The 117,417-nt window shown below is 44.9% G+C and overlaps 1 protein-coding gene across 1 annotated transcript; it reads right to left on the bottom strand.

Moving 5' to 3' along the window:
• Positions 1-23,065: 23,065 nt before the first annotated feature.
• Positions 23,066-88,209, bottom strand: arhgap5 (Rho GTPase activating protein 5). The gene is made up of 7 exons (XM_061744413.1): positions 87,902-88,209; positions 73,639-77,564; positions 70,407-70,560; positions 47,637-47,714; positions 38,847-38,978; positions 32,888-32,993; positions 23,066-27,826 (listed from the first exon to the last, which is right to left on the bottom strand). Exons 2-7 carry the CDS (start codon positions 77,377-77,379, stop codon positions 27,508-27,510), a joined length of 4,530 nt encoding a protein of 1,509 aa, XP_061600397.1. The 5' UTR covers positions 77,380-77,564; positions 87,902-88,209; the 3' UTR covers positions 23,066-27,507.
• Between the last annotated feature and the right edge of the window lie 29,208 nt (positions 88,210-117,417).

Raw genomic sequence — 117,417 nt, 5'->3', positions numbered from 1 at the left:
TTGTGTTTCTCTCATGGTTTGATCTGAGGGGTATTTATTCCAGAAGGCAAGTTCAACAAATTCCGAGTTTAAACCTCAACTCCGAGTTGACTTATCCTGAGTTAGGAAACTCAGAGTTTTCGGTTCCAGAACAGCGGATATAAGTTAGTTCAATCAACTCTGAGTTTGTTAAGCTCGAGATAAGCGCGTGCATGAAGAAAATAAAAAGCCATCATCAATGGAGCCTTGATAGACGATTCACCATGGCAACCGGCGACAACAAAAGATCCATATACTTTTTTTTTTTAACTTTATTATCTGGTTTTTAGATCTGCAGTGTTACTAACTTACAAAAATGAAAAGGAAGCAGACAACCACGCAATTAAAAAAAAAAAAAAAAAGAAAGTAGGCAAGTGATGGTCCAATGTTGCCCCAGCAGCAGCAGATATTAACGAGGCTGTTAGCCACTGATGGATTAATTATGCAAGTTCATTTTAAGATATAAAATCCCCCTACCCTCTTATAAATCTGTTTAAGGGAAATATTTGACTTTTTTTTACTCTCTCTCTCTTTCTCTCTTCTGCTCCTCCCTCTCCTTTTTGCATTTGGACATTATCTGTTTTGATTTAAACTGGGATGTCCCTGTGATATTGTTTTTTTTTTTTTTTTTTTACCTTGTCTGCACACATATTATTGATTGATACCATGACGGTAGAAACCAAAAGTGTATATATGTGCATTATTACTATATTTAATATATATACATATATATACGCACACATATGCGTACACATACATAAATATACACATACAAACCCAGTGTTTTTTTTGTTTTTTTTTTTTGGGGGGGGGGGGGGGTGACGACATCCACTGCCAATCCAGGAAGCAGGAACACACGGAGACACACGTCAAGCACTGGAAATCTGCAACAAAAAAAAAACCACAAACAAAGCACGAAACCGGCACGGAGCCAACCAAAACAATAACAGCAATCGACCTAAATCTTGAGATCTGATCGCAGTCTGAGCTAAGCTATCGCTACCGCTACCTAAACCCAAAAACTAGAGAGCCAGCATGCAGGTGAACAAGCCAGTGTGTATGTCTATGTGTGTGTGTGTGTGTGTATATGATCACGCGTGTGTGTGTGTGTGTGTGTGTGTGTGTGTGTGTGTGTGTGTGTGTGTATATGCATGTGACTAAGTGACTATGTGTGTGTGTGTGTGTGTGCGACCAGAGGCCGACACGGAAGAGCCCGGAACCCAGGCCACCGGCAACCCCACAGAGGGGAGAAGTAGGAGGGAGGCAACCCACCGCCTGCGAGCCCCCCCCCCCCCCCGGCGGCGGCCGAGGGGGTCCGCGGGCGGGGCCCCCACGGCGCGGGAAGAAGCAGCCAGGGATCCCGCGGCGGCGGACCGCGACCCAGGCAATCCCCGGCCACCCGGTCCGGGCCGGACACGCGGCCAGGAGGCCCTCACCCTTCAGGCCAACGACCCCCACCCGGCAGGGGGCCAGCCTGCCCGGAGAGACAGAGCCGCCCCGGCCGCCGACGCGGGCAGGCGCACCCGTCCCCCACGAAAGTGGCCCTCCAAGACCAGAGGGGCGCCCCGCCGCAGAGGCAGCGGGGGGGACCGGAGACGGGCCCGGAGAGAGGGAACCCCCCAACAAGGCGACACCCGTGCAGGCCCGACAACGGAGGGCCCCAGACCCAGGCATCCCATTCATTCATCCATTCACCTATCCGATACCTATACTATTAATAATATAATATACTATACATAATAATAATACTAATAATAATAATAATAATAATAATAATAACCATCTTTGTATAATATAATATTCATAAATTATTAAGTTTTGATGTCCTGCCAATGGAGGCTCAGATCCTCCATGGCAGGACCCTTCCATACCGCATTCTCACCGACACAGACATACAATCACGCACCGTTTCCCCCTCCCCGGGGGGGTCCAGCACCGCCAGAAGGCACCCCAGGCTGCACGGCGGGCCCCGCCAGGCCCGGGTAACCCGACCCACCCGTCCCAGGCCGGTGAGGGAACGCGGGTGATGTGGGACCCCCTCCCGCCCCTGGTGTTGAGTGCGTGTGATTAATGCCATAAAAACAGGGAGGGGGGAGGGCCAAGTATCGATTGACACCGACCCCCCCCCCTCCCGAACTACGTGTCCTTGTCAAATGTATTTATTAAGTGTTGACTGTGCAGTGTCTATTTTGCTGTTAAAACCGTGAGGCGGGGAGTGCCGGGCCACGCGGGACGGTGCCCCCCACGACCCGGACCCCCCGCCCTTCGCCTATGTACGTATGAATCGTGTAGGGGGGGGAAAGAGGGGGAGCGGAGGCCTAAGCCAGGAAGCAGGACCAGCAAAGCCGGCCCTGATAAGACACCCGCGTCCCCCCACTGGCCATCCAGTAGACGGGGGGCGGCCGGGCCAGGGCCCCACCGCACCTCCACGGGCGCCGCCGGAGCCCCCAGACGGAGGGGGAAACGGTCCAGCATCCTCCCATTCATACTGACTACATAAGACATAGATACCTGGGAATGGTGCCACCCCGCCGCCGCGCCCGCCCGTGCACCCCCCGGTCAGGGGAGGCCCGCTCCCCGGACCCGGCCCCACCCCCCCCCGAGGCCACCCCGGCGGACACCCCAAGGGTCACGGAGTCCCCACATCCGCAGGGGCACTTGGCCCCCGCCCAGCGACGGAGGACCAAGGCAGCAATGCCCCCCCAGCGCAGACAGCCACCCCCCACCCAGGCAGGGTCGGGCCCTCCGGGTGGGACCCCCACGTCCACGGCCCAGCCCCCCCCGGGAGGCCCGGAGACGCCCAAGCCACAGCCCCCCGCCCGAGCCCTCCCCAGCCACCCCCCCCACCGCCATGAGGCAACCCCCCCCACAGGCCCCCAAGGCCCCCACCGGCTAGGGACAGGGCCCCGCGGCCCCCCCCCACCGCCCCCCAGGGGCCACCAGAGGCCCGCGCCCCAGACCCCCCAAGCCGACCCCCAACCCCAAGGGCTACGAGATCACCACCCCCCGCCCCCACTAGGTAACGAAGCCAATAAACGGGGACCACAGAGAGTGCAATTCAGCCGAATGTTGATACATAAACTGGATTTTTGTTTCCAATTTACTAGAATGGTTTTCTTTGCGATACATAAGGCAGTGAGAACCCGGTGTGTCCAATTAGGATCTATTTGAGTGTCTCCCAGGTGACCTAATATACATACCGTGGGGCACACTGGGATTCTGTGGTTGATCCATGTGGATAAATCCTCACAAATCTCCTTCCAGAACCTCTGTACCGGTGTACAGAACCATAAAGCATGCATATAATTATCTGGGGTGTTCTCTGTGCACTGTGAACAGATATTAGAGGTGACAAAGCCCATCTGGAACATCCTTTGTCCAGTATAATGTATTCTATGAAGAACTTTGTACTGTATAAGTTGTAGGTTTGGGTTTTTAGTCATAGTAAAAGTATTTAAGCATATTTGTGACCAAGAAAACTGGTCAGTATTCAGAGAGAGATCCGCCTCCCACTTGGAGATCGGGAGAGAGACTGAATCGTCCAGTTTAGACACTAACCTGTAGAGTTTTGATAACAACTTTAAAGTGCTTAGATTCAATAAATCTATTATCTTAGCGGGAAGTTGTAAATCTAATTGGCTAATTTTGTATGTTTTATTTATTATTGCCTTAAGTTGTTGATACTCTAAAAATGTATTCCTGCTAACTCCGTATTGAACAATAAGTGTATTGAAAGGTACAAACTGTCCTCCTACAATTACGTGCTGTAAGTACCGTATTCCTTGATCCCTCCATTGAACGAAGTTAACCATCTTTTTATCATTTTTCACGATGTCTGGGTTGTTCCATATGGGTGTACGGTCACATGGAAAAAGTGAAATTTTAGCTATTTTAAGAAATTCCCACCAAGCTGATAAAGTTGTGCTAATATTAATGCTTTTGAAACATGGATGATGTTTGATACTTTGACTAATGAATGGTAACTCTGAGATTTCTAGTTCATTACAAAACACTTGCTCTGAGTCCAGCCATTGACTATCTAAAGGATGATCTTTTGACCATTTTACAATATACTGTAACTTACTGGCTATGAAGTAATACTGAAAATTAGGTAATTCTAAACCTCCATATTCTTTGGATTTTTGCAATGTCTTTAAACTAATACGTGGAGTTTTATTTTTCCACAGAAATTTTGATACATATGAGTCCAACGATTTAAACCAGGAAAGAGGGGGTTTGCATGGTATCATTGAGAAAAAATAATTTACTTTTGGTAAAACCATCATTTTAATGGTGGCTATTCTACCCATGAGTGAAATGGGGAGAGAGCTCCATCTGGAAAGATCATCTTCTATTTTCTTTATAAGCTGAACATGATTTAATTTTATTAACTCTGACAGCCTAGGGGAGATGTTTATGCCTAAATATCTAATGTTCCCTGATTGTAATTGAGTATTTGTTATATTCCTAAAATTGCAGTTAACACACAAAACAGTGGATTTAGACCAATTAATAGAATAATCAGACAGAGATGAAAATCCCTCTATAAGTGCAATTGTCTGTGATAGTGAAGATCGTGAGTTCTGGAGGAAGAGGAGTACGTCATCCGCATAAAGACTTATTTTGTGCTCTAATATTTTACATTGTATACCTTTAATATTTTGATTTTGTCTAATAGCTGCTGCTAAAGGTTCAATAAATATTGCAAATAATGAGGGAGAGAGAGGGCAACCCTGTCTAGTGCCTCTTTGCAAGGTAAAACTTGTAGAGATTTGATCATTTGTCCTTACACGTGCCTTGGGAGAGCTGTATAATATTTTTATCCAGTCAATGAAAGATTCGCCAAATCCAAATTTATGCAAAGTTGCCAATAGAAACTTCCAATTTACCTTATCAAATGCTTTTTCCGCGTCTAAGGATATAATAGTAGTCTCCTGTTTATTGATACTCGAATAGTCTATAATATTTAATAATCTGCGAATATTAGTAGACGAATGTCTACCTTTAATGAAGCCTGTTTGATCCGGATGTATAATAGAAGGGGTGACTCTTTTCAGACGTTCAGTAATGGCCTTGCTAATTATTTTAAGGTCTACATTTATCAATGAAATTGGGCGGTAGCTCGATGGGAGCAAGGGATCCTTGTCCGGTTTTAATAAAAGACTAATATTAGCAGAGTTCATATTTAAGGGTAAGCTTTTATTCTCCCTAGCATTTAGAATCATTTTATAAAATGTTGGTGCTAATATGCTCCAGAATTCCTTGTAAAATTCAGCTGGGAAACCATCTGGGCCCGGAGCTTTATTATTGGGCATATGTTGAAGAGCTTCATGGAGTTCTCCTATTGAGAGCGGTGAATCTAAATTCGTAACCTGTTCCTGATGTAACTTCGGCAGATTAATGTCTCCAAGAAACTCATTAATGGATTGATCAGATGGTTCAATTTGTGACGAGTATAATTTATAGTAAAAGTCTCTAAAGACTGAATTTATTAAACAGGGGCCCTGTGATATTGTTGCACTGACATAGTGAATAAAATACGTTTGTTAGATATGCTTTTTCTGCTCTCTAACTCTGCTCTTGTTGTCTGTGGTGCAGAAAACGGATGCGTATTGTAAAGGCCCATTGGCTGAATTGACGCCACTGAGGGAGGAGACAGAGAGAAACTCAGGCTTTATTGAAGTAAACCTGCTAGCGAGCAGGTTAGGTTCAGAGGCTCAGTTGCCATAGTAACTGACTCAGAGTTTGAGTTACATCGCTTTCTGGAACTGAAAACTGGGTTTCCCTCATCTCAGGGTTAACAAACTCAGAGTTTTCACAAAACCCACTTCCTGGAATCCCCCTCAGGTCTCTAAGCTGCTGTCCTTTTTATGTACTCCTTTAATAACTTTCAAATATGTTCAACAAGGAAATGAGAAGTTAAGAGTGAGGGGTGCAGGTGATTCACGGTGCAGTTCCAAGGCCCGCCAGCAGAGGGCGCAGTCCCATCTCTGGTGTGGTGTTTGCAGCTTTCTGCTGCTGCTCTTCCACAGGACCTTCCACATCCAGCATTTCTGTGTGTTGCACATTCTCCTTTTACTTGCACGGGTTTCCCGCTATGTGCACGTCTGAATTTGCTTTACGGCTGCTTGGTGTTTTTGTATAAACACTGTTGTGGAAAATGTTTTTACACACCCTTAAAGGAATAAATTGCAGTGTCCAAAAAAAGACTCAAGGCAAGTTTATCTGTATAGCACAATTCAACACAAGGTAATTCAGAGTGCTTTACATCAACATTAAAAGCGGCAAGACACAATTAAAACATAAATAACAAATAGAATGATAAGAAAGAGGTAAAATAATAAAAAGCACAAGTTGTTAAAAAGTAAGGCAGTACATCTCTTTCTTACAATGGCAAGAATTATGTTTCTATAGGGTCAAAACGTACAAAGACCGGGTCAAATACAGTATTACAAAAGTAATCTGTGCCGTTTCGTGCGGTGAATCAGACCAATTTGACAATTCCACGTCACAATGCACAATTCAGGGCTTATCCATAACTTTGTGAGGTTTTCAAAAAGTATTTAATTTACTCAAGAAAAACAATGACTAAAGGGCTTAGAAAAGAACCACAATCAACCACAAGTTTTCAACAAAGGCAAAGGTGTAATTGTGAATGAGTTGACCCAGACAGAGACTGTTTCTGTCCTGTGACCGTTGATGTCCCACCTGTACGCAGCGCTGGTGAAAGGGAGTCAACAGCAGGACCAAACGGAGACTTTAAACTATTCCACTGTGTTTTTAAATCTCACAATCTTCCAGAAACTGTTGACCACAGTTGAAAGATATCTGAGTGTGTAGGTGTGGAACAATCTCCACAGCAGCTAAACCTAAAACCTCACCAAATCTTGAGGTTAACCACTAACTCTGTCCTTAAAACAAGCTTTCATAAACCCGATGATTGATCTGCTCCATGACTCTGGAGGTTAACAGGACTGTAAATGGCGTCACACAGAAGTCATTGTTCCTGCTGTCACCTTTCCAGAGCAGCACGCCCTGTATTTATGGCTCTTTGTGTGCATGTGTGACTCAGCCCACACACATTTCTCTTTCAGCAGTTCACACATTCATCTTTGGCCTCGGTTTGCCTTCGCTTTGTCTTGGTTTGCCTCTGCTGCACCTCAGACGGAAAAAAGGAAAACCTAGGAACGTTAACAATGTGCAACTATTCAATAAATAATGACTGACATATACAACGATCATGTAGCAGGCTCCTTATTTCCAAAGAAATATGTCCATCTCCAAGTGCAGGTGACATTTATCTCCTATATATATATATATATATATATATATATATATATATATATATATATATATATATATATATATATATATATATATAAATATATATCATCTGACACATCTGCACCTGGTGTGGAGATAAATGTCACCTGCACTTGGAGGTGTGTGTGTGTATATATACACACACATACAAGTGCCCTACTGTAACTAAACCACCCAGAAAGGACACAAGGACACAGGACTATCTGCCCCTCAAAATCAGTCCACTTCTCTTAATCCAGCAGCTCCTTAGCCCCTCCCAGGCCAGCTGACAGTCCTGCCGGGGCCCCGGACAAAATAATCTAAGACGGGCCCCCATGCTCCCGGATCTCTCCTTCTCCTCTTCCTCTCCTCTCCCTCTGCTCTTCAGGTTTATACAAGGTAATGGACGTTAACATTAGAGATAGCCAGTTAGGTTGAGTTACAAGGTTGGTAAACGTTGTAACTGTTTCTTACCTTGCTCTACGCTGACTTTATTAATTCCAGCTTCACCGTCACCACCTTTTTAAAATATTTGTGTAGAGAATCTCTGAGGCCTCTATTTTCTTCTTCTCTTTTCTCTTCTTTTCTGAGCACCGGACTTGTGCTGACCGGACATTTTGACCATTCTAATGGTTGAATTAAATGATAACATCAAATTTTGATCAGCGGCCAAAACATTTTTGTGTTGTGGGTTCGTGACCACAAGGACAATTAGGAAGAAAACAAATAACAAGCTTTTATGTAAGTCAAATACTACATATCTTTTCCACAAATAGGCATATTTTGAAACATTTTGAAAAATGATTCCATAATTTAATGAGAAAAAAAAAAAATAATTATGAGGGCCCAGTTTTGGGCCCCCCCCCTACCCTGGGCCCGGGACAACAGACCCGTTTGCCCCCCCCCCCCCCCCCCCTATCGGTGGCCGTGGTCCCTCCCACACGTCATGTTCCACTTCAACACAGAAAGACCCTGCATATTTAAATTAAAGGGTTTATTTACTCATTTTCAAATCATTTCTCCACTGCAACATCATTTTTGTGGATACCATTCATGCAGGTCGGAGCCGTGCAGGTCTCCTGGAGGGGAACCTGCCCCCACCCCTTCCACACATCAAGCTGGTCGTATATTTAGCTGTCCCCAGTCTCTAACAAATCATCCATCTTTGGCCTGTGGTTCACATCAAGCTCAGAGACGAGCCTTCGGAAATCATTGCATATCCGAAGGGAAGCATAGTTTTTGGGGGCGACAACTCCTGCCCTGGTCACTCCCAGCGTCGGCATCTCTCCCAGCAGCTGCTGAGGAACAGATAGTGTCAAGAACATCTCAGAGCTGGGCCGGGGGGCGGGGCATATGACCGGGGGCGGGGCTTATGACCGGGCCCTTTGCAGCATGGGGCCAGTTAAACAGCACTAACATCATCTCCCGTTCGTCTGGACCACTTCACTTTTGGAGGCTCATCGCTTTTCAAGGTGCTTTTAATCACGTGTTACGTTACTCTAAGCCAAGGGTCGGTAACCCGCGGCTCTAGAGCCACATGCGGCTCTTTAGCGCCGCCCTAGTGGCTCCCTGGAGCTTTTTTAAAAATGTTTGACTTTTTTTTTCCTTTTTTTATTCTTTCTTCCTTTTTCTTTTTTTTTTCTCTTTTTTCTCTTTTTTTCTTCTTTTTTTTCTTACTTTTTCCTTTCTTTTTTAATCTCGATATTTCAACTTTTTTCTCGACATTTCGACTTTTTTCTCGAAGTTTATAATGAAAAAATAAATCTCCCCCCAGTAATAACTAATATAGAAACATGCAGCATGTGTTGTCTTCATTCTAAGGCTTATACAAGACTTTTTGGTCCAATATGGCTCTTTCAACATTTTGGGTTGCAGACCCCTGATCTAAACTTAACTATCTTAAAATAACGAGATAGAGAGAGTGATTTGATGTTAACCGTTTACTTCAACGTCCTTAGTAACCAATGACATCACATCCGGGTCAACCCCCCCGGCCAGGCGCCAAGGCGACAGCCCACTGAGTCCCAACACAGCCCGGGGGTCGTCTCTTGCCATCGTCTGTCAATTTTGCAGAACCTGAGCTAATGTTGCTGTTGTCTTCTTGCAGTAGCATTAGTAACCTCCGTATCCTCAGCTTTATGATGCGTCTTGAGATGTTTTATCAAGTTGCTGGTATTAAACAACGTATTCTCCTTCTCTCCTCTTGACTCCTTAGCAGCAGTAGCTTCAGTCTGTCTTGCTTCTGTCGTCGTCCCTTATTTTGAAAACATGTCCACACTGCTGACGTCCCGCTATCATCCCCTCTATCTTTCCTGAAACGGCGCTGCCAGTCTCACTCATGTATCACTCTCTTCTCATCATCACGCTGACTGCAGCTCGACATCTCCCCCTAGAGTCACTAATCAGTAACTACAACAACAATGAAGTGGTATCGGTGCGTGGGATCGGAGAATTTTTGCGAGTACGAGTATATGAGAGCAGTATCGGCCCCATCCCTATTTCTTCTCTATTCAGGGTCTGTTGGACAACATGTTGTTGTTTCTCAGCCAGCAGCCAGTAATGCAGCTGTCCCCACTGACTGTAAGCTCAGTCCACACATAGTTCGGCGCTCGGGTTCACAGTACTATCTGGCCTGGTACCATCGGAAAGCTGGAGAAGTTCCTGAAGCTCTGATCTACAGAACATCAGAAATATTTTCAGGACTTTCCTCCAGATTTTCTCCAGATTCAGCAGAAGTGGAGCAGGAAATGGACTTGACTTCTGGCTGCCCGGAGGCTGAAGATGCAGGAGTTTATCAGTCAGAGGTATCACCAGACCAACGGCCAGGTCCAGGTCCAGTCTGCTGCTGGATACACGATGGACCCCTGGAAGTCGTGGAGGATTGTGTGTCTGTCCATACTGTCGGTCGAGGATGTTGAAGATGCTTCATAATTGGATTTATGATGACAGGATTTCTGCTTTCTGGAGCTGGCGGTTACCTGGTATATCAACTAATTTGGAAATTCTGGCCCTTTCAGTGCTGCCTGACATGGCTGAAGGGATAAGCTGTGCGACCAACACTCAGACTCTAACGTTGGGGGAGCAAAATTGCAAGCAGGATGCGATTCTTGAGCAGAATCGCAGGCTAGCTGCGGTTTTGGACCTTATTGGCAGGATGGAAAAGACCTTGGAGAAGTTGGAAGCTCGGCTTGGCGGGAATTGACCACAAATTCGTCTGTTTGGAGTCGCCATTGATGAACCAGAGACTTCAATTCAATTCAATTCAATTTTATTTATATAGCGTCTAATACAACAGATGTTGTCTCTAGACGCTTTCCAGAGATCCAGAACATGAACATAAACATAAACATAAACATAAACCCCCGAGCAATTATTATATAAACAATGGCAGGTAAAAACTCCCTTAGTGGGAGAAAAGCCTTAAGCCAAACAGTGGCAAGGAAAAACTCCCCTTTAGGAGGGAAGAAACCTTGAGCAGGACCAGGCTCATAAGGGGGGACCCTCCTGCCGAAGGCCAGACTGGGGGAGTCAGGGACGTCGACAGCACACAGCAGGCAGGTGGAAGCAGCAGCGGGATGACCAGAGGTGGGGGGGGGGGCGTCAGCAGCACACAACAGTCATGTGGAAGCAGCAGCGGGATGACCAGAGGGGGGGGGGGGGGCGTCAGCAGCACACAACAGTCATGTGGAAGCAGCAGCGGGATGACCAGAGGGGGGGGGGGGGGGGGGTGCAGGCAGGCGGAAGCAGCAACAGCAGACATCCACGTAGGCAGGTGGAAGAAGCAATGGGATGACCAGAGGGGGGGGAGGGCCGGGAACACAGGCCAGAACACAGCTCCTGAGACTCCGGCCTGCAAACATGCACAAAAGAGAAAAAAGGGGGGCCGGCACAAGAAACTACAGGAACGATGGACAAAAATGATAGCTATGAGATATTTATAATAAATAAAAATGGTAATGGAGAAGAGAGGCAGGGAAAAGGAGAGGAGAAGAAGGGTGAGAGGCACCGCCCAGCGGATCATGTTGGTGCCCCCCTGCAGCATAAGCCTATAGCAGCATATCTACTGCGAAGCTATATTTGAGACTAACTATTATAGTTTTGTTCTATAGCTGCGACTATGACTACTGACTCTAACACACTAAAGTTTACACTACCTAGAGATTTACCAACACCAGCTAGAGGTTTACTAAACACTAACTATAAGCTTTACTAAACAGAAAGGTTTTAAGTTTAGTTTTAAAGGTGGAGGTGGTGTCAGCCTCCTTAACCCAGATTGGAAGTTGGTTCCAAAGTAATGGTGCCTGATAGCAGAACGCCCGCCCTCCAAATCTACATTTAGATACTCTAGGAACTACGAGTAAACCTGCACCCTGGGAGCGGAGAGCTCGGCCAGGAACATAAGGCACTATCAAATCTTGTAAATACTGCGGAGCTAAGCCGTTTTGGGCTTTATATGCAAGTAATAAAATTTTAAATTAAATTCTGAATTTTACAGGTAGCCAATGGAGCGACGCTAACACTGGAGAGACGTGGTCTCTCCTGCTGATTCCTGTCAGTACTCGTGCTGCTGCATTCTGGATCAGCTGGAGCCTATTCAGCAAATTACTTGGACATCCTGCTAACAACACATTACAGTAATCCAGTCTAGAAGATACAAACGCATGAACTAGTTTTTCTGCATCCCTCTGCGAGAGGATTTTCCTAATTTTTGCAATATTACGGAGATGGAAAAACGCTATTTTACAAACCTGATTAACATATGGTTTAAACGACAAATCCTGATCGAAAACAACACCAAGGTTTCTCACAGTTGCACTGGAAGCCATCGCAACACCATCTAATCCCTTCCTAAGATGCTCTGGACCAAGAATGATAACCTCTGTTTTATCTGAATTTAGAAGCAAGAAATTTCTGGACATCCAGTCCTTGATGTCCCTAAGACATGCCTGAAGTTTAACTAACGGTTCTGTTTCATCCGGCTTCATAGACAAATAGAGCTGCGTATCATCAGCATAACAATGAAAGTGTATGCCGTGATTCTGGATTATACTTCCCAACGGCTGCATGTATAAACTGAACAAGATTGGCCCTAGCACTGAACCCTGCGGAACACCATAACAGACCCTTGACTGTTCTGAAGAAACCTCATGTACATGAACAAACTGGAACCTGTCAGATAGATATGATTTAAACCAACGTAGAGCTGTCCCTTTAATCCCAACAACATGCTCTAACATGTGCAGTAAAATGCCATGATCAACAGTGTCAAAAGCAGCACTGAGGTCCAGTAGAACCAGTATGGACACTAATCCCTTATCTGAGGCCATAAGAAGGTCATTCGTAACTCGAACCAGTGCTGTCTCTGTGCTATGATGCATTCTGAACCCTGACTGAAAGACTTCAAACAGATCATTTCTATACAAATAGTCACATAACTGGCTTGAAACTGCCTTTTCCAGAATTTTAGATACAAATGGAAGGTTAGAAATTGGCCTATAATTAGCTAAGGTGTCTGGGTCAAGGGAAGGTTTTTTAAGTAAAGGTTTAATTACTGCCAATTTGAAAACCTGTGGTACATATCCTAAGCTTAGGGATAGGTTGATTTGGTCCAGTATTGTCACACCAATAAGAGAAAAAACATTTTTGAATAGTCGAGTCGGGATGGGGTCTAACATACATGTGGTTGACTTAGCTCTATTAACGAGTGAAGTCAGCTCAGGGAGGTCTATAGGATCAAAACAGTCTAGAGACAAGTCAGAGCCTAGGGAAGTCGCTAAAGCTGAAGAAACGCCCACAACCGGCTGGTTGATTTCTTCTCTAATTCTCGTGATTTTACTGTTAAAGAAGCTCATAAAGTCCTCACTACTGAGAGCTGCAGGAATACACGGCTCCACAGAGCTGTGACTCTTTGTCAGCCTGGCTACAGTGCTGAACAGAAAACGTGGGTTACTTTTGTTATCCTCTATCAACGTTGAATAATAAGCTGTTCTTGCTTTGCGAATGGCTTTTTTATATACTATTAGAATATCTTTCCATTCACGATAAGAGTCTACAGACTTACAAGAGTGCCACTTCCTTTCTATTTTACGCACGCTTTGTTTCAACATGCGAATATCTGAATTGTACCAGGGAGTTAAGCTCCTGTGGCTAGAAACCCTCCTTTTCAAAGGAGCAACTTCATCTAAAGCTGAGTGCAACAGATCAGCAGTGTTACTAACAAGAAAATCAACATCAACATCAGAGGTAGAACCCAGGTCACTGGCCTCTATTGCTTCAGTAGAGGCTTCACTATTTTCCACTGTCGCAAGACGAGCAATGGTCTCCTTAAATTTAGCAATAGCTTCATCAGACAAACATCTGCTAAAATAATACCTCCTGCCCTGCACTTCAACATCAACAACATTCAATTCCAACGTTATTAAATAATGGTCGGATAAAAGGGAGTTAACAGGTGACACCAACAGACCATCAGTTTCAACACCGTAGGTGAGAACGAGATCGAGAGTATGACCAAAACAATGCGTCGGCCCGTCCACTTTTTGTGAGATACCCATTGATTCTAGAAGAGAATTGAAAGCTAATTTAAGATTATCGCTTTCAACATCCATATGAATATTAAAATCACCCACTATGATGAATTTATCTGTACTGATCAATAATCCAGAAAGGAAATCTGAAAATTCAGACAAAAACTCTAGATAAGCGCCAGCAGGGGGCCGGTACACTACCACTAACACAACTGGCTTCTCTGATTTCCAGCTCGGAAATTTCAGACTAAGCGTGAGGCTTTCAAACGTATTATGATTGCACTTAGGTTCAGTTTTTGTTTGGAGACTGGAGTTATAAATTGCTGCGACTCCTCCGCCCCGGCCTGTGTTTCTAGGAATGTGATGATTAAAGTAGCCGGGCGGAGTTGATTCATTCAAACTAACATACTCTTCATCCTGTAACCATGTTTCTGTTAAGCAGAAAACATCACTCCTGCTCTCTGTAATTATATCGTTTACTAACAGAGACTTGGAGCTTAACGATCGTATGTTTAGTAGTCCGCATCTAATTTTTCGGTCTCTTATTGGTACCAAATGTGCATTGGTTTTAATTTTTACAAGATTATTTTGGTTAACGCCTCTATAACGCCGCACCTGGTGAACTAGTGGAGGGCGGGGAACTGCAACTACTTCTATTTTGCTAGGCACCTGGTTAGAGTTACCAGTTACATCATGTAATCTTATAGTTTTTTTGGCAGGCGTTGGTCCTCGAGAAGCAGCAGAGAAGTGTGTTAAACTACAGCTCTGCATCCTGGCCTGGACCCTGCGATGTCAGGGAGAGGGTCTAATGAAACAGGCCAAATTACTAGAGACAAGAGCAGCACCATCCCGGGTAGGGTGAATGCCGTCTCTTCTAATCAGACCGGGCTTTCCCCAGAACGTTTCCCAATTGTCAATAAAGGCCACGTCGTTTTCTGAACACCACCGATACAACCAGCGACGGAGCGAGAGCATGCGACTAAACATGTCATCGCTGGTCAGATTGGGGAGGGGGCCAGAGAAACCTACGGAGTCCGACATGGTTTTAGCGAAGTTACACACCGAGACAATATTCATTCTGGTTACTTCCGACTGGCGAAGACGGGAGTCGTTAGCTCCGACATGGATGATAACTTTACCATATTTACGATTACCCTTTGCCAGTAGCTTCAAATTTGCTTCTATGTCGCCCGCTCTGGCCCCCGGGATACACCTAACTATGGTCTCTGGAGTCGGCTTCACATGTCTGACTATGGAGTCGCCAATCACCAGGGTCGGCTTCTCAACGGGTGTGTCGCTGTGTGGGGAAAATCGGTTAGACACATGAAGCGGGTGGTGGTGTTCCGTGAGCCCTTTACTACGCTTCCCCCGAACCGTCACCCACCGGTCCTGACTGGCCGGCTGCTCGGGAGCTGCAGGGGAGCGGCTACCCTCAGCTGCTATGGGCCGGTCCGCCGCTAGCTTAGCCTGGTTAGCTGAGGAGGCTATCGGACTATGGTCAAATTGGCAGAACCGGACCTCTAACTGACTGAGCCTCGCCTCCAGCCCTGTAAATAAACTACATTTTAAGCACTTACCGTCTTCACTAAAGGAGGCAGAGGAATAACTAAACATTTCACACACTGAGCAGCAAAGAGGTGAAACGGTGGGAGACGGAGAGCCCATGCTAAGATGCTAACGGAGGCTAACGGACAGAAAATGTATTGGTGATTGGTGACAGTGAAAGTTACGGAAGAGAAAATGAGCGAGTGTTGAAATAAAGACAGTAATGTACCAGATATAGTGCTATTTTACCAGAAAACAGTCTAAGTTTAAGACAAAAAAGTCGGGAGAGATCTGTGCCTGCACGCCGCAGCAGCAACAGACCGCAACACCAGGGAGTGACGCGATGCGTGACGCAGTACGTTACCCAATCAGCAAGCACGCAATCAATCTGGACTGCCAGTTCAATGGATGCTATTGACTTAAGGCAGACGGGAAATTACTTGATCCTGCCTGTCCTAAATACAATTGTTGATTCTACAATCTGACCTTGACAGGGCGGCTTGGCAGACCGCTCCAGTCACAATCTCCCTGGTGGAATGAAAACAAGACGCTCTGCTCCCACTATCTCTCCCCTTCCGATCAGAACTGTACCGAGCCGATAACATCAAGGACAATGGCTGAGGAGCAGATCTGGGGCACAGTTCACAGACTTACCCTGGATTCACACTGAAAGCGCCACAGGCGTCCGGCTACCCGTCATTTTCTATAAAAGCGCTGCAAGAAGTATCGAGAGATGCCAGAGGCGCCGGGAGCAGCGCGTCCAGAGCGTCAATTTGAAGTTGAAAAATCTAAACTTTATGCAAATGAGCAGCTGCGACACCGAGGCAGCGTCCAATCACAGACCGGGATTCCCGAAGCAAGAAGCCTCAATGCAGATTGTACTTTCACTTTCAACGATTTTCTTTGCTACATCGATCCAACGCAAAATAATTAAAACCTGTGCTTATTAATCACAAAACACAGTTTAAACATTATGACCAAATCCGCTCCGACCCGATGTGTCAGTGTTCACCGCAGACAGACTGCAGCTTCACCGGGACAAACGGCTCCCCGATGGTATGCGCTGCCTCCCCCCAGCATATGGTCTCACTTTGGCTGCAGCGTTAGCGTATGGAGCTAGAACAGTCTCATAATTCGCAAATGCACACACCGTTTCACAAATGCACAGGACAAAATTCACAAATGCACACACCGATTCACAAATGCACACACCGATTCTCAAATGCACAGGACAAAATTCACAAACTGACCGACCATCCCTCTGGGAACTGCAGCTACATGCCTTTGGCTGCCAGATTGGCAGAGCTAGAACAGTCAGGGGGTGAAGGTGGCCTCCCCCCGTCAGGCTGCGTGCTCCAACCTAGACGCTCTAAACGCCGGGCAGAGGCGACTGTGGCTGCGCCCTCCAAGAAGGCAAAGTCTGGTCACGACAGGCTTTCTTCGAAGGTGGATCAGCTGTCTGCTGAGTTAGCCCAGATGAGGGCCATGCTCAGGGCCCGCCCACCTGCTGTCCCTTCGGAGCAGGATGTGGTGAGGGAACGCTCTCCTTCGATGCCAGAGCTGTTCCCACAGGATGATACGCTCTCCCTAGCAGCTTCGGCCACCTACCCCCAGGATGGGGGAGATGTGGGAGATGGGGTCTCCCAGGCCTCAGGGCCGGGCTCTCATTCCTCGGCTCAGAGTTTGCTGGCGGAGACAGAGGACGCTCCATGCATGCTGTCATGCGCTTGGCCCTAGATCGCCTGTGGCTGGACATCCCACAGCAGGCGGAGCCGGCTCCTGCAAGTGCCTTCTTCAGGCGCAGGCCGGCCTCCACAGCCTTTGCTGTTCCCCACTCGGAGGACTACCTGAAGGAGTTACAGGCCTGTTGGAGAGACACTAAGGCTTGCTCCCGACTTTCTGTTGACGGTCGAACCCTGGTGGCTATGCACGATGCAGTGACAGTATGCCGCCTGTTGAGCCCACCATCGCTTCCCTCATTGTGTCCCCTGATGAGGCTCTGAGACGAGATGCAAGGTGCCCCCGACCCCAGTGTCGGATCACGGATGACCTTCTCACACGGGCCTATGATGCTGGTGCACGTGCTGGTCGCATAGGCAACTCCCTGTCACACCTCATGCTCGCCCTTTCAGCTTCTCTGCAGGAGGGCAATGTGGCTGCAGACGCAGTTACGTTCTGTGATGCTTCTCTGGAAGCCTTCGGCCTTCTGTCCAGGGAAGACGGACGGAGGATGTCCATCCTGGTCCGACTCATCGCCAAGTCTGGCTTTCACAATCGACCCTGACAGAGGCGTCTCGGAGGACTCTCTGTGACCTCCCAGTGGAGCCGGGAGAGATGTTTGGCCCAGCGGCGCAGGAATCGCTGGAGCAGACCATCAAGGCTGGGCAGACCAGGCAGCAGCTTGCAGGCCTTAGGCGTATGCCTCCCCCCGACAGCCCTGGGGGCCCGGCAGCTGCCTCCCGAGCCCATTTTCCACCACCAGCTCGCTCCAGTGGTCGCCATGAGCGACCTTCTGTGCAGAGGCCAGCCCGTGACTTTCGGGACTCTGCCCGACTCCCCTCCAGGCAACCTCAACCCCCAGATCCGGTCCGCCCCACCTCCAGGGGCCGGGGGGCCAGGAACTGAGGGCCCGGGGCCGGCGGTCGGATACTTTTCCCATCAGCAGCTCGAATACTGGGCTGCTCATGCTTCGGACCCATGAGTTGTTGCCACCTTAACCCATGGGTACAAGCTTCAGTTCCGCCGGCCCCCACCATCCAGCCGAGTCAACATGACCATAATCAGCGACCCGGTGAAAGCCCTAGCTTTGGACCAGGAGTTGTCCACCCTCCTGGCCAAGGGCGCCATCCAGGCCGTAGACCCTCTGTCGCACCCCAGGGGGTTCTAATCAACATACTTCCTTGTGACAAAAAAGACTCAGACTCAAGGGACTCAACAGGTTTATGAAGGTCATACCATTCCACATGTTGACCATGGCAGATGTTCTGCGAACCGTCGCCGAAGGGGAGTGGTTTATGTCCATAGATCTCAAGGACGCTTATTTTCATGTCCCCATTGCTCCTCACCACCGGCAGTTTCTGTGCTTTGCCTACCGAGGCCGCCACGGGCAGTTCAGGGTGCTACCTTTCGGGCTCCCCCGCTCCCCAAGGGTGTTCACCAGATGTGTGGCAGCGGCCCTTGCACCCCCTGCAGTCTCAGGGCATACGGGTTCTCCCGTACCTGGACGACTGGCTGGTCTGCGCTCCATCCCGGGCCCAGGTGTCACGAGATACAGCGCGTCTCCTGTCCCACGTGGCCCAGTTAGGACGTCTCACAGGCAAACTAACATCCGTTGCAGCGGTTGTTCCACTGGGCTTGCTATCACTGCGCCCTCTGCAGAGGTGGCTGAACAGCTTCCACTTGGATGCCCAGCGGCACAGACACAGGAAGCTCAGGGTGTCCCAGCAGTGTCTCCTTGCCCTTGCTCCATGGAGGGACAGGGCCTACATGGTAAGGGGTGTCCCTATGGGCTGCATTCCATCTCGCAGGGAGATTGTCCCCACCGATGCCTGCCCCTCAGGATGGGGTGCTGTGTGGCAGAGCAGGACAGCTCAAGACCGGTGGTTTGTGGCCGATGGTGCCGAACACATCAATGTGCTGGAGCTGCGTGCGGTGCACCTGGCTCTACAGCACTTCCTGCCATACCTGAGAGGCAGGCACGTCCTCATACGGTCAGACAACACCTCGACTGTATATCATATCAACCATTAAGGCGGGACCAAGTCTGCATGGCTGTTGCAGGTGTCGCAGGATCTCTTGACCTGGGCAGCCCCTCGCCTGATCAGCCTACGGGCAGTATATCTACCGGGAAGGCGAAACCACCTGGCAGACTTCCTTTCCCGCCAAAAGCCTCCGTTGGGGCAGTGGTGCCTCCATCCGGAGGTGGTGCACACCATCTGGAGCCTCTTCAGCAGAGCAGGGGTGGACCTCTTCGCCTCGGAGGTGTCCACCCACTGCTCCCAGTGGTTCTCCTTGGCAGAGACCACCAGCCCTCTAGGCCAGGATGCACTGGCTCATCCGTGGCCAGGGGGTCTCCTATATGCCTTCCCTCCACTTCCTCTGATTCGTCCAGTACTTCAGAGAGTCCTTCGGGAGGGTCACAGAATTCTGCTGGTGGCCCTTCTGGCCGGGCAGGACTTGGTTCCCTCTGCTGCACAGACTCTGCCGCGTTGCACCGTGGCGCCTCCCCGGCAGGAGAGATCTCCTATCCCAGCTAGGGGGTCGGATCTGGCATCCCAACCCCCAACGCCTCCAACTGTGTGTGTGGCTGCTGGAGGGCCCGAACCGCTAATGAGCAGTTGTGTGGACTCTGTTAGGCGGTTAGGGTTCACTGTTAGGCGTACCATCTTGAATGCCAGAGCACCATCCACTCGGCTATAGTACAACAGGTGGAAGTTGTTTTCCGACTGGTGTAATAATAATAATAATAATGATTGGATTTTATATAGCGCCCTTCTAGGCACCCAGAGCGCTTTACAGAGATCATTATTCATCCATACACATTCTCACTGGTGGTGGTAAGCTACATTTGTAGCCACAGCTGCCCTGGGGCAGACTGACGGAAGCGTGGCTGCCATATCGCGCCTAACGGCCCCTCGGACCACCACCAACATTCATACACATTCAAACACATTCACACGAGGCAAGGTGGGTAAGGTGTCTTGCCCAAGGACACTACGACAGCAAACTGGGACAGAGCGGGATTCGAACCGCCGACCTTCCGATCATTGGACGACCCGCTCTGCCACCTGAGCTACTGCCGCCCCAAGGTAGGGGTAGGGGTCGAAGTCAAGACCCGGTGCATTGTTCTGTGCCTACTGTCCTTGAGTTTCTGCAGTCCCTCCTGGACGAGGGCCGGTCTCCTTCTACACTGAGGGTGTATATGGCAGCTATATCGTGTCGACATGCAAGGGTCGACAATGGCACGGTAGGGAGCCACAGTCTGGTGTCCCTCTGGTGCTGGATGCTCTGGGCCGGCCTCCTTTCGAACCCTTGGTACAGGCGCAGCTGAAGTGGGTGTCATGCAAGACCGCATTCCTCCTGGCCATTTGCTCTGCAAAGCGTGTCAGTGAGCTGCACATGTCCGTTAGTGACTTGTGTCTGAGGTGGAACTCTGATGGCTCGGGGGTTACTCTGTGGCCGAACCCGGCATTCCTCCCTAAGGTTCTGTCACGCTCTCACCTCAACCAGCCTATACGGCTTGCACGGTTTGACCCTCCGCCGGGAGAGAGGAGGGCTGAGCTGGATCTGTTGTGCCCAGTACGGGCCCTGAGAGCCTACGTTGCAGCTACCGCATGCATTCGGCGGTCGGAGCAGCTCTTCCTGTGCTATGGGGGCCCTAACAAGGGTTGTGCTCTCTCTGCACAGCGTCTGTCCGACTGGGTTATAGATCCGCCACGCGTATGGGGCGAGTAACCATCTCCTGCCACCTGGTGTGAGGTGCCACTCCACCAGGAGCGTCTCCACGTCCTGGGCGGCCCTGAGAGGAGTTTCCCTTCAGGATATTTGTGCCGCTGCCTCATGGGCTTCGCCGGATACTTTCTCCAGGTTCTACAGGGTGAATGTTACCTGCATCAGCTGATTCCACTCACTGAGGTTTGTAATTGGGATTCCTCGTGACTTTGCTGGTATAGGTCATTCAGTGCTTGAAGCTCCACCTCTGGCGGTCAGCAGGGATGAAATAGAACGAAAGTTACGAATGTAACTACGGTTCTATGAATCCCGAATGACCGCCAGAGCACTTGTCACTCAGAATCCTCGTGTTTTCGCGAGAAGATTCAGTAGGAACTGATCCTTTGACGACGCCGGAAGATATCGACTTCTCCGGGTCATCCAGGGGTCACAGGTGATGTTGTTGGTTTACATACTGGAACTGCGCATGCGTGAAGGGAAATATTCAGTGCTTGAAGCACCAACTCTGGCGGTCAGCAGGGATTCATAGAACCTTAGTTACATTAGTAACTTTTTTTTTTCTCTTTATCGTATAATGTTCACAAAGTGTAATGCGATCCATGTCATGGGTAGTGTATTTTAAAGGATCAAATACTCAACATCCCATAATATCCATTTTAAATCAATATTTCAGGGATAGCATAATTTGATAGTCCAGTAACATCCTATCAAATAATGCTCCCGTCACTTAATGCATTCAGGTAAGATACTAATCAACTCAGAGCGTGGATTGAAGGGATGCAAGAAATTATGGGCAATCAAACTTTGAAAATGGACTGTGTGCAGAACCACAAAGTAGCAGTTCTGGATGGGTAGCATGGATGGACAGAACATCAGCTCGTCCTCGTCTCTAACCACCAGCAGAGGTCAGACTTCAGCCTGGTAGCATCCAGCAGGGAGGTGGAGGTGAAGGACGACTGCTCTCTCTTGCCTGTACTGTAAAAATAATCTGGCAGTCCTCAAAAATAAATGAGTCTGGAGCCACTCGGTGGTGTAGTGGGTTCAGCAGCGGCTCATATTCTGAGGCTACAGTCCTCCTTCAGCGGTCGCAGGTTCCAATCCCGGCCTGCGCACCTTTGCTGCATGTCTTCCCCATTCTCTCTGCAACCTAAATAAAGGGCCACTAGAGCCCAAAAAAATCTTTAAAAAAGAAATGAGTCTGGAAACAAACGATCAAGTCATGAGGAAGTTAAGACACAACCTTTATAAGTTTGGAACCTATTTCAGTGTTATTTTAAATCCTGGAGCATGTTTAATTCAAGACTGTGAAGTTTCTAAAACTGTTTCACCTGTGCTGTTATAATTTTAAATCTTAAGCCTGAATTATGGTTCTGTGTTAAACGCAGAGCCTACGCCGTTGCCGTGACGCCGTCGTGAACCTTCAGACTTCTCCGTCACTCCATTTCTCCGTGGTGCAGTACCCCCCCAGAGCGCTAGTTGATACTTTGTTTAACTTCTGGTTTTTCAGGTCACAGTGAATCAAAGAGACAAGGACAACTATTGTGCAAAAGAACAAAACAATCCAAAAAAAAAAAAAAAAAAAAAATCACACAGATGAAGAAAAGAGCGCTGAAAGTTCACGACTGCTTCACGAACTGGAAATGGAAATCCGTTGCTACCAAGCGAACCAATCACAGCCTCTCGGTCTGCGTTGGGTCGTAGTTCCATTTTTTGGGAGGTGCTAGCAGGCTACGGCGTAGCTACGGAGAGACCCCCGCGTAGCCGCGTACCCTACGGCGTAGGTTTAACGCAGAACCAGAATTCAGCCTTTAGCCTTCTTTTGATTAAACAAAGCAGAAATGAGGGGCAAAGTGGGCGTGGCCTAACTGGGCTCCTCCCACCCCCAGACCACGCCCACAATCAAGTATCACCACGGCAACAAGTGGAAACAAGAAACTTTATTTGAAAACTTTATGGAAAGAAAATGAAGAGGAAAAAAAAACCTTTAAGTTTTTTTTTTATTTCAGAAAATCATTTTATTTACTATAGTACATAGCAGATGTTAAAAGTCAGTTGGTTTGTACACTAGTGGGACTGGATGAAGAGCAGAGCTTACCGACAAAATGAGAAAGGAAAAGAACGACTGACTGATGGAGAACTGTGGACGAATCTTAGACTACCGCGCCCCCCCCCCCCTCAGGCTCCGCTCAGCTCCACCCTCCACCCTCTCCTGCCCCCCCATCATCTCCCCTCCAACATCACCACCGGCTCCCCCATTAACACGTTTGATCCCGTCTCAGGAGGGTTCCTCCTGCGTCTGCAGCTCCCCGGCCCACGGGCCCCCCCAGCCTCCCCGATTCTGTGGTTATGGCACGTTAGGATGAGTCTTCTGAAACGGAGGAGAAACATCCACATACTGTCTGGCAGCTCATCCTTAAAGAAAGAAGAGATTACCCCCGCGTTTCAGGGGAAGATACTCTGCAGGAATGGTTAGAAACGCTATATTTTGCTTAATTCTTAAACTAGAAAAGAAAGCTGACAGAACCCGACTGTCACATTGTGCAGGAGGGAGGTTTATTGTGAAAAGCTGTGGTCTGCAGACGGACGTTAACCAGGACTGAAGCTGAGCTGCGTCTGGACCTGCAGGAGGAAGTTATTGCAATGAACTGATCGTTTCCTCCACACCTCACAGCTGGATTAAAGCAGCCCCGACTGCAGGAAACAGCGTAAATATAGAGATAACTTGACTTTTTATTGCAAACAGGTGAAACCGTTGTAGTGTTTTAGATTTCAGTACCTGCAGGACCTGCCTCCCTCGCTAAAACGCTGCCCAAATACGTCTCTGTCAGTCTGGAGTGAAAGTACTTCCCCGGTACTACGTGAAAGTACTTCCCCGGTACTACGTGAAAGTACTTCCTCGGTACTACGTGAAAGTACTTCCCCGGTACTACGTGAAAGTACCTCCCCGGTACTACGTGAAAGTACTTCCCCGGTACTACGGCGAGGACGGTGGACGTGAGCGGAGTCTCCTGTCCTCGCAGGTCTGGGCCAGAAAGGACACTTCTGGTAGTAATGACTGTACTTTCAGTTTGGTTTCACTTGAAGTAAAAATACTTCAGTTGTTGACTTGGCAGATAAAAAGATATTCTAATAAAAAAAACATCTATTTATTACTGCTTTTTGAGCAAAATATTGTATATAAATAGAGAATTATTGTTTTGTCCTGCTTTGACCTCATTAGATGTGGGATCATCCTCGGATCGGATCAGAAGCTTGATGCTTTTATTTTGAAATGTAGAGCCAGTATGAACTGACAAGTACCACAGAACCGTTCAACAAAGTTAATAAATATACGCTTTAAACTATGGAGTAAGAAAGCTTTCAAAAAGATGTGTCCATGTTATAACTACTCGTAATGATAAACATTTGTATGTAAATAAAAAAAGTTGTACCCAAAATTCTGCTGTCACACACGAGTCTGATCAATTATTAGGGTTAGGATTGTTTTTATGCGAGTGTGAATCTAAAAGCTGTGAGTGCAAAGTCTTATGGATACAACTCTAATAACTACGACTGCGAGTCTTCACTGTGAACATGAATTCAAGTTTGTGGGTACGAGTGGAAAAACTGTTGAAATGACGTAAGAGGCAGTTGAGGGGAAAGCAATGGAACCAGAATGATGCTGAGGCCGAGGACGGCTGGAAACAGAGCAGCCATGGACACCACCGGTAACGCGGGGGAAGCTCCATCACAGCTCAATAACCCATCCCACATTTAGTTCTTTATTTCATGAAATTGTACCGTTTTAAATAATATAGTTTATGGATGTAAAGACATAAACTGCCTCTTACGTCATTTCAACAGTTTCTCGACTCGTACCCACAAACTTGAATTCGTGTTCACAGTGAACTCGTAGTCGTAGAAATTAGAGTTGTATCCATAAGACTTTTAGATTCACACTCACATAAAAACAATCCTAACCCTAATAATTGATCAGACTCGTGGGTGACAGCAGAATTTTGGGTACAACTTTTTTATTTACATACAAATATTTATCATTACGAGTAGTTATACCACGGACACGTGTATTTGAAAGCTTTCTTACTCCGTATTAAACAGAGTTGGGACATGAAAGGTGGAATTAAACTATTTTCATCCAGATGGACAGACATTTGTGGAAGTGTGGCTCGCTAACGGCCCCCCCCGCCCCCCACCCTAGACCCGGCGGGTCATGCTCTCCCTCACCCTGTCACCGGGGGGGGGGGAGGAGGAGTGAGACTCACTCATTCACACCCAACACCATCACAGGAGTGACTAACAAACATGAGCCCGGCTGACAGGTGAGTCCAGTACCTGCAGAAACCTCTGCTGCTCAAGCATTTATATATATATATATTTATATATATTTATACTTACAAATACTTCCTCTATTTCGGGAAAACTATTCAACATATAACAAAAAAATATGATATTCAGAGTTGATTTCTTTTCATGAAGAAATAAATGCGAAAACTTTGCTTTTCTGTGGACACGCCCCCTTAAATGTGAGCAGGAAGTTCCTCCAGAGGCTCATGGGGTCATTTCCTTTCAGGTTTCTTTTTTTTTCACTTAGTGTTAAAACAGAGACATGCAAACTTCTGAACAAACCAACTGAAACAGAAGAATGAAGAGTGGAGATGAAGGAGGGGGAGGCGTGTAGCACCTATAATGTAATCATTTCCTATAATGTAATCATTTCCTGAAAATGTAATAAAATTTACACTTAACTCAATCGAAAATGTAATAAAATCCAATAATGTAATAACATTTTTACTAATAATGTAATACCTTATTACATTATTGGGAATTTATTACATTTTCAGGTGGGTATTTTTTTTTCTCCAAAACTGATAATGTAATACTTGACAAATAATGTAATATATATGTTCATTTTCAGTCCAGAGTTCTACATTTTGTGTTTTAAGAATCTAAGAATGTTATATACACTGGATTTGAAACATCAGAATGACTATTGGGTTAAATTGCAGACTTTAAGTACCATGTAATAAATTCCCAATAACGTTATAAGTTATTACATTATCAGTAAAAATGTTATTACAATATCCGTCAGGATATGTTATTACATTATTGGGTTTTATTACATTTTCGATTGAGTTAAGTGCAAATTGTATTACATTTTCAGGCGTTATTACATTTTCAGGAAATTATTACATTATAGGAGCTACAAGGCGGCCTCCGCCGAGCGCAGGACGCCAGACCACCACACTTGAAATGAACAGAACCAGCTTCCTCGCTCATGTGCAGCATCCGGCGGACTAGGGGGGCCAGGGGGGACCAGGGGGACTAGGGGGACCAGGGGGACTAGGGGGGACCAGAGGGACTAGGGGGGACCAGGGGGACTAAGGGCCATAAGGGGACATGTTTCTCAGGAAGAAACCTTTGCAGTAAGAATCTGAACCTCTATCCAGATGAAGTGGTTATCCACCAGGTCTCGTCCTGGTGTGGGACACTACGAGTCCATGTGTCCACATTAGGATGTCCTCGTGTCCCTTCTGAACCCCCGCCCCCCCTGCAGAGAGGGGACAGACTGGCTGCATAGAGACCACAGTCAGACACCACACCATCATCAGCAAACAATCACACACACAACAGGCTGGCTAGAAATCATGTTACTACATATACACATACGCACATACATATACATGTATATGTATACACACACACACACACACACACACACACACACACACACACACATATACATATATACATATGTATATGTATATGTATATATATATATATGTATATGTATATGAACAAACAATCAGAAGAAGAACTAAACAGACATGAAGTTGGCATGTGGACCTTTGACACTAATCGTGCATGTGCTGTTCTTCTTCAGGGGTCAAAGTTCACGTAGTGGGGAAGAGGATCATTACATTTTATTTTTAGTATTCAAAACCTCAGAAAAAATAAAACTTAAAGTAATGCAAATATTTCTGTGAGTGTCAGGTTGACAAAGTTAGACGTATAGTGTCTCCGGAGGTTTCCCCGTGTCCTCCTACTGGTTGAGGGTCAAAGAGAAAAGCAAAGAAAGGAGAGGAAGTGTTTTCCTGTTTTCCTGTGCTGGAGTTTCCAGGAAGACTGGGTGAAATCCCACCAACACTACGAGAGAGACACTCGGACATCTGCAAAGTCAGCAGAGGAGGTTTCAGATTCTAGGATCAGTCCCGGGGATTTCACTTCCCTTTTCTCTGGTCTGGGGTTGGGATGGAGGGATGGAGGGATGGAGGGGCGGGGCTTCACGGGGGCATCGCACCCTCATGTGCTATTCCATCAGGGATCTGTTTCCCCACAGGCCGAGTCTGACCCTGCTGGGTGATTAGTGTTATGTGCCGAGTCCAAAACGGCTCCCCCACCAACAGCTTCCAGTTCCTGCGTGGTAAAAGCCGTCAGAGATCCAAAACATTCCTTCCAAAAGGTGACGTGCAATTGTAATTCTCTAATCCAGGATTTAGTTCCTGGGATGAGCAGATCTCTCAGATTAGGACTGATCCAACCGATGGTCTGTGTGTCTGTAAAGCCCAGGGCTCTGATGGATCCCCCAGAAATCAGCTCCTAGTTCCGTTTCCGTGGTGGTTTGAGACGGTTGTTGAGCGGAGGATGGTCCCCCCCCCCTCCGGCTCTATATGAGCGGGTCGGGGTGCAGCGTGTGCTGGATCTGCTGCGGCTGCAGCGGCGGGGGCAGCTGCAGGGGCAGCAGGGCCTCCACCATGTTGTGGCAGTGCGGCGGGGGCGTGCCCTCGCTGCTGGAGCTCTCCGCCACCTCCCCCCCGTGGAAGAAGTAGTCGCTCTGCACGATGAAGGTCTCGATCACGGCCTGGTTCAGCTTGGTGGTGGACAGCGTGTCCTTGTTCTCGAAGTCGGGACGCATCAGCGTGGGCCAGAAGCAGATGGACAGGTTGTCGGGCGTCATCAGGGTGGTCTTGCTGTGCTGACTCACCCTAAAGAGTTTACACACACAAGTCAGTCATCACAAGGAAAACAAAGACTCCAGAGGCCGACACACAAATAAAACCTTTACTAGTCCACAATCAGTGCCTTTACATGGGAAGTTTAATTCCTCTTTAATTCATAATTAAAATTCAATCCATAAAAATTACCATGTAAACATGTAATTCCGAATGAAAATGGCCATTCCGAATTAAACTTAATTCCGAAGTAAGTGGCTGGTTTATTCCAATTTTAAATCTGAATAGAATAATTCTGCGATCATGTATACACTCATTCCTGGAGATTCCAGAGCTAGTCTCCCTCTACCTTCACTCCTTCATCCAGAGCTACAGTCTTTATGACAATATGGTGATGTAAGTGGCTTTGAATAAAAGCATCTGCTAAATGGCAGTAGTAGTAGTAGTAGTAGTAGTAGTAGTAGTGGTAGTCGTAGTAGCATTAGTAGTACTAATACTACTAGTAGTAGTAGCAGCAGTAGCAGTAATAGTAGTACTAGTACTAGTAGTAGTAGTAGCAGCAGTAGTAGCAGTAATAGTAGTAGTACTAGTACTACTAGTAGTAGTAGCAGTAGTAGCAGTAATAGTAGTAGTACTAGTACTAGTAGTAGTAGTAGTAGTAATAGTAGTAGTAGTAGTACTAGTAGTAGCAGTAGTACTAGTAGTAGTAGTAGCAGTAGTACTAGTACTACTAGTAGTAGTAGTAGTAGTAGCAGTAATAGTAGTAGTACTAGTACTAGTAGTAGTAGTAGTAGCAGTAATAGTACTAGTACTAGTAGTAGTAGTAGAAGTAGTAGTAATAGTAGTAGTACTAGTAGTAGTAGTAGCAGTAGTAGTACTAGTACTAGTACTAGTACTAGTACTAGTACTAGTACGAGTAGTAGTAGTAGCAGTAGCAGTAGCAGTAGCAGTAGTAGCAGTAGCAGTAGTAGTACTGTGAAGTTCATCAAACTAATCAAACTTCTGAACTAGTTAGTCCTCATGAAATTATCACATGTTAACATATGACAGGGCAGCCCTTCCTGAGTTCTGTCAGGGGGGTCGACTGTCCCACAACTGTCTCATTGTTAGCCTGGACCATCTGTTAAAAACCCCATGAAGTTCCTGTTTTTGTCCAGGAAGGGATTTGACCCCTTGACCTTTGTGTTCTTTAAAGACTTTAAGCTAAAGATGTCTTTAGTTCTGTTTGTTTCTTCATACCAAGCCTCTTTAACTGAAAATGTCACGTATGACTTTTTTAACCCCGATGTCTGTTTCTCCATCTGTTTCCTCCCATTGTCCATTCACTGTTCCTAATATGGTAATGTTCCTGTCAAAGTTTCTCAATAAAAGCTGATGCAAAGGAGGAGCCAGCGAAGCATTTGTCGAGAGCATCCAAGAGGGCCATGTTGCTCTGCAAGCTCCGACTTTGCTTCCCTTCTGCAGAAGGCCTTAAAAATCATTCTAACAGCCTCTGTGTCTTTCCTTGTTTATGTTATGTTGATTTGGGACACAACATTTGGTGCCGAAACCCGGGACCTCATACATCTGTGACGTTGGAGCGTCGTACAATCAAACAGGCCATCTAAAACTGTCGACAGCCGTTCCGATTTCAGGAACGGGGCCAAGTTGATCCTGCGCTGCTCCAGAGTCCAATGACGAGGTCCCCGAGCCGGGAAGACACCGAGACTGGTGAGAGACCTCTTCTTACTTAAAATACTTAGGGTATTTAAGTATTTTTGTGTAAAATACGAGTGAAATTCTGTGTATAGTAACCTGGGGTTAGCGAAAAAAGGTGTTGGCCGACACTATTGCCTGGGGCTAGTGCAAAGGCCAACATCCCACTCGGTATGGGACCGGCTTTAAATTCGGGGACGACTTTAAAGTACAGAATAACGAGAAGAGGTTTCTATTGGAGAGGTTTCTAATGGGTTTAATGTTTGTCTTGTCTAATGTTCTTGTCTAATGTTTATGACGGGAAACTGTCTATGTTCAATGTTGGGGGTTTCCAAAATTGTGAAGCAAAATTTAAATTGTTCACTAAAAGATCAGGCTAAAACCAAACTGTCAAAAAAGAGAAACTTAAGAAAGCAAAAATAACTGGCTAAAATAGCAGACGCGTGGTTAAGCTGAAACTTATGCCTAAATAATTTCTGAAAGATGCTTGGTATGGGAGACGTCCCTAAAACTTTAGGTAAAGAAAAATGGAGACAAAATGTTGCGAGATAATATACTAAAAGAAAAAACAAAAGAGTTGCAAACCTGTAAAAGAAAAGGCTGCTGCTGCAGAGTTTGCAGGGCCAGTCATGGTGCAGGGGGTGTGTGTGAGTGTAAATGGCTGCAGCAGGCCAAAGGTCATGGTCTGTGTGTGTGAAACCTGCAGCTGCGTGTGTGTGTGTGTGTGTGTGTGTGTCTGTGTGTGTAAACGGCTGCAGCATTTTACGAGGGGCTGCAGGATCTGTGTCTGCAGGGAGACTTTGTCTGCTGGAAAATCATTCTAAGCCCTGAATAGAGGCATAGATTCATAGAATTTTCAAATTGGGTTAATTCACCATTCAAATAGTTGCAGACTGCTTTTGCAGTGCTGTATTTGACCAGGTCTTTGTATGTTTGATCATATGGGAATGTGATTCTTGCAATTGTATTTAATGAGATGTGCAAGATTGGATTTGACTTTTATACAAGCATGAAACATGTCAATCCTTTTTCTTTATTTTGTTTGTTGTAAAATTACGTACTGATGATTGACCGCTTCATCAGGTTGGGTTTCGTCCAAAACCCACATATAGATGATCTGAAGTTTGTGTTTAATGTTCAGTGGGTTTTTGTCTATGTGTAGTTTACGCATCGGAATTCATCCCACAATTTTCTTAAGACTTTTATAAGTACATTCTGATTAATTTGAATGAGGAAGAGTAGTAAACAGGAAGAGGAAAAAGAAGGCTAAAATAAATAAATAGGTGAAATGGTGAAAGCTGCTGATGGTCTTGTAGATCCACTTCGGGATACAGACCAGTTTGCAATTGGCTTGGTAGATTTGGAGTTGAAATTAAATAATCACATTATTGTGTCTCCATAGAGGAGCATGCATTTGCATTGCAGCATGCAAACAGAAGATTAAAGGAGCTTGAGGCTCCTTTTAAGAAATGAGAGTCTCTAGCGCCACCCTTAACCACGACGGCCGTTGGGGGTACTGCAGCCAACAGTGAAGCCGGCACGGGAGAACGGGGAGAACGCACATGCAGCGTCATGTGACGTCACATCCGCAGCCCAGCGCGGGAAATTCGGGACCGAATTGCAGCACATTTTGCAGCACGCAGCCTGTTCAAGGCAAAGGAGAGATACACTAGAGGGCTCATTCTTTTGGGTTTGGAACGCTTCATCTGACATTATTACTAGAAAACTTAAAATGTATACGGATTTTTTTCATAAATCTTGCCACAATCCGGCCTCAAGCTCCTTTAAGAATCTCCTGAAGACTATATGATTCATCTGAAGACGGATTTTCCGGCATCATTCTGGCATTCCTTTTGAACTTGCTACAAAAGACCCCTACCCCTGTTGACATGCAAAACAATGCTCCACAAAGAGGGGAGAAAGACATTTGGCTAAATGAAGGTGCTACTGTAACTTCAGAAGGCCACTGTGTGGTGCGAAGCAAACCAGTGCTTCCAAGGAATTTGTTCCCCCTGGTGGCTAAGTTGAGCCATGGGAGTTCCATGGGGGGTTCCATGGGGGGCCTGAAGAAGATGACTAGCCAAACTGACTGGCTACGACAAGCTGGAGAGGAGTCCGAGAGATGGAAGAAACTTTTCCACTAATGAGTCATGCTGACATGTTAGAAATTGTTCCTCAAACTTTTTACTTACATTGTGTTGTAATTTAGGAACACTGCTATATGTTCATCCCTGATGAATGTGGTGCTGAATGACCAACGTCAGTTGGTCAAAGTCGTGTCAGAAGACAGACGCTCAGCAGATGCCACTTTTGGTCCTGGCTGACCTCAGGCCACTGGACTGACATAATGACTGAAATTATGAATCCGTTCATCACTGTCCTTGTACTGTTCTGTGTTTTCATTACCTGTATCATTCTGTGAAGTTTCATAAGAACAAGAGGAGGGAAATGTGAAGTTAATCAAACTTCTGAACTAGTTAGTCCTCATGAAATTATCACATGTTAACATATGACAGGGCAGCCCTTCCTGAGTTCTGTCAGGGGGGTCGACTGTCCCACAACTGTCTCATTGTTAGCCTGGACCATCTGTTAAAGACCCCCATGAAGTTCCTGTTTTTGTCCAGGAAGGCATTTGACCCCTTGACCTTTGTGTTCTTTTAAAGACTTTAAGCTAAAGATGTCTTTAGTTCTGTTTGTTTCTTCATACCAAGCCTCTTTAACTGAAAATGTCACATGTGTGACCTTTTTAACCCCGATGTCTGTTTCTCCATCTGTTTCCTCCCATTGTCCATTCACTGTTCCTAATATGGTAATGTTCCTGTCAAAGTTTCTCAATAAAAGCTGATGCAAAGGAGGAGCCAGCGAAGCTTTTGTCAAGAGCATCCAAGAGGGCCATGTTGCTCTGCAAGCTCCGACTTTGCTTCCCTTCTGCAGAAGGCCTTAAAAATCATTCTAACAGCCTCTGTGTCTTTCCTTGTTTATGTTATGTTGATTTGGGACACAACAGTACTAGTAGTAGTAGTAGCAGTAGTAGTAGTACTAGTAGTAGTAGTAATAGTAGTAGCAGTAATAGTAGTAGCAGTAGTAGTAGTAGTAGTAGTAGTAGCAGTAGTAGCAGTAATAGTAGTAGTACTAGTAGTAGTAGTAGCAGTAGTAGTACTAGTACTAGTAGTAGTAGCACTAGTAGCAGTAGTAGTAGTGGTAGTATTGGTAGTAGTGGTGGTAATAGTAGCAGTAGTAGTACTAGTACTAGTAGTAGCAGTAGTGGTAGTAGTAGGAGTAGTAGCAGTACTACTACTAGTAGTAGTAGTGGTAGTAGTAGCAGTAGTAGTAGCACTAGTGGTAGTAGCAGTAGTAGTGATAGTAGTAGCAGTAGTGGTAGTAGTAGGATCCTCGTACCTGTTAAGGTGCGTGATGATGTACTTGAAGACTTGGTAGTTGACGGGAGGAAACTTCTTAACGATCTCTCGCAAAACCAGGAGACGTTCGATGTAGTCCACGATTTCTGAGAGACACACACACACACACACACACACAGACACACAGACACACAGACACAGACACACACACACACACACACACACACACACACACACACACACACACACACACACACACACACACACACACAGAGAGAAAGAGCACAGAGTGTGTGTTAGGGCCAATCCCAATATAATACACCCCCTACTTTCTACCACTAGCCCTCCCCCACCACAACTACCCCTAAAAGAGAAGCCAAAGATTTTAGGGCACTTGTAATCTTCCCAGGGCCCAGTCCCAATACTCCCACTACCCCTACTTTTCAGCACCACGACTAAATTTTGCTTGCTACGTCACTGCATGGTTTACGTTCGGGTACGTAAGCGACTGCGTAGTTATGTTTGCACATACGTCACACCATATCAGGAAGCCCAGAGCTAGAAGCTGTAGCGCTGTTAATATGCCACTTTATTAAGTTTTAATATTTTTTCAGGCGTAAAAGTAACCGTTAAGATCCCCAACCTGGGCTCAGTTTATCCAAATAACGCCTGTTAAGAAATTTGCTCCGATGTTTTCGGGGGGTATCTAGAGCCGCCTGCTCGGGAGCTGATTTATGGTTCCGCGTTACACCAACGCAGAGCCTACGCCGTAGGCTCTGCGTTGGTGTAACGCGGAACCATAAATCAGTCTTTATTCTGGCAAGATCTGAACGAGCACAAACTGCACAAATCAGCTTTCAGCGACCAGTACTGGGCGACAGCGACCACCCGTGGTTTAAGTCAACACAACAATATTCTTGACTAATATAAAATAAGGACCTCTAAAGAACTCAATTCACCTTCTTTTATTATTATTCTGTTCCTTATGTGATACATCATATACGATACAAATGTAACTCCCTGCATTCATGGCTGGTCATGGATCAGCAAAGAAGTGACTGGGAAATTACATTTTTGAGTTTAGGATATTGTAGGAGGCTAGTTAAATTATGCTTTGATCTTTGTTTAATAATTGTTTGTGTTGTATCTATTTATTTTTTTCTTTCTTTTCTGATTTTATTTTAATTTTTATATTTTCTATGGCATATGATATGATATTGTGAGGAAGGGACAGGACTAAATCAGCGTTCTGCTTCCTCCTGTTCCCTCTCCAACACATTATTTTACTGTTTTTATTTCTGGATGAGACTTAAAATTGCTTTTTTTTTTTTTTTTTTTTTTACATATATATTTTGGACGCTTTTAATTTGATGGTGATTTGTTGTTGGAGATAAAGCCAACAATAAAACAATAAACACCAAGAAGGAAATAGAGGCACAAATACCATGAAAGAGGAACATTTCCCACTTTGAGCATATAGAAAAAGAAAAAAGCAGCGAAAGACGTGAGGGACATGCACAGAGATTAAAAAAATAATACGACTGGAATCATTGTTCAAACATTTCTCCATAAAACAGCCGGTTCTGCGCGTTCTTCTGGAATGTAATCTGTTGAATTACTAGATCGTCTTCCAGCGTCTCCGGAGAACGGCGGCTTGTTGGGGCTCAAACTCCTTCTCCATTAAATATTTAAGGCACTGGTGAGAAATAAAAGCTTCTACCTTTGGACTGTCACAACAAAGTGTCTTCAACAAGCCCGTCCTGGAGGGAAGTACAGACACGGCACCAGCGGGGAGTCATTCATATTTCAGATATGTACAGCTGCAGGAGCAACAACACGCATGTCTCCATCCTGGACATCAATTATGTTAATGAAGTGGCCGCTGGAGGCCGTGGAGGACGTTAATCCAGGCTGCCGCAGCTTACCACGCAGCCATTTCATCTCATCTTTACAAGTATACATCAGGCTGACACTAACATACAATACTGTACAATAATTTGATGTAAGTAAGTGCAAGTGAAAGGATGAGATGGTACCGCTGCTACAAAACGGCTGGATGCAAAAAACACAACAAGACGACGACTGAACTGGTTCAATGGTTCAATTACTGATAAAACAGGAAGAATAGAATAAAACACGGGTTCAATATTTAAATCCACAGCCTGCATGTGGTCAAACGTCAGATATCATGCTGAGCTTGAAAAACGTGCATGTGTTTGTTGATCCAAGTACATTTTGAAGCAAAGGAGACCTGCGATGGGAACGCAGTATGACCTTTTGTTCACATGGATTTGTGTTCTTGTCTTGTTATTGAATCAGTTTTACACTGTTCCTCCACACACGCCGCAGAGGGGATGAGTGGGATAGCCCTGACCCAGTGGGTTCGGGGGGATTGTGCTGGCCCCCCTTTTCTTTTCTTTTTTCTCTTTTGTACATGGTGCAGCATCCTCTGCTGTTGGTGAAGAGCATCTCTGAATGTACAACACCTGATCCTGCAGCGTGGGAGTGAGAGGGGCAGGGTAACAGCCCGGTCAGGCGGGGGACAGATTTGTCCGTCAAGACTCCTCTCCCTGGCCCTGCTTCCACCTGCCTGCGGTGCCCACCCCCGGTCATCCTGCTGCTGCTTCCACCTGCCTGTGGTCCCCACCCCCGGTCATCCCGTTGCTGCTTCCACCTGCCTGCGGTCCCCACCCCCGGTCATCCTGCTGCTGCTTCCACCTGCCTGCGGTCCCCACCCCCGGTCATCCCGCTGCTGCTTCCACCTGCCTGCGGTCCCCACCCCCGGTCATCCCGCTGCTGCTTCCACCTGCCTGCGGTCCCCACCCCCGGTCATCCCGTTGCTGCTTCCACCTGCCTGCTGTGCTGTTGACGTCCCCGACCCCTCAGTCTGGCCCTCGGCAGGAGGATCCCCCCTTATGATCCAGGTCCTGGTCCAGGTTTTTACCCTCCTAAAGGGGAGTTTTTACCTGCCATTGTTTATGTAATAATTGCTCAGGGGTTTATGTTCATGTCTGGGTCTCTGGAAAGCATCTGGAGATACAAGTTTTGTTGTATTAGACGCTATATAAATAAAATAAAATTGAATTGAATAGCCCTGATCCAGTGGGTTTCAAATTTGTTTTCCAGGCTGAGTCAACCAGACCTTCTGTAATCAGTTGGGTGGTGCATTGTGGGGTGTTAACGAGACATAACGGACGTGGCAAGACAAAGTAACGCCAGCGGTCACTGACGAACGATTTCCAGCTGCAGTCGGGCTTCATGTACAGACGTCGTTACGCCGTTACGCCGTTACGTAACGACGGGCGCAATTTACATAGTTTGGCCTCCGATGTGTGAAACCACGGCCACAACTAACTCCACCGGCCGGAGCTTCCTCCATTTTTCCGTATCAGTGTATCGCGTCATTCAGACAGCCAATCAGCACAGAGCCTCATTATCATAGCCCTGCACACTCAGAATCCTGCATAGATAATGAGGTTAGAGAATGGGAAGATAAAGACATGGCTCAGAGGCTGAATTTCTAATTTATTTAGCAAAAGTTTTTAAGACATTCAAGGCCTGTTTAAAATAGGTATTAGATGCCATAATCGGTCCCCTTTAAGTTAGTTGTTGTTTATGTGTAGTTTAGGCATCATAATTTATCCCAAGTGTTGTTTTATCATCTTTTCAATTCAATTCAATTTTATTTATATAGCGTCTAATACAACAAAAGTTGTCTCTAGACGCTTTCCAGAGACCCATACCCAGAACATGACCCCCGAGCAGTTATTACATAAACAATGGCAGGTAAAAACTCCCCTAGTGGGAGAAAAACCTTAAGCCAAACAGTGGCAAGGAAAAACTCCCCTTTAGGAGGAAGAAACCTTGAGCAGGACCAGGCTCATAAGGGGGGACCCTCCTGCCGAGGGCCAGACTGGTGGGTCAGGGACGTCAGCAGCACACAGCAGGCAGGTGGAAGCAGCAACGAGAGAGGATTTTCCTAATCCTTGCAATATTACGGAGATGGAAAAATGCTATTTTACAAACCTGATTGACATATGGTTTAAACGACAAATCCTGATCGAAAATAACACCAAGGTTTCTCACAGTTGCACTGGAAGCCATCGCAACACCATCTAATCCCTTCCTAAGATGCTCTGGACCAAGAATGATAACCTCTGTTTTATCTGAATTTAGAAGCAGGAAATTTCTGGACATCCAGTCCTTGATGTCCCTAAGACATGCCTGAAGTTTAACTAAGTTCTGTTTCATCCGGCTTCATAGACAAATAGAGCTGCGTATCATCAGCATAGCAATGAAATTGTATGCCGTGATTCTGGATTATACTTCCCAACGGCTGCATGTATAAACTGAACAAGATTGGCCCTAGCACTGAACCCTGCGGAACACCATAACAGACCCTTGACTGTTCTGAAGAAACCTCATGTACATGAACAAACTGGAACCTGTCAGATAGATATGATTTAAACCAACATAGAGCTGTCCCTTTAATCCCAACAACATGCTCTAACCTGTGCAGTAAAATGCCATGATCTATAGTGTCAAAAGCAGCACTGAGGTCCAGTAGAACCAGTATGGACACTAATCCCTTATCTGAGGCCATAAGAAGGTCATTCGTGACTCGAACCAGTGCTGTCTCTGTGCTATGATGCATTCTGAACCCTGACTGAAAGACTTCAAACAGATCATTTCTATACAAATAGTCACATAACTGGCTTGAAACTGCCTTTTCCAGAATTTTAGATACAAATGGAAGGTTGGAAATTGGTCTATAATTAGCTAAGGTGTCTGGGTCAAGAGAAGATTTTTTAAGTAAAGGTTTAATTACTGCGACTTTGAAAACCTGTGGTACATATCCTAAGCTTAGGGATAGGTTAATTTGGTCCAGTATTGTCGCACCAATAAGAGAAAAAACATTTTTGAATAGTCGAGTCGGGATGGGGTCTAACATACATGTGGTTGACTTAGCTCTATTAACGAGTGAAGTCAGCTCAGGGAGGTCTATAGGATCAAAACAGTCTAGAGTCAAGTCAGAACCTAGGGAAGTCGCTAAAGCTGAAGAAACACCCACAACCGGCTGGTTGATTTCTTCTCTAATTCTCGTGATTTTACTGTTGAAGAAGCTCATAAAGTCTTCACTACTGAGAGCTGCAGGAATGCACGGCTCAACAGAGTTGTGACTCTTTGTCAGCCTGGCTACAGTGCTGAACAGAAAACGTGGGTTACTTTTGTTATCCTCTATCAACGTTGAATAATAAGCTGTTCTGGCTTTGCGAATGGCTTTTTTTATATACTATTAGAATATCTTTCCATTCACGATAGAAGTCTACAGACCTACAAGAGTACCACTTCCTTTCCATTTTACGCACGTTTTGTTTCAAAATGCGGATATCTGAATTATACCAGGGAGTTAAGCTCCTGTGGTTAGAAACCCTCCTTTTCAAAGGAGCAACTTCATCTAAAGCTGAATGCAACAAATCAGCAGTGTTACTAGCAAGGAAATCAACATCTGCAGAGGTAGAACCCAGGTCACTGGCCTCGAATACATCACTATTTCGCACTGTCGTAAGATATGCAATGGCCTCCCTAAATTTAACAATAACTTCATCAGACAAACATCTGCTAAAATAATACCTCCTATTTTGCACTTCAACATCAACAAAATTAAATTCAAACGTTATTAAGTAATGGTCGGATAAAAGGGAGTTTTCACACTGAATGAGAGAAGTTGTTTGTGTTTCTTTATACCTGCTGGTTGCAAAGGGAACTGATTTTGCTGTTCAGTTATTATTTTCCTGATAAGTCAGGTGGTGCCCCGTTTTGATTGATACTTTTGATAATTCATTTTGATAAGTAATCTTCTTTATTAATTATTAATAATTATCGAAGGACAATTATTAATAACTCTTTAATAACTGAACAAGCACCCCCTTTGTGGCACAACACCACGATGCTCGACTTCTGAGCTCTGTCACAAAGGTAACAGTAATGTTTCTTACTTGCAGCCTCCACCAGCTCCGGGTGCAGCGGGTAAGGGATCAGCGGGTCGGGGAGGTCGGCGAAGAAAGCCTTTAGAGCTCCAGCAGCGGCGTTCACGGCCACATCCATCGCCAAGAAGTCAATACTGTGATCTGCAGAGGAAACAGAAAAGACTCAGCAGCAGATTCACAAGGTCACCGTCTTCCTGGAGGCCTTGGAGCATTTCATTCATCACACACGTCCCAAAAGAGACGGACGACTTTACCCAGCCCCGGTCCTTGGACAATCAAACCTGTATGCACCTGTATGCGGGTCAATGACCAATAAGGATTTTCAACAGGTCAATTTTAAAATAATAAAAAAAAGAATATCTATTGCAGTAGTTCAAACATGAAGAATGTTGTGTACACATAAATTCATATAAAAATTTTAAATTGAGTTTTTTGTCTAGATGAATTGGCACTAGCGTTATGGTCATGTGGTGCAACCATGATTCATATTAAAATAAATTAATTTCCTTAACATCTTTTTTTTTTTTTCAAGTTTTCAGTATAAAAATGTTTTTTTTTTTAATGGTCGCGCCACATGACATTTCATAAAATGGACATCAGTCAAACTTTGTTTGTATATTATGATGGAAATATAAATACAAATGTGTTGCAATCTTACACACTACAAGACACCTGGGAAATTATGCCAGATAGGGCATAAGATTGATTTAAAAACATTTACAGTGATTTCAAAGTTTTCAAAACAAGAGTCCTGGTCGGACGGTCGCACCACAGGACATTTTGACGCTTAAAACAACAACAAAATTACAAATAACTAGTATTTTTTGTAAAATTCAAGTGAGTCCATATGTGGGACAGGTAGTTCATATATCTGGTATTTTTTTTAATCAATTTAAACCTTTTTTGAATTGAAAACAAATCTGTTTTTCAGAAAATATAGGCGTCACGTCATTGACCCGTGCATCTGTATTAAGACCCTGCATGTCGCTCAGCAGAGACAGAATCAAGCTGGAAGGAACTAAAAAGGTCAAACTTATGGGAGAGAAGTAAACTAAGCAGAATATGTGCTATTATCTTGGTTTATACCAAGGTCTGTGTGAATACTCCATTCTGATTGGCTGGCAGGTGGAGGTTAAAAGTGTTAATCTACACCTAGAAAACAAGTTTACTTTGACTCCGTTACATTTACTTGAGTAAGTTTTGGGAAATGTTGTACTTTTAGGAGTAGTTCTGAATCACTATACTTTTTACTTTTACTTGAGTAGATTTGTGAAGAAGAAACTGTTCCTCTTACTCCGCTACATTAGGCTACGTTGAGCTGTTACTTTTCTTTTATCCCTTTTATCCGCACACGCGTCAATCTCATGACATCACTTGGCGATTCTTTGGGAAAAATGTTTGTTTTTGCATGTTTTGTCACATTTACACAGACTCAAACACACACAGAGTTTCTATGAGTTCATGTTTGTTCTAGTTCTGCCTGGTTAAAAAAGAAAAGTACAAAGGCTGGAAATTTTGTGCTACTTGTGCTTAATTTATTTTTTTATTCTGTTATTTTATCTATTTTCTTATTTATCAAAGTACTTGAATTTACTTTAAGCTTATTTTAATTTAAGCTATTTTTATTAATTTGAATTTATTTTATTGATTTAATTTGCCTGAAGATGATTATTTTGTACTTTTGTCTGTTTGAATGGTTGTGTTAAAAAAATAAATCAGACGTTACTCAACAGTTACTCAGTACTTGAGTAGTTTTTTCACCAAGTACTTTTTTACTTTTACTCAAGTAATTATTTGGATGACTACTTTTTACTTCTACTTGAGTCATATTATTCTGAAGTAACAGTACTTTTACTTGAGTACAATTTTTGGCTCCTCTACCAGCTCTGTTTCTACGCGAGCCCTGCCCTTGAGCTGAGACGGGCTCCGGCAGACCCTGGTGATCCTGAACAGGAGTGAGCAGGTCCAGATCATGGATGGATGGGTGATCAGGATAAGGGGGGGTCTTTGTTGCACCAGAGATCAGCTCCGGCCTGTCGCTGTGCCATCACTGCTCAGCTTCAGCAGCTACAGTGACAGGAACGCTGGACCGGCCTGTGCTGAAGGGACACGTGCTCCACAGAGACCAGGCGTAGACACAGGCCTGACAGGGAGAGCAGCTAAAGGTACATTTACTGCTACTTGTCTGGTTTGATTCATCAGGCCTCGGGGATGGAGGTAAACGCAGGTGACACAGGCAGACGGCCTCTTGACAGGAAAGACATGTAGGTGCAGAAAGGGAAAAGGTGCCATGCAACATCTTTCACTGATAGGGTGACGCCTAAAACATCAACGGATACATCCAAACTGAAGAATGTGTTTGTACTTCTAGCTGATTGACCATGTTGCTGCATGTTTACTTCTTAGATTATGTGAAACGTAGTACTCTATCCGTCAAAACAATGAACACACCTGACACTTTCCCCTAAAGCAGAAGTCAGTTACATGAACAGTAGAGATGCACCGATCGATCAGCAACCGATCGGTATCGGCCCGATAACGGCCCTATCGGTTTTTTATCGGAAACCAGCGCCAGCGCTGCGTTCCCACATCTCAGACCCCGGTGTCCTGAGGGGGCGTGGCCGTCTCTACAAAGCATCAACACTGAAAATGGCGTCGCCGGTATGGGAGTTTTACAATGTCTGAAAAGGACAACAAATTTGCAGTTTGCAAGGTGCAAAGGAAGCACCCCGAGGAGGAATGTTATAAAAGAATTTCAACACAACGAAGCTGATAAGACATTTGAAAGTTTCTCACATGAAGGAGTATATTGAGTTTCCAAAGTTGGCTGCAGAACAGCAACGCCACTAACTCACCTGAACGTAACGGAGAACTTATAAACTACAGCAAGAAAAATAAAGAACTACATCGTTAGGTAATGAATTCATAAGCTTTGCTCATCAGCTGCTTTCTGTTGTAGAAAACATCGGGTTTAAACGCGTCATTAGCTGCTTGGATCCCGGTACGCGCTGCCGACTCGTTAATATTTCACTGATGAATGTAGTATATAGTTTTACCAACTATATACAGTCACATCCAAACCCTCACGCAGGACGACAGTCGTGTCAGTCGCTTCACCAGTGACATGTGGAGTTCTAGTGTGAACAGTTTTGCTTCACTCACAAGAGTTTCCTCACACGCGGTGGATGCTACCGCTAAAGCTTTCACAAAGCTTAATAATTCATAATTAATTTTTATTTTAAGATTGAATCCCTCTTTCCACAGGAAAACTAAGGTTTATAGTTTACAACTTGTATCAACTTTTAGAGAGAGACGTGTCTGCTGTTGTCTGTGTTGGTCACATGTTGTACATAATTATTACCACAGGAAGATGAAGCTGCTAAACTACACTTACTCTTTGTAACTGAGTCTAGGTCGTCTCTGAGAGTCTCTAGAGGGGGAAATATAGCATATTCCCTCAGCATGCAATAAAAAAGTCAAGTCATGATACTTTCTCATCTCATCTAATTTTTATACCTACAGTAATAATACAATGTCAGTGTTGTACATGAGACAACACTATTGAGGAATTTATGGATTTCATGCTGTGATCGGTGATCGGCAAAATCGGGATGGCAGATCGGTGCGTCTCTAATGAACAACGTGAGAGACTGATCAATATTACACACATCTCTGTGACTTCATTAAACCCTGAACTATTGGTTCTTGAGACTCTTTTCAGATCTCAAGTTTCTCTTTAAGGGAGGAAACGTGGTCCATGTGTTATGTCACGGTGACAGATACAGCATGACTCTCTCTTCAACTCAAACTCACTTTAACTGAGCAGGAGGGATTAAGGATGGTGCGTGTTGTGTGTGCACGTGTGTCTTCCAGGGCGAGGCTGTTGTCATCTCAGCGGTGTCAGCTGGGACGTGATGGTCGGGGGCCGTCACAGACCCGCATCGGGTAGGTAAGCAGCTTACCGTCACTCCCTTCCTCAGCTCACACAACTCTGGCTTCACTCTTCAACAAAACAGGATCAGAAGACCCTCCTGTGACACCACAGACCTCATTATCTAATTAGGCTGAAAAGTAGAATCAGCAGGTGACCTCCTAATTTTATGTGCACAACACGAAACTCACACGATTAACGAGGTAGCTACCAGAAAGAAAACAACAACCATGTGTGCTGTGCTCATCAAACACACCCAAAGATTCACATTTAGGCATTGTAACGGCACAACTGATGCTACTGAAGAGTATTTGTAATAAATGATTTTTACTGTAGAAATAAACCTTTTCTGTTAATTTAAAACGAAAACTTATATTTTTGATATTTATGTTTGAAGAGAAAATTATGTACAATGACTTTCTTTCATGTTAAAAGATTGTAGTTTATTTTTCAGCTTGTTAATAACAGTCAAGTCCATATTACCCATTGTACCCTGAAACATTCAAGTTTGAAAAAATATGTCAATGTAACAGTAAAGTTGATCTAAGTGGCAAATGGCGAACACGTTTCTGCATGCAGACCTTGGTGCGGCTTTGACAAAAGCAGAAATTATTAAAAGAGCATGAGGCTCCTTTTAAGAAATGACACTCTCTAGCGCCACCCTTCGCCACGACGGCCGTCGGGGGTACTGCAGCCAACAGTGAAGCCGGCACGGGAGAACGGGGAGAACGCACATGCAGCGTCATGTGACGTCACATCCGCAGGACAGCGCGGGAAATTACGGTCACAATTGCAGCACATTTTGCAGCACACAGCCTGTTCAAGGCAAAGGAGAGATACACTAGAGGAATCATTCTTTTGGGTTTGGAACGCTTCATCTGACATTATTACTAGAAAACTTAAAACGTATACGAATTTTTTTCATAAATCATGCCTCAATCTCCTTTAAATGAATTATTCAAGAGGCTAATTGGGCTTCAAAATCAGACTTAAAATTGTCCAGCATGTGGTTCGTTGAAATGAAACACACGCGCGCACGCACACGAGTTATCAGTGTGAATCCAGTCTTCAGAGAAGCTATTGAAACCTAATAGAGGGAGCCTGAATAACTACTACTACTACTACTGATGCTACTGCTACTACTACTACTACTACTGCTGCTGCTGCTGCTATTACTACTACTGCTACTACTGCTGCTGCTATTACTACTACTGCCGCTACTACTGCTACTACTGCTACTGATGCTACTGCTGCTACTACTATTACCACTACTGCTGCTACTGCTACTACTATTCTACTATTACCACTACTGCTACTACTGCTGCTGCTGCTACTACTACTACTATTACCACTACTACTGCTGCTGCTGCTACTACTACTACTATTACCACTACTGCTGCTGCTGCTGCTACTACTACTACTACCACTACTGCTACTGCTACTACTATTACCACTAATGCTACTACTGATGCTACTACCACTGCTACTACTATTACCACTACTGCTGCTACTACTACTACTGCTACTACTATTACCACTACTGCTGCAGCTACTACTACTACTACTACTGCTACTACTATAACCACTAATGCTACTACTGATGCTACTACCGCTGCTACTACTATTACCACTACTGCTACTACTGCTACTACTACTACTACTATTACCACTACTGCTGCAGCTACTACTACTACTACCACTGCTACTACTACTACCACTGCTACTACTATTACCACTACTGCTGCTGCTGCTGCTACTACTACTGCTATTACAACTACTGCTACTACTACTACTGCTATTACCACTACTGCTACTACTGCTACTACTACTACTATTACCACTACTGCTGCTACTGGTACTACTATTCTACTATTACCACTACTGCTACTACTGCTGCTGCTGCTACTACTACTACTATTACCACTACTACTGCTGCTGCTGCTACTACTACTACTATTACCACTACTGCTGCTGCTGCTGCTACTACTACTACTACTACTACCACTACTGCTACTGCTACTACTATTACCACTACTGCTACTACTGCTGCTGCTGCTACTACTACTACTATTACCACTACTACTGCTGCTGCTGCTACTACTACTACTATTACCACTACTACTGCTGCTGCTGCTACTACTACTACTATTACCACTACTGCTGCTGCTGCTGCTGCTACTACTACTACTACTACTACTACCACTACTGCTACTGCTACTACTATTACCACTAATACTACTACTGATGCTACTACCACTGCTACTACTATTACCACTACTGCTGCTACTACTACTACTGCTACTACTATTACCACTACTGCTGCAGCTACTACTACTACTACTACTGCTACTACTATAACCACTAATGCTACTACTGATGCTACTACCGCTGCTACTACTATTACCACTACTGCTGCAGCTACTACTACTACTACCACTGCTACTACTACTACCACTGCTACTACTATTACCACTACTGCTGCTGCTGCTACTACTACTACTGCTATTACAACTACTGCTACTACTACTACTGCTATTACCACTACTGCTACTACTACTACTATTACCACTACTGCTGCAGCTACTACTACTACTACCACTGCTACTACTACTACCACTGCTACTACCACTGCTACTACTATTACCACTACTGCTGCTGCTGCTACTACTACTACTGCTATTACCACTACTGCTACTACTGCTGCAGCTACTACTACTACTACCACTGCTACTACTATTACCACTACTGCTGCTGCTACTACTACTACTACTACTACTACAACTACTGCTACTACTATAACCACTACTGCTACTACTGCTGCTACTACTACTATTCCTACTTCTCTCGATGATGCAACATCCCTTTTAAATGATGACACATTTGTAAGAAACATGCATCTGACATACAGATGACATATATAAATATACAGTATATAAAAGACACACACACACACACACACACACACACACACACACACACACACACACACACACACACACACACACACACACACACACACACACACACACACACACACACACACACACACACACACACACACACACACACACACACACACACACACACACACACACCTTTGGACATCCTTTCACATCCGATAGGCAGCACACCAGACCAGAGGAGAAACAAACAAACTCAAAATACAAGAAGGCAGAAAATTATGTACCATAGCAAATTAAAATTCTTGAGTCAAACTTTTGTCACACAGATCTTATTATGTTTCCCTTCCATGGAATAATTAATAAATGAAAAGAAAGAAGGCTGGTTCTTCAGGGATATACCAACGGTGCTTGTGAGATATTCGCCAGCTGTTCTTTGTTTCCTTACTAGTTTGTCAGTTACCTGATGAGTGCAGAGAAAAACAGTGAATCAAGTTTCTCTCTCATGTTATTGGACTCTACTGTGTTTTACTTCGTTATTTATTGATTTCTTAGAAAGTTAGCACTGCATTCCCCAACCTGCTTGAAATGTAAAAAGGATGGATGAGTGCACCGTTATGGAGACCACGAGTTAGCCGAGAGCTTTAGCCGAGAGCTTTCCATATTTTCAGAAAGGGTTTTTTCCAGTCCGTAAGATGAAGCATGTGAAACACATTGTGATTTTCAGTTGTTTTTCATCATCATGAGTCAGATCAGGACATACAAGGATCCCCTTTTAACCCTTGTACTGTCTTTTGTCAAAATGACCCAATTCTTCTATCCTTCTTTCCTCCTGCTCTCTCCTTCCTTCTTCCTTTCCTCTTTTCCTCCTTTTTTACCCTCCTTTACTCCTTTTTCTTCCCACCTCCCTTTCGTCATTCGTTCCTTTATTACCTTCTTTGCTTTTCCTTCCTTATTTTCTCCATTCCTTCCTTGTTCCCTTTCTCCCTTCTTTCCTCCCTTCCTTACTCCCTTTCCTACTTCCTTCCTTCTTTCCTTATTTTCTCCATTCCTTCCTTCTTCCCTCCCTTCTTTCTTTCCTTTTCTCCATTCCTTCCTCCCTCCCTTCTTTCCTTCCTTTCTTTCTTCCTTCCATCTTTTCTCCCTTCTTTCCTCCCTTCCATCTTTTCTCCCTTCCTTACTCCCTTTCCTACTTCCTTCCTTCTTTTCTTCTTTCTCCCTTCCTTCCATCTTTTCTTCCTTCTTTCCTCCCTTCCATCTTATCTCCCTTTCCTACTTCCTTCCTTCTTTCCTTCATTCCTTCTTTTCTCCCTTCACCCTCCCTTGACCCAAAGACAGCACAATGATGTGAACAGAGACGGCTGTTTCTCTTCGTGTGGACGTGTGAACAAGAGTTAATTCTGAGGGGTGAAGTCTGTTTCATGCGTCTATCAGCAGCATCTGCATAAACTGCTGTACTGTAATACAAAAGAAATCAAAAATAATGCAATCCACATGTGCCTGATCCCCGCTCGTCTTGCATATTTCACCACCTGGCTGTGAGAGACATGCTGCTGCCCGTGTGACGGCTGTTTTCTTGTGACTTTATCCGTGGTAACAGCCATGTTGGCGGCTCCCCAACCATCTTGAGGAGCTCGGCCTCTCTGCTCTGCAGGGCATATGTTTCTCTTTAAGCTCCACTGCTGAATGCTCAGATTTGTAATCAGTCCCCTGGAGTTTTCTCTGCAGGTTACATTTATAGCCTACATCACACAGGAACTGCTCTACCGAGAGCATTGTTTTCAAAGAACTCCTGCTTTCTTTGAACAGTTTGCTACCATTTAAGTTTTATGGGGGCATAATTTAGCATCATGTTCAGTCAAAGCAGTATATCACTGACCTCTTTCTTTTCAAACTCTACTTACACCAGGTTTCTCTCTACCTAGAAGTGTATTCATGAGCGTGTGCTGTTGGGAGGAAATGTTTTACCTTGATCAAACTGTTTCTGAATGTTGTCCTGGTCCGTCTTGTTCCCGCTGACACGATACAGGCCCTCCGTCGTCAGACCTGCCAACGCAGACAAAAGACACTTTCAGGAACAGTTCAAGCAGATCCAAGCAGATCCAAGCAGATCCAAGCAGATCCAAGCAGATCCATTCATCTGGGCTTGAAACGCATCTCACACTAAATGTGTAAGTGAGGAACCACACATTAACTATTTTCCAAACTCCTTATTTATATCTTCCATCCCTGGGCCAGACTGAAGCCAGCCATCCAGTCATAGTTGATCTCAGACTAACGTATGTATGAATGAATGAATGAATTAATTAATTAATTCATCTTTATTTCGGCTTGTACACGCTTTTTTACAAAACAAGATGAAAAGGTAAAATATACATTTCTTTTGCCGTAAAGGTGTAGCTGAAGCCGTAGTTTATAGTGCCTACGCTTTTTATCTTAAGATCAGCTTTAATATGAGACATTAGCATTACTCTGTGGAAACAAACAATACATAAAGACAAAAATAAGTAAGACAAAATATAAAATTGACATTTCACATTCTAGAATGTTTTTGATAGTATACTTTATAATTATAGTGTTTTATATTTTATATTATATTATATTATTTACAGTATTTTCTTTAAACATTTCCTTAATCTTGAAGATAGAGCTGCACATTTTTAGGTTGTTGTCACAACTATTCCATATTTCTCTAGCCTTAATTGATGTCCATCTCTTTTTAATATTAGTTCTTGCTGTCGTCGTCTCAAACATGAGTTTAACCCTCAGGTCAGAGCGGTTTCTTTTATCTGGAACAAATCCTGAATGTAGTTTGGAAGCAGTTTCTGCAGTATCATATTTAATAAAGAGATTATTTGTTGGTTTATAATAGTCAGATCTATTAATTATCCTTAAAGCTCTTTTCTGTAACAGGAAAATAGGGTTTGTATTTGTTTTATAGGTGTTACCCCTCAGAGCTGTTATGAGACCACAGCGTACATGATGAATACATACTGCAGGTTCTGCACCGTGGTGCTGTGAGTTCCAGTACCTGCTGCTGCAAGGTCACCCACACTGCAGTCTACACGCTGCAGTCTACACGCCGCAGTATGTAGACTGCAGTCTACACGCTGCAGTCTACATACTTCAGTCTACACGCCGCAGTCTACACGCCGCAGTATGTAGACTGCAGTCTACACGCCGCAGTCTACACGCCGCAGTGTGTAGACTGCAGTCTACACACTGCAGTCTACACGCTGCAGTGTGTAAACTGCAGTCTACACACTGCAGTCTACACGCTGCAGTCTACACACCGCAGTGTGTAGACTGCAGTCTACACGCCGCAGTGTGTAGACTGCAGTCTACACACTGCAGTCTACACGCTGCAGTGTGTAGACTGCAGTCTACACACTGCAGTCTACACGCTGCAGTGTGTAGACTGCAGTCTACACACTGCAGTCTACACGCCGCAGTCTACACACCGCAGTGTGTAGACTGCAGTCTACACGCCGCAGTCTACACGCCGTAGTGTGTAGACTGCAGTCTACACGCCGCAGTCTACACGCCGCAGTGTGTAGACTGCAGTCTACACGCCGCAGTCTACACGCCGCAGTGTGTAGACTGCAGTCTACACGCCGCAGTCTACACGCCGCAGTGTGTAGACTGCAGTCTACACGCCGCAGTCTACACGCCGCAGTGTGTAGACTGCAGTCTACACGCCGCAGTCTACACGCCGCAGTGTGTAGACTGCAGTCTACACGCCGCAGTCTACACGCCGTAGTGTGTAGACTGCAGTCTACACGCCGCAGTCTACACGCTGCAGTCTACACGCTGCAGTCTACACACCGCGTGCACGTTTTGCTCGTGTCCCTGCGAGGGCAGAAAAACAACATGGACCTATGTACCACAGTTGTGCGGCTGAACTGTCTAGCACTCGTGCGTCAGACACGTCAACCAGCCAAAAACAGGCGTTGTTGCCCAAATTTAGAGATGCGCCGATCGACGGCAACCGATCCGTATTGGCCCGATAATTCCCCTATCGGTTTTGATCGGAGTTCTCGAAATAATAGTTCAAAGCTGGCCGATCCGATGACGTTTACAACAACCCGCCGCCCGCGCGTGCGTTCCCACATTTCAGACCCAGGTCTCCCATGGGGGCGTGATCGGCATCGCCGGTATGGAGTTTTACAATGTCAGAATAGGACAACAAATTTGCAGTTTGCAATTTGGGTCTGAGCTCAATTTCACTGCGTTTTCATTGGTCCCAATATCGAATATTTTTGTATATAAAAATAACCAATTAACTCCTTAATTTAATTGTTGGTAATTTTATATTTAAACTTTGTCTTTGAGGTAGTAGAGCTGTTGGTTGGTGGTAAGTAATCTGGTTCAAACGTTCTAGTGTAGTACTTGTGTACCCAGCGTACCCGTGCTGCATATCTGGGTACAGTAGACGCAGCATCGTTCATTCGTTCATTCAACCCATCCTGACATGAAACCTCTAATGCCCTTTGATGAAATGTCACCACTCTTTGCATCTCTGTGTCCTTGTGAGGATATTTGACTTCCAAACAGGATGTAACACCAAGTACAGGGAGAGGGAGAAGAGCGCGAGAGAGAGGGCGAGATCAGCGGGGAAGGACGGCAGCTGTAGAGTTCATGTTTGCATGTTGGGAGCCGATAAGACTCTTCCTACTGTGATACCATCTAATATCCTGACTCACACAGTTAATGTATCACAAGCATGTCAATCACTCTCATCTCCGTCCTTCCATCTCTTTCTAAATCTATCACAGTCATTTCACTGTCTGCTCACTGGCCTTCTGCCAAGGTCATTTTATTTACCGATAATCATCTGCTGGAGGACGGAACGTGGAGCTGGCTGGGCGCTGAAAGTAAATCATTAGACGTTTTAAACTCCTACTTGACTGTTCAACACCCACAAATGCTGGTGTTGTGTGTATCACCACCCCCCACCCCCCCAAGCCCTTTTAAACCCCCAGATTTAATCAGATTGGCATCATGTGTCATCATTCTGGCCATTTCACCATCTTTATTCTTCTTTCTGCATATTCAAACCAAAGGCTGTATCTGGAGAACTGGACTAACCTCCTGCCACGTCCTCAGACCAACCCACTGCCAGCCACAGCGGTCCGTTTGGAAAATTAACAGCACAACAAAACTAAGGCCCAATCCCAATACACCCCCTACTTTCTACCACAACCCCTAAAAATCAAGCCACAGATTTTAGGGCCCTTGTAATCTTCCCAGGGCCCAGTCCCAATACTCCCCCTACTCCTACTTTTCAGCACCACCCCTAAATTTTGCTTGCTACGTCACTGCGTGGTTTACGTTCAGGTACGTAAGCGACTGCGTAGTTACGTTTGCACATACGTCACACCATATCAGGAAGCTGAGAGCCAAAAGCTGTTTTAATTTCAGCTTAGGGCTGGGCGATATGGACCAAAAGTCATATCTCGATATTTTCTAGCTAAATGGCGATACTCGATATATATCTCGATATTTTTTATGTGCCTTAATTGGGGTTTCCCCCAAAGCATTATAGCATAGCATCTCTGTTAGCTTCATTTTTTCTGATCAAACCCTTAAAAAAACGGTCAGTTTTAATACAAAGCCTCGTGCCAAATGTCACACAGGTTCCTTTATTAACAGAGGTCTGCACAATATCAAAATGTATAAAACAAATGAAATAAAAATAAACTGCCTGCATATATAGAATAAAAATGCTTCTTGAATAAAATAAAACAAATATCCCTTTCCTGCATAACAATTAAATTAAAATATACTGTGTTATTAATACAATGTAGACAGTAACAGGCAGACTTTTCCACTGAGGTTGACAGTTGTGCAAATAACAAAACATTTGTGCAAATCTCAAATAAAACATTCAAGTCAATTTGTCACAAAATAAGCTATATCAAAATCATAAAAAAAAAAATGTAAAAATTTGTTTTTTTATTTATTTTTTTTTTTAAATCGATATAAACGATATTGTCTGGTACCATATCGTGTTTGAAAATATATCGATATATATTAAAATCTCGATATATCGCCCAGCCCTATTTCAGCTGTAGCGCTGTTAATATGCCACTTTATTAAGTTTTAATATTTTTTCAGGCGTAAAAGTAACCGTTACGATCCCCAACCTGGGCTCAGTTTATCCAAATAACGCCTGTTAAGAAATTTGATCTGATGTTTTGGGAGAAGAGCCGCCGGTCCAGGAGCAGCAGCAGCTCACGGCCGGGTCAACCTGCGCCGTCGTCCCGGGGGAGAAACCTGCAGTTCTGTGGAGAATTACCGCTGGCTGAAATAAATCATTTAGGAAGATAAATGTTGGTTTAATAGATGAAATCTAACAGTTGTAGCTACGCCCGTTAAGAAATTTGCTCCGAAAATTTCGAGATGAGAACAGCCTGCCGGCTCGGGAGCTGATTTACGGTTCTGCGTTAAATCGTAGGGTATGGCGTACGGCGCCGCGTAACCTACGCCGTAGTCTCTGCGTTGGTGTAACGCGGAACCATAAATCAGCCTTTATTCTGGGGAGGTTTGAAAAAGACTTCGCAACACCGAGCAAGCGAGTGATTATGTACATTCACTGAGTGAATATTATGAAAGTAAAATATATATTTCTCGCTAGAAATGTAATCAAAATGCATTTTTATGCAGAAACTGACTCAAAATATTGATTTTATTCACTAAAAATAAGAAATGTCCGCCATGGTTTTTTTTTTTATTCAGTCCGCAAATGAATACGAAAAGCATTGTGGGAAATTTTTTCTAGCCCTAGGTCAGCTAGTCAGCATCTGAAAACCCTTGCTGTGAAGGGCTAGATTGATATCCACTACCCTCGTTTAAGCCACTACACCTAGGTGAAAAGAGGAATTGGGACCCCACTACCCTCACGGGAAAGCGCAAAATTTAGGGGTAGTGAAGAAAAGTAGGACTAGGGTGGGGGGGGATTGGGACTGGCCCTAATTCTCTTTGAAGTATCAACATTCTCTCCTTTACCTTTATTCACTGTTCAGAAGTTATGCTCATAAGTCAATACAGCTCAGTGTTCAGTAGCAAAAATGATGACAGCCTTGGGCTTCCTCACCTACCAATCACAAATCCACACCCTTAATTACATACATTTATAGCTTTATGAAGGTTAACCTGACGTGATACAGGCCTTTTTAAGCCTGTGTAGCGGTAAAAATGACTATTTGCTGTTGTGTATAGACTGTTGAAGCTCATAGCTGTCATCATGATGGGCTTGCTGACAGGAAAAACAACAGGATTTGTCAGTATTCTAAGCTTCTTAGCTAATGCATTTACTAATCTACTAATTTACTAAGCTGATGCAATGAAATTCTGCTGTAATAACAAGATAAAATGTTTCCCTGGATTAAAGACAAAAGTAAAAAAATAAAACAACAAAAAAACAACATTCAAATTGACTGGAGCCTGAAATCCACTCTGTTTCCTTCCCGGCGTCGGGTAACGAGCAAGAAAATGTGAACACGTAGGATGTGGGTCAATGACGAATAAGGATTTTCAACAGGTCAATTTTAAAATAATAAAAAAAAGAATATCTATTGCAGTAGTTCAAACATTAAGAATGTTGTGTACGTAAATTCATATTAAAAATTTTAATTTTAGAGTTTTTTGTCAAGATGAATTGGCACTAGCGTTATGGTCATGTGGTGCAACCATGATTCATATTAAAATTAATTAATTTCCTTAACATCTTGACATCTTTTTTTTACAAGTTTTCAGTATTATACAAAAATGTCTTTTTTAATGGTCGCGCCACATGATATTTCATAAAATGGACGTCATCAGTCAAACTTTGTTTGTATATTATGATGGAAATATAAAACACAAATGTGTTGCAATCTTACACACTACAAGACAGTTCAGAAATCATGCCAGATAGAAGAAGATTGATTTAAAAACATTTAGAGTGATTTCAAAAAAAGTTTTCAAAACCAGAGTCCTGGTCGGACGGTTGCACCACATGACATTATGACGCCTAAAACAACAACAAAATCCCAAATAACTAGTATTTTTTGTAAAATTCAAGTGAGTCCATATGTGGGACAGGTAGTTCATATATCTGGTATTTTTTTTATCCATTTAAACCTTTTTTGAATTGAAAAAAGGTCTGTTTTTCAGAAAATATAGGCGTCACGTCATTGACCCATATTCATGCATCTCTCGACCTCTTGGCTGGCACTGTTCCTACCAAAGCATGTGCAGCAGGAAGCTACGTTACCACAGAAACCCGAGGCCTCAGAGAACCAATACCTTCAAATAAACCGGTAATGGACCAAATTGAGGGAAATAATAATAATTGAGGGGGTGCAGGGGTCGTCTGGGGCGTGTGCAGGACAGCTGGCAAGAAGGCCCTCTGCTTGTGATTGGGGTAGTTGCAAAAGGAGCGGGAGATTATGTAATATCATCGGAAAATACTGATAATTTTAGAAAATATGACAAAAACAAAAGTTGCCAACTGCAACTTTAACTGGCTGACAGGAAACAGCACGGAGGCCGTGTACAATAAGAGACAATGACTGTGTTTCCATGCATCAATAACCCTTTTAAAACCCGAATATTGGCAATAACCCAAATTTTCACGGCCATGTAAACACCAATAACCCCTTTGAATAACCCGAATTTGCTCATATTCAGGTTTTTAAAAACCCAATATGACCCCTGGGTTACTCCTTTAAAACCTGAATATTGGGTCATGTAAACACCAAACGGAATATCCCCATCAAACGGAACAGGAATTTGTTTTCTGCACATGCTCTGTTCACAAGGAATCCTGGTCTTTTGAGTCCAGGAAGTTCTTATAAACACGGAGAAACAAGACCAGGAGGAGACTAATCACTTCATAAATGTAATGAAGGATATGAACATTTCTGCATTTGTAGACGGTAGAAAGTACCGGGATAGAAGATTTACAAGAAGGTGAGAGAAAAGTTGCACGAAGCAGCATTTGTTTTGAATTTGGATTCAGGAAGAAGAAGCAGAAATTATGGGAATTGTGTCATGATGTTCTCTGTGCGTCGCTGGTTTGATCCAGATATCCCAAATGATTAATTACCATGGAAACGGAATATTCTGAATGTTTCAGTAACCGGAATATTAGCAATAACCCGGATTTTGACTGCATGTAAACGTAGTCAGTGAAGCAGGATTTATAACGGCCTGATGTGGGGGAAAGTGAGCTGAGCCATAAGGCCAAGCTTTCTGTTTACCTGTCCATCAACACTCCGACCGTCATCCAGGGTCAAGAACCGTAGTTAGTGACCAGAACAATAAGACTGCAGAGACCGGCAGCTGGAGTTAATGGATGGACTCTCCCTTATGGAGCTTTTCCACTAGTACCTACTCAGCCCGATTCCATTCGCCCTAGTTTCTTTTCAATACCCAGATCAGAAGTAGGAGGTTGGAGTGAAGCATGATAACCACTTTAACCTTTTCAGTTTGTCTCGGTCGGCGCTGCTGAAAAGTCAGTTTGTAGCTTTGAGCAGACATGGACTGAGAAAGCTCCGGGTAGATTTTGACATTCCTCGTGGCCCCGTCTAGCTCTCTGGATATTTTCCTCAGCCACCAGGTTTAAGGAGGTCTCCACCTCAGAATTTGACCATGGAACAGATTTCTGCGCTGCCATTGTTCTTGGAAAAAAATAAAGAAGCCGTAAGTCTCTCTTGAAACGATGTCACATCCTGACTCAGACGTCTGACTCCAACCCCCCGACCAATCGGTGGCCTGTAGTGTGATGATGTCAGATACAGCCGACTCAGCAGCTTAGAACCTCGGTAGAATAGTTACAGAAAAGTATCTACTCGGCACGTTAGACCCCTAGTGGAAAAGAACCAAACTGAGTGGAGGAGAGTCGGGCTGAGTAGGTACTAGTGGAAAAGCTCCCTTATGGCGCTTTTCCACTAGCACCTACTCAGCACGACTTGATCAGCCACACCCCCGTTTTGCACTTCTCCACTAGGGGCCGAGGCGGGTGGAGACGTGACGAGTTGATACTTTTCTGTAACTACTCTGCTGAGGTTCTAAGCTGCTGAGTCGGCTGTATCTGACATCATCACACTACAGGCCACCGATTGGTCGGGGGGTTGGAGTCAGACGTCTGAGTCAGGAGGAGGAAATCAGAGAAAGAGACTCTGACGGATTCTTGTTCATTTTATTCTACCAGCAACAGCAGCAAAAGTCTGTTTCTGATCCAACTCTGAGGTGCAGATGTTCATAAACCTGGTGCTGAGGAGAGAATTAAAAAGATCTAGACGGAGATAAGGAACGACCAGATCTACCAGGAGCTCTGTCTCTTCATAGCTGCTCACGGCTCCAGCTGACTCTTCAGCAGCGCCGAGACAAACTAACAAAATTAAAAATCCTCGCCACTTGAAGCTTCTCTCTCTCTCATTTTTTAACTTGATATGGAACACGAGCCACAGATCCAGCAGCACATCTATCATCTCCTCCAGGTTCTACATCTTAAGTATTGTCTTGTCCGTCTAGATCACACAATCAAATACGTCACAGCAGCTTCACTCCAACCTCCTACTTCTGATCTGGGTGTTTAAAAGAAACAAGGGCAATGTGAGTCGAGTCGTGCTGAGTAGGTATTTGTATAAAAGCGCCATTTGTTCATCAGCTGGCCTGGACGGATGGACGGGTGGACGGATGGACGGCTCTGTGTTGCAGATTTCTCAGGACCACGTTGTGATAAACACAAGCTTCAGGACGCTACACAGGACGTTAAGCACACTCTGCAAATGAATACTACTCACAGTGACATTAAAAGGGTGCGGTGCATGCTAATGCACACAGACTCCTGAAGGAAAAATGATTGCACGAATGTGCAGGTAAAATAGCTCACTTTTCCCTGCGGGAGTATTAACACAGATTTTCCCACAATCCCTCAGCTAACAAATGAGCCTAGCTTTGTGGCCTGGAAGTCATTCTGCTGCACGTTCCTCCAGAGAGAGTGGAGAGAAAGAAGGTGTGTCAGAAAACCAGCACGGCTTTATGATTACACAAGGAATGACCCAGGTTGAGCACTTCCATTGGCCTTTTTTCCTTTTATCACACTCAAGACTGAGGTTAACGGTCTGGTGGAGTCATCAGTTTCTCTGTTGCCGTGTTAATTTATTCAACGAGCAGCCCGCCACACAACCCAGGGTCAATATAAATCAATATGGAGACAGCAATAGACTGGGACGGTGTGCGTGTTATGATGTATGTGCACACATGAATATGATTTAATAGCTGGGTCCATTAGGTAACAGCTCCACCCGGCCCCAGCAGGTAACAAAGACACATCTGCTGCTCGTTTCCAGAACAGCGTCTTAATAATACAACACAAGAGCTCAGATCGTGTTCAAACATGCAGAATTTACTCTTCACCAATAAGAGTTTCGTCAGGCGAACAGTTTCTGTTTCTGTCTGACTCTGCACGGTTACAGGATGATGCAAATTTCTCTGCAGTTGCATCACCAGGCTAGATAACCCTGTAAACTCTGAAACACATTAGCAAGGGCTGGAACGTGCTGCTTTTATTCTGGGAAACACAAGCATCTCTTTACATCTCTGAATAAATGAAGGCACACTGGGCTTAGAACGAGAAGACGCAGCGATGATGGGGGGAGGGGGGGGGGGGTCGGGTGCTACGGCAATAACCTTTTCTAACCGGAATATTAGCAATAACCCGGTTGCGCACGGCCATGTAAACACCAATAAACACCAATAACCCCTTTGAATAACCGGAATTTGCTCATATTCCGGTTTTTAAAAACCTGAATATGACCCCTGGGTTACTCCTTTTAAAACCTGAATATTGGGTCATGTAAACGCCAAACGGAATATCCCCATCAAACGGAACAGGAATTTGTTTTCTGTTCTTTTGCAAGGAATCCTGGTCTTTTGAGTCCAGGAAGTTCTTATAAACACGGAGAAACCAAGACCAGGAGGAGACTAATCACTTCATAAATGTAATGAAGGATATGAACATTTCTGCATTTGTAGACGGTAGAAAGTACCGGGATAGAAGATTTACAAGAAGGTGAGAGAAAAGTTGCGCGAAGCAGCATTTGTAGGAACGCCAGACCAGATCAAGCTCCGCTGGAAGACGCTGGAAAAAGCGACTTCTACCGCCGTGCTGCTGTTATTGTTGTTGTTTTGGATTTGGATACAGGAAGAAGAAGCGGAAATGACTGGAATTGTGTCATGATGTTCTCCGTGCGTCGCTGGTTTGATCCAGGTATCCCAAATGATTAATTACCATGTTTACGGGGATAACCGTGTTTGCTCACGCATGGAAGCAGATTATCGTATTTTCGCGACCATAAGGCGTACATAAAATTCTTTTTTCTTTTTAAAAATGTGCTGCGCGCCCAATGAAATGGTGCGCCGTATCTATTACCTGTATTACGGTAATGTGAGGCGGAGCCACCATGAGAACGGTAAAGGGAGAAGGGGGCGGGTGAAGCACCCGTGAGTTGCGGACGTGAATGAGATCATCCTCAGACTGAAAGCAGTAGCGCTGGCGGAAGAAATGAAAATTGAACATTTTCATGGAGGTCCGTCTTGGTGCTTTCGCTTCATGAACGGTACCAGCGCAGCAGCAGCGCCCGGCGGATTACATGGAAAAGATGGAGAGCTTCCACTCATTCTGCAGCCGACACATCACCGACAAACACATACAGCCCAGACACATCACCAACATGGACGGGGTGCCGCTCACATTCCACATGCCGGTGAATCACACGGTGGTGGAGTTAACGGGGACCCGCGCGGTGATAGACGGGACCAGCGCGGTGGATAGACGGGACCAGCGCGGTGGATAGACGGGACCAGCGCGGTGGATAGACGGGACCAGCGCGGTGGATAGACGGGACCAGCGCGGTGGATAGACGGAACCAGCGCGGTGGATAGACGGAACCAGCGCGGTGGATAGACGGAACCAGCGCGGTGGATAGACGGAACCAGCGCGGTGGATAGACGGAACCAGCGCCGGGGAGAGAAGGGACCCGCGCGGTGGATAGACGGGACCAGCGCTGAGGCAGGTCTATGTGCGGCGACCCAGTGTTTTTTTTTCACACATCATGCGTGGGCTAACGCCTCTGCTGGGACTGTTGTTCGGGCTTTTGCAAAAGCCGGCATTTCCGAGGCGCCGCACGGCACAGAAAGTGACTCTGACAGCGAGGAAATTCGGACTAGCACAGCTGAATTAGCGGAGCTCTTTAATGCAGACACAGAAGTAGAGGACTTTGAAGGGTTTGATTAATGTAAAAACTGAAATAAAATACAATCAAACTAAGTTTTGCTCCCGCTCTATTTTTAAATAAGCACACTTGTGTGCTTGTGTGTGTGTTCTGCAGCGCGTGTGTGTGTTTTGCGGCGCGCGTGTGTGTTTTTTGCGGCGCGCGTGTGTGCAGCTCCGTGTCTGTAGACGGCGCCTTTTGGGTCGGGGCGCCGTATGTGTGTTTTAAATCCAAAAATTACACACAAAAATGAGGGTGCGCCTTTTCACACGGTGCGCCGAATGGTCGTGAAAATACGGTATTCCCAATGTTTCAATAACCGGAATATTGACCTTAACCTGAATTTTGACTGCATGTAAATGTAGTCAATGACTGGTGAAAAGGTCGGGCAAGTGGATAAATCAGTTATTCACAAATCTCCTGTTCAGAAAAATGTGTCAGGTTACTGTGCGGGGTTTAAAAGCAGCACAAGATTTCAAACATAAAAATACCATCTTAGTAACAATGCTACACATCAAACTGATCCTGCAAAGGATTCTGGGTCTGCAGAGGACAAATAATGTGTTCGTAACAAGCTCACTGCATTTTCTCTATTGCCAACAAAATAAAATGTTGTGCAGCAGGATGGAGAGAAGTAATAGCTCCAAGGGAAACCCACACATTTGTTTCCTCAGTATATTTTCTGAATTGGTGTCGCGCATCGATTTTTCATTTTCACTCTAATTCTTGCTGGATGTAACACAAAATAATACCGTTCATACTTTTATTTTTCTACCTCTCTGTCTTTAACCTATTGGATTTGGATACAGGAAGAAGAAGCAGAAATGACTGGAATTGTGTCATGACGTTCTCCGTGCGTCGCTGGTTTGATCCAGGTATCCCAAATGATTAAATACCATGTTTACGGGGATAACCCTGTTTGCTCACGCATGGAAGCAGATTATCGTATTTTCGTGACCATAAGGCGTACATAAAATTCTTTTTTCTTTTTAAAAATGTGCTGCGCGCCCAATGAAACGGTGCGCCGTATCTATTACCTGTATTACGGTAATGTGAGGCGGAGCCACCATGAGAACGGTAAAGGGAGAAGGGGGCGGGTGAAGCACCCGTGAGTTGCGGACGTGAATGAGACCATCCTCAGACTGAAAGCAGTAGCGCTGGCGGAAGAAATGAAAATTGAACATTTTCATGGAGGTCCGTCTTGGTGCTTTCGCTTCATGAAACGGTGCCAGCGCAGCAGCAGCGCCCGGCAGATTACATGGAAAAGATGGAGAGCTTCCACTCATTCTGCAGCCGACACATCACCGACAAAGGCATCCAGCCCAGACACATCACCAACATGGATGGGGTGCCGCTCACATTCCACATGCCGGTGAATCACACGGTGGTGGAGTTAACGGGGACCCGCGCGGTGATAGACGGGACCAGCGCGGTGGATAGACGGGACCAGCGCGGTGGATAGACGGGACCAGCGCGGTGGATAGACGGGACCAGCGCGGTGGATAGACGGAACCAGCGCGGTGGATAGACGGAACCAGCGCGGTGGATAGACGGAACCAGCGCCGGGGAGAGAAGGGACCCGCGCGGTGGATAGACGGGACCAGCGCGGTGGATAGACGGGACCAGCGCTGAGGCAGGTCTATGTGCGGCGACCCAGTGTTTTTTTTTTTTCACACATCATGCGTGGGCTAACGCCTCTGCTGGGACTGTTGTTCGGGCTTTTGCAAAAGCCGGCATTTCCGAGGCGCCGCACGGCACAGAAAGTGACTCTGACAGCGAGGAAATTCGGACTAGCACAGCTGAATTAGCGGAGCTCTTTAATGCAGACACAGAAGTAGAGGACTTTGAAGGGTTTGATTAATGTAAAAACTGAAATAAAATACAATCAAACTAAGTTTTGCTCCCGCTCTATTTTTAAATAAGCACACTTGTGTGCTTGTGTGTGTGTTCTGCAGCGCGTGTGTGTGTTTTGCGGCGCGCGTGTGTGTTTTTTGCGGCGCGCGTGTGTGCAGCTCCGTGTCTGTAGACGGCGCCTTTTGGGTCGGGGCGCCGTATGTGTGTTTTAAATCCAAAAATTACACACAAAAATGAGGGTGCGCCTTTTCACACGGTGCGCCGAATGGTCGTGAAAATACGGTATTCCCAATGTTTCAATAACCGGAATATTGACCTTAACCTGAATTTTGACTGCATGTAAATGTAGTCAATGACTGGTGAAAAGGTCGGGCAAGTGGATAAATCAGTTATTCACAAATCTCCTGTTCAGAAAAATGTGTCAGGTTACTGTGCGGGGTTTAAAAGCAGCACAAGATTTCAAACATAAAAATACAATCTTAGTAACAATGCTACACATCAAACTGATCCTGCAAAGGATTCTGGGTCTGCAGAGGACAAATAATGTGTTCGTAACAAGCTCACTGCATTTTCTCTAATGCCAACAAAATAAAATGTCGTGCAGCAGGATGGAGAGAAGTAATAGCTCCAAGGGAAACCCACACATTTGTTTCCTCAGTATATTTTCTGAATTGGTGCCGCGCATTGATTTTTCATTTTCACTCTAATTCTTGCTGGATGTAACACAAAATAATACCGTTCATACTTTTATTTTTCTACCTCTCTGTCTTTAACCTATGCTGTTATCTCCTGGGAAGCAGGAAGTAATCATTTCCACTACTACTGCTACTACATTATTAAGCATATTTTGTCACACGTTTCAGTTTTGATCCAAATTCAAGAAGCAAGAATCAATAAGAGTATCGATAAATAGGGAATTGGAGGAGCAATATTGGTATCAGAAAAACCCTAACGAGTCCCATCCATACAAGGCAGGCTGTTATTTTTGGAAAGGCAAAGTGATGACAGGGGGAGAAAAGTGAAGAAGAGAAGATGATGGCTTAGAAAGACGGAAGAGAGAAAAGCAGAACATGAGGGAGATAAGAGTGCAGGACCTGACAGGCAGGGAGGGGAGATAAGCAGGGAGAAGGGATGAAAGAGAAACGGGATGAGGATGGGGGGGTGCGGACGAGGGGATGAAGGAGAAGAGGATGGCAGAAGGAGAAGACATAGCTGGAAGAAGGACGAGATGGAGTGGAGGAGAAATTAAGTGGGAAGGGCAAAGCAGGACACAATGAGAGGTGGACAGAGGAGGGGAAGGGAGGATGAGTGAGCAGGGCGAGGGGATTAAGTGAGAGAATGGAGGAATGCATTGAGAGGCAAAAGGATGTCGTTGAAAAAGGAGCGGTGGAGAGAGGATGGAGCAAAAGGCTGGGGGGGGCAAAGGGTTGTATGGTGCCAAGGTGGGGGACGCAAAAGTGGAAAAGACAAGATGAGAGGGAAAGGGAACAGAGGACAGCAGAGGAGCTCCGGCGGGATGGTGGTGGTGTTCTGGAGCTGGTCACTGTGCTGCCAGGTCGTGGTCAGCGCTGGGGGCGTGGAGGACAGGAGACTTTAGACACACTAAATGAGGCCAACAGAAGGGCTGCTCAGAGCTCTAATGGAGGAGTGGACTGCTGGTGAACCCCGCAGGACACACTCCTGTCACACACACACTCCCCGTCACACACACACACCCCGTTACACGCACACTCCCCGCAGGACACACTCCACGCAGGACACACTCCCCGTCACGCACGCACTCCCCGTCACGCACGCACTCCCCGTCACGCACGCACTCCCCGTCACGCACGCACTCCCCGTCACGCACGCACTCCCCGTCACGCACGCACTCCCCGTCACGCACGCACTCCCCGTCACGCACACTCCCCGTCACACACACTCCCAGTCACACACACTCCCCCCGTCACACACACACTCCCCACACACACACTCTCCCCGTCACACACACTCTCCCCGTCACACACACTCTCCCCGTCACACACACTCTCCCCGTCACACACACACTCCCCGTCACACACGCACTCCCCGTCACACACGCACTCCCCGTCACACACGCACTCCCCGTCACACACGCACTCCCCGTCACACACGCACTCCCCGTCACACACGCACTCCCCGTCACACACGCACTCCCCGTCACACACGCACTCCCCGTCACACACACTCCCCTTCACACACACTCCCCGTCACACACACTCCCTTTCAAACACTCCCAGTCACACACACTCCCCCCGTCACACACACACTCCCCACACACACACTCTCCCCGTCACACACACTCTCCCCGTCACACACACTCTCCCCGTCACACACACTCTCCCCGTCACACACACTCTCCCCGTCACACACACTCTCCCCGTCACACACACTCTCCCCGTCACACACACTCTCCCCGTCACACACACTCTCCCCGTCACACACACACTCCCCGTCACACACACACTCCCCGTCACACACACACTCCCCGTCACACACACACTCCCCGTCACACACACTCTCCCCGTCACACACACTCCCCGTCACACACACTCTCCCCGTCACACACACTCTCCCCGTCACACACACACTCCCCGTCACACACACACTCCCCGTCACACACACACTCCCCGTCACACACACACTCCCCGTCACACACACTCCCCGTCACACACACTCTCCCCGTCACACACACTCCCCGTCACACACCAGATGACTGCCCCGGAGCCAGGGGGCGTAGTGCTGGCTCTCACTCACCCTTTATCCCTCTCTCTGCGCAGCCTGCCTGCGTTACTTCTGTTAACCACCATCATCACCATTCTTCTCCTCTCCTCTTCCCTTCCTCTCTTCTCAATTTCCATTTTTATTTATTATAAGTATCTCATAGCTATCATTTTTGTCCATCGCTCCTGTAGTTTCTTGTGCTGGCCCCCCTTTTCTCTCTTTTGTACATGGTGCAGCATCCTCTGCCGGTGGTGAAGAGCATCTCTGAATGCACAACACCGGATCCTGCAGCGTGGGAGTGGAGGGGCAGGGTAACGGCCCGGTCAGGCGGGGGAGAGATTAGTCCCTCAAGACTCCTCTCCCTGGCCCTGCCCCTTCTCAACCTTTCCCCGACCCTGCACCCCAACCTGGGGCTTGCTGATTGGGCCGGAGCTTCGGGAGCTGCCTGCTGGCCTGCGGTCCCCACCCCCGGTCATCCCGCAGCTGCTTCCACCTGCCTGCTATCCCCACCCCCGGTCATCCCGCTGCTTCATCCACCTGCCTGCGGTCCCCACCCCCGGTCATCCCGCTGCTGCTTCCACCTGCCTGCTATCCCCACCCCCGGTCATCCCGCTGCTTCATCCACCTGCCTGCGGTTCCCACCCCCGGTCATCCCGCTGCTGCTTCCACCTGCCTGCGGTCCCGTTGCTGCTTCCACCTGCCTGCTGTCCCCACCCCCGGTCATCCCGCTGCTGCTTCCACCTGCCTGCGGTCCCCACCCCCGGTCATCCTGTTGCTGCTTCCACCTGCCTGCTGTGTGCTGTTGACGTCCCCGACCCCCAAGTTTTTACCTGCCATTGTTTATGTAATAATTGCTCGGGGGTTCATGTTCTGGCCACCGCTCCAGCTGTCCCTTCTGTCCCTTCTGTCCTCCCTGTCCCCTCAGGACAGACCCGGTCCAGCGAGTTTACAATCCCCCGGTCTGGATCAACACGCTCGTCTTCAACACGTACAAACACCCGGACACATTTGCAAAATACTAAAACATAATCACAGACCTGTACTGAACGCACGCACGCACTCCCCGCAGGGCGGGCACGCACGCACGCACGCACGCACGCACGCACGCACGCACGCACGCACGCACTCCCCGCAGGGCGGGCACGCACGCACGCACGCACGCACGCAGGCACTCCCCGCAGGGCGGGCACGCACGCACTCACTCCCCGCATGGCGGGCAAGCACGCACTCCCCGCAGGGCGGGCGGGCAGGCACGCACGCACGTGCACGGCCCACCAGCCCGCAGGTGCACGGCCCACCAGCCCGCAGGTGCACGGCCCACCAGCCCGCAGGTGCACGGCCCACCAGCGCACGGCCCACCGGCCCGCAGGTGCACGGCCCACCAGCGCACGGCCCACCGGCCCGCAGGTGCACGGCCCACCGGCCCGCAGGTGCACGGCCCACCGGCCCGCAGGTGCACGGCCCACCGGCCCGCAGGTGCACGGCCCACCGGCCCGCAGGTGCACGGCCCACCGGCCCGCAGGTGCACGGTCCACCAGCCCGCAGGTGCACGGTCCACCGGCCCGCAGGTGAACGGTCCACCGTCTGTTTGGGAGACCGCGGTTCACAGAGGACACAGACGAGTGTCCTCCCTCTGTGTCTTCATATCAGCAGTCTGTTTCCCGTCGTGTCGGGTTGTAGTTTCTGAAAGCTCACTGCTGTGCAGAGCAGCTTCTCCAAATGTTGACCCATTTTCAGAAAGGCTTGTAAAAGCAGGACTTCCACCTGCTGTGTTGAGTGGGATCCAGAAACGCTTGCAGGTGATATTATAGTATCCAAAACTGTTGACTAATCAACATGAAAGCAATGCTATTAAATCCCACGTTAAAGAGCTTGTGTGAAAACAGCTCTCAGTCGTGCACACGGAAACATTCAAGAGCACCAAACACTATTTCCGAATGCTGGCTGTCATTTATTATTTATGCACGTATAGATACAGATATGACTGTTTTTCCTCCAACTAATGATGTGCACACAGAAAGGTGGTCCCATCAGGTCACCTGCTGCTTAAATGGCTCTCAGAAAGCATTCAACAATCGCTGCACTTAGACTGGTTAGCTGGGAGGAGGTCTCTCCCTCACCATCCTGCTGTAAAGACTACAGCACTCAACATAAGCAGACACCTAAAACAGTAGCCGGGTTGGCCAGCCTGGGAGCTCCTCTGCATGCTCCTGGAACAGCTGCAGGATGGATGGAGGAAATACGTTTGGTGCCACATGTGGACTGTGGGTGCTTAGCAGCGGTGAAGTCAGAAAGCAAGAGGAACATGAAAGGCCTCCAGGATGGGAGAAACTGCAGCAAATGTATTGGCGCTTTTCCACCAGCACCAACTCAGCCCGACTCGCCTCGGTTTGGTTCTTTCCCACTAGGGGTCTAACGTGCAGAGTAGATACTTTTTCTGTATCTATTCTGCCGAGGTTCTAATGGCACTTTTGCACTAGGACTTACTCGGCCCGACTCGGCTCGTCACGCCTTTACCTGACTCTATTCGTTTGTTTTTCCACAGCCAGGTGAGAAGCGGGCAGGTTGGGGTGAAGCTGCTGTGACGTACTCGATTGCGCAAACGCTTTGTTCATGTCGGCGCTGATGAGAAATCAGCTGGAGCCGCGAGCGGCTGAGAGTAAAACAGCCCGTCTACATCCCTTTTTTAATTCTCTCCTCGGCCACCAGGTTTATGAACATCTGCACCTCAGAGTTGGATCACCAAACAGACGTTTTGCGCTTTATAATAAAATCGCAGCGAGCCGCGGGTCGCTCTCGCTCTGACTCCCGCTTCCTGATTCAAACGTCTGACCAATCAGAGGCGCGGAGGGTGATGACGGCCCCGCCCCCGACCAATCAGTGGCGCGGAGGGTGGTGATGTCGGAAATAGTCCCTGCTCAGCCCTGAGATAGAACCTCACTGAAATGGTTACAGAAATAGTATCGGCTTGGAGCGGCTCTGCCCGCCTCAGCCCGAATGCAAAAGCGCAAAACGGGGCCGTGGCGGGTAGAACCGAGGAGAAGCGATACTAGTGCAAAAGGGCCATAAGCGGCTGAGTCAGCTGTATCTGACATCATCACACTACAGGCCACCGATTGGTCGGGGGGTTGGAGTCAGACGTCTGAATCAGGAGGAGGAAATCAGAGAAAGAGACTCTGACGGATTCTGGTTCATTTTATTCAACCAGCAACGGCAGCAAAAGTCTGTTTCATGATCCAACTCTGAGGGTCAGATGTTCATAAACCTGGTGCTGAGGAGAGAATTAAAAAGGGATCTAGACGGAGATAAGGAACGACCAGATCTACCAGGAGCTCTGTCTCTTCATAGCTGCTCACGGCTCCAGCTGACTTTTCAGCAGCACCGAGAAAAACTACAAAAAAAAAAAAAAAGCGTTGCCGCTTGAATGTGTTGAATGTGTATGAATGTTGGTGGTGGTCTGAGGGGCCGTTTGGCGCGATATGGCAGCCACGCGTCCGTCAGTCTGCCCCAGGGCAGCTGTGGCTACAAAACGCTACAAAACTACCGGTGAGAATGTGTATGAATGAATAATGGTCTCTGTAAAGCTCTGGGTGCCTTGAAGGAGCTATATAAAACCAAGCCATTATTATTATTATTGAAGCTTCTCTCACTCTCATTTTAATTTACTTGATATCAAACACAAGCCACAGATCCAGCAGCACATCTATCATCTCCTCCAGGTTCTACATCTTTACTGTTGTTGTCTTCTCCGTTTAGATACACAATCAAATACGTCACAGCAGCTTCACTCCAACCTCCTACTTCTCATCTGGGTATTGAAAAGAAACGAGGGCAAGACAAGTCTGGCTGAGTAGGTACTAGTGGAAAAGCTCCATAAGTGAGGGTGGTGGACAAACCCTCCAGCTACATCAGCAGTAGCACACAAACACTGGTCCGTGCATGGCGTTGTGCACAGCATCGTGCACGGCATCGTGCACGGCATCGTGCACGGCATCCTGCACGGCATCGTGCACGGTGAGGCATATTCAAATTCAAAAATTGTTTATTGATCTCTGTAGGGAAATTAATTCAATGTCATCAATATGCAAAATCCTCCCACTGTGCTACCGATGTTAGAAAAAGCCTGAGAAACCTGCATACATTTATTTAAAAACAGAATGTTTAATTCTTTTTCTAGATATTTGATTCCATTTAATAAAAGCCTAGTGTTTTATGAAGGAGAGAAGCAGGTGCCTCTTTGAGCAGCTCCGTATCTGAGCAGGTATCAGCCCGGCTCGTCCTTCACACGTCTGAAAGCGCATCGTTCTGCACCATTAAACTCCACCAGTCCAAAAACAATCAGATCCTTGTCTCCCAAACTGTAACATGATCCAAACCGTGACGTATGTGATCCGATACGGTGAAGCAAAGCCTCATGGGACTGGTAATGTTTCAGTTCTGGTCATTAGCAGGGTTAGGAGGAGTACAGGGATATTTCTGACATTTAAACGTTTTTCACTGGGCACTAAATATTTATCTGAAGTTCTGCGTTTGGAGTTGTGAGCTGTTTTGAAGAGCAGAGAACAGAAATCCCTTTCTCCTCTAATCAGAGTAGTAAGAGCTGGAAGAGATAACAACCGGAAGGACTGAGTCTCTCTCTCTCTGTCTCATACAGAAACATTTCTGGGCTTTTGTTTCCTCTTATTTACACCTGATTGTACAATCATTTATATATTTTCAATGCCCATTTCAGTCCTCTTCATGGAGGGTCTGTGACCTGGAGGGAGTAAACTCCACTGCATCATGGGGTCACACGAAAACAGAAACAGTGAACACAAACACATTTCTGACCATCCTGACTGACTGAGCCAAAACCCTTAAATATGTGTTTAAATAAAACTAAATCAAATACATAGGAGTTCCTCAAAGCCAAAAAGCTTGATGGCCAGTTTTGACCAACATTTCATTCCCTTCAAGGTATAAAAGATGCAAATATAAGGAGCTCGACTTGGTGCAGACTGGTACACTTTTTAGCCGTTTTAAAGTCCTAAGATGTCAGTAAAACTGGAAACTTACTATTCTCACCTGTTCTTTAGCCATTAAAGCACTTCCAAAGAAATATCAGCTTTACTATTTAATACCATTTGCTAAAACTAGGTTAGAAACCTTGAGTTAGAAAAGCTTGAGTAGATGTGATTATTTAACATCCTGTGCTACGGCTAATGGGTTGGCATATAAAATATGACTGGAATAGACTTTCCATCAACTTCAACCATTAGTGAACATTTTTGTCATATATATATATATATATATATATATATATATATATATATATATATATATATATACACACACACACACACACACACACATACATAAATACATACATATAAACATACTTATAGTATACTTTTACTCATTTTAAATCTGATTTAATTCTAATTCTGAATTAAAGAGGAATTAAACTCTCCATGTAAACGCACCCATTCACTCACTGTGGTTGCTGGAAAGCAACACAGCAGCTGGTGCACACACATGTGTGAGCTTACAGCTGAAAGGAGATATATACATATGTATATTTATAACTAATTCCACAACAGGTCTTGAAGGCTACAGAAAGTCTCAAAAATCCAATTAAAAAAAAATGCGTCTACAGGTACTTTAAAAGAAAAAGCTTCCATAAGGCCATCAGGCAGGAGATGCTTTTACTACTTAGAGCTCATTTTAAGTATTTTAAGTGGAAAAGAGCACTGGACTGTGTGAAAATACATAATGTAACAATCTCATAAAATATTGAATGCGATTAAAATATTGATGGGCCATGCTCAAAAGTACATGGAGAGAATGACTTCTTATTCACATTTTCAGTGAAGTTTACCCCAGCAATTTAAAAAAGGAGCACTATTATTTGAGTTATTTACGTTTGTCAGCACTAGAAAGGTCCCCCAGCAGGATCTGAACAGAACCAGTGAATGGGGCTGCAGCAGAACCAGCTACAGGACTGTCTCAGAAAATTACAATACTGTGATAAAGTTCTTTATTTTCTGTAATGCAATTAAAAAAACAAAAATGTCATACATTCTGGATTCATTACAAATCAACTGAAATATTACAAGCCTTTTTATTATTTTAATATTGCTGATTATGGTTTACAGTTTAAGATTAAGATTCCCAGAATATTCTAATTTTTTGAGACAGGATATTTGAGTTTTCTTAAGCTGTAAGCCATGATCAGCAATATTAAAATAATAAAAGGCTTGCAATATTTCAGTTGATTTGTAATGAATCCAGAATGTATGACATTTTTGTTTTTGTAATTGCATTACAGAAAATCACAATATTCTAATTTTCTGAGACAGTCCTGTAGGTTACACAACTGTTTTATTCTCATCCACACCAAATACTGAACGACAAAGATGAAGTGCAGCACCAGGGAATAATCAAAGCTGTCACGTTGGCACCGTCTCCTTTCCAGGGTACAACTGACTGATTGTTTACATGTCCTTGAGTGGAAATCCCTCTGCTGCCATGCATTCATGCATTATTTATTCTCCTTTCTTAAATCTCAGTGATCTTTTACCATCTTTTGTGATGGGTCCAGTGGTGCGTTGGCAGTGTGTCCGATGCTGAGCCAATAAAGCTTATGTAAATTAAACTGGTTTCTTGGCAGGTGAGCCAGCAGGAAACAAGCCTGGCAGGTTAAGATCAGGGCCGACGTTAGGATCCTAGATCTTAGATTTCACCTCTAAAGACCCTCTGGAAAGATGCGATCACAAACTAAACATCAGCTGTCCAGGAAAACAACAGTAAAACTGAACACGTACACTTGAAACAACAGAAAAAAATTGGGGTTTAACCTGAAACATGTTGCCATGAGCAGGTAAAGTGTCTCACTCACCTGTGAGCTCGATGTAGTCGACACACTTCTCAATAAAGAGTGGGATGGGACGCTCGGGGGTCACCAGGCTCTGCAGGGGAATGCCAAAGTAGTTGCTTTCCCATGTTCTCCGAGTGGGCGGGTACAGAGGCTTTGGGGGCTTGGACGATTTGGGCTGTGAAGAAGAAGAAAGGATGAGTGAGAAGGCAAAGTGAGAAGCTAAGATGTTCCTGCTGTCTGAGAAATGATGTTCCCCATTAATCCTAAACTTGGTTAGCTGCCACCAGCTGCTCCTGTCTATGCAGCTACATATCACAACATATTCAAAGGGGATTTTCAGGACAACAATTAATAGTCCCTGAACAAAAAGGACTCAGATGCAAATGCTGCCCTCCAGAGCTAAATGAACATTCACTCACTGTGGTGGCTAAAAAAAAAAAACACACAGGATAATCCACTGCTGCATAGGAGATATGTACAAATATATATACCGTACTAGGGCTGTCAAAGTTAAGACACGATTAACGCGCTGGATAAAAAAAAAAAAAGCGCATTATCTAATTTCTGGCGGTGGACGGCACCGTAGCCTGAGGAAAAGTATGGTGGACTACTGCGTGAACTTTTTTGAAAAGCGAGGAAAGATGGAGAATGAAAAGGGACTTTTGAACGGCAAGTAGTTTTTGTATCACCTTCAGGTCCCACTCAGGAGAAGAGGATATTTTTGTGAGGTTAGACATAATTACATGGAAAATTACAAATACATTGAGCCGCTTAAAAAAAAACAAGGAATCTTAAGTTAGTCTTTACAAGTGTAAAGTTGGGGAATACATTGTTGTTGTATTTATGAAGGAATGTTACATTCAGGTCAAAAGCTTTTTTTTGTGGAAAGTTGAATAAACATTGGCATAAAGCAGCATATTTGCCCAGTCAACAGTATTAAAAACAAAAAAAATACCTTAAAAGGTAATTTAGAACAAATTTTAAAAAATGTATCGTTTGACAGCCCTAATATACATACATATATATATATATATATATATATATATATATATATATATATATATATATATATATATATAACAAATAGGATGAAAGGCAAAGCGAGCACGCGGAAACACTGGGTGGAAGAAGGGATGAAGAATACAAAAGAAAAGAGAGGCAAGATGATGAAAAATAAGAATCTAAGGAGCAGACAGCACGCTGGAGGATGCAAATAAGAGGATACAGTGAGAAAAGAGGAGGCAGTTGAAAAAGAAGGGAGAAAAGTAAAGAAAATAAAAAAAAGAGGAAGTGAAAATGGTGGAAATGGGAAAGAGTCATTTAAAAAGGGAACTAAGAGAGAGATGAGGTCAAGAGAGGAAGAAACTAAATTGAGTAGAGAACAAGAATACGTGACAGAAAGAGGGAGATGAGAACTAGATCTAGAAAAGGAGCACAAGGTGGTGGGAAAAGAAAAAAAGGAATGAAAGATGAGGTAACACATAAGACACGAGGGAGAGCTGAGGGGGTGAAGAGGAGGCTGACGACATCAGAGGAATTGGGAAATCAGGGAATAGATCAAAAAATATCTTTGTTGGGATGAAGGAAACAGAGGAGACGGCAGGGGAGGGTTTCACAGGAACAAAATAAGACGTAAAAGGACAGTGTTCCTGCAGAAGTGAAGATGGGACAGGTAGCAAGGTGCACTTCTCCGTCCTTGGAGGTGTCGTCGTGTCTACAGGAGTTCCAGCTCCGTTCTGATAGGCCGGGATCAAACCCCGTCCATCCTCTACCTTTTGGTGTTTCTTTCACTGGCTTGTGTGATTATCTAAGACAGCTTCAATGTTCCAACAATGTCCTTCATTCATGACACCCATGTGGTGCCCGAGGACATTTCTCTAGCGATTTCCACAGTGTTTCCTCAGTTTGTGTAAGCGTGCATGTGGTACTCACGCATGTGAGTGCTAGTCCAAGCGGGACTGAGGCCACGTTTACACATAGTATTTACAAAAACGGATATTTCCCCCTCTACGTTTTGAAAAATACCATCATTTCCAGGAACCCGTATAAATATCTGTTAAGCTGCTATGAGCAGCCAAACCTACAGGGGGCAGTGTAACGAGAAGATAAAGTCATGCTAGCCAATCAGAATCCAGGAAAAAAACATCAACAAATGACACGAGTAACTTCCAGTTACTTCCAAGATGAACGAGAGTCTTTCGTTTGGAGTGACAGAGAAGTGGAGTTACTTTTAAGTGTGACGTTAGAATATAAAACAAGTAAAATATGAGAAAATATTGATGGTGGCCAAACAAATTGTAAACACAGGTGGCACACATGATGCTGGTGACGTTTCTGTCTCATAATGTGACGTTCTGAAGCCTAAATGTCCGTTTCTCTCCGTTTACAAGCAAACGTGAAGATGGAGTTTTTGCAAATCTCCACTTTGGCCAGAGTTTTCAGAAATGATCGTTTTTGGAAACTTTGAGCTTCGTTTTCGTGTAAACGAACGACCAGAATGCATGAAAAACACCACAGTTTTTGCTACGTGGAAACAGGGCCTGAGAGGGACTAAAGAATTATGATGGCGAAATTATTTTAGCTGAAAGAACATGTTCAGGTGTAGCTGTGGATGTCTTGTATCCTAGGAACCACAACACACTTGTTCTGGTGAGCAGTTGTGCAGCTCGCTTAACAACGCTCCCACAGGGAGGATAAAGAGATTAACTATTTATTGAGAACCTTTAAAAGTGGAGGCGGTTTACATCGCCTCTTTATACTTCAGCTTTGTGTGAAGCTGGAACGTGGAAGTGCCTGTATGTAATGTGTTAGCAGTAAAAGTACCGGGCCATGAAGAAACAACAGCACGGCTTCGTAATTATGGAAATTCAAGCAGACTTAACTTTGTTCAAGTGCCACGTTTCTTTAAATTAAAATGTATGCACGCGCGCGCACACGCTTATGTGGACAGAGCTCTACTGCCTTAAATAAAGCATCTTTTATTGCTTATCTGAGGCCTGCAGGGCACTGAGGCTCATAAACAAATTCAGAAAAGTGGCCATTCAGGCAATTATCAAATGGATTTATTCCCAGTATGAATCTCAGGCCTATAAAATGTGTTCACATGAAGACCCACGCAAGTTTGCTCGTACACAGATATACAAATACACTCTCTTCTGCTTTCGTTCACAAATTCAACCTTACGTGTCATGTCTTTGAAATTATGCTACAAGTTTATTCTGCCAGTGTGCCATGAATGAAGAAAAGCACTCACCTTTTTTGGTTCCTTTGGTGTCTTGGGTGTCTTCTTCTTCTTCATCTTCTTGTCCTCCTGCTCTGGATCAGAGGTAATGGCGGGATTGTCGATACCCCCTTTCCAGGGGTCGGCCGGAGAGAGCAGCGGGTCCTCCTCGCTGCCCCGGTGGGCTCTTCCCTTTTTCTTTTTCTGTGTCGCAGGACAAGACTCCTCGCCGTCACTGTCGGAGTGGAACCGTCTTTGGTAGGCCTTGGTTTTACTGAATAATATTTTAGAGCGATGCTTGTATTTTGATGGCCGCTTTGCAGCCTGAGACTTCCGATCAAAGCCGTTTTCCTCTTCTCTTCCTCCGTGGGGGCCTTGTAACCCACCAAAAGTGTATTTCATTTTGACCAGACGACCGTGCGTGTCCTCCGGCACTGCATATATCTCATCACTGGGGAAATTATGCAGACCCCTAGACCTGAGCAGGGTGTCTACGGGGTCTGCATAGTTGTCTGATGCTTCCACATCTTCAGCGTGTGTTCCCGGGCCACGCGGCACCCTGCGGTTGCTACGCATGCCAGCCTCAATGGTTTTAAGCAGGTTGGGATCCAGCTTTCTCACCGGCTTGGGGAGGACTGGTTTGGGTCGGACAGGTGGAGGCACTTTGTGGTTGCGTTCATGGTCTCCGATAGGTGTGCTATGAATGGGGTACTCATTCCCCTCAAGGTCAATTCGGTACTTGGCTCGCTCACTGGGTGTAGGGAGAAGCTGAACATCATCACCAATTGGACTGTAAGGAGGTGGGGCCTCATTATCTTCATCGGATTCTGGGTAATACGTGTTGTAGGCTGGGGAATGGCTATGGGGGGATGTAGGGAAGACGTCTTCACTGGCCCCAGTGGTGCACTCACGTGACGAGCTGTCAAAGAGGAAAGAACTCTCAATGCTTGGCTTCTTCTCTAGCACTTCATTGAAGAAAGGTGTAAAGACCTCTGTCTGTCGATGATACTGCGACAGGGAATAGAGCGCTGTAAATTTGGCTGCTATCTCTGTGGCAATGTGCTCCCCCTCTGTCATCAATTCCTTGATGGCATCATTCTCAAAGAAATCCGCTTGGCTGTCGGTGATTGCCACCATCTGGACGGGGATCACGTCCTGGACCTCGGCCAAAAACGCCCTCAGGGTTGCCATGGAAGCCTTGCGTTTAGCAGAATAAACCAGAATGTAGCCGTGCACCAGTTCATCTTTACGAACACCGATAGCAGAGTGGTAGGAGAGGACGGTGACCAGGATCCTCTTTCGGCTGTCCCCTATGATCTTGTCCAGTATGAGTGTGTTGCTCTGACCTGGGTGTCCTGCACTACAGCAATGTGAGTCTAGGAAAGGTGACAGGATGAGGTCAACACTGAAAGGATCCCAGCACATGGCACACATCACTATTCTAAGGTCAGTGTCCGACATGTCTTTGATTAAGGGCAGTGGGGCCAAGACATCGACGTTGTGCTTTAGCCCCTCCAGCACTGCCCGGAGCCCCTGCTTAATTTGGAACTCGGTGAATTTACGAGGAAAAGCCCCAGAGGGGATGTCGACAAAGGTGCACTGCAACTTGTTTGCCAGCTGTTGGCCCTGGTGTCTCAGGATAGGTATGTTTTTGCAAACGCTGTCTCTCTGATTTGCGAGGATAAGAATGAAAGGAAGTGGCTGAGCATATCTATCTCTTCGACTCTGGGCTATCTCTGCTCTGATCCTGCCTATGCAATCGCCAATGGAATTCAGAGATTCAATGGAGTTGAACACACAAAAGCAGCCGTGTGGCTTGAAAGTCGTGACCCACGTATGGCTGAAAAGCATGGTGGAATTGACATCCACGGGGAGAAGCTTCAGTTCATAAATTTTACCGTCTAGGGTGTATTCATCATCTGTGGATTGAGCTCGGATCTCATTGGCTAGTTCCTGTGACAGACCCTCCTTTCCCAGGAGGCAGAGGTTGATCTTATCAATGTTGGCACTACTATAGTAGAGGTAAGAGTGCCTGTGGTCAACTGGCACCAATCTGTTAGCCAAAACCTGTTCCACTTTCAGATCTATACAGTTCTGCCCGCTCAGGCATGTCTCTTTAGTGGGATGATACACAAAACCAATGTGTTTGAGAAGAAGTGATTCCCTATCTGGGGCGAGTTTTTGCAGTGCTCTGTATCTGGGTTCCTCGTTTAAAACACTGTGAATTTCAGTCATCTTGTCACAGCTGGGGGTTGCATTCAGGTCCAGGTCATAAAACAACTCAGCATGCTCAAAAAGCATTTCCTGAAAATCCTCTTTAGCCCTTTCAACTATTTCCTGCTGATGTCTACAGTAAACATCCCTCCTATCAGATTCTGTGATGTATTTGTAGGCCTCATCTTCCATGACGAAACACATGACTTCCTCCCAAGGCTGCCCTGGGCTGATAAAATGAACCCTGTCCAATGTCTTCTTGAACCTGTCTTTCATCTCCACCCTTCTTTTCTCAGAGAGGAGGTGTTGAACATGGTTATGGTAAATTCTCTCCCCATCAGGGGTGTCAAGAAGGTCAAAAGGTATCCTGCGGTCACTATTATCAATATGGTCCGTCTCGTCCCAGGGCGTCTGATCCAGTAACACAAACCAGTACTGGAAATCCGGCCGAGTGCGAATTACACTCTGTGCCTCGGGCCACGACAGATGTTCGATCTCCTCCAGGTTATTGAAGATGTTGTTGAGGGTTTTTGGCAGCGTCGTCAGGTATTCCTCCCTCCGCCTCCTAATGTGTTCCTGCTTGAGCTGTGCGATGTGCTTAGTGAACATGTTGCGTGCTTTCCTGGAGCCCTCCAGGAGGATGAATTCGTCATAGTCCGCTTGGCCCATCAGGTTATTTATCACAGTTTTCCAAGTGGTGTGGTAATCTCTCACTGAGTGCATTATCAGTTTCTCAAACCTATCTGTTACCGAGGCAGCAAGCTGTCGTTGGACTTTATAGGCCTCCAAATATGGCACAGTTTTTGGCTTTCCCCGCGTTTTGTCCAGCTGCTGGATAAGGGCATTGAAGCAGAGCTCTGTGTTGATGTTTGAGCGTCCTGACGTTTCAATCAGCATCACATTCTTCTTGCTGGCGACGAAACCCTGCAGGTCCCGCAGATGCTGGTCCACACACTCGTCACATTTTGTGGCAGCCACAACAATAGGCTTCTTCGACTTGACAATTTGGGAATACAGGCTGTTGACAAACTTCATTTGGTCATCAAATTTCCTATTGCAGCCCTTGCTAACGTCGACACAGAGCACAAAGCCATCGATGTTCAGTTTCCCATCTGGCATCTGCTTCTGGTCAAAGTCCTGTTCCAAGCCCAGTTGGTCCGTGCAAATGTACATGAGCTTCTCTGCCGACTGCAGCTTGGTGGCTGCAGCCCGTTTGGAGTACGGCTGCAGGTTTGTACTCCGATGCGGAAGAAATGTCTGGTCATCAATGAACTCTGTTTGTTCGATGACTTGGATTTTACATTCCAAACCTTCGTCCCCTCGATGGGACACGTCCCCCCAGTACAGGAAGTGGTCATTGTTAACCACACGCCCACCAAAGTCTATTGTGCTGAGCACAGACGTGTGTTCGGAGTAGTAATTGTCCGCTTCAGGACGCACATATCTATTGCATAAGCAGGACTTGCCCACGCCACAATTGCCCTTCTCCTTCTCCGTCCCCGAGAGGCCAACCACGCTGACGGCAAACGTTGGGGGGCGGGCATCCTTGTTCTTGGCCATTATATCCCCCAACTCATTGCTAACTTTATTACTTTCAGGAAAAAAGGTCACGGTATCATTCCAGTTCTTCTGGTCAGTTGCTCGGAGGTACTGTCATGTCTTTTAGATCCAGAATGCACTCCTCTCAGTTTCTGTCATACTCTTTGAGATGGGATAGAGCGCCAGATTCATCTTCTGTCACCTCCCTGCAAGATAGGAAATTCACAATTAGAAGAAAAAAAAAGGTCCAACAAAGACTACATCCATTCAGTTTGATTTATTCTCACAACTTATAATAATAATAAAATAATAATTAATAAAATTATACATGGCTCTTTGTTTCTCTGCTAAGCTGTTAAAGATTTACAGGACTGTCTCAGAAAATGTTAATATTGTGATAAAGTTCTTTATTTTCTGTAATGCAATTAAAAAAACATAATACATTCCCAGAATATTCTAATTTTTTTAAATAGGATATTTGAGTTTTCTTAAGCTGTAAGCCATGATCAGCAATATTAAAATAATAAAAGGCTTGCAATATTTCAGTTGATTTGTAATGAATCCAGAATGTATGACTTGTTTTTTTTGCATTACAGAAAATCACAATATTCTAGTTTCCTGAGACAGTCCTGTATATGAACATGTGTGCATGATGTATTCATTCCTGCATAAAGTGAGAGTGGTTTATTCAGAATTACATAAAGACTTTAAGTGTGATCTTTTCTACATTTGATAAGCTTGTATGTATCTGTGCATATATATGTATAAATAAATACATGTATGCTGTTTAAGCTATCACAAACCAGCATCTTTGAAATCAGAAAAACAAAATCAGCTTGTTACTTTTTTTTTTTGTTTTAAGCTGCAATATCAAAATGGTCTTCAAGAAACGCAAGTGTGACGTTAACATTTATATAAGAGAAGGGAGATTAATTCAATCATGTGCTCTGCAATGTCACTTCTCCCCTTGCACAGGAAAAAAATGGACAGCTTTCAACCAATTTGTGCCGACACAAGATAAAAATGGCATGCAATTCCAGCCCTTTGACAGCCACTGACCTAGAAAATATTTGCTTTGCTACGAGAATGAAAAATGGAAGATAAAGCAGTTCAGCTACCATCGCCATCATCAGCGGGTTGAACCTAAACTCCTCATTATTTTGCCTCTTGTTGTCTTTGTATTGTTTGTAATAGTAATAGTTGTTTAACCTGCCAGATAAGACGTCTGGATTATTAAGTAAATCATTGACCTGCTTTCACCTCTGGTTTCATTTTTACAACCAGGAAAAATAGAAAGTTAACTCATTTGATTATTTCACTACGAAATAATTACTGCTTTCAAAAAAAGACTGCCAGTGATATGGAGGGTCAAATACGTCTGAACTTTAAACACGATCTAACTCTTTTCATCTTCTAGCGGAGCAGTGGCAACCAACAAATAACACTGTACACACGACTTACAGGACTGTCTCAGAAAATTAGAATATTGTGATAAAGTTCTTTATTTTCTGTAATGCAATTAAAAAAACAAAAATGTCATACATTTGTAAGCCATGATCAGCAATATTAAAATAATAAAAGGCTTGCAATATTTTAGTTGATTTGTAATGAATCCAGAATGTATAACATTTTTGGTTTTTTTTTAATTGCATTACAGAAAATAAAGAACTTTATCACAATATTCTAATTTTCTGAGACAGTCCTGTAAACTAGAACTGTATGAGTCTAAATACGAAGAGGATGCCACCTATACTCTTCAGTTACGGACATGTGAGCATTTACTCTTGTGGTGAAGATCATTCGGACAGATGAAAAACATGGAAATCATTGTCAGAAGTGAAACTGATTGAACTATTTTTATTTTGTGCATTTCTGTATTTCAGGAAGAAGCAAGGCAGCCTGGGAGATCCTGTCAATAAGAACAGCACTGAGCGCACGCTCCACACGACCGCTCCTTCCTTCCACAGCATTCTCAATATGATGGTTAAAGATACAGGACTGTCTCAGAAAATTAGAATATTGTGATTTTCTGTAATGCACTTACAAAAACAAAAATGTCATACATTACAAATCAACTGAAATATTGGCATATATATATATATATATATATATATATATATATATATATATATATATATATATATATATGGCTTACAGCTTAAGATTCCCAGAATATTCTAATTTATTGAGATAGGATATTTGAGTTTTCTTAAGCTGTAAGCCATGATCAGCAATATTAAAATAATAGAAGGCTTGCAATATTTCAGTTGATTTGTAATTAATCCAGAATGTATGACATTTTTGCATTACAGAAAATAAAGAACTTTATCACAATATTCTAATTTTCTGAGACTGTCCTGTATGCGAGCCTTTTCAATCGTGCGGAGGCGTGAGATGATCCGTGCACTTTATCCAGGACGCACAGCTCATTCTTCACTAAGCTAGTAGAAAGAGAAACCGCCAGGACACCCTGGAAAACAAAGCTTCTCTCAGGAAGGTGAGAACAATAAATCCGTCTCCCCACAAGTGCACACACTCCAACACCTCCTGTGCTCTTGGGTCGGGCAGATTTTGTGTTGCATTTTTGTACCAAATTATTACTTTTCGTCCCCCACCCCCCGGTCATCCCGTTGCTGCTTCCACCTGCCTGCTGTGTTGTTGACGTCCCCGACCCCCCAGTCTGGCATTCGGCAGGAGGGTCCCCCCTTATGAGCCTGGTCCCGGTCCAGGTTTCTTCCTCCTAAAGGGGAGTTTTTCTTGCCACTGTTTGGCTTAAGGTTTTTCTCCCACTAGGGGAGTTTTTACCTGCCATTGTTTATGTAATAATTGCTCGGGGGTTTATGTTCTGGTCTCTGAAAGCGTCTAGAGACAACATCTTTTGTATTAGACACTATAGAAATAAAATTGAATCGAATACAAAATGATTAACCTGTTAGAATGGTCAGATTTATGATCGTTTGTTGACATTTTCACAAAATCATCAAAGCAATAGTTAGCGGTAGGAAGTGTTGTCAGCAGATCTGGACCACACCCAGCACTGGTTTGCAGCTGCAGAGGAGCTGAGCAGCCGGTCTGGCAGGTTTAGCAAACTCAACTCGCTGCTGCGCTAGCGGCTCAACAGCTACAGACACCACACTCTCCTGTAGCACAAAGTTGGAGAACACTAATGCAATGATGCTATTGTTGAAATATTAACTTCAGACTTACAGTAGAGAAGGCAGAATAATGCTTACGTTTCCCTCTGTGGTCTACGAGCAGCAACAAACAACAGAGTTAATATTTAGGATCAAACTGAGAATCTCTTTTTGTTAACAACACTCAGGAAACTTGACCTGGTCAGCTAAACTCTCCATGAACTAAAACTGTATCCTACAAACACTTAAATATGTCAAATTCCTCACATTCCCCTCTGAAATGGGACCGTCTGTGCTGAACCATTGAAGTCATGATCAAACATAACACAATGACTGACGGGTAACGTGAGGAAACATCGCTCATCCTTTTACCATATTCGTCTGGGAAAACCTGCATCCTTGAATTCACACAAATGTCACGTCAGCACTTGTCACCTATCTAAAGGCTTTTGCTGACCAATCCCATCCCACATCCCAGCAGACTCCTCCCTTACAGCGGCCCAGGACTAAAGCAGGCAGTCATAACGCTGAAGCTGATCGGTGTCAACGCACACGTTCAACAGTTCAACACGTTCTCAAGGATTAAAACTAACGTTTAGAAATAGAGGGAATGCATTGACGTCACTTTCCCACTGGACCACACCCCTTTACTCGCGCTGTGGCAAAAAGGGTTGAAACTAGTGGAGAAGACGGGATAACAGCCGATTATCGGCTTAAATTAGCGTCAGTTGGACTTGACAGTGACCCGTACAGTTACCCCAAGAACCAGTGGTCCATGGACATTAATATTTGGTAGTTACCAAGAACCAGTGGTCCATGGACATGAATATTTTGGTACAGTTACCAAGAACCAGTGGTCCATGGACATTTATATTTGGCCACGAATCAAGTTTCTGATATTTATATGTACTTAATTTCTACGCCGGGGAAATACACGAAGCAAAGCTTGAAGGCATACAAAAGTATTGACGCTTGGTCCGACTTCAAGGCAGGATTTGTTGTAGAAATTAAAGGGAAAGTTCGTTTTTTTACAACCTGGACCTTATTTCTGGCATTTTCTATGGTCGTATACTCACCCAGGCAAGTTTGGTGTAATTTGGAGTCCTTCGGAAGATATTAGGAGTTTTGTGCGAGCTGCTTCTCCATATAAAGGTAGTGAACGGGGCACAGCGGGACACAGACGATGCAGCGTCTAAATAACACATGATTGCCACGAAACTCGTTCATTTCTTTTGTGAATCACTAGATCTGCTTCCAGGACCTGTTGTCTACATCCGGGGCTGTGTGTGTAACAAATAAATCAGTTTGTAAACAAGACCTCTGAACTCATGACGTCATCTCTGTGCGCGCACTCTGTCCTCCGTTCAGTGAGCTCTTCAGCCGTATATTCAATTCAATTTTATTTATATAGCGTCTAATACAACAGATGTTATCTCTAGACGCTTTCCAGAGATCCAGAACATGAACATAAACATAAACATAAATATAAACCCCCGAGCAATTATTATATAAACAATGGCAGGTAAAAACTCCCATAGTGGGAGAAAAGCCTTAAGCCAAACAGTGGCAAGAAAAACTCCCCTTTAGGAGGGAAGAAACCTTGAGCAGGACCAGGCTCATAAGGGGGGACCCTCCTGCCGAAGGCCAGACCGGGGGAGTCAGGGGCATCAGCAGCACACAGCAGGCATGTGGAAGCAGCAGCGGGATGACCAGAGGGGGGTGCAGGCAGGTGGAAGCAGCAACAGCAGACATCCACTCTCTATACTCTGGCTCAAAACGGTAAGGACGTCCAACATATTCAAAGTCGTCGTCCACAACCTCAGAATTTGACAAATATTCAGACATGTTTCAAATAACTAACAGTAAACTAACAGTAGCGAACTCCAGCTGTACACAGAGCTGTGTCTGCGATGCGCACACAGAGATGACGGCATGCAGGTCAGAGGTCTTGTTTACAAACTGATTTATTTGTTACACACACAGCCCCGGATGTAGACAACAGGTCCTGGAAGCAGATCTAGTGATTCATAAAATAAATGAACGAGTTTCGCGGCAATCATGTGTTATTTAGACGCTGCATCGTCTGTGTCCCGCTGTGCCCCATCCGCTACCATTATATGGAGAAGCGGCTCGCACAAAACTCCTAATATCTTCCGAAGGACTCCAAATGACACCAAACTTGCCTGGGTGAGTATACGACCATAAAAAATGCCAGAAATAAGGTCCAGGTTGTAAAAAAACAAACTTTCCCTTTAAAGTGATGAGGACACCGAACTTTATGATTTGACCGTTTAACGTTAGCTACCCAAAAATCTAACATTAAGTAATACAAAATGGGAACCACAAATCCACGTTTCGGTGCCTTGAATCCAGCGATCCATTTGTCTGTCTTAAGCTTAATCAGAAGGTAAAACAGTGTTATCACAGAAATCCGCTTTTTGGCCGTATCTGAGCCAGAAACGTTCATTTTGCACCTGAAACACATGTAAATGGTTTTCTGAGTCCAATAATGAAGGGAGTCACTAAAAACAACTATATAGGCTCCCCCCAATTCACAGAAACACCTGGATTCCCGGCACCGAAACGTGGATTTTCGGCTCCCATTTTGTATCAGGTAGTGTAAAAAGATAACTCTGATTTCTTGCTAAATATATGAGTACAGTCGATCGCACAACAGCTCTTTCCCATTTCAGATGTTTTCAAGTGCTCAAACTGAAAGTTTACGCTGCCACTCTGCCTTTCTGACACTCAGTGGGTGAAACCCGCTGTGAAGTCGCATCTGTGACGTCATGCACATTCCCTCTATAGAAGAACAAACAATTAGCTGCATGAGAAACACCTGTATGGAGGCTGTGATTATCTTCCCACCATCAGCTCACGCAGGACTGGTGCAGCTCTTCCAGCTGACGGGGGATTCGTGCACCGTGATCAGTCCACTCACAGGGAGGACACAGGGGGATTAAGGCTTCCGTTGGGGAGCTTGTTTTAGATATGAATAAATGCTGTTAAGCCTTAAAACACAACCAAATACAATGTCAAGGACAATAAACCTCTTTCAGCTGATCCATCTGGAATTTAAAACAGAGAAAGAAAAGAAAAACAAAAGAGAAATGGAGCCTAAATGGAGAAGCGGGGTTCCGCCGTGGAGGAGCATCTGTTTGAGATGAGGCGACGCTGATTCAAGGTGATTCTGGTACAGAGATTCCTCCTACCGAATGAACGACTTAACAAAACCCACGAGCAAGAAACGCACCGCCTTCTCCAAAACAACCCTGAGCTCGGCAGCCGGAGAAAAACATTACATCTCATCCACTCTACTTAAAATAAATCATTAAAGCAAAGTAAGAGCTCTCAGAGTACACTCAGCTCGTCTCACAGGATTTCTCATTTTCAGCATTTGAATGTAAGAACTCTTGTTTAATTACCAGTTACCGATATTTAACAGGGAAAGGATGCAAAACCCTCGATATTAAATATTATTTTCAATGTCCGGTAGGATCTGAGAGACCAAACAAAACCTAACCCACAAAACTCTCCCTTTCAAAATCAAATACCTCAAAACAGGATCTGAGATCTAAAAATAGGTTTGAGAGATAATCAGTCAGGTGTACAATGATTAAGTTTATCTACCTAGAAACTGTAAGAGACAATACACCTTTCTGTCATTTTAAAACTGATCAACTAATATATACTTCTAATTTCTATTTAAAACTACATCTTCATCACATTGCTTATTTTTGTACACACCAATACAAGGCATTTTTACAAACAAATGTGCTGTTTTCCCTTAATTTTAACCACTTTTTGTAACAAAACACCATGTAGACTCAACATTATCCTTATTTTTAAGATGTAAACCAGGCATCAAGTTGGGGATTGAGGAAAAAAAGCCCTAAAACCGTCAGTCAGTCAGTGAAAATGATGAATGGGGACCTCTGGGGTCATTTGAGCTGGTTACTGGTTTTAGGGAGACTGGGGAAATAATGGCCTGTACTTGGTACAGACAACAAATAATAGCCATATTTCCACACAGGTGAGTCTCCCTTACAAACAATGCACATTTCTGTAACTCTACGTTAGAGAACATTTTATGGAGGGAGGTCTGCCAAAGGCTGGAAGAAATCCCTGAGGAAGAGAGTTTGGATAAAAGCCGGACTACGCCTTTAATGAGAGTTTTGGAGAGTAGCAGGAGCTGCTGGAGCTGCAGCAGCCGGGACCGTCCACGGCGTGCGGGGCCGCAGCTGCGGGACCGGCCCACCGTAGGGTCGCCACCCGTCCCTTGAAATACGGAATTGTTACGTAATTGGGAATTAAAAGTTCCTTTCCTTTACCTTCCTTTACCATTCGTAGTAAATTCAACTAAAGGTGAAACAAATATATTACTTCCCACTACATTCAAAGTGAGATATTTCAAGCCTTTATTTGTTATAATTTTGGTGATTATGGCTCACAGTTAATGAAAACCCCAAATAAAAAAATCTCTATAGCCTAGTATGAAATCAATAAACAATTCAAATCATCAAAATTATAACAAATAAAAGGTTTAACACATCTTGCTTTGCATGTAATGAGACTATGTAATATATTAGTTTCACTTTTTAAGTTGAATTATTGAAATAAATTAACTTTTACACCATATTCTAATTTCCCGACCTTCACCTGTAGGTTATATTCTACATCTGGGCTGATGTGGACGTACAGTAGCATAGGAGGATATTTCAGTCTCTAGTATGGTTGGCTGTCTGTACATTCATGCAAGTTCAATGCTATTAAGGCACTTTAAACTTTAAATCAAAGCATTTTGTTTTTTCATATAAAATAAATACATTTCTATGTAGTTTAGAAGTTTTGGGGATGTCCCTTTTTATTGGCGCCTGCACTGCTGAAATCAGGGCGTCCCTTATCTGTATTAGTGAAAGGTGGATGAGAGGAGGATACTGGTCCAGCTGAACTCCATCATGAACAACCCTCTCACCCCTGACATGACACCGTGGGAGAATCAGCAGCTCCTTCAGCCAAACACTGCTCCACCTGCTGCTGCTCCACCCGCTAGAGAAGGAACCGCAGGTCCTTCATCCCCACAGCCATCACACTCTACAACAACCAACTCTAGTCACTCAAGTGCAATAACCTGCTTTCTGAAAGCACCACCTGTATATTTGCTCCGTTTAATTATGTGTGTGTGTGTGTGTGTGTGTGTATATATATATATATATATATATATATATATATATATATATATATTTCATTTTTGTAAATGGCTTTTCTTCAAGTAATGCCTCACGTCATTCCACAAGTATAAGATCATATATAAGTGATTATAACATAAACGCATTGACGATGACTATACATTGTTTGAATTGGTTGATGCTATTTAAAGAAGGTATGATTTTGTATTGTAATGCATTACATCTAAATGATTCGGAATGACTGTAACCTTAATGTGAGTATGAAAAGGAGCACTGGTCTTATTTGTATATTTTGTAGTAGAATTTCCTTTTTTTTTTTTTTTTACTTTTTTTCTTTTCTATGTTTCTTTTCTTTTTCTTTATTACCTCTTTAGGTTTGCTTTTAATTTTTATCATATACTGTATGATATGTGTCGGATCCCAGGAAGAATAGCTGCAGTTTTGCTGCAGCTAATGGGGATCCAAATAAAACCATAAATTACAAGTACAGTTTAAAGTGCAATAACCTTCTCTCTCTAAATGCATCACTGGTATTTTTGTCTCTTTGCACATGTATATATTATTCGTTTTTAGGGTTTAGTACTTCTTTTGTGCGTTGCTCATTTTTATATTGCTCTTTTTAATTACTTAGCTATTTATTGGTTATTTTTTTAGTATATACCTTTTTCATACCTTCGTGTACATTTTGTAAAAATGGTCGAGCGTGTGTTTGTTTGCTGCTGCGCAAGTGAAATTCCCCTCTGGGGGATCAATAAAGTTTATTCTATTCTATTCTCCCCCCTGACCCCCGGGGCTGCCTGCTGCCAATTAGGGGGGTTTAGTTTTTGCTTTGTTTTTTTATCCATTTTTCTTCTACTTTACGTTTGAAACCGACTGAGGAACGCAGTTGCACATGTTAGTCCGCGGGCCAGAACCCAAAATTTCACTTGTCAGCACCACTCAAGGTGACCAAACTTACTTGTGATTTTTGAAAACATCCATGTCTGTAGATGATATTCTGGTCTGATAACCTTCCTGAGTGGCAGCTGGATCATAGTTATCAGCTCATGAAGTTCAGAAAATTACATTTTAGATGCTGCTGCATATCCTGGTTTAGACTCACGTACAGGAAATCTGTCAATGTTTCACTATATTGTCTTTGGTATCATTTTAAATTGGACATTTTAAGCATTCATTCAAGCTAAGATGTCAATCTTTCTGACCAACATAGAGGTCACTGCAGCTCTTTAAACTATAAACAACACACATTTTTACACCATTTTCGCCTAAATGATATACTATCTTTTAGCCCTGTGTCATCTAGGAACAACAGAGACACAAAATACAAAAACTGGAATACTCACAGGACCATAAGGATTCAGGAAATGTATAATATACCCCTACTATATCATTGTTGCAGGTCATTGTGAGCCTTAAACTAGAGGAGCATCATTAGGCTCCTATGAAACTATAAATGTCACAAACTGGTCTTTATCTGCAGATACAGGATGATCCAGCTGCCACTCAGGAAGGTTATCAGACCAAAATATCATCTATAGACATGGATATTTTTAAATTATACGTAAGTTTTGTGACTTTGAGTGGTGCTGATATCTGGTCTGGAACATGGACTATGTTTGCTGGTCCCATCCCAGAACAGAACCAGAACAGAACCAGCACAGAACCACACACACCCCGCTGGGAACACTGGGGAGCAGGAACCTCCACTTTAACCAGTTTAAACCCAGTAACACAGCGATAACAGGGACGACGTGAAGGTGATTTATGGTTCCGCGTCACACCGACGCAGAGCCTACGCCGTAGGCTCTGCGTCGGTGTGACGCTGAACCATAAATCAGCGTTACACCAACGCAGAGCCTAACGCGGAACCATAAATCAGCTCCACCTGAGCGGTGTGGGTGTCACGTCGACCCGTAAATAATCCAGAGAAACCGACCGAGGCCCGGCCCGGCCCGGTTCGGCCCGGTTCGGCCTGGCCCAGCCCGGTTCGGCCCCACCAACAGAACCAACACCTTCCCCAGCACTAGCTTTCTCCGTTAGCTGCTAGCCTAGCAGCAGCTAGGCGGCTAGCGCTAGCCTGGGCTCAGATTCCTAGGGGGGGAACAGAACCGAGCCCGGGCCACTGCACCGAACCCGACCCCCCTCCCAACCCGGTTCTGCTGAGCCACCCCCCCGCTGCTGAGACCCGGGAGGACTCCCGGAGGTCCGGGCGGAACCCACCTCGGAACACGGTCCTGCCCGGTCCAGAAGCTCCAGCAGGACATTCCTGCCCCGGTGGGGAGGGACCCGGACCTCGGTGATCCTGGTGATCCTGGTCCCGCTGGTCCCGTTGGTCCCGGCTCGGCCAGCACCAGCACCGGTCCTGGTCCTGGTCCCGGCTGGGTCTGAGGGAGCGGTCCGGTCCCGGATGGGGGTTCGGGAGCAGCAGCAGCGGAGCTGCGTTTACTGTGTTAGGTATGCTGGAAGCTGAAAGCTGAGACCTGGAGAGGAGGGGGGTGTTCCTCCTCTTCCTCCTCTTCCTCCCGCAGCCTCAGCAGCGCTACCAAGCGGTAATGGAGACTCCCTCTCCCTCTCTCACTCTCTGTCAAAGTTGTTCCTGTGTCTATGGCCCAATCCCAATAGACCCCCTACTAGGGCTGTTCGATTTTGCCCAAAAATAAAATCTCGATTTTTTTCTCTCAAAATCCGATTTTCGATTACGATTATTTTGTGAATTGACAAAAGGCAAATAAATTATTTCAAATATGCAGTTTTTTTATTGAACATTTGCCCCATTGGGCTTTAAGTGCAAACTTTGCTCTTATTAAACCAAAAATGAATGAATAAAGTGCAAAACTCTGTAAAATAAGTTGAAAAAAAGATTTAAAAAATATAATAATATATTACGGACTATTATTTTTACATTTGAAAAAAATAAAATAATGCGTGGCCACGCATTAATATCTCGTGGCCACGAGTTATTAATGCGTGGCCACGAGATAATCAATGCGTGGCCACGAGATCATTAATGCGTGGCCACGAGTTATTAATGTGTGGCCACGAGTTATTAATGTGTGGCCACGCATTATTTTATTTTTTTCAAATGTCACATGTTATTACTACACTCGCCATGACAATACTCTTGCTCTTTAATATAAATAGACGATTACTAATGATGAATAACCATCCCACACAGGGGGTTGCATCCACGAAGTCCAGACAGTAGGTTATAATGCCATCCACGAGTAAAATAATGCATGGGCACGAGATACATAATGCGTGGCCACGCATTGATTATCTCATGGCCACGCATTGATTATCTCGTGGCCACGAGTTATTAATGCATGGCCACGCATTATTTTATTTTTTTCAAATGTCACCAGAGGGGCTCCGTAAAATATAAAGTTTTATCTCTGGAAAAAAAAAATCAGCAAATCAGCACTTGCAAACATACAGTAAGTTATATTTCCAATTAGATAAAACAAGACATTTTCTAATTAAACTAAACTGGGTCTTTGCATGCTAAATAATAACGCAACCCATGAAGGAGGTAGAGGTGTGTAATGTCAGTCATTACATTTGATATTCACATTTGCAAGTTTTTTGTGAGGAACACGAGCCGGTCTACCGCATCTGGCTTGAGGGATGCCCGGTGGCATGTTACAACGCCCCCTCCTACACTAAAGAGCCTCTCCCATGGGGCACTTGTCGCAGGTATTGAGAGGTATTTCCATCAATCATTAATATGGTATCAATCATTAATATGTGTGCAGACAAGGTAAAAAAAAAAAAAGTGAAAAATCGATTTTATGAGTTTCACGTTTTAACATCGTTCTAATTACATAATCGCGATTACGATTTAAAATCGATTAATCGAACAGCCCTAATGGAGACTCTCTCTCCCTCTCTCACTCTCTGTCAAAGTTGTTCCTGTGTCTATGGCCCAATCCCAATACACCCCCTACTTTCTATCACTAGCCCTAAAAAAGAAGGGACAGATTTTAGGGCACTTGAAATCTTCCCAGGGCCCAGTCCCAATACTCCCCCTACCCCTACTTTCAGCACCACCCCTAAAATCAGGAAGCTGAGATCCAAAAGCTGTTTTAATTTCAGCTGTAGCGCTGTTAATATGCCACTCTATTAAGTTTTATACGCTGGCTGAAATAAATCATTTAGAAAGATTAGAATAGAATAGAATAGCCATTACCCTCGTTTTCTCCACTACCACTAGGTGAAAAGAGGAATTGGGACACCACTACCCTCACGGGAACGTGCAAAATTTAGGGGTAGGGATGAAAACGAGGGGTAGTGGTAGTATTGGGACAGGGCCTCAGTCTGCTCAGCTCTGTGTTGAGGCTCCAGGCCTCCTCCCGGCTCGATCTGCTGGTGGCAGATCAGCTCTCTCAGCTGAACCAGCTCTCTCTCCAGCTCACTAAACTTCACCTTCATGTCGCTGATGATGTTGGTCAGCTGAGGGTCCTGGGCCTGTTCAGAGCTGGAGGAGGGCTGGTCAGCAGGAGGGCAGGGGGGGTTGGAGGTGGTGTCTGTGTTTGGAAGGCTGAGGTGGTCATCAGGCAGGGTGCTCTTCTCCAGCTGGGCTCTTTCCTTTATGAGGGGGAAGTCCAGCTCAAACTGCCTGAGGTTCCCCTGCACCATGACCGTCCCGTTCTTGTAGATGTTAACTGACGTCATGGTGGAGTCTGGGTCTTCTGCCTCTTTGACTCTCAGCTTCCGTCCATTACAGATCCCCTCCTTCTTCACAGAGGGGTAGTGGTTCCTGATAGCAGAGTGCCATGCCAGTGGCTGCTCTGTGAAGAAGATGAGGTTGCTGGTGTCTCCGTTCTTGTAGGAGTCAGAGAAGAGTGTCTCTGGTCTTTCCTTCAGGACCTTCTGCTTGTAATCTTTCCTCGCACTTTCACTCTTCACATCTAGTGTGTAGAAGAGAGGAGGGACCGCAGGCAGGTGGAAGCAGCGGAGAGCTCTGCCAGGAACATAAAGCACTATCAGGTCTTGTAAATACTGCGGAGCTGAGCCGTTTTGGGCTTTATACACAAGTAATACAATTTTTTTTTTTTTTTTTTTTTTAAAGGTTTTTTTGGGCTCTAGTGGCCCTTTATTGAGATGCAGACTGGAAAGGGGTAGAGAGAGAACGGGGAAGACACGCAGCAAAGGTGCGCGGGCTGGATTCGAACCCGCGACCGCTGCAGGAGGAGGACTGTAGCCTCAGTATATGAGCCGCCGCTTAACCCACTGCGCCACCGAGCGGCCCCAAGTAATACAATTTTAACTTGGATTCTGAATTTTACGGGTAGCCAATGGAGCGACGCTAACACTGGAGAGACGTGGTCTCTCCTGCTAATTCCTGTCAGCACTCGTGCTGCTGCATTTTGGATCAGCTGGAGCAAATTACTTGGACATCCTGCTAACAACACATTACAGTAATCCAGTCTAGAAGATACAAACGCATGAACTAGTTTTTCTGCATCACTCTGCGAGAGGATTTTCCTAATATTTGCAATATTACGGAGATGGAAAAATGCTATTTTACAAACCTGATTAACGTATTGTAGCAAGGGGAGTGCTACCGGGGCCGACCGAAGGATGGAGAGACACGGAGTTTCGTGTAGAACCCTTCTTTATTTAAGTTAAACCGCCACACACGTGCAGAAGCACCTTCACCCAGCTTCTCAGACCCTTGCTGCTGGGCAGCCGTGCCTTATGAAGGCTGGCAGAGTGGAGAGGCTGATTGGGCCCACCTGTGCCCTAATCAGCCTGAGTGGCTGCAGCTCCTCCACCCTTCCACACGTATGGTTTAAACGACAAAACAACACCAAGGTTTCTCACAGTTGCACTGGAAGCCATCGCAACACCATCTAATCCTTTCCTAAGATGCTCTGGACCAAGAATGATAACCGCTGTTTTATCTGAATTTAGAAGCAAGAAATTTCTGGACATCCAGTCCTTGATGTCCCTAAGACATGGAACGTGAGCTTAATATCCCGTGAAGACATGAACAAGTAAGGAAATAACATAAATATATTTAAAAAAAACTATACTTCAGACTGATAAAAACCCAGATTCAGGTAAAGAAGTATTTTCCTACAGACTAGTTAAGAAATAAGAACCCCCTTTATTCGTCTCACATTTTTGTGTTACAACAGCAGCAAGAGACAAAATTACCAAAACAGTAACAGGAAAAATAGCAGTAACATAAATATAAACACTATAAATGATGTACAACCTATATACATACAGTGTAGTAATTTACACCATTGCAGATCTGGGAATATGTTCGGTTGAATTATTGAACATAAATATTTTTGAACTGTTTAAGTCTCAGTGAGTGTTTCAGAGGTAGTAACCTTTTCTGAACGCCACTGTTCAGCATCGGAGGTGCTGTTCCTGATGTGGCGACAGCATGGAAGTGGTTGATTGGTTTACATTTGAGTTAGAACTTACATAATCCATCCAGGTTTTGCATCCATGTACTGCCAGTTCTGCCAAATGAATTTGACCTATTGTGCAAGGACTCATGGACATTGCTGGAAAGAGTGGAGTCTTCTTTTGTTGGTGTTCTTTTCCGTGGGCGATTGTTGAAGAAGGTTTTGTGACAGACTGAGCGCATGCTTCGGGCTCTACTCTCGCCCGATGAGCTGTGGCTCTGGCCCTCTGCACCCCCGAGAAAGAGGACACAGAAAAAAAAAAGACATGGATGGATGGATTTCTAAACCACACATGACCCAACCCGGAGCTTGTGCGTCTGGCGTGAGATAGGTGCGCTCTCAATCGCTCCCACTTTTCACCTGACAAAGATCCAAGTGTGACTGAAATGTTGTTAATAAATAACCTCAATGGTATGGAATATCTGTTTATCTGAGCAGCCCTGCTACTTATACTACAGTATATGATGAGTGCATAAAGAGACACTCTATTTTTGTTGTTGCAGAAGTCAGCCACCGCATCTCACACCGCTGACAGGGGTATTGGTCATCCGATCGTAATAAAGATATCAATCAAAATTAAAGCTGCAAGCAGCGATGAACGGTCCTCCACCCTTGTGCACGTTCAGGCTGCAGTGGAAGCTTGTATGACTTGATGTAGATTCTTCAGGCCTGGACATTTAGCGGATGAAACCACCCACGACTCTCTATGCCAAACCATTCAAGAGTTATGGCAGAAAGTAGGAACTATCACATATCGACCAATCAGATGAAGGGGCGGGGCTAATTTGCAGAAATTATGTTCAAGGACTCAAAACTGAGTCCGATGACACCACCCACGATTCCTTATGTCAAACCATTCAAAAGTTATTGCAGAAAATTAGAACTATAAAATATCGACCAATCAGAAAAATGGGCGGGGCTAATTTGCACCAATTATGTTCAAGGACTCAAAACCGAGTCCGATGACACCCCCCACGAATCTTTATGTCACACCATTCAAAGGTTATGGCAGAAAGTAGGAACTATCAAATATGGACCAATCAGATGAAGGGTGGGTGCGCTTTTTGGCATCTATCGTCGCCACGGTAACGCTTTTGACTGAGAAAAGTAATGCACGTCGTTGCAGGATGGAGATGCACATTTTGATGTATAGCACACCTTACGGTTACGGTTACGGTTCGGGCGAAGAAGCGCCCGAAGAAATGGCATAAATTTCGCCAAAATGACACGATTAATTCAAAATGGCCGACTTCCTGTTCAGTTTCGGCCATGGCGCCAAGAGACTTTTCTTTAAGTTGCGACAAGATACAGGTGTGTACCAATTTTCGTGCATGTACGTCAAACTGTATTGTGGGGCTTGAGGTACAAAGTTTTCTAGGGGGCGCTGTTGAGCCATTAGGCCACGCCCATTCATGCAAACCATTAAATATCAAATTTTTCGCCAGGCCTGGCTTGGTGCAAAATTTGGTGACTTTTTGGGCACGCTTAGGGGGAAAAAAGGCCCTCCTTTCGTCAGAAGAAGGAAAATAAAAATTCCTACAGATACAATAGGGCTTTCGCACTGTAAGTGCCCGGGCCCTAATAATCCAGAGTTGTGCGTGGAAAGGTTGGATCTGACTGTCATGTATGATACTTTAAAATATAGAAACCTTCAATCCCTTTCTGCTGACTATGTACCGTTTAAAACACTCGCCAGAAGAAGTCAGGTTTCACTCTGCCACGCTGCCTGAGCGGCTGGGGAAGGGCCTGAGAAGCAAGGCAGTGCGGTGCAGGAGTTGAATCAGCATTAAGACTCTCCGCAACCCAATCCAGGGGAATTGCAAAGGGAAGAAATGTATGCGCCGGAGGCCTCTTGTTCTTTACTTTGTTTTTAGCCGTGAGCTCCTTATTGATTTTAATTACCATGCTTAGATGTGGCCTTGAATGGACCGTCAACCTTTCCAAGGTGAACTCTACCTTTCGCCTGGAGACAGCTGGGATCGACCGACCGAACGACCGACCTTTGTTTTTTTGGCTCTTCTTTAGAACTACACCAAACCCTGAAAATGGGCCAAATTGGGCCAGTTCAAATAGGGGAAAATTGAGAAAATAAAGCCCATAACTTGAGAATGCTCACTCTTTTCTGCATCAAACTTGCTGAGGTATGAGCCAGGTGGCTGTCCACCATCATCAAACAGTCAGAAAATGATTTACCTGAGAAAATAGTGAAATATAGCACTGTAATCATACCTTTAGTTTAGGCGGAAATTGTACCTATAAAATATCCTATTACTAACAGTAGTTGTCTTGAATGCTATTGAATACTAACCAGTGGTTTTATGGAGATATCTGGTACAGTTTTCTTGAAAATGAGATTTCTTTAGACACCTCTAAAGAATTTAGCCCCTCTCTGAAACAGTCAAATTAAGTCATTCCTAATGGAGGATTAGTGGCATAATAGCCTATAAATTAAGTATGCTATATATAGTAGTACTTCAATCAGTAGCAGTATAATCTAGACCTGTACAGGGAGACCTGGTCCTCTCGGGCTTATTAGTGGAACACCCCCTCATCTCAACTATTGATTCATTTCTGGATGTAGGTAAACAACAAGACAGGCACAGCTTCAGCTTAAAACATTTGTAGCTCTATATTTCCTTTATTCCACATCGTAATAACTTAACTGTCACTGAACGACACTGAACGTCATGATGAAGTTCCTCCAGCAATGCAACTTGTACATGCTCACTCTTCTTCCCTTTGTATATATATATATATATATACATATATATATATATATATATATAATATATATATATATATATATATATATATATATATATATATATATATATATATATATATATATATATATATATATACACAGTAGCCAAATAAAAAAAATATAATCTTCTCTCATCTGACCTAAGTACCTTCTTCTATGTATTTGGGGCGTCAAGTACTTCATCAAAAGTAAAGTAAGATTTGTGAAGCAGATACTTTCTGGTAAGCCACAAGCACGCTGTCCAGTAAAGTCCACTTCTTGTTTCCTTCAGAGTTACCTTTGTCCATAACTTGTGTGATTCATGCTTTTCTTGCATGGTCTGCCATTTCTGCCAGTTTGCCCTTTCTTGACAGATTTGATGAGGCGTTATACTTTTCCAGTTTGTAAAATGACCTGTTTGGACAACGGCGCTTGTTTGTGTCGTTTGGTTAGTGTTAATGCAGACTCAAGGAGTTGACTTATGTGATCTCTGAAGGTAATTGGAGGCATTGAAACTGGCTTTGTTTCTATTTTACTGCAGACAGTATGATCATGAGGTATATGGCAAACCACCTTGATGTACATCTTCAAGGAACCCCAGCGCCCTGTTTGGACTGTTTTCTTATACTTTTATTTATTTTAAATATTATATTTTGTAGGTGTACAGCATGATTAGAGGGGTCTGTTGATAGCTCAGGGTTATCTGGGATGGACATAGTCATACAGGGCTTGCTGTGTTGGATAGAAATGCACAGTCAAACTAATGTGTGTTGACATGAATGTGAGAGGAAGGTTATAAGGAAATGAGAGTATAATATACTGTAATGAAAATGACATCCTTTTACACTCATGCAGTTTACACATTATCAGTAATGGGGTCAAATAATTCCTGAGGTTCGTTTTCATCTTTAAACACACTAAAGACTTGAGTTCTAAGTTGTGTTGCCCAGTTTTCCATATTCAGTTTTGTCAATCATTTTTTTAGGACAAATTTGGAATATTGGCTTTATGAGTGTGTCTTAAACTGAAGAGCAAAACGAGATCTGCGAGTGATTTATGAGAAACTGCTGGAAAATCTGCAGAGTTTTAAGTTCTAGCAATTAGAGGTTTTCCAATGTTAAACGTCGAGCTAATTGTGAAAAACACATACCGTATTTTCGCGACCATAAGGCGCACATAAAATTATTATTTGTTTTTTTAAATGTGCCTGGCGCCTTATGAAACGGTGCGCCGTGTCTATTACCTGAATTACGGTAATGTAAGGCCGGCCACCATGAGAACGGTAAAAAGAGAAGGGGGTGGGTGAAGCCCCCGTGAGTTGCGGACGTGAATGAGACCATCCACTGAGCTGTTTAATGCGGAAACAGAAGATGAAGACTTTTAAGGATTTGCTTGATGTGTAAAGTGAAATAAAATACAATCAAACTAAGTTTTGCTCCCGCTCTATTTTTAAATAAGCACACTTGTGTGTGTGTTCTGCAGCGCGTGTGTGTTTTGCATGTCGGGAACTGAGGATGCACCTGCCGTGGGGTTGCGGGGCCAGCGCGCCGCATCCCTGCGGCAGATCCGGCTGAAATGCCGGTGCTCTTTCCCCGGGAGCCTCTGCTACCAGTCCAGGCGGGCTCCTCCGGTCCCGGCCGGTCGGAACCGGTCAGATTCCCCGGTTGAAGCCGTGGTGATGCGCGCTGCTCCTCCCGACTTCCTGGTTCCCAAAGCGGGGTCCGGTCGAATTCTCCTGGTTCCCGGCCGCTTTGGGAGCAGGGATTTCTGGACTCCGTCCCAGGTCGGATCAGCTTCACCCTCCGAGATTTTCAGCGAGATCTGTCGGTTACAAACCCCGGTACCGGATCCCCGACATGCGCGTGTGTGTGTTTCGCGGCGCGAAACACACACATACTTATTTATATTGCGCTTGCCTGCCACGCTGATGGACAGAAACGCCTATGGTGACTTTTAAAAGAAAAACTTTGCATAAGACGTTTCCAGCCGGAGTCATTATAAGGGCGAATGAAAAGGGGTGGCTGGGTGAAGGGATGATGATCAAGTGGCTGAGACAGGTCTGGAAATTCGGACTGGCGCAGCTGAATTAGCGGAGCTCTTTAATGCAGAAACAGATGATGAGGACTTTGAAGGGTTTGATTAATGTAAAAACTGAAATAAAGTACAATCAAACTAAGTTTTGCTCCCGCTCTATTTTTAAATAAGAACACTTGTGTGCTTGTGTGTGTGTTCTGCAGCGGGTGTGTGTGTTTTGCCGCACGTGTGTGCAGCTCCGTGTCTGTAGACGGCGCCTTTTGGGTCGGTGCGCCGTATGTGTGTTTTAAAACCAAAAATTACACACAAAACTGAGGGTGCGCCTTTTCACACGGTGCGCCGTATGGTCGTGAAAATACGGTACATTAAACCATTAACAATGCAGATTGGGATGAAGTGACATGTGACGTTTGGAGCTAAAAGTACAAGTATTCTTGAAACAACAATTCAACAACAGGAAATATGCAGTTAAAACCCAGTGGCAGACCTGTAGTAAACCTTTTCTATTTGATTTAGATTTAATTCTCAGACAGGCTTAAAATGATCTGTCTTTTTGTCTTTTTTGCCAACATTGTCATCAGCTGTGAGCATTGACCTAGTTTTCTACATAAGCCTGTGTAAATCAAGCGTCAACCATCTAACTCCCTGATTGAAACATGAACAATGACAATAAAGAGTCTTGAATCTTGAATCTTGAAGACCACCGGGGAGGCTGCCTGCAAAAGTGAGTCAATCTCTGTTGACCTCCAGGTTAAATTTTCCAATTTAAGAGCAGAAATAAACATATTTACAGCCTGGTTTAAAAGAACATTTTGGTTTCAATCGTGTGATTTCCCACCCATGACAACTCAGAGATGGGTTGTTTTTTTTGTACCACGCCAGGAGAGTTTATATAAAGCAATAAATGTATTTCTAATATGATTGATTGACACTCGGCTCGGCTCCAATGGCTAGCCGATATCACTTTCTCATCTGTAATCGTCATGCTACCGTGCTCAGCGAGGCAAGCAGCCGTTCGTATTAACAAACGGCTGCTTGCTATTGTTATATAAAGTCCATGATGTAAATATGACCTACACACAAAAAACAATACACAAGACAAAAAAAAGAAATGTCTGAGCATGATGTGAAACTATTGATGTCCAAAATGTAATTGTGTCAAAATTCTGTTGTAATGAGTCCCAGGTAGAATCCAGCCATAGGGGAGCACAAGCCAGCATCTTCCTTACACTGGTCCTAAGGCCGGATGAATGCAGAGAGTTGTGTCAGGAAGGGCGTCCGATGTAAAACTTACGCAAAGTAAACAATGATGCAAGTCTGATTTCAATACTGGATTGATTGAGGCCCGGGTGAGACCCTAATGTGTGCAGGAAAGATGGCGGCAGACCCTTCCCACCCCGGACACAAACTGTTCCAGACTCTTTCCTCTGGCAGGACGCTGCGGTCCATCAAGACTGTTGAGTTCAAAGTCAAAATCTGTCAGGTAACAACGCCACCGGTAGGCAGAGTGGGGCAATGCATTGCCTTCCTGCTGAGGAGAGGAAAATCCCCAAACTGATCACCAGCTGAATAGCTGAATGAGAGCACCTGCCTTCAGCGTGGCTTCAGACAAAGGAGGAGAAGCAACTATTCAGCTTAGGTCAAACTGTGAAGAAGCTACTGGTAGGGATTAAAATGGCAATTGTTTTGCACTTTAAAAGCATTTATGTTAAAGTTACAAGTACTTTGAACATATGTTGGGGCATCTCTACCGCAACATTTAATGATGCTCCAGGGGTCCGATGCCACCAGAGATTGGAGCACCACCACCTTGAAAGTCATCAGATCAATGAACGACTCGTCCTCTGGGAAGGATAAGGTCTCAACAATCCCCCATCATGCAACACAGTTCAGTACATGGCAAGTTGTTCGAACATGAACAATAGCTCAGGGCAATTAGGACATAATATACCAACGGACATCTTGTTTGTATCTGCATTTAGATTTATGAACCAATTTTCCTGCTGCAGAACTCGTCATATTCAGCCCTGCATCGACTTAAATCAAGGTGCTGCGCTCTTGGGTAACTAAAATCAAGGTGCTGCGCTCTCGGGTAACTAAAATCAAGGTGCTGCGCTCTCGGGTGACTAAAATCAAGGTGCTGCGCTCTCGGGCAACTAAAATCAAGGTGCTGCGTTCTCGGGTGACTAAAATCAAGGTGCAACTCTCGGGTGACTAAAATCAAGGTGCAGCTCTCGGGTGACTAAAATCAAGGTGCTGCACTCTCGGGTGACGAAAATAAAGGGGCTGTGCTCTCGGGTGACTAAAATCAAGGTGCAGCATTCAGGTGACTAAAATCAAGGTGCAGCTCTCGCATCACTAAAATCAAGGTGCTGCGCTCTCGGGTGACTAAAATCAAGGTGCAAAGCTCTCGGGGTGACTAAAATCAAGGTGCTGCGCTCTCGGGTGACTAAAATCAAGGTGCTGCGCTCTCGGGTGACTAAAATCAAGGTGCTGCGCTCTTGGGTGACTAAAATCAAGGTGCTGCGCTCTCGGGTAACTAAAATCAAGGTGCTGCGCTCTCGGGTGACTAAAATCAAGGTGCTGCACTCTCGGGTAACTAAAATCAAGGTGCTGCGCTTTCGGGTGACTAAAATCAAAGTGCTGCACTCTCGGGTAACTAAAATCAAGGTGCTACGCTCTCGGGTGACTAAAATCAAGGTGGGCGTTTTCGGGTGACTAAAATCAAGGTGCTGCGCTCTCGGGTGACTAAAATCAAGGTGCTGCGCTCTCGCATCACTAAAATCAAGGTGCTGCGCTCTCGGGTGACTAAAATCAAGGTGCAGCTCTCGCATCACTAAAATCAAGGTGCTGCGCTCTCGGGTAACTAAAATCAAGGTGCTGCGCTCTCGGGTGACTAAAATCAAGGTGCTGCGCTCTCGGGCAACTAAAATCAAGGTGCTGCGTTCTCGGGTGACTAAAATCAAGGTGCAACTCTCGGCTGACTAAAATCAAGGTGCAGCTCTCGGGTGACTAAAATCAAGGTGCTGCGCTCTCGGGTGACTAAAATCAAGGTGCTGCGCTCTCGGGTGACGAAAATAAAGGGGCTGTGCTCTTGGGTGACTAAAATCAAGGTGCAGCATTCAGGTGACTAAAATCAAGGTGCAGCTCTCGCATCACTAAAACCAAGGTGCTGCGCTCTCGGGTGACTAAAATCAAGGTGCTGCGCTCTCGGGTGACTAAAATAAAGGTGTGACGCTCTCGGGTGACTAAAATCAAGGTGCTGCGCTCTCGGGTGACTAAAATCAAGATGCTGCGCTCTCGGGTGACTAAAATCAAGGTGCTGCGCTCTCGCATCACTAAAATCAAGGTGCTGCGCTCTCGGGTGACTAAAATCAAGGTGCAGCTCTCGCATCACTAAAATCAAGGTGCTGCGCTCTCGGGTAACTAAAATCAAGGTGCTGCGCTCTCGGGTGACTAAAATCAAGGTGCTGCGCTCTCGGGCAACTAAAATCAAGGTGCTGCGTTCTCGGGTGACTAAAATCAAGGTGCAACTCTCGGGTGACTAAAATCAAGGTGCAGCTCTCGGGTGACTAAAATCAAGGTGCTGCACTCTCGGGTGACGAAAATAAAGGGGCTGTGCTCTCGGGTGACTAAAATCAAGGTGCAGCATTCAGGTGACTAAAATCAAGGTGCAGCTCTCGCATCACTAAAACCAAGGTGCTGCGCTCTCGGGTGACTAAAATCAAGGTGCTGCGCTCTCGGGTGACTAAAATAAAGGTGTGACGCTCTCGGGTGACTAAAATCAAGGTGCTGCGCTCTCGGGTGACTAAAATCAAGGTGCTGCGCTCTCGGGTGACTAAAATCAAGGTGCTGCGCTCTTGGGTGACTAAAATCAAGGTGCTGCGCTCTCGGGTAACTAAAATCAAGGTGCTGCGCTCTCGGGTGACTAAAATCAAGGTGCGACGCTCTCGGGTGACTAAAATCAAGGTGCTGCGCTCTCGGGTGACTAAAATCAAGGTGCTGCGCTCTCGGGTGACTAAAATCAAGGTGCTGCGCTCTCGGGTGACTAAAATCAAGATGCAGCTCTCGGGTGACTAAAATCAAGGTGCTGCGCTCTTGGGTGACTAAAATCAAGGTGCTGCGCTCTCGGGTGACTAAAATCAAGGTGCTGCGCTCTCGGGTACCTAAAATCAAGGTGCTGCGCTCTCGCATCACTAAAATCAAGGTGCTGCGCTCTCGGGTGACTAAAATCAAAGTGCTGCGCTCTCAGGTGACTAAAATAAAGGTGCTGCGCTCTCAGGTGACTAAAATCAAGGTGCTGTGCTCTCCGGTGACTAAAATCAAGGTGCTGTGCTCTCCGGTGACTAAATTCAAGGTGCTGCGCTCTCGGGTGACTAAAATCAAGGTGCTGCGCTCTCGGGTGACTAAAATAAAGGTGTGACGCTCTCGGGTGACTAAAATCAAGGTGCTGCACTCTCGGGTAACTAAAATCAAGGTGCAGCTCTTGGGTGACTAAAATCAAGGGGCTGCGCTCTCGGGTGACTAAAATCGAGGTGCTGCGCTCTCGGGTGACTAAAATCGAGGTGCTGCACTCTCGGGTGACTAAAATCAAGGTGCTGCGCTCTCGGGTAACTAAAATCAAGGTGCTGCGCTCTCGGGTGACTAAAATCAAGGTGCTGCGCTCTCGGGCAACTAAAATCAAGGTGCTGCGTTCTCGGGTGACTAAAATCAAGGTGCAACTCTCGGGTGACTAAAATCAAGGTGCAGCTCTCGGGTGACTAAAATCAAGGTGCTGCACTCTCGGGTGACGAAAATAAAGGGGCTGTGCTCTCGGGTGACTAAAATCAAGGTGCAGCATTCAGGTGACTAAAATCAAGGTGCAGCTCTCGCATCACTAAAACCAAGGTGCTGCGCTCTCGGGTGACTAAAATCAAGGTGCTGCGCTCTCGGGTGACTAAAATAAAGGTGTGACGCTCTCGGGTGACTAAAATCAAGGTGCTGCGCTCTCGGGTGACTAAAATCAAGGTGCTGCGCTCTCGGGTGACTAAAATCAAGGTGCTGCGCTCTCGGGTGACTAAAATCAAGGTGCTGCGCTCTCGGGTAACTAAAATCAAGGTGCTGCGCTCTCGGGTGACTAAAATCAAGGTGCTGCGCTCTCGGGTGACTAAAATCAAGGTGCTGCGCTCTCGGGTGACTAAAATCAAGGTGCAACGCTCTCGGGTGACTAAAATCAAGGTGCTGCGCTCTCGGGTGACTAAAATCAAGGTGCGACGCTCTCGGGTGACTAAAATCAAGGTGCTGCGCTCTCGGGTGACTAAAATCAAGGTGCTGCGCTCTCGGGTGACTAAAATCAAGGTGCTGCGCTCTCGGGTGACTAAAATCAAGATGCAGCTCTCGGGTGACTAAAATCAAGGTGCTGCGCTCTCGGGTAACTAAAATCAAAGTGCTGCGCTCTCGGGTGACTAAAATGAAGGTGCTGCGCTCTCGGGTGACTAAAATCAAGGTGCTGCGCTCTCGGGTACCTAAAATCAAGGTGCTGCGCTCTCGCATCACTAAAATCAAGGTGCTGCGCTCTCGGGTGACTAAAATCAAAGTGCTGCGCTCTCAGGGGACTAAAATAAAGGTGCTGCGCTCTCAGGTGACTAAAATCAAGGTGCTGTGCTCTCCGGTGACTAAAATCAAGGTGCTGTGCTCTCCGGTGACTAAATTCAAGGTGCTGCGCTCTCGGGTGACTAAAATCGAGGTGCTGCGCTCTCGGGTGACTAAAATCGAGGTGCTGCACTCTCGGGTGACTAAAATCGAGGTGCTGCGCTCTCGGGTGACTAAAATCAAGGTGCTGCACTCTCGGGTGACTAAAATTAAGGTGTACGCTCTCAGGTGACTAAAATCAAGGTGCTGCACTCTCGGGTGACTAAAATCAAGGTGTACGCTCTCAGGTGACTAAAATCAAGGTGCTGCGCTCTTGGATGGAGATTCTCTCTCTTCTAACCCACATCTTTCAGAAACAACACTCAGCGGCTCACGCAACAGCCTTTCTCTTCCTCGTAGGTGAATCTCTTTGAAGCCTACTTATCCTGAGGAGCTGAGAAACATCAGACCTGGTGAGAGGACGCCACGTCCTCCCCTGCAGCAGTGTGCAGCAGCTTAACACCATGTTATGGACATATTTCTGGCATCGGCAGGATTTTCCCTTCATCGTGTGACATGCTGCTCAAACACACATTTAGTCTGAGCAGCTGAGGAGCTATGCAGATAAAACACGTCACCTTCTTCCAGTTTTAACACAGCTCTGTTTCTGAGACGCTGGTTTTTGGTGTTACGGGAAACCTACTGACCATTTCTACACAGGCTGTGATCTCTCCAAATTTTTTTTGTCTAAACTTAGATCGTTTTCTGATAAATACTATATCTGGTAAACTTCTGTCTTTAATTCAACACTCGCACATTTTTCTCTTCCGTAACTTTCATTGTCACCAAGGTGACAATGAAACCTATACACCTATACATTGTCTGTCTGTTAGCCTCTGTTAGCCTCTTAGCATGGCCTCCTCTTCTCCCACCGTTTCACCTCTTTGCTGCTCAGTGTGTGAAATGTTTAGTTATTCCTCTGCCTCCTTTAGTGAAGACGGTAAGTGCTTGAAGTGTAGTTTATTTGCAGGATTGGAGGCGAGGCTCAGTCAGTTAAAGGTCCGGTTCCGCCAACTAAACCATAGTCCGGTAGACTCGCCAGCTAGCCAGGCTAAGTTAGCGGCGGACCGGCCTGTAGCAGCTGCTGTTAGCCGCTCCCCTGCAGCTCCCGAGCAGCCGGCCAGGCAGGGCCGGTGGGTGATGGTTCGGAGGAAGCGTAGTCCTAAAGGGTGCACGGAACACCACCACCCGCTTCATGTGTCTAACAGATTTTCCCTACTCAGCGACACACCCGTTGAGAAGCCGACCCTGGTGATTGGAGACTCCATAGTCAGGCATGTGAGGCCGACTAGCATTTCTCCATTTCTCTACCTCTCCGTAATATTGCAAAGATTAGGAATATTCTGTCGCAGAGTGATGCAGAAAAACTAGTTCATGCGTTTGTATCTTCTAGACTAGATTACTGTAATGTGTTATTAGCAGGATGTCCAAGTAATTTGCTGAATAGGCTCCAGCTGATCCAGAATGCAGCAGCACGAGTACTGACAGGAATCAGCAGGAGAGACCACGTCCCTCCAGTGTTAGCGTCGCTCCATTGGCTACCCGTAAAATTCAGAATCCAATTTAAAATTGTATTACTTGCGTATAAAGCCCAAAACGGCTTAGCTCCGTATTATTTGTAAGACCTGATAGTGCCTTATGTTCCTGGCAGAGCTCTCCGTTCTCAGAGTGCAGGTTTACTCGTAGTTCCTAGAGTATCCAAATGTAGATTTGGAGGGCGGGCGTTCTGCTATCAGGCACCGTTACCATGGAACTAACTTCCAATCTGGGTTAAGGAGGCTGACACCACCTCCACCTTTAAAACTAAACTTAAAACCTTTCTGTTTAGTAACGCCTATAATTAGTGTTTAGTAAACCCTTAGTTAGTGTTTAGTAAACTTCTAGTTAGTGTTTAGTAAACCTCTAGTTGGTGTTAGTAAATCTCGAGTTAGTGTAAATTCCAGTGTATTAGAGTCATAGAGTCTCAAATATAGCTTGGTGGTAGATATGCTGCTATAGGCTTATGCTGCAGGGGGGCACCGACATGTTCCACTGGGCGGTGCCTCTCACCCTTCTTCTCCTCTCCTCTTCCCTTCCTCTCTACTCCATGCGGTACGATATGCGGTAAAATGGAAACAAACATAAGCAGTAACAACATTAATGTTACTCTTTCTAACGCTATTATTGATTAAACAGATAAATAAAACCAGCTAAATAGGCTGTGACAGACTAACTGGCGCCTTCTGGTGGACAAATAAAAACACTGCGCTGCCACGATAAAACGGTAAAGGTCACTGGCGTCTTTGCATTAGGGGCCGGTGGGGCACGGCCCCACCAGAATGCGCTGCTGCGCAGGGGAAGATTATGTGTCATTAAACATAAGTTCATAATAAATTTGTCTCCAATGAAATGTCCGCAGTTTTCATTTGATGCAACTTAATTTCATCTGCTGACACTTTTTGTAGTGTAACTGTGTGTAAATAGTTCGCCCTGCCTGATCCAGCCCCTCCTCTGTTTCCGCTCGGTGGGGCACGGCGGAGATGTCCCCTCTGCCTGTAATGTTGTGGACTGGTGAACTGCTGCGCGCGCCTGCGCGTGTACAGCGCACACATTAGCTTCGACAGTGGGGCCGCGAGCTCCGGGCCCCAGAGCGCCTCTCATTGGCTGCTCTGAACTGAAGCAGACATGTTGAATCGGCGTCGGCCGGCGGTCAAACAGCTCACTCTGTGATTGGCTGTTCCCAGAATTTCCCAGAATGCTTTTCGCCGTCATTTGCGGACTGAATTAAAAAAAAAAACATTTCTAGCGAGAAATAAATATTTTACTTTCATAATATTCACTCAGTAAATGTATATAATCACTCGCTTGTCTTTTTCAAACCGTGCCAGAATAAAGGCTGATTTATGGTTCTGCGTTACACCAACGCAGAGCCTACGGCGTAGGTTACGCGGCGACGCGCGCCGTACGCCGGCTACGTACTTTGATTGATAGGTGACGTTTCATTCTTTCAAAATGAATGAAGTTGACTATTTGGTGAGTGTGCGATTTAGCACTTTAGCAATTGAGCAGAAGTTGGAAATAAAACGTTTGGGACCACATCGACCGGATGATTTAACCATTTGTCAAGCCGAAAAAGACAAAACGAGGACATTTAATAAGGAATGGTTCAAAAGGAAACTCTGGTTAACCGGGAGCGTCAACGGTGAGTCTAACAGATTTTTATAGTGGAACTGACCATGTACTTATATTCTTTGAATTATAGTGGACTTTGTGTAATGCGCAACTGGCGATACATGTGTGGGTGTGGGTGTGGGGGGGACACAACCTCACGTGGGCTCCCCGACGCTGATGGAGCTGTTTACCTGTCTGTGGTGCTGAAATGGCTGTTTGGCTGTGGTATACTCTGTGTGGTGGCTTTGTATATTAATTGCTGTGTATTGCATGTGCGCCGTACACGCCATGCTCGTGCACGGTCGTGCTTGTGCATTGTGTTTTTATTGTTGTCACGTTGCTGTTTCGATCTTGAGTATTTGATATGAGCTCTTGAACACCCATTTGGTAACGCTATTGATATGATAATATATGTCGTTAGATTGGCACTGTTTGTGTGATGATGGCATTATTCAGCTGCAATTTTGTGGTCAAAGGTGCTGTGGTCCCTTCTCTCACTTAATACTGATTGCATAAGATTTTCCAGCATGGCCCCACCAAAATTTACAGACCAAAATCGCCACTGGTAAAGGTGACAAACACCGTTAAGAAATAACAACCAAACTTGAACGGTAAGTAAGTGTGTACACTACAAATCACAGTATACTTAACAATATAACATGTCATTACTTACAGACACAGATTTACCAAGCTCTGTTTGAGAGACAACTTGTAACCATTTTCATGCTGCGTTTTCCAGCCCTGTTGGCATGGTAACCGTTAGCGTCGCCGGAGCTGCACGGGTCTGTCTCAGAAAACGGTCAGACTAGGAATGTTACTAGTTCACCGCAGAATCATGGAATCAGAGAGAATCATGGAATCAGAGAGAATCATGGAATCAGAGAGAATCTGAGAATCAGAGAATCAGAGAGAATCAGAAAGAATCAGAAAGAATCAGAGAATCAGAGAATCAGAGAGAATCAGAAAGAATCAGAAAGAATCAGAGAATCAGAGAATCAGAGAGAATCAGAGAGAATCAGAAAGAATCAGAAAGAATCAGAGAATCAGAGAATCAGAGAGAATCAGAGAGAATCAGAAAGAATCAGAAAGAATCAGAGAATCAGAGAGAATCAGAAAGAATCAGAGAGAATCAGAGAGAATAAGGGAATGTTGTCGGATCGGACGAAAAGGGAACCACTGACAGGAAGACAAAAAAAGAGTGAAACCAGACTCAGGGAGGACAGCAGGCGGCCTCAACCGGCCGGGGGGGTAGAGGTCAGAAAAGAGGGACCAGGAGACAGAAGGATTGGTCAGATCTGCTAATGAGACACAAGAGAGGACAATGTGAATACGATCAGCCACGACATCAGCGCCAGTAATCACTGCTGATCTTGTAGCAATGCAATGTTCTGCTGGGAAAAGCTGCATCCCAGCATTCACACGGACGTTCATGTGGTAACTGCCGCTTCCCACTTCCGGGACCCTCCCCTCAAGTAGCAGCCTGGACCAGCAGCTCATCGGGGGACCCCCGCTACTCCCAACATCAGCAGGTCATCATGTTTTTGAATGATGGGGCCACATTAGGGATGGGCGGTATGGACTAAAAAATGTATCACGATAATTTCTGGCATTCATCCCGATAACGATAAAAATGATGATAGAAAAAATACCAATTCAACTCCATCTTTGTAACTATAAATCTATCACCACATTCAGTCTTTGGAGCCAAATCACTGCTCTAAAAGATACTACATGCTACTGAACTACACCAATTAAATTGAATTAATAAAAACCAATTAAATTAGTCCACCTGTACTGCAAAACTGTAATGACTCAAATGAAACAAGTTTGAAATGTAAGAAGAGATTCAACATTTATTCAAACTGTATGGCTTAAACAGTGGGATAACAGTGCAAACAGCAAAAGTACCTTGTCCTTCAAGTTTTCTCAAAATCACAAAGTAGAAAAAAATACAACCTGATAATCAAGAAACGGGACAAATAAATAAAAGTTCACTGAAAATAAAATCCTATCAGTGATGACCTCTTCTAATATAAATAAAATGTGCAAATTAACCTGTGGTTGGAACATGCCACAAATTAGATACTATTGCAATTTTTTTTCGTAATAGTCAAACGTTATATCAAAATGTAACAACAATTTCGTTCTGTATTTGCAGACTCTGCACATAATAGATGAGGTTTGCTCCTCGTCTCTGTTTTTAAATCCAAACCAGTTCCAGATAACGGAGCTGGAGCCTCGTTTAACAACGAGCTCCTCGCTCTCAGATCCGCCTTCCGCCATGTTTGTTACACAAAAACATCATCACCGGGAATTTATCCTTTTTACCGCGAGATGACAAATTCTTACCGTGGGGAATTTTTTTGACGGTATATCGTGAACGGTAAAATATCGCCCTTTCCTAGCAGCCACATAAGCGAAGACAGAGGCCTGTGCACCCCAGGAGTCCCCCCAAGCCCCGCCACCCCCTCCCCTCAGACCTGCAGGCCAGAAACCAGCGGGGACGCCACAGGGCCTGGAAGTGACACTGCATTTGGGTATTTACTCCTTCCTGGCCTATAATGAGCTGGGATAGGCTCCAGCAGACCCCCGGGACCCTGCAGAGGATAAAGCGGGTAGAGAAAATTGATGGATGCATGGATTTACTCCTTCAAGGTTTAGCCTCACTTTCTGTTCAAGCATTTCCCTCGAGGACATTAGCCGTTCTTACGCTTGTTTCTGGGTCCGAACTACCGTTCACGTGACATCATGACCATCAGAGCTAAAAGGATTGGTTGCTCAACAGTTACGACTCACCAAAGTACGATACCTGCACGCTCACAGCTTCCCAAGTTCTCCTTTATTTGACCCACAAGGCAAGATCTGACATCTATTCAATTCAATTCAATCTTATTTATATAGCGTCTAATACAACAGGTGTTGTCTCTAGACGCTTTCCAGAGATCCAGAACATGAACATAAACATAAACATAAACCCCCGAGCAGTTATTACATAAACAATGGCAGGTAAAAACTCCCATAGTGGGAGAAAAGCCTTAAGCCAAACAGTGGCAAGAAAAACTCCCCTTTAGGAGGAAGAAACCTGGACCAGGACCTGGATCATAAGGGGGGACCCTCCTGCCGAAGGCCAGGAGGGTCATCTACAGATACGGGTCACCTTTGACCCGTTAACACCTGAGCGTGCTACATGAGTAGCACCTACACAAAAATATCAACTCATTTCAGGAAAAGTCTTCACATTTCAGGCTAGAAGAATACGCTCAGTGCCGTCAAATGTTTTAGTGCTGTCAAATGTTTTAGTGCTGTCAAATGTTTTAGTGCTGTCAAATGTTTTAGTGCTGTCAAATGTTTTAGTGCTGTCAAATGTCAAAACGGGTCTTATTTGACTAGGACAGGATGTAAGGGTTAAAGAACAGTGAAAGAACCTCAGAAAGAGGGGAAAATGTGGAATACGTGTGTGAAAAACAGGAGAGAAGGAGGGAGGGGGAGGTATGACCTGGCAGCGCCGGGTTGGATCCGTCTCATATTTCTATTAGACGAGGTGAGTGTGTTTCCATGGGACTTTGGAGAGCCAACAGCTAAATGGAGGATGGATTAAAAGAGCTACCCAGCTAGCAGCTACACCCCAACTGGAAGATCAGACTCGGGGCGTCAACGCCAGGATGTCCTCAAAGACACTGCGAGGCGTCTTCTTCTCTTCGCAGAACCGTTGATGGCAGACGTGAACGAAAGCCACTCGTGGGCCGTCAACGTGGACCTTCAACAAACGCTGGATGACAATTGGCTTTGCTTGTTCCTGAAATAACCTGAGAGACAAAGCTAGGAGCAAAGTGGAGCCATATCCGTCCACATGGCCCGTAAACATTTACAACAGAAGAGAAACAGAAACATTCCCTGCATCTTCTTCCCTTGGTGCAGTGAACATGCAGCGCTGAGCACAGGAGCCCAGACACCAAGGAGAGCCGCGGCGTCTCGGATGGATTTCCAGCACCGTGTTTGTGGGTTTCCCTTCAGTCAGAGAGAACGTAGATGCTTAAAAATTCATAGAAAAAGCTGTTTTGTTGGAGGTCTGCAGGAAGCGCACATATTTAGCCTGCAGACATTGTGTAGTGAAATTCCTTGTTTCCACAAAGCTGCACAACAGAGCAGGAGAGTGAGGCGCCCTCATCGGAAACAAACCGGATTCATGGGGAAATTCTTTGGGTTGAAATGAACTGGCATTAATCAGGGAAGAGTCGTTACTATGTCAGGGATGTTTTTTTTTTTTTAACAATATCTTTATTGATTTTTTTATTCCAACCCAGTCTCACATAAAAACGTACCCTGCCTACGTTGGTCCAAAGTGAAAAAACGTAGAGGGGTTACAATAATAGCCCTTGAATTGTATAACTGCTACATTTTTCTGACTATTCGTTTTGCGTCCAAGTCACGTGACTTTCAAGATTCTGGCCGTGACACCAAAAAACATGGCGGACATTTCTAATTTTTTAGTGAAAAAAATCAATATTTTGAGCTAGTTTCTGCATAAAAATGCGTTTTTATTGCATTTCTAGCGAGAAATATATATTTTACTTTCATAATATTCACTCAGTGAATGTACATAATCACTCGCTTGCTCGTTGTTGCGAAGTTGTTTCAGATCTCACCAGAATAATCTTAAACCGCAACGTTTGAATAATGTGAAATCACAACATTTTGGTTGCTGGACGGCAACCTGATTATTACATTATTATTATTTATATATTATTCTTTATTATAGTGGCAAAGTTAAGAGTTTTTGATGCGCAAGTTACTGTTTGTTACTGTCAGTTTGTAAAAGCATGTTTTTAACGCTGTTTTAACAGCATTTTAATGGTGTTTTGATTATTTTTAACAGTATTTTGACGGCGAGTATTTAACCGTGTTTTCTAGTATTTAACGTAAATTCGAGTATTTAACCATGTTGTTTGCTGTCGCCATGACGACAGAGGTGGCGTAAGTGATGTGAAATTATTATTTTTAGCAAAAACCACAAGCGTTTCCTACTTCTTCTCTTCCGGCTCTCGATGAAGGCGGACGCTTTTTCTGCTCCTCTCCCTTATCTATCTGCCCTGCTACTGCTTTTTGTCCTGTCTCGTCTTCAGAGTCTCTTCTTTTCACCCCTCCGAAACTCTACAATCATGGAATTAATTAACTGGTCTCTCAGCACAATCGACCAATCGACGAGAAGTCAGGGGGTAAGGGAGCCCTCTTGCCCCGATGGGACATTTTTTGCTGGATACACAATGGATTCCTGGAAACATTGGAAACCGTTGTGTTTGGCGATCCTGTCTGTCGAGGACGTTGAAGACGCCTTCATAATTGGATTTATGATAGCAGGATTTCTCCTAATTGGAGCGGGGGGATTCCTCGTCTATCGACAAACGCGTAAGTCGGTGACAGCTGTTCTGGCTCTTTCAGAGCTGCCGGACGTGGCTGAAGCGATAAGCTCTGCGACCAACACTCAGACTTTAACGCTGGGGGAGCAAGGCCGCAAGCTGGATGCTATTCTTGAACAGAATCGCAGGCTGGCGGCGGTCTTTGAGCTCATTGGCAGGATGGAGAAGACCTTGGAGAAGTTGGAAGCTCGGCTTGGCGGGAATTGATCACAAATTCGTCTGTTTGGAGTCGCCATTGAGGAACCAGAGTCTTAAGGCTGACGGAACATTACTGGGATCTGCCTGTTCTTTCAATAAAATTGTTGATTCTATAATCTGACCTTGACAGAGCGGTTTGGCTGATCGCTGTAGTCACAATCTCCCTGGTGGAATGTAAACAAGGTGACTCTGCCCCGGAATAACCCTTCCCCCTCCAGATCATCCGCGGACCTGTTTTCAGAACTGACCGAGCCGTCTGATAACACCAAGGACATTGGCTGAGGCAGCTCTGAGCGTGTTAATGGACTCACCGCCACACATACATTTGCTGATAACCACACCTCCCTATTTTCAACGCCTTCCTGGCTAAGTCTTGTGAAGTTGATGTAAATTTGTCATGTGCTTTCTGTGCTGAGGTGTTTTTTTCTCACTGTGAACATACACAGTGTGAAGATGCCTTTTTTTCAATTCAATTCAATTCAATTCAATTTTATTTATATAGCGTCTAATACAACAGATGTTGTCTCTAGATGCTTTCCAGAGATCCAGAACATGAACATAAACATAAACATAAACATAAACATAAACATAAACCCCCGAGCAATTATTATATAAACAATGGCAGGTAAAAACTCCCTTAGTGGGAGAAAAGCCTTAAGCCAAACAGTGGCAAGGAAAAACTCCCCTTTAGGAGGGAAGAAACCTTGAGCAGGACCAGGCTCATAAGGGGGGACCCTCCTGCCGAAGGCCAGACTGGGGGAGTCAGGGACGTCGACAGCACACAGCAGGCAGGTGGAAGCAGCAGCGGGATGACCAGAGGTGGGGGGGGGGGGGGGGGGGGCATCAGCAGCACACAACAGTCATGTGGAAGCAGCAGCGGGATGACCAGAGGGGGGGGGGGGGGGGGTCAGCAGCACACAACAGTCATGTGGAAGCAGCAGCGGGATGACCAGAGGGGGGGGGGGGGGGCGTCAGCAGCACACAACAGTCATGTGGAAGGAGTAGCGGGATGACCAGAGGGGGGGGGGGGTGCAGGCAGGCGGAAGCAGCAACAGCAGACATCCACGTAGGCAGGTGGAAGAAGCAATGGGATGACCAGAGGGGAGGGAGGGCCGGGAACACAGGCCAGAACGCAGCTCCCGAGGCTCCGGCCTGCAAACATACACAAAGGAGAAAAAAGGGGGGCCGGCACAAGAAACTACAGGAACGATGGACAAAAATGATAGCTATGAGATATTTATAATAAATAAAAATGGTAATGGAGAAGAGAGGCAGGGAAAAGGAGAGGAGAAGAAGGGTGAGAGGCACCGCCCAGCGGATCATGTGTGAGGTAAATCAACCTTTGAACTTGTTTTGTCATTGTGAAACTGACACATGAGTGGCTAACAGAAGCCACATCAGCCACTTCCTGATATACTAGGTTTTGAACTGTCCTGTGACAGGTCACCACTGTAATGTCAGGACTCAATCACACGTTATCACTTCCACCCATTGTCCACTACCCAATGTCTACTGTCTACTGTTTACTATGCATTGTCCATATGATCAATTCCTGTCAAAGTTTGTTAATAAAAGCATCTTCTAGAGGGAGGATCTTGGGGAAGCTCAGGAGTTCTCAATGAGGGCAGTTGCTCTGCACTCCTCTGCTCTCCCCCCTCCTGCAGGAGTGCGCTAAAAACTCATTCCAAGGTAGTCTCTGTGTCTTTTCTCATTATGAATTTATGTAATGCTGTGTTTAAACCTAACATTTTTGGTGACCGAAACCCGAGACCCCAACATCTGAGGCGTCAGGACGATGCCCGGTGACGGGGTTCCTCGAGCCAGGGAGGGCATCTGAGACTGGGTAAGAAATGCTCCTCTCGATAAATACCTAGGGTATTTAAATATGTTGCTTTAATAGATGGGGTTATGGGGCTAAAGGGGTTAGCCTGTGGTCTGGGACCACTGTGGAGAAGTCATGGACTTCACCAACACCCACGGGTCTGGGGACCCAACGAGAGGAGGTTTCTATTTGGAATGGGGTTTTAGGTTTTTTGTGTATGTTTGTTTTGGCCAATGTGTGTTTTGTCTAATGTTCTTGTTTAATGTTCATGACTAAAACTGTTTATGGACAATGTTGTGGTTTCTAAAATTGTGAAGTCAAGTTTCAATTGTTCACTGAAAAGATCAGTGCTAAACTGTCAAAAAGGGAAACTTATGAGCTAAAAGAAACTTAAAGTTAAGAAAAATAGCTGGCTAAAATAGCAGATGCGTGGTTAAACGGAAACTTATGCCTAAAATAATTTCTAAAAGATGCTTAATATGGGAGACGTCCCTACAAACTAGGAAATTAAAGCTTGTGACAAAATATTGTGCGAAATAATATACAGGAACTTTAAAAGATTGAAAATCAATTAATTTAAGGCTAAAAGAAAAAAATGATCAAAATGTTCAAAATGCAAGCAAGAGAAAAAGAATAAAATTATGAAAGTTGTGAAAAAGAATGGTATAAGAAATGTGATTTGATGGGAAATTGGGAAGTTGATGAGAGAGCCTGCTGCAAAACGCTGCAGCAGGCCAAAGGTCAGTGTCTGTGTGTAATCAGCTGCAGAGCAGAGATTGTGTGTGTAAGAAGTGCTCCATGATTGCCTGTCTTGCTACGAGAAGCTGCATGGGATGAGGCTTGGTGGATCCAGAGGGAGTGTCTTCTCATTTGGAGACTGGTGAGTGTTAAATTTTCTATGGGGAAATGTTTGTTAAAATGATACAAATAACTGTATTTGGATCTGTGTCTGCAAAGGAGACTTTTTGTCTGCTGGAAAACACAAGAGCTTCAGAGGGTGTTTTATTTAGTGTTTCAAGTGAGAAACTCCCCTCTTGAGGAGGCAGAGAAATTGAGTAATATAGTTTTCTATCATTCTAAGCCCTGAATGAAGGTGTAGTGATGTAGAATTGTCAAATGGGGTTAATTCACTGTTGAATGATTGCAGATTACTTTTGTAATACTGTTTTTGGTCTATGTATGTTTTAATCGTATGGAAAGGTGACTGTGACATGAGTGTGAAACAAATCAATAATTTGTCTTTACTTTGTCTGTCTTGAAGTCACATACTGATGATTCAAAGCTTCATCAGGATGTGTTTTCGTCTAGGGCTGCAGCTATCGAATATTTTAGTAATCAAGTATTCCACTGAAAATTCCATTGATTAATCGAGTAATCGGATAAAACATATTTTTGTTTAGTTAAAGAAAAATTATAAATATACTTAAGATGTTAGATGTTAGTTGACATCACTAAGACTAAGTTATGTGGTGCAGTGGGTTCATGGCTGTGCATTTGAAGACCCTGAACTTGACACGTTGACTGGGTTCACTGCCTTCACTCAAAGGGCTGTGGATCTTATCAAGAAATGTCCTTGTTTCTAACCTAGAAATGCCATTGCACCTGGTGTCACACATAACTTAAAAGGTTGGGTGTTTTTTCCACGTGTTTCAATTGAACTTTCATTTGTGTCAAGCTAATTTTATGTTCTAGTTAAGTTTTAAGTGAAAGTATTGGCAGTGTTCAAAAGAAAATTATGAGACCTGCTGTATTGGAGCACATTAGGCACCAGCGCTACTTGTTTTATCCATGAATGATTACAGAGCTAAAATTGTAAACTACCCAGTTTAGCTTTATTACGTTTTTATTTGTCTGACATTTTCTGCCTTTTCTTTTAATTAAAACTGTAGCGGGAACAGAGGTCTATGTACCGGGTAAGGGCTGATTTATGGTTCCACGTTACAACAACGTAAAATGGGGCGCGTCGCTGCGTAGCCGTGGCAAAAGAGCCTGCACGGTAGCGCAGCACCGCCAGCCGGACCGGCGCTCTCCGCCTTTGCCAGAGAGCGGCGTAGGCTGCGGCGTAGGTTCTGGGTCGATTTAACGTGGAACAATAATTTTGGCTTTAGAGGGGGAACATGGGAGAAGAGACCAGAAGAATATAGCGTGGATTAAAAATAAAAGTTAAACGCTGAGCTACATGTGTCTCCCGTCAGGGCCATTACAGACTGCCTGACCATGGCATGTTACAAAAACCAAACATGCCCGCCGCCTCTTTCTTCCCCCTTTAACGTGCGCAGCGCATGGATGTAGGCACAGGCATGGATCTATTTTGGGCGCAGCGTCAGCGTGTTGTGTTGCATTAAATATAGTCGGGGCCTGTGACGGCCTGCCCCTCTCCCTCCTGATTGGCCATTCTGCTTCCTGGATGGAAGTTGGTGCAGGTCGTCATCCCAATTGGCCTCACCTGTGTGTGTGTGTGTGTGTGTGGGAGCCAGGGTATCTAGGGGCTGGTTCTGGGTTTCCACCTGCCAATGGGGTACTAGGTATTCTTTCCTCCTGCACAATACTTGCACTCAGCATACTTCATTCACCCACATAGCATACATGACTGACACTCTACATTTAAACCTACATATACTTTTGGTTTGTTTTGATTTAATTTTTAATTTAATAAATTACATTTTTGAATTTGGTGACTCATGTGTGGACTCCCTCTTTGTCACTAACTGGCCCGGTGTGTGACAAAATGGGGGCTCGTCCTTTGGTCTGACTATTGGTTTTTGATGCTGGCATATGGTTTGTGTTCCTGTTAGGAATTTTAGTTTGGCCGTAGTTGTATTTGAAGTTATTTGGTTTCAGAGTGGCTTATTGGTAGCACCTGTTGAAGCCAATTAGTTAGGTGCCAGTGTTGGGAGTTCCACATGTGATTCTTCTCTTCCTGATTTTCAGTTTTGAAGGAGGTTTTGGTCGGTGGAGTTTGGGAGTAGGAAAGCATTCGTCTTTAAGTTTTGTTTTTGTGGTTTGTAATGCTTTGGTTGCAATAAATAAGGTGAGGGTTGGAACTTTGAGACTGGTCTTGGGGAAGGAGTGTTTTCCTCTGTCCATATTGACAGAGTTTTCTTATTTTAGTTTGAGTTGGAGATTGCCGGTAGTCCTGTTATCGGTTTTGTTTAAGGTTATAGATTTACCTGGTTTTTCTTTAGTGGGGAAAGTGCATGGTCCGACGGCCCATTGCGGGCTGGCCCTGTGCTTACCCCTCTTTTGTTCTTTTTGGCCGGGATCTCCATCTCCTTTTGGTTCTTTACTTTTGGGTTTACCTTTTTTCCTTGTTTATTTTTTCCCCCAGGCTTTGTTTGAGGTTCCAACACTTAAAGTATTGATTTATTTATTTTTTCTTTGTTACTTTGTGTAGATAGTGTAGCATGGCATCTGTAGTGGATGAATTTGTTGATTCGCCGTCAGCAGCACTATTAGATCAGTGTACTAAGGACCAGTTGCTGCTAATTGCTGAGAAGTATGAGCTTGAAGTAGCAGATAGAAAATTAAAGGAGTCTGTTAAAGTGTGAAGGCAGTTTTGTTGGAGAAAGGAATTCTTAAACCTGGTGTGGGGACTCGTTCTTCAGTTTCTGCAGATACTGTTTTGAGTTTTGAGCAACAAAAGGAACTTTTGTTGTTAAAGCAAAAAACATGAATGGCAGCATAGAAAGCTAAGCTTAATTCAAGAGGGTAAATTGTCAGGTTCGGCTGATGGTGAAGGCCCTCGGTATCAGTCTGGTGCATCAGTGCCATCTAATACGAGGCTTTGAGATGGTGAAATTAAACGATTCCCCGAGGCAGAGAAAATTCCTCGATCATTTTTTGTAATCGAATTACTCGAATTATTCGATGAATCGTTTCAGCCCTAGTTTTGTACCATAAAATGGGCGCCGCTGTGTTTTGGATACAGTGAAGTGAGGCGTGTTCATGAGCCTATTGTCATTTGCATGTCAGTCAGTGACATTTTACACGGAAAGGAGTGTGTGGGGAAGAAACAAACCCGTTGAACATCTTTTTAGAAAAGAAGAACTCTGAGTGCATACTAGCCTATTCACACTGAAAATGTGTACATTTGTGATCAGTGTTGCTACCATTTAGGTTTGGAGTTCATCTGAAATGCACTAATTGAGTTTGCTTAGTGTAGTTTGAGGAGAAGTAATTTCCACATATGCACTAATACACAAAACCCACATGCAGATGATCTGAAGTTTGTGTTTAAAGTTCAGTGGGTTTTTGTCTGCTTAGTTTACACATCGGAATTT

The sequence above is a fragment of the Cololabis saira genome, chromosome 16, assembly GCF_033807715.1.
Source record: "Cololabis saira isolate AMF1-May2022 chromosome 16, fColSai1.1, whole genome shotgun sequence".
In the NCBI taxonomy this organism is placed as follows: Eukaryota; Metazoa; Chordata; class Actinopteri; order Beloniformes; family Belonidae; genus Cololabis; species Cololabis saira.
Note: the sequence above shows the minus strand (reverse complement) of the source record. Positions and strands in the feature narration are given on the sequence as shown.

What these genes read in the sequence shown, in the direction of transcription:
- arhgap5 (XM_061744413.1), bottom strand. Translation starts at nt 77,379, where the DNA reads ATGGCCAAGAACAAGGATGCCCGCCCCCCAACGTTTGCCGTCAGCGTG. An exon ending in CGACTACATCGAGCTCACAG is followed by an intron (nt 47,715 to 70,406) that starts GTGAGTGAGACA and finishes CTGCGTTGGCAG; the next exon opens with GTCTGACGACGGAGGGCCTG. An exon ending in ATCATCACGCACCTTAACAG is followed by an intron (nt 27,827 to 32,887) that starts GTACGAGGATCC and finishes TAAACTCTTTAG; the next exon opens with GGTGAGTCAGCACAGCAAGA.